The sequence below is a fragment of the Phyllobates terribilis genome, unplaced genomic scaffold (assembly GCF_046119375.1).
Source record: "Phyllobates terribilis strain yellow unplaced genomic scaffold, ASM4611937v1 Scaffold_3__8_contigs__length_932513732, whole genome shotgun sequence".
NCBI lineage: Eukaryota > Metazoa > Chordata > Amphibia > Anura > Dendrobatidae > Phyllobates > Phyllobates terribilis.
The window spans coordinates 359,143,866-359,288,044 of NW_027362763.1; the positions used below are offsets into that span (position 1 = coordinate 359,143,866).

General features: G+C 42.8%; 1 protein-coding gene across 3 annotated transcripts; it reads left to right on the forward strand.

The window, feature by feature from the left end:
• Positions 1–21,189: 21,189 nt before the first annotated feature.
• Positions 21,190–114,479, forward strand: CCDC150 (coiled-coil domain containing 150). 3 transcript variants are annotated; one of them, XM_073675321.1, is made up of 25 exons: positions 21,190–21,413; positions 23,305–23,453; positions 25,506–25,720; positions 26,300–26,478; positions 39,292–39,360; positions 43,062–43,178; positions 43,253–43,382; positions 44,448–44,491; positions 45,495–45,587; positions 63,454–63,561; positions 63,663–63,787; positions 65,935–66,112; positions 68,191–68,259; positions 75,950–76,042; positions 77,811–77,894; positions 78,756–78,863; positions 79,469–79,531; positions 80,224–80,352; positions 80,455–80,624; positions 85,491–85,584; positions 85,670–85,839; positions 85,920–86,046; positions 89,943–90,134; positions 113,773–113,871; positions 114,252–114,479. In XM_073675321.1, exons 2-25 carry the CDS (start codon positions 23,308–23,310, stop codon positions 114,369–114,371), a joined length of 2,922 nt encoding a protein of 973 aa, XP_073531422.1. In that variant the 5' UTR covers positions 21,190–21,413; positions 23,305–23,307; the 3' UTR covers positions 114,372–114,479. The 3 variants fall into 3 exon arrangements, with proteins under 3 accessions (XP_073531422.1, XP_073531423.1, XP_073531424.1); XM_073675322.1 differs by lacking the exon at positions 68,191–68,259; XM_073675323.1 differs by lacking the exons at positions 113,773–113,871; positions 114,252–114,479 and adding an exon at positions 90,937–91,061.
• Positions 114,480–144,179: the final 29,700 nt, after the last annotated feature.

Here is a 144,179-nt window from a genome sequence, read left to right on the forward strand (position 1 = left end):
CATACCGAATACAGATGTACTGTATATTACACTGCAGTTCTCGTCACAGGGGGAAATTCATCACTGCTCACATAGGAGACACCGAGACTACTGTATATATATCACATAGGAGACACCAAGACTGCAGTATACACATCACATAGGAGACACTGAGACTGCAGTATACACATCATATAAGCAGAAGATTGATAACATCAGACAAAGCTTTTGCCTAAAGTCCCCACAGCCCCTCCTCATATCTACTCAACCTTCCTCCTCCAAAACCAACTTCTCCACCATCACAGAAGATCAAGTTTCCTCTTTACTCTCCAAATCACACCTTACCATCTGTGAAATTGCCCCAATCCCGTCTCACCATAGTCTTCATCCCAACCTTAACCCACCATTTCAACCTGTCACTAACAACTGGTGTCTTCCCCTCATTTTCAAACATGCCTCAATCACACCCATCCTCAAAAAGCCCTCCCTTGACCCATCCTCCCTGACTAGCTATTGTCCCATATCACTTCTCCCTTATGCCTAAAAACTACTGGAACAACACGTTCACCTTGAACTCTCCTCCCACCTCTCCTCCTGCTCCCTCTTTGACCGCTTACAATCTGGCTTCCGACCGCATCACTCCACTGAAACAGCCCTAACTAAAGTCACCTGCTAGCCGCCAAATCCAAGTGACACTACTCTGTCCTCCTCCTCCTGGACCTGTCATCTGCCTTCGACACAGTGGACCATTCCCTCTTACTACAGACTTTCTCATCTCATGGCATCACAGACTTGGCCCTATCTTGGATCTCTTCATATCTAAAGGCCCCGTCACACTAAGCGAGATCGCTAGCAAGATCGCTGCTGAGTCACAAGTTTTGTGACGCAACAGCGACCTAAGTAGATCGCTGGTCGTGTCGGAATGGTCTGGACATTTCTTTGATCGTTGAGATCCCGCTGGGTAGCATGCATCGGTGTGTTTGACACCTTACCAACGACCTTGTTTACGACTCAGACACAGAAACACATAGGCGTGCATCGTTATACAGATCGTTACGGGTCGCCGCATCGTTGCTGCGTCGTTGGGAAGATCTGACTGTTTGACATCTCACCAGTGACCACATAGCGACGCAGCAACGATCCCTGACGCTGTAGCGTCGCTTAGTGTGACGGGGCCTTTACAGACCGAAAGTTCAGCGTCTCCCACTCACACAACACCTCCTCATCTCGCCCCCTATCTATCGGTGTCCCCCAAGGTTCAGTTCTAGGGCCACTGCTTTTCTACACCTTTGGCCTGGGTATATAAAGCAGTAGGGATAAATAGAAACCACTATCTTGAATCAAGTAAAGTAGCAGCAAGTGGTATGAAAGAATAAAATTTTACTTTTTATATAACCAATTAAAAAAATACCGACATAATAAAAAGGACCTAGACCAAATAACAAATGCACATGGTATTCAGTCCTAAAATTGAAAATGGCACACGCATGCAACAGAATGGGGAACCATATATCACAGATACACAGAAGGGTACTACACTGACCCAGAAGTATCTATGTTGGATAGAAGCCACCTTGGTACCCTAAGGGCATAAATATATCTTTGCACAGCTCAATTGCTGTAGTATCAGGTAAATATTCGCTGGGTAGATATATGCACCCAGCAATATATGTACAAACAGTCCTGACCTTTTGGGCATCACAAGCTCATATGATATGAATACATACGCAATATAGATGCTGAAATAGAAAATAAGTTTATGCTACAATACTATGACCCAGTAGTTCTAGCCCCAATATAAATAGAAGCTAATACTAGACAGAACAATAATGCACACACATAAAAATTGCTTCTACTCAATGTAACAGGCCATTACGAAAATAAATGAGACTATAACTGTTATAGACAAATCAGAACAGTCTCACCCAGTCTTGCAGTAACATCATAATACTAAATCATATAGGTGTGATCCCATCATCAAGGGTTTCACCACCTATCCACACTGGATTAGAGGTAAGTAGCTCCCGACGCGTTTCTTCCCATCTAGATTCTTCAGGGGAGACTTGTGAGGGCTGTGAGGGTTTTATCACACCATTCAGCCCATCACCTCCTGTCTCTTGACCAAAAGCGCTCTTTTGGTGTTACTGCAGGACTGGGTGAGACTGTTCTGATTTGTCTACATTATATTGCTGGGTGCAAACATCTACCCAGCGAATATTTACCTGATACTACAGCAATTGAGCTGTGCAAAGATATATTTATTTCCTTTAGGGTACCAAGGTGGGTTCTATCCAACATAGATACTTCTGGGTCAGTGTAGTACGCTTCTGCGTATCTTTGATATATGGTTCCCCATTCTGTTACATGTGTGTGTCATTTTCAATTTTAGGACTGAATACCATGTGCATTTGTTATTTGGTCTAGGTCCTTTTTATTTTGTTGGTATTTTTTTAACGGATTATATTAAAAGTTACATTTTATTCTTTCATACCTCTTGCTGCTACCTACCTTTGGCCTGGGACAGCTCATAGTCTCACGGCTTTCAGTATCACCTCTATGCTGATGACACACAGTTCTACCTCTCTGGAGCCGATATCTCCTCCATACTAACCAGAATTTCACAATATCTGTCAGCTATTTCATCCTATTCTCCCTACTAGATTTCTAAAACTTAACATGGAAAAAACTGAATTCATCATCTTTCTCCCATCTCACTCAACTCCCCATCTGATCTATCCATCAAAGTTAATAGCTGCCCACTCTCCCCAGTCCATCAAGCTGGCTGCCTCGGGGTAACCCTGGACTCTGATCTCTCCTTCAAACCACATATCCAAAACGTTTCCACTTCCTGCCGACTCCAACTCAAAAATATCTCCCAGATCCGAACATTCCTCAGCAGACTCTGCAAAAACACTAGTGCATGCCCTCATCATCTCCCGCCTCGACTACTGCAACCTCCTGCTCTGTGGCCTCCCTTCTAACACTCTTGCACCCCTCCAATCTATCCAAAACTCCGCTGCCCGACTAAACTACCTGCCCCCCCGCTACTCCTCGGCCTCTCCCCTCTATCAATTCCTTCACTGGCTCCCATTACTAGAGACTCCAGTTCAAAACCCTAACCATGGCATACAAAGCCATCCACAACCTGTCTCCTCCATACATCTGTGACCTAGTCTCCCGGTACATACCTGAACACAACCTCCGATTCTCACAAGATCTCCTTCTCTACTTCCCTCTTATCTCCTATTCCCATAATCGCATACAAGATTTCTCCCGTGCATCCCCCCTACTCTGGAACTCTCAACCCCAACATATCAGGCTCTCGCCTACCGTGGAAACCTTCAAAAGGAACCTGAAGACCTACCTCTTCCGACAAGTGTACAACCTACAGTAACCACCACTCCACCACACACCTGCACAACCAGCTCTACCCTCACCTACTGTATCGTCACCCATCCCTTGTAGACTGTGAGCCCTCGCGGGCAGGGTCCTCTCTCCTCCTGTACCAGTCACTGACTCATTTTGTTCAAGATTATTGTAAGTGTTTTTGCTATGTATACCCCCTTTTTTACATGTAAAGCGCCATGGAATAAATGGCGCTATAATAATAAATAATAATTTGGGTATATGTCACATTTTTTTATATAAAAATTACTGAAAACTGCACTTTATCATCAACAGACAAAACTGAATTGACATAATGTAGAATATATATTTCCCTCCAGGAAAATGTTACTTTCTTTCAACTGGAGGGACGGACATATTTGTAATATAGGGCTCCATGATCCCAAAAACACTATGTTTGATAGTACCAGAAAAGTGAATGAGATGTCTGAAATCTCATGGAAAAGCAGCTTCTTCTCTCCTTGCAGATTTGAAGCAGTTTCATGGCTGCAGAATCTATTCTTTCAGCATTTTTGCAGCGTTTTTCATTCTAAATAACGGGAAAAAATCTCTTAAAAACCGCAGCAATATCAAGGCGATTTTCCTGACAAGCGTTTCTCCTGCCAAGAGACACGTTTTGGTGCAGAAATGTCGGTAGAAAATATTTATTGTGTGCACATATCCGCACCATTTCATTACCAGTAACCATTGCAGACTATGGGCTGTTATCTTAATAGATACTGATTTCAACAATTATCTTGGACAGGAGAAAGGTACATTTAGGATATGTGCACACGATGCAGAAATGCTCAGGATTTTTTCCTGAGCGTTTCTGCATCTCTCTGGCAGGAAAAAACGCATGCGGATTGTACATGCGGTTTCCTGCCAGGGACATGCGGAAATGAAGCGGTCTTCACTTTCATTTCCGCATGCGGGTTGACAAGCGCTTCCCAAGTGATTTTAGCATCACTTGGAAAGTGCTTGTCAACTTTACACTATATAAATCCATGCAGCCGGCATGGATTTATATAGTGTGTGAATGTCAAAAAATAAAAAATCAATCTATACGTTACCCTCTGATGGCCCCCGGTGTCCTGCTTCATTGGTCCCGGCTGCCGGCAGTGAAGACTGTAGGACCTTCCGACGTCAGCGTCACGTGACCCGTCACATGACTCTGACGTCAGCGAAGGTCCTTCATTCAACCGCGAAGTGCGCGGGAAGCCAGCAGGACGCAGCGCGGGCCGTCAGAAGGTGAGAATATGTATTTTTTATTTTATTCTTTTTTTTTTAATGGTACCTGGGTCTGGATGAGAGTCCTCTCATCCACACCCGGGTACCATCCGCACATTAGACCGCATGAAAAGCGCATCAACATATACAGTGATGCGGATTCCATGCGGTCTAATGCAAGTCAATGGCGGCAAAAGAGCAGCGTTTCCGCAAAATTAATTGACATGCTGCGGATTTTTGACCACAGCGTTTACGCTGCGGAAAAATCCGCATCATGGGCACAGTACATGCGGATTTCAATTGGGGAACATTGCTGCCCTTCTACCATGCGTTTTTCATGCTTTTACGCGGCGTTTACGCAACTGCAAAAACGCCGCGGAAACGCACGAAAAACGCATCGTGTGAACTCAGCCTTACACTGGCCGACTGCAGCCGTTAAAATGGCTTTCCACCACTTTGTCATGTAACTGCAAGTATGGGATTTCCACAGTTGCAGTTACATGCTGAATAGATTCTCATCATCTTCTCTCAATGTTCTGCTGAGTAAAGCAGATGAAGATCTAGTCAGGACATGACCACAGTTTAGTGTAAATCCACATTCCTGCAGGAGGTGACAACCGCTCCAACCGGCAACCTTACATTGTATATACTGCACTCTATCAGTTATTCTGTAAGCTGTACTGCTCGCTGACAGTTCCCTTTAACGGCTATGACCTTTTTTTTTAAGCTCGTTTTATTGAAAGATTTGAACTGAATAACAGTAAAATACAACCAACACTGCAGTGACATCAATTCTCATAAGAATTACATTCCAACGATCACATAAATCACATGGTTACAAAGTGTAAATCCCGTTAAAATCAATAAATATCAAATATTTTTTAAACACTTGCATCTTATTGTACATATTGTTTTGACTCATCAGTAATATATAAGAGAGGAGAATGAGCTATCTTTGTTATCAAAGGCCTTAACGCCGATCTTCAACCAGGTCTCGTAAAGAGGCTTTAGGGGCTGGGGAGGACCACCCGTATGAGGGGAATAGCTGTGACCATTTTTAAAAGAATGGTTCCAATACGTCTAAGAATAGATGTTCCGGCCATTCTTCCCTTTCTTTTTTGCTTATATTTTATGCTATATAGAGTTCCTCAATATATTTATATGTCATCCCCCATTACTTTTTTCATCTCTCCTTACAAGTGGGTCTTGTATCTTAGCTAAAATGTGGTAGCAAGCAGCAGCTGCAAAAGCAAACAACATTTTAGGGTGTATAAAAATAGAGATAAAATCATGCGATCCGAGTGTATTATTACCCGTCTATAAATCCCTTGTAAGGCCACATCTAGAATATGGGATCCAATTTGGGCTCCACATTTTAAAAAAGATATTTGGAATTTAGAGTCAGTTCAAAGGCAGAAACTAGATTATTACATTATAACAAGATCTCATTTATTCGTATAAATACATATGTGGTCAATGCATAGTACTGGCACATGACTTATCACTTTCCAGGACCTCATAAAGGGTAATGGAACATTTGTTACACGTGGAGGAAAGTCATTTCTGGCAGCTAAATAGGACGTGGTTCTTTACAGTCAGAGAAGTCAGACTGCGGAATGTCTGACCACTAGCGGTAGTAATGGCAGATACGATAGCAGCATTTAAAAAGTTCTAGATACTTTTTTAACAAAACATGATATTGTGAATTATAAATAATCTAGTAATTGAAAATGTACACCTTTGGAGATAGTTTGAACTTTATGGTCTTAGGCCTTTTTTCAACCTATATAATTATGTAACTATGTGGAATGTACATTAAGAAAATGCTTGAAATGCAATTCCCTATAATATTATTTTACAAGTAATTTCCTGTTTTTAAACCCAATATCTGGATCAAAAAAGTGCAAAACGCTCCTGAAACACTTGCACGTTTAATCTGTAATCTGTATTTCTTATGGGGCCTAAGGGAAGCCATAAAGATAAGGTGCCTCCTTGGCAACACGTGCAGTTATTTGCATCTATAATGAAAGGGTTAATACTTGGGCCCTGCATCACTAATAGGCCCTGTAACCATGACAACTGTTATGAGGTCATAAACAAGTGTCATAAAGAAGATTCCATAAAAGAAGGGTGCACTGCCTCGATCAGTGCCATTACTGATGCGCCTGAGGACCTTGAGCTTGACCACCCCACGTAATGTGCCAACTTTGGTGTAATTTGGAGGTTCTAGCAGGGAAAGGGGTTGTCTGGTTTAGACACCCCCAGGGCATGGGAAGGTAATAGAGGGGGATCCTCAGAACAGGATCCCCTTCTGTTACCCTCTAAAAAGAGCAGCTCTCCTTTGGGAGTTCATGGACGGATCTGTGACTTTAATGGGTGATAAATTTGGAGGGGCGAGCAGGAAGGGGGTATCTATCCTATTAGGGATTATCCATAACAAACTGTAACCGGGTGTCCAAATTCTTGAGACCTGGATCTGTAAGGGAGAAATTATATATCCACCTGGGTAATCAGACCAACGAAATTTGTTCTAACAGTCAATTTGGTGACAGATATCGCAGCAAGATCTCTCCCACATCCAGTTTATCACATTTATAGTCTATATTTGTTATGTCATTCTCTGTAAATCTGGTAAAATGTACAAATTGTAAAACTCTGCAGTTACATCTGTTATATATTGGCACTAACTCTCTAAGTCCAAGGGAAGGGCAGCCCTCCAGCCATGGTTCCCTAGAGGTTTCCTCCACAGGGGGTTTTCCTCTCCTGAGTGCTGGAGAGTGATTCTTTGTGAGTCGGGGGTTGTGCTATTTTGGTGTCATGTAAATTTAAATAAAGTTGAGAATATTTGACACCTAATTGTAATGCTTCGTGTATTTATTTTGTATGCTTCTGTCTGATTCATTTTGTTTCGGAGTCGGGATCCATCACATATCACTGAGTGATACGTCTGGACATCTGCTGGCCGCAGGTTTACCCCAGGGGTTGCCCCTGCTCTGGGGAGTATGATGGAGCAGAGAAAACAATCATTACACCACAGCACCTGCAAGTGTGCACTCATCCTCAAAATAAGGACTCATACTACAGAATTACAAGCAGTTTCCTCACCTCATTCACACAGTGAGTATTTTGAGCAGTAATTTACATCAGTATTTGTAAGCTAAAAACCAGAGGGAAACAAACACAGAAAAATAATAACTTTAACCTCTTCTGTGTTTTCGATTGACTCCTTGCGTCTGTTAATAAATACTGATGCAAAATATTACCATGTAAAAGTGCCCTAAATCCTTACTGACTGATTTCACAGTTTGAGTTGCAGTGAAACAGCAGAGGTTGCAAGCGTTAAAGGAGTTTCCGGTTTTAAAAATCCCTGTCATTTGCCATTTTAAAAACAAACAAATTGTACTTTCCTCACTCTCCCCAGGAAAGACTGCAGAATATGATCACTTCTATGATAACTTTCTCCCTATCCTCACCTCACTTACAACCAGCTACTGCATCTGAGGTTGACCTCACTATAGTGGAAGCAAGGTCCCTTCAGTTATATATTTTTAAATGGTTTTAGCTGTTTTGTCTATATTTCTAAATAAAGATCGGTACGTTATTTTTATAATTAGGTGTGCTCATCTTTGATGTGGTTCTTTTCTCTTCCTCTTTTTGCATCTGTGGTTGAGATACACTCATTTAGGCTAAGTTCTGCTGCATATTTTCATGCAAAAAAAATCCCATAATACAACGTATTACAGTTCCAGCAAAGTGGATGACATGTATATAATCAAAAAGGCAAAAAAAGTCAGCACACCCATAAGAAGATCCATGCACGGAGACTTGTAATGCTGTGCGAGGAAAGCAGAAGCAAAAAACAGTGATCCAGCATCAGAATCTTCTATTACAAGCCATAATTTATTGTGCTAAATTAGAGAAAAGAAATCGCAACTTCATCTCTAAAAAACATTAAAAAATTATGCACACGCGTTTCAGCCGACTGTCTTAATCATCGCATTTTTTGCTTCTGACATGGTTGTAAATTTCACACCCCTGAGCCTTTTCTAACACTGAAGAATTTGAAATGCATTGAGTTTTTGAAATCTGCAGCTTGTCACTTTCTCTATCCTGAACCTGTGCTGCCTGCCCCGACCTCAGAACGTCTGACCTCGTCCTTGTATTGGCCCTCCTGTACCTGTGACTCTGACCCTCTGGTCTGCTGCTGCAGTCCCGGGGACAGCCCTGGAGTGATACCTGGTGTCTACCGGCAGCCCAGCCTATCCTCACCACCAGAGGCTCTAGTGAAGACCCAGTAGAAACCTAGTCATGTTCCTCCAGGGTAAGCCCGACTCGTGGTGCAGAGGGTCCACATCCACCAGAGTTACATTCACCCACAAGTGTTACAGCAACATAGCAAATGTGGTATCAATATTCAAGAAGGGGACAACATCTGAGCCTGGAATTTATAGGCCGGTAAGTTTAACCACTACTGTAGGCAACATCTTTGAGGTTTTTCTAAGGCTGCGTGCCCACTATGCGTTTTTCAAGCGTTTTTGCGGCGGAATTTCGGCAGCGAAAACGCTTAAAAAACGCTTGGTAATACGTGCCCCATGGTCCTCAATGATAATCCGCATGTGCTGTGCACATGCTGCGGAAATTTCCGCTGCGGGTTATCATTGCAGAAAAATACGTAGCATGTCCATTAATTTTGCGGATACGCAGCGTAATTGCCGCCACTGACTTGCATTGAAACGCTTGATATCCGCATCACTACATGTGCACACGCGGATATGAAGCGATTCAATGTGCGGATGGTACCCAGGTCTGGAGAAGAGGAGACTCCCATCCAGACCCGGATACCATAGTAACTGTAAAAAAAAAGAATTAAAAAAAATAAATAAAGATTATACTTACCTTCCGATGTCCCCCGGCCTCCTCAGCGATGCGTCTGGTGTGTTCGGCGGCTCGCAGTGGTGTGAGGACCTGACATGAAGTTATTTAGTCATGTGACAGGTCACGCGACCGCTGACGTCGGCGGTCGCGTGACCTGTCACATGAGTCAGTGACGTCATGGCAGGTCCTTCACACCACCGCGACCGATACAACACACCGGACGCATCGCTATGGAGACCGGGGGCCATCGGAAGGTAAGTATAATCTTTATTTTTCACCATTCTTATTCTTTTTTTTTAACTATTACTTGGTCACACTATATAAATCCATGCCGGTTGCATGGATTTATATAGTGTGAAGAAGTTGTCAAGCACTTTTCCAAGTGATGCTAAAATCGCTTGGAAAAGCGCTTGATAACCCACATGCAGAAATGCATGCAAAAACGCTTAACAAACGCTTCTACCTGGTGGGGAAAAACGCATGTAAAATCCGCATGCGTTTTTTCTGACAGGGAGAAGCGGAAAAAATATGCAGCATTTCTGCATCGTGGGCACATAACCTAAGAGATGCTATCCTGGAGTATCTCAATAACAATAACCTAACTTCCCAATATAAACATATCTTTATGAGGGATCTGTCCTGCAAACTAATCTGATCAGATTCTATGAGGTGGTAAATTCTAGATTGGACCAGGAAAACACAGTGACTGTTGTCTATCTGGACTTTTCAAAGTCATTTGATACGGGGCCACACAAAAGGTTAGTACATAACATGAGAGCAATGGGACAAGGGGAAAATATGTGTAACTGGGTTAACAACTGGCTCATTGATAGAAATCAGAGAGTGGTTATTAACCCCTTAAGGACCTTGGGATTTTCCATTTTTGCATTTTCGCTTTTTGCTCCCCTTGTTCCCAGAGCCATAGCGTTTTTATTTTTTAGTCAATATGGCCGTGTGAGGGCTTATTTTTTGCGGGATGAGTTGTACTTTTGAATGACATTACTGATTATACCATATAGTGTACGGGAAAACGGAAAAAAAATTTAAAGTGCGGTCAAATTGCAAAAAAAATGCAATACCACGTTCACTGAATGCTAAAAATGACCTACCATTCTTATTCTCCAGGTCATTATGAGTTCGTAGACACCAAACATGTATAGTTTTTTTTTTATTTAAGTGGTGAAAATAAAATCCAAAGTTTGCTTAAAAAAAAAAAAAAAATGGCGCCATTTTCCAAGACCCGTAGCGTCTCCATTTTTCGGGATTTGGGTCTGGGTGGTGACTTATTTTTTGCGCGCTGGGCTAACGTTTTTATTGATACCATTTTGGGGTAGATCCGATGTTTTGATCGTCCGTTATTGCATTTTATTGCAGTGTTGCAGCGACCGAAAAAAATGTAATTCTGGAGTTTAGATTTTTTTTCTCGTTACGCCGTTTACCGTTCGGATTAATTCTTTTTTTATATTGATAGATCGGGCGATTAGGAACGCGACAATACCAAATATGTGTATGTGTTTTTTTTTATTATTATTTTATTTTGAATGGGGCGAAAGGGGGGTGATTTAAACTTTTATATATATATATATATATATATATATATATATATATATATATATATATATATATATATATATATATATATTTTTTAACCTTTTTTTTTAAACATTTTTTTTTACACTTTTTGCTTGCTTCTATAGTCTCCATAGGAGACTAGAAGCAGCAACTGTCTAATCACCTCTGCTACATAGAGGTGATGAGCAGATCACCTCTATGTAGCAGAAATGCTCATGTGCTATGAGCGCCGACCACTGCTGCAGACCCAGGGTTGTCATGGCCACCCATCAGTGACCCGCGATCATGCGATGGAGTCACCGATGGGCGGGGCTAATGCCGCGCTTCCGGCCGGGCGCTGTTAAATGCCGCTGTCAGAGATTGACAGCGGCATTTAACTGGTTAACAGCCGCGGGTGGATCGCGATTCCACCCGCGGCTGTTGCGGGCACATGTCAGCTGTATAAATCAGCTGACATGTGCACGGTTCAGTGCGGGCTCAGCGCCGGAGCCCTCACTGAACCGGGGGTGATGGCCTGGGGTGTACTAATACTCCCCAGGCTTTAAAGGGGTTAATGGAACACATTCTGATTGGGTCACAGTGAACAGTGGTGTGCCACAGGGATCAGTAATGGCAGGGGCGGACATATTGCCAATGCAGCTGCACCTGGGCCCAGAGTTGGAGGGGTCCAGCGACAATGGTGCACATCTACTGTAGCTGAAATGTATTGCGATGCAGGGAACCTGCCGGCAGGGCCGGTTTTAGGCAAAGTGGGGCCCTAGGCAAAAGTTTAATCTGGGGCCCTAAATGCTGACATTCTGCACCATCACACTCAAACATTTTGGTTGTATTTACATGCACTGAGTTCAGGCTGTTTAACGAGCGTGATCGACAATATTGAAGTCATTCGACGCTTGTTTCCCGGCCTCTTTACACCGGCTGAGGAAGAATGATGGGCACACTGCCGGGATTTATAAATGTGGATCACGCACGCACGCATACTCACACACACACACACTGTGTGTCTGCACCTGACCATCTACATCGCACCATCCGTCGTTGTTTGATCCAAAGTAGACTTCATGGGAGACGACCAAGGAGAACACCATTGTTGAAAAAAAGTCATAAAAAAGCCAGACTGGAATTTCCCAAACTACATGTTGACAAGCCACAAAGCTCCTGGGAGAATGTCCTATGGATAGATGAGACAAGAATGGAAGTTTTTGGCAAGGTACATCAGCTCTATGTTCACAGATGGAAAAATGAAGCATATCAAGAAAAGAACACTGTCCCTACTGTGAAACATGACTGACTTTCATTTGTTCATTTTAAAAGATTTTTAATTTATTACTTTTGTCAGATTCAAGCTATTTCTGTGACCATTGTGGGTTTTTCTTTCATTAAACGAGGGGTACCAACAATTTTGACCACATTTGTATATACAAGTTAGAATAATGCAATAAAATCTATAAACATACCCACTTATACACACATGTACATGGTACACACATCACACACTTGTATAAGGCACACACACTCTGCACAACAAATGCTCAGCAGATACACACATTACACACAGCACATGTATGCAGGACAACAAACATTCATATAAACACATACAAATCAGGGGAGGCTGGCAGGAGCAGGAGGAGACAGGCAGGAGCAGGAGGAGGCTGGCAGGAGCAGGAGGAGGCTGGCAGGAGCAGGAGGAGACTGGCAGGAGCAGGAGGAGGCAGGCAGGAGCAAGGGGAGGCAGACAGGAGCAGCACAGCACACAAGTGGACACAGGAGAACTTATCTAGCAGCTCAGCTCGGTAGGTGTCGGTCTCTGGCTCCCCCTCCCCCTCAGGCTCTGTGCAGGAGGACAGGAGCACTGGTCAGTGAGCGCTTCTATCACTCTGATGGGGGAGGTTCAGTAACCAGGTCCTGAAGCTCTTCGGACTGCAAGGCCTGCAGTGACATTATGGATATGAATAGCAGTACCAGAGCGTCAATAACAGGGCAAAAATATTAAAAGGACTGATTTATTAATACACACACACAACGCGTTTCGGTGGACACAGCCACCTTCATCAGGTGTGACAAGCAGCAAACAATTGATCCTTATATACATTTGACTAGGTATACAATTACTTAAAAGGGGCGGGGCCAGATACAGAGTAATACCTCTATATTAACCCCTTGAGTTCATATATGCTCAATAGAGTAAAAAGGATTGCTATAAATTAATGCCTAATGAAGCATAAAGGGTTCTTATAAAAAGGATTCACTGTAAAAAAAAACAAAAACAAAAAAACAAAAACAAAAAAAAAAACTTGTGAATCCTATAATCTTAATACTTCATAGGATATATTGTCATCTACCACCCTATATTTTAGATTATATAAAATAATAATAATAATAATAATTTTTACATACAACATAAAACAATGCATAAATATAAAGTATAAAATTACAATCAGTTTCTATCATTGTAATTAGGAAAAGTAGACGAAGAAAGGAAAGAGAAAAAAAAAAAAAAAAAATCCAAAAAAATAAAAATAAAAATAAAAAATAATTTTTTTTTTTTAAATTTTTCTCCTTTCTCTCTCTCCTCCCTCCTCCCCTCCCTCTCTCCTTTCCCCTTCTTCCCTCCTTCTCTCTCTCCTCACCCCTCCTCCTCCATATAAAAGATATATATAATAAATTTGCTAAAATATGAAAACAATTATTTAAAAAGTTGTCTTCTCTATATTAAGGTTCAAACCTTCAGGAGACAAGGTTCCCATTTTGAAAATCCAATAATTTTCACGTGTAATGAGATGATTTAGTCTATCAGGGTGTGTATCAACTATATGATCAATGATAGTTAGTTTTAGGTTATTAGGATTTTTTTGATGTTCTTTTAAGAAATGATTAGAAACGCTATGTAGGGGAAAGCCGTTTCTAATGTTTTGGCGATGTTTATTTAATCTTGAGTGCATTTCCTGGATAGTGCGGCCAATGTATTGCAGGCCGCAGGTGCACTGGAGCAGATAGATCACATATGAGGACTGACATGTAAGTCTAAAGCGAATGGGATATATCTCTCCAGTGACCGCAGAGACGAATGTTTTGGCTCCGTTATCAATGGATTGACAGCATAAGCATTTAGGGACATTACATTTATAACATCCATTATTGCTAATAGGAGCTGGATGGTTCGGTCTTCTACCAATTGTTGTATTGCTAGGGGCTATATAGTTTCCTAGATTTTTACTCCTCCGATATATGACATGAGGAAATTCCGGTAAATGACCAGTTAATATTGGATCATTACTTAAAATGAACCAGTATTTTTTTAATAAACTGGATAACACTTGCGTAGGTTTACCATAGGTAGTAATCAGATTTAAACTGAAATCGTTGTTTGGCTCTTGGCTGGTATTCTTGGATTTGTTGATACACAGGTTCTGCGATAGGGATCTAGTTTTGGAGAAAGCATCCTCTAATAATTTCCGGGGGTATCCCTTAGCTCTAAAACGTTTTTGTAAAACCTTAGATTCCAGAAAAAAATCCGAATCATGTGTACAATTTTTTCTGACACGCCAATATTGACCATATGGAATATTTCTAATCCAGCTGGGTAGATGGCCACTGTCAAATTCAAGATAGCTATTTACATCCACTTCCTTAAAGTGGGTAGATGTGGATATTTTACCCGAATTGTCTATATTTATCTGAAGGTCAAGATATTGAATATTACTCTCAGATATGGTAGAGGTAAAGGAAAGACCCCAGTCGTTAGAGTTTAATTCATCAATAAATTTGGCAGCCTCCACAGTATTTCCCCTCCATATGATAAACAGATCATCTATAAAGCGGCGGTACATAACGATGGGTTTATCGGCGCCGAGGGATTGCGCGATGTGGATAGACTCGAATGCCCCCATATATAGATTTGCATAACTGGGGGCAAACCTCGTCCCCATCGCGCAGCCCCTCAGCTGCCGATACATCACCCCCTCAAAAGAAAATACATTGTTCTCAAGAATGAAAGTTATACCCCTCAATAAAAAAATTTTTTGAGGATCTTGTAAGTTAGGGTCCTCATCTAGGAATATTTTAATTGCCTGTAAACCCAATACATGTGTGATATTGGAATAAAGAGAGCTTATATCGAGTGTAATAAGAAGACAGCCTGGAAGAGGGGGTAATTCTCTCAATATTGTAATTAAATGTGTAGAATCCTTTAAATGAGAATCTAGGGATAAAACGTACTTCTGTAAAAAAAGATCAATATAGTGGGATAAGTTGGATGTGATAGAATTAATACCAGAAATAATAGGACGTCCAGGGGGATTAAATTTATCTTTATGAATTTTGGGTAAAAAATAAAAATAAGGGACTTTGAATTTTTTAATGTCTAAAAAGGATTTTTCTTTTTTATTGAGGAAGCCAGCTGTAGAGGCCCCTGCTACAAGTCCTTTGTACTCCAAAAAAATGGTTACAGATGGGTCTGCTTCTAATTTCACGTAGTAGTTTGAGTCGTCTAAGATTCTGAGGCCCTCCTTGATGTACCAGCCCCTGTTCATTATCACAGTCCCCCCTCCCTTATCTGCTCTCTTTATAATTATTTCTTTATTATCCTGAAGGGTTTTTAATGCACAAAAAATTAATGTTGGAAAGTTTCAAGGTGTGAACCTTTGTGATGTAATGGTTCACACCTTGAAACTTTCCAACAATTAATTTTGAGGGACCTTAGGACATTCCCCCCAATTTCAAAAAAAGTGAACAACTTGAGCTACCAGGAGAAATGTGCATTAAAAACCCTTCAGGATAATAAAGAAATAATTATAAAGAGAGCAGATAAGGGAGGGGGGACTGTGATAATGAAGAGGGGCTGGTACATCAAGGAGGGCCTCAGAATCTTAGACGACTCAAACTACTACGTGAAATTAGAAGCAGACCCATCTGTAACCATTTTTTTGGAGTACAAAGGACTTGTAGCAGGGGCCTCTACAGCTGGCTTCCTCAATAAAAAAGAAAAATCCTTTTTAGACATTAAAAAATTCAAAGTCCCTTATTTTTATTTTTTACCCAAAATTCATAAAGATAAATTTAATCCCCCTGGACGTCCTATTATTTCTGGTATTAATTCTATCACATCCAACTTATCCCACTATATTGATCTTTTTTTACAGAAGTACGTTTTATCCCTAGATTCTCATTTAAAGGATTCTACACATTTAATTACAATATTGAGAGAATTACCCCCTCTTCCAGGCTGTCTTCTTATTACACTCGATATAAGCTCTCTTTATTCCAATATCACACATGTATTGGGTTTACAGGCAATTAAAATATTCCTAGATGAGGACCCTAACTTACAAGATCCTCAAAAAATTTTTTTATTGAGGGGTATAACTTTCATTCTTGAGAACAATGTATTTTCTTTTGAGGGGGTGATGTATCGGCAGCTGAGGGGCTGCGCGATGGGGACGAGGTTTGCCCCCAGTTATGCAAATCTATATATGGGGGCATTCGAGTCTATCCACATCGCGCAATCCCTCGGCGCCGATAAACCCATCGTTATGTACCGCCGCTTTATAGATGATCTGTTTATCATATGGAGGGGAAATACTGTGGAGGCTGCCAAATTTATTGATGAATTAAACTCTAACGACTGGGGTCTTTCCTTTACCTCTACCATATCTGAGAGTAATATTCAATATCTTGACCTTCAGATAAATATAGACAATTCGGGTAAAATATCCACATCTACCCACTTTAAGGAAGTGGATGTAAATAGCTATCTTGAATTTGACAGTGGCCATCTACCCAGCTGGATTAGAAATATTCCATATGGTCAATATTGGCGTGTCAGAAAAAATTGTACACATGATTCGGATTTTTTTCTGGAATCTAAGGTTTTACAAAAACGTTTTAGAGCTAAGGGATACCCCCGGAAATTATTAGAGGATGCTTTCTCCAAAACTAGATCCCTATCACAGAACCTGTGTATCAACAAATCCAAGAATACCAGCCAAGATCCAAACAACGATTTCAGTTTAAATCTGATTACTACCTATGGTAAACCTACGCAAGTGTTATCCAGTTTATTAAAAAAATACTGGTTCATTTTAAGTAATGATCCAATATTAACTGGTCATTTACCGGAATTTCCTCATGTCATATATCGGAGGAGTAAAAATCTAGGAAACTATATAGCCCCTAGCAATACAACAATTGGTAGAAGACCGAACCATCCAGCTCCTATTAGCAATAATGGATGTTATAAATGTAATGTCCCTAAATGCTTATGCTGTCAATCCATTGATAACGGAGCCAAAACATTCGTCTCTGCGGTCACTGGAGAGATATATCCCATTCGCTTTAGACTTACATGTCAGTCCTCATATGTGATCTATCTGCTCCAGTGCACCTGCGGCCTGCAATACATTGGCCGCACTATCCAGGAAATGCACTCAAGATTAAATAAACATCGCCAAAATATTAGAAACGGCTTTCCCCTACATAGCGTTTCTAATCATTTCTTAAAAGAACATCAAAAAAATCCTAATAACCTAAAACTAACTATCATTGATCATATAGTTGATACACACCCTGATAGACTAAATCGTCTCATTACACGTGAAAATTATTGGATTTTCAAAATGGGAACCTTGTCTCCTGAAGGTTTGAACCTTAATATAGAGAAGACAACTTTTTAAATAATTGTTTTCATATTTTAGCAAATTTATTATATATATCTTTTATATGGAGGAGGAGGGGTGAGGAGAGAGAGAAGGAGGGAAGAAGGGGAAAGGAGAGAGGGAGGGGAGGAGGGAGGAGAGAGAGAAAGGAGAAAAATTTAAAAAAAAAATTTTATTTTTTTTTTTTATTTTTATTTTTTTGGATTTTTTTTTTTTTTTTTTTTCTCTTTCCTTTCTTCGTCTACTTTTCCTAATTACAATGATAGAAACTGATTGTAATTTTATACTTTATATTTATGCATTGTTTTATGTTGTATGTAAAAATTATTATTATTATTATTTTATATAATCTAAAATATAGGGTGGTAGATGACAATATATCCTATGAAGTATTAAGATTATAGGATTCACAAGTTTTTTTTTTTTTTTTTTACAGTGAATCCTTTTTATAAGAACCCTATATGCTTCATTAGGCATTATTTTATAACAATCCTTTTTACTCTATTGAGCATATATGAACTCAAGGGGTTAATATAGAGGAAATACTCTGTATTTAGCTCTGCCCCTCTGAAGTAATTGTATACCTAGTCAAATGTATATAAGGATCAATTGTTTGCTGCTTGTCACACCTGATGAAGGTGGCTGTGTCCACCGAAACGCATTGTGTGTGTATTAATAAATTAGTCCTTTTAATATTTTTGCCCTGTTATTGGCGCTCTGGTACCGCTATTCATATCCATTTATTGTCCTTTTTCCCCCTGTTGGGGTGCGGTAGAGCTGCCTTTAACCTATTGTTTTTTCACCTGTGGGAGCAATTTAATTAGAATCACTACCCTGGTTTTCCAAGCTGCGCTGCCTTAACCCCTCCGGAACGCTGCCGGGGGTGTTGGTGAAGCTGGGCGTCTATCTCGGCATTACATGCTACTAACCTGACCACGTGATATACCACCAAGAGATCAGGATCTGTGAACGCCGCTGGAAATAGATGACAGCCACCAACAGAGCGGAGCTTGTGGAGCTTTACACTGGGGTTGTGCAGAGGTGCACAACTTCATAAGGTTAGTAGCCATCCCCACACCCCTCTACAATTGCAATACTGAGTCACCCATTGCGCCTTGTTCTCTCCTCTCTTTGCAGTGACATTATAGTCACATGATCGTGATGTCACTACAGGTCCTCAACCAGTCTCTACATCGGAAGCTTCACTTATAATGCTATTATCTGTGAAGTTCCTGCTGTAGCCGCTGGGGGTCCCCAAGGGAGTGGGGGCCCTAGGCAGATGCCTAGTCTGCCCCCCCTAATGCTGGCCCTGCCTGCCGGCTCCCTACGCTGCCATATATGCCGCTGGCCAATCAGAGGCTGGCAGCTGACACTGTCGTGCCCCTGACTGAGGGAACATGGTAGTGATGTCATGCGCCATGGCTCGCACACCAAAGATCATGTGTAGCAAGATAGGAGCAGCAGATCAGAGGCCGGAGCTGCTGGACAGAACAGAGGACAAGCGTTTCACCTAACATGTCCTCCCGCACACCGGGAAAAAGTCCTTCTCACCAGCTGGACTGGGGGATGGTTCCTGCAATAGCGTGCTGCACCTCTTCAGTGTGGGAAGCTATGTACCTCAGCCTGCTCCTGCGAGGCTGGCTGGCCGTAGCTAATGATCTTGCTGACTGGTGGAGGCCTCATCTCCTCTCTCACCCTTCATGTGCATAATGTGAATGTGAATAAAAGGAGGTCTCGTGGGAGAAGGGGTGCGGCGTTGATCTCTGCGAAGCGGAAGATACCAGGAGACACCAAGTGACAGAGCGGCCCAGTGCAGGTACCAGTTGCCAGATGGCCAGTCCGGCCCTGGTCCAGAGACAAGGTCGTTTACAGCCAGCAGATCTGAGGTTCCCCATCCCTGGACTAGACAGTCATAAAACGCACCAGACTTATCAAACATCATGAACCCCTGTGATAAATCTGGCACATTTTAACCCCTTACTGGCCTGGGGCGTATTAGTACGCCCCAGGCCATCACCCCCGGTTCAGTGAGGGCTTCGGCGGTGAGCCCGCACTGAACCGAGCACATGTCAGCTGATCGCGGGTCATCGATGGGTGGGCATGACAACTCTGGGTCTGCAGAAGACTCCAGTGGTTGTCATGTAAAGATTACTATGAGCGCCACCTAGTGGTCATCGCTCATAGTACAGGACCATTTCTGCTACATAGAGGTGATCTGCTGATCACCTTTATGTAGCAGAGGCGATTAGACAAGTGCTGCTTCTAATCTCCTATGGAGACTATAGAAGCAAGCAAACAGTTAAAAAAAAATGTTTTTAAAAATATAAAAAAAATAAAAAAAATATAAAAGTTTAAATCACCCCCCTTTTGCCCCATTCAAAATAAAATAATAAAAAATAAACCCAACATACACATATTTGGTACTGCCGCGTTCAGAATCGCCCGATCTATCAATATAAAAAAAAATTAATCCGATCTGTAAACGGCATAACGAGAAAAAAATTCCAAACGCCAGAATTAAGTTTTTTTGGTCGCCGCAACATTGCAATAAAATGCAATAACGGGCAATCAAAACATCGGATCTACCCCAAAATGGTATCAATAAAAACGTCAGCCCGGCGCGCAAAAAATAAGCTCTCACTCGGCCCCAGATCCCGAAAAATGGAGACGCTATCGGTCTCGGAAAATGGCGTCTTTTTTTTTATTTTTTTTTTAGCAAACTTTGGAATTTTTTTTTCACCACTTAAATAAAAAAGAACCTATACATGTTTGGTATCTACAAACTCGTAATGACCTGGAGAATAATGCTGAAAGGTCAGTTTTAGCATTCAGTGAACGTGGAAAGAAAAAAAACAAACAAACTGTGGAATTGCATTTTTTTGCAATTTCACCACACTTGCAATTTTTTTCCCGTTTTCCAGTACAAGATATGGTAAAACTAGTAATGGCGTTTAAAAGTACAACTCGTCCCGCAAAAAATAAGCCCTCACATGGCCATATTGCCCAAAAAATAAAAACGCTATGGCTCTGGGAACAAGGGGAGCAAAAAACGAAAATGCAAAAACGTAAAATCCCAAGGTCGCGAAGGGGTTAAGACTGTCTAATCTACGACTGTCGTTCAGTAAGTTTCAGTCCCTCACAAGTTTCAGGCTGGGGCTATATGGGACTTTAGCTGTGCCCCAAGATCGCTCTGCACCACAGATACATCGCGTTGTCATACAGGTGAATGGCGGTCAGTCCCGGCTTCAATAAAACGGTAAAATAAAAAATAAAAAAAAACGTGTGATTTGCTCCTTTAGCTAGAAGTTACATTGTCTCCACAGCTGATTCCTGTAATGGGTGAGTTTATCATCTTATCTTTAGAAACAACAACAATATCCACTAAAGAAAATTAACAAACATGGTCAAGCTGCAGAGCACAGAAGACAGAGCTGTGTGCGTCCGCCATGTTTGTGAAGCCACTAAGCAGACACAGCGCAGCTTCATCTTTCCCTCTAGCGACAACTTCCTGACAGGGAAACTCGCAAGCTCGGCTCTTGCTTGAGCGTGCGCGGTGGGGATTACCTGTACAGCGGGACAGTTTGAAGGAAGAAGCGGCTGCATCTCCATGGTAACGGAGCAAGAAGGTCTGCGGGAGCATTAGGAGCGCAGACGTCAGAAGCCGCTTATGTATCAGGAGGAAGTGTCAGCAGTGCGCACATCGCGGAGCCTTGTGCTGCTGTAAGTCCGGCATTGCCTCTATGATGGCCGCTGCCCTGCTGTCATCCTTCTGATGATCGGTCGCATCTCTTTGTGTCATTGGGCAGTCTGGCGATTTCTGGTTGTGAGCTGGGGGCCTTTCTCTGGGGGAATAGTGATCGTTAGTGACTGTGGTGTTTCTCTATCTGTGCTTTATTCTCATGTCTTTTCTGCTTGTCTATGGAAGCGCCCAGGACATTGTCACGGTATATGTCTGCTGCACAGAGCCTGCATCCAGCTCTCCATTCACCCGGTGCATTTACACTGCACATATATCAGGCACGCTCGTTTTCTGATAATCGTGCAGTATAAGCTAGCACCAATAGTTCAATGAACGAGTAAACCACCAATGTTTTTTTTTTTCTTGAGCAGGCTAAAAATCATCATTCTTGGCAGCAAATCACCCCATGTATATAGAACGTGTGCTGCCGAGAACAATAGCAGTCTTTGTCTATTACTGATTGTTTTGTGCGCGCTGGAAAGTGAAGGCGGTCAGTCTAAACCGGCTATTGAAGCACCACCAAAGTATTTTCTTTGTTAGTTCTGCACTGAAGTGGTGTCACTAATCTAAGTTCCCTGACTCTAGTATTGTACTCACCAGCCGCTATCTTCAGCTGTTAACAGCGCCGCCACTGCTGTCTTCTGCAGGTTGTGACCTGCCGGATTGCTCCAGGGTTTGCTGGGCGACTCGGGGGTCAGTACTCAGTGTAAGTCTATGACAGCACGAACAAGGACAGAACAAGGATCTCATAGACTTACACTGAGAGCTTGTGACCGTGACCTCTGACTTCCGGACTGTCAAAAGTTACGGTCACAAAATGCCAGCACGAGACCACAGTGGTGCTGGGAAGAGCTGAAGACGGCAGCTGGTGAGTATAATACTAGGGTCACGGACCTTAGATTAATGGCTCCACTCCAGCACTGAAATAATTAAAAATGCTGGAGTTGTGCTTTAAACAGCCACCAACATGCAAACATTAGTGGGTGTTTCCATCTCCACATGATACAAGATGCTGACTTTCAAAGTTTAATGCCACTGACATGTGATAGATGCTTTCATTTGAAGCACATGTCCATGAAAGCTTAAAGAAAACCTGCCAAGTCCGTAAACGCTATAAACCTGCAGATATGGGGTTAATCTGTAGGTTAATAGCGTTCTCAACCCGCCCGGCTGCCGCAGTGAAAGTGAAATTACCTTTATTCCTCCCTGTAGTCTCCGGTCTTCCGTCATAGCGGTTTGCCAGCGCGCTGGTTGTAATTACGCCCTTGCACATTGACTGAAAGCTGACTTTATAGAGTAGACCTCTATTACTGAAAGCTGGGCCTCCTGGCAGGAATACAGTTAATTTACTCACAAGTAACCGGGCGGCTTTAGAATCCTATTGCCCTACAGATTAACCCCATATCTGCAGATTGATCGCGCTTGGGGACATGACAGTTTCCCTGTAAAAGGCTAGGAGCCTATTACAATGCCTGCCGTGCCCACCCTACATGACCCTGGTCCCCTGTCAGCTCCTGCTTACTTTCTTGGCTCAATTCTTACCCGTCCCGCCATCCCATGACCCTGCAGTCAGTCTCTGACCGATGACGTAGGACGAGGCGCTGCGAACAGGAGCGAGTTTAGAAATTCTAGTTCACTTTGCTACTAGTTCTTTACACACCAGGCTCGAGATCTAAATCATTATCATAAAAATTGTCTTATACGAGAAAGCAGGAAAACCATTTAGCAACTTTGTATATATTTTATATTTCCACAGCATTTGAGGCTCATAATATATACAGTGAAATACCGTGACACAGCCTGGTCTGTAGTTGATCTCGTCATATAAAAGGTAGAATGGTCATTTGATGTCCTTTCCGTTTCTGTACACAGGGAATGGCTCGACCAGTGATCCCCCCACTCACTATCCTTCCGACCGCCCCCGAAACCTTCTCTGTACTGGAGCAGCGGATGCGGGTAGCAGAGGAACAGACGGCCTCCCTGATCAGTGACCTGCAGGCACTGGGTGTAAGCAGCCATCGGTGAGGGCATTTGTGGATTTCCATACTATAAGGTCGATGTGGTCATAGATGTGTTGGCATTGTGCACTTTGCCATTGTTATTTGGGTTGACATTTTTAGTTGTGTGACACATATTGAACATAACAGCTTCAAAAAGGGCAGATCGGCAATTTTAGCAAAATGAAAACAGTCATGATTGCTCGATTTTAGGCAAAACTTTACAGGAGCGTGCTCAGTAGGAAGTTCGCATGTAACAGAAAGGACCCTTCCCCTGTACTGTGTGAACCTGGCCAAACAAAAGAAAAATCTCCCATATTCCCATCTCGTAGATTTATTGCACATAGACAAGATATGCCATCAATGTATACTAGATGCTGGTCAGACTAATTGGAGCCATGGGAATAGCCCTTTTGTGAAGTTGTGGGCTGTCCTTCCTGGAAGAGGGTGTTTACTACCCGCCGGAGGGCAGAAGACCCTCACACAACAGATGGGAAAGGTAAAATGCTCTGAATTGTTTGCATCTTTATAGGATATCTTATCAATCTCATTCTACCGCCCGTGCATTATTACTTCTGCTCACTTCTATGCTAATATAGTAGATTAAATATACTTTCGTAAGTAGTTCAGTGTTTAGGTTAAAGGTTAGGATATAATGAGATGTCAAAACATCTAGAGGACCAGACATAATGTTAATATGAACGATTCGTTGGTAAATTCCAGAACTACAGATAACACAGAAGTAATGAGGACAGCTGGATAATTCGAGCAATGTAGAAATCACACTTACAACATGTTAGAGAAACTTGCTTGGTAAAAGAGATTTACTTGCTTGTAAGAGATTTAGGCCACGGCCCCACTATCAGTATTCGGTCAGTATTTTTTCTCAGTAGTGGGAGACAAAATCAGGTGAGGAACAATCAGAGAAAAGGTATAATAGAAACAAGTCACCAATTCTGCATTTATCATCCACTCCTGGTTTTGGCTCCGACTCCTGAGAAAAAATACTGACCGAATACTGATAGTGGGGCCGTGGCCTTAGAAAGATAGAAGAGAAAGCAGTTACTTAATGTATACGGATCATAAAATGCCAAATTTTAAGCAGCATTTATACAATTTAAATTAGTTTCATCCAACATCGCTTAAGGCACAATTTATTCTATCACCTTTAACCCCTTCACGAGTTTGCGATTTTCCGTTTTATTTTTTTTTCCTCGCCTTCTTCCAAGAGCCATAACTTTTTTATTTTTCTGTCAATATAGCCATCTGATGGCTTGTTTTTTTGCGGGATCAGTTGTACTTTTGAATGACACCATTGATATTATCATGTGATGCACTCGAAAGCGGGAAAAAAAATCCAAGTGTGGTGAAATTTAAAAAAAAGTGCAATTCCACAATAGTTTTTTGAGTTTTTTTTATTTACCATGTTCACTTTATGGTAAAACTGACCTGCCATTATGATTCTCCACATCATTAGAAGTACGCAGATACCAAACATGTATAGTTTTTTTTTTTATTTTAAGTGCTGAAAAAAAATTCTGAAATTTGTAATAAAAAAAGACCCACGCCACCCGTGGCTGTTAAAGGCACATGATGGCTGATTAAATTTATCATGTGCGGGGAAAGATGCGGGCTCGACGTGCGAGCCTGCATCGAAGGCAGGGACACGACTTTTGACTTATAAGTATGTCAAAGGTCGTGAAGGGGTTAAAAGAGGTACCCCACTAGAAATTGAGTTGAAACACATTGGGCATCCCTGGTAGGCCCCCAACATACAGTAGGTCAGATCCATGGCAATTCTTAGCACCAGAAAGCTTTACAACCTCTAGAGAACCACCAGTGCCGGATTATCAGAATGTTTCCCAGTGTGGGAATATTCCCATATTCTCATTCCATGCTAAACTACCCTGATTGAACTGCTAGGTATGGAATTTAATGTAACTTTACCGTGTAATATGTGTCACCCTAACCCCTGGATTACCATGCCACTGCCTTGCTTTGTTTGGACAGGGTTTAGGCGGAACTTATTTTGCTCTCTTGGACATCCAGTAATTTTTCTGTGTTGCGTTCCATTAGATTTACGAAATTTGAAAAGTTAAAATCTGCTCCACACATCCGTCCAATCAGCCCAGTGAGGGCCCGGCTTGCGTTCACTGGAGATGGTGATACCTTATGGAAAAACTGTGAAAGTCTAGTCACCCGCATGTGTCATATGGAAAGCATGCTCCAGACTCTGAAACTCAATGTCTTCCGCCTGCACACAGATCGAGAACTGAGCACAAAGCACTCAGGTAAGTGGCTCCAGGAGCCGTTCATTTACGTGCCATGTTTTATTAGCCCTCTGGGCTCCTGCATGCTCTGCCATCAGAGGGATTGGGTTTCCACACTAACAACCCTATCATGTAGTGTGACAGTGAACCAATTATTTCAGTTCCCTGTCATTTGAAACTACCCCCACGGATCATGTATTCGTCGATCCAGGGGTCTGCACTGAAACAGGTAGTGATGACATCCCGTTCTTCAAGTATGCAACAGCTGAGGACTGTGATTTAATGTAGCAGACACATGACTAAAATGGAAGGTCATCAAAGGCCCATCTGATGAAGTACTTTCCTGTCATTTGACCGCTGCAGACAATCACAGGCCTCGGCATCACATGACCAAAGAAAGGGATGTCACTTCTTCCTATTTCGACGTAGACCAATGAAGCAGCCAGCACTGAATCCACAGGGGTTGTTTTCAAATCATCCATGCCATTTATAAGATCTTTGTAAGAATCTTACAACCCCTTTAAATAAACAACTAAAAAGGTAGATAACACAAAAACAAACATCTTGCATTTCAAGATTTTAATAATTTAATACTCCTAGGTGAACTTGAGCTCCGTTTACATCAAATGCAAGAAGAGCACGGCCAAGAACTGAAGGGGTCGCAGCTGGAGGTTATGAGATTGCGCCAAAGGTTGAACTGTGCAATTGAGGAGCGGGAAAGAGAACAAGAAGCCAAAGACAGGCTGAGCGCAGCTCTTGAGATTGCTACAACCACAAAGGTACCTTATTTTCTTGGTGCCTGCAAACAGATTACTTTTATTCCCTATATAACCTATACATACTTAGTTTTGATCTGATTAATTTACTGGAGATTATTAAGTTATAGAAAACCTCTGACATGGGATAGAGACCGATGAGAATTGTTTGATGCTAGAAGTCTGCGCACTTTGACCCAAACTAAAGCTCGTTAAGCTTCATTTGCATTGTGTCCAGTATATGGCATGTCTACACCAGCAGAGGAATCCAAATGGGGCTCCACAAAGTGTCCCGGTGGGAATAAACTGTGCTCCAGTATGGAATCCTCAGCGTAATAATGGCATTGAGCCCATTTTGGTTAGGGCCTAGTTCTAGGCAGAGGTGTTTTTATTAATTTGCTGTCATCTACAGTGTTTTGGAGCCCACTATATATACCTACATGTAGTTATTATTTATTTTTAGAGAACCATTGATTTCATGGTACTGTACATGAGAAGGGGTTACATATAGGATACAAATATAAATTATGGTAAACAAACTAACAATAATAGACTGGTACAGAAAGGAGACAGCCATGCCCTTGTGGGCTTACAGTCTACAGAATGATGGGGAAGGAGACAGTAGGTTAAGGGGTTGCAGCAGCTCCGGTGGTGGTGAGGTGGCAGGGGGTCATTGCAGGCTGCAGCTTTCTGGCAGAGATGGGTTTTCAAGTTCCGAATGTGGTGGATAATCGGATATGTTGGGGGTGCGGAATTCCAGAGGGTGGGAGATGCTCAACTGAAGTCTTGGAGGCGATTGGGTGAGGAACGTATAAGTGTGAAGGAGAGAAGGAGATCTTGGGCAGATCGGAGATTACTTTTGGGACCAGAGATTACATGTAGCTATCAGATTACTGTATATAATATAGTGCATCTTTTATCATATTAAACATTTGTTCTGCTGTGTGTTATTAAAGATTACAACATATTGCATTTTAGTCCTCATTCCCCCCAATATCTTCTTACCCTTTTCTTTGGAAGAAGAAAAAAGGAACAATCCGACCATACCTTTAAATAAATAAATAAATTAATGAATATATATAAATATAAATAAGGTCTCCTACCGGGTGAGTGCTATAGAGGAACATGTAAAGTGCTAGTGCATATGTACATCCCCGAATTAGCAAAGCAGAGTGTGCTTAAAAAACTATGTAGAGATCAACCGTAGAAGCAAAAATAATCAAGTCATCTTATTCATCAAGCAGGCTCAAAGAGTGCTCCTCCGATGCTCACATAACGCATCAATGGTAAATAACATGTCCTGATTCATGAGGTGATTGCTACTTTATAAATTGTGCAAATATAATGGAGACTTACAGTCACAAAAGGCTTCCTTGCCCGGGCTGCGTCCAACCCGATGCACATTTCGGCAAGCGCTTTCATATATATATATATATATATATATATATATATATATATATATATATATATATATATATATATATATATATATATATATATATATATATATATATATATATATATATATATATATATATATATATATATATATATATATATATATATATATATATAATATAATATAATATAATATAATATAATATAATATAATATAATATAATATAATATAATATAATATAATATAATATAATATAATATAATATAATATAATATAATATAATATAATATAATATAATATAATATAATATAATATAATATAATATAATATAATATAATATAATATAATATAATATAATATAATATAATATAATATAATATAATATAATATAATATAATATAATATAATATAATATAATATAATATAATATAATATAATATAATATAATATAATATAATATAATATAATATAATATAATATAATATATATATATATATATATATATATATATATATCTCAGTACAGACCAAAAGTTTGGACACACCTTCTCATTTACAGATTTTTCTGTATTTTCATGACTATGAAAATTGTACATTCACACTGAAGGCATCAAAACTATGAATTAACACATGTGGAATTATATACTTAACAAAAAAGTGTGAAACAACTGAAAATATGTCTTATATTCTAGGTTCTTCAAAGTATCCACCTTTTGCTTTGATGACTGCTTTGCACACTCTTGGCATTCTCTTGATGAGCTTCAAGAGGTAGTCACCGGAAATGGTTTTCACTTCACAGGTGTGCCCTGTCAGGTTTAATAAGTGGGATTTCTTGCCTTATAAATGGGGTTGGGACCATCAGTTGTGTTGTGCAGAAGTCTGGTGGATACACAGCTGATAGTCCTACGGAATAGACTGTTAGAATTTGTATTATGGCAAGAAAAAAGCAGTTAAGTAAAGAAAAACGAGTGGCCATTATTACTTTAAGAAATGAAGGTCAGTCAGTCCGAAAAATTGGGCAAACTTTGAAAGTGTCCCCAAGTGCAGTTGCAAAAACCATCAAGCGCTACAAAGAAACTGGCTCACATGAGGACTGCCCCAGGAAAGGAAGACCAAGAGTCACCTCTGCTTCTGAGGATAAGTTTATCCGAGTCACCAGCCTCAGAAGTCGCAGGTTAACAGCAGCTCAGATTAGAGACCAGGTCAATGCCACACAGAGTTCTAGCAGCAGACACATCTCTACAACAACTGTTAAGAGGAGACTTTGTGCAGCAGGCCTTCATGGTAAAATAGCTGCTAGGAAACCACTGCTAAGGACAGGCAACAAGCAGAAGAGACTTGTTTGGGCTAAAGAACACAAGGAATGGACATTAGACCAGTGGAAATCTGTGCTTTGGTCTGATGAGTCCAAATTTGAGATTTTTGGTTCCAACCACCGTGTCTTTGTGCGACGCAGAAAAGGTGAACGGATGGACTCTACATGCCTGGTTCCCACCGTGAAGCATAGAGGAGGTGTGATGGTGTGGGGGTGCTTTGCTGGTGACACTGTTGGGGATTTATTCAAAACTGAAGGCATACTGAACCAGCATGGCTACCACAGCATCTTGCAGCGGCATGCTATTCCATCCGGTTTGTGTTTAGTTGGACCATCATTTATTTTTCAACAGGACAATGACCCCAAACACACCTCCAGGCTGTGTAAGGGCTATAGGACCAAGAAGGAGAGTGATGGGGTGCTACGCCAGATGACCTGGCCTCCACAGTAACCAGACCTGAACCCAATCGAGATGGTTTGGGGTGAGCTGGACCGCAGAGTGAAGGCAAAAGGGCCAACAAGTGCTAAGCATCTCTGGGAACTCCTTCAAGATTGTTGGAAGACCATTTCCGGTGACTACCTCTTGAAGCTCATCAAGAAAATGCCAAGAGTGTGCAAAGCAGTCATCAAAGCAAAAGGTGGCTACTTTGAAGAACCTAGAATATAAGACATATTTTCAGTTGTTTCACACTTTTTTGTTAAGTATATAATTCCACATGTGTTAATTCATAGTTTTGATGCCTTCAGTGTGAATGTACAATTTTCATGGTCAAGAAAATACAGAATTTTTTTTTTTTTTTTTTTTTTTTTAAAATCAGATATTTTTTATTAAAATATTTTTCAACATTACAAATAAACAAAAGTGAGACATCACCGAACTGGTAGTGCCTCTCAAAACCCACCCATTCCCCTTCCCCCTACCCATTACAACCCCAAGAACCATATGACAAGAGCAAATTTTGTTATTACAGACCGTGTACTATCATATAGCTTATTTGACCGTTAAGGCATTGATAAATTGATCCAAGGATATATAGCATAGCGTCCGACAATCAGCAATTAGTTATATAGAATATGGGAGACCACAACATTTCAATCTCAAGTGATATTTAAATTAGACATGACATAATGACCATGAAACATGCTCCATTTACCCCAGATTTTGTCAAATTTACGTATAGCCTTCCGTTTTTTGTACACTCCCTCTTCTAATCTTAATAAAAGACGCATTCTATCCAGGAATTCTTGGAACCTGAGAGGGGAGGGATCCAACCAATGTTCGGCTATAAGCTTTCTGACCTGGTATAGAGTCCTCTTAATGGCTATTATTTCATCCTCTTCACATCCTATTATTTCCACATGGCCTAATACACATACTTTAGGATATAGGGGTAAATTACACTCAAACACAGTATTAATATATTGCACACACTCATTCCAAAATACAGCGACCCTCCTACTCGTCCACATCATATGCATAAGATCTGCTCCTTCCTCTCCACATTTCGGACACATACTGTCATTCCTTACCCCAATGCGCTGTAGAAATTTGGGGGTTCTATATACTCTATGTAATAAATACAACTGTGAGAGTCTATGTGCCTCACATGTAGATAATGTCAGAACGCTCCCCACCACCTCTTCCCACTCCTCTGAGGATATAGTACCAATATCACATTCCCATCTCTCCTTGACATTTAAGGGTCTGTCCCACTGAAATTGCTGCATAAGTATCCCGTAAATTCTGGATATCATTCCCTTCCCACCTCTATGTCATAATAGCGTATTAAACAGTAGATGATGTTGGATTTTACTTTGCATATGTCGCGGCTGTACAAACCATGCATGCCTCAATTGGAGATAAAAGTAGAAACTGGTTTGTGGGACACAATATTCGTCTTTTATCTGTTGGAACGATTTAAGTATTTCCCCCTCTAATATTTGCGCCACATTAGTTATTCCCAATTTTTCCCATATTCCAAATCTTTTCAATTTATGGATCTCTGGAAGGCCCGCATTATGCCACAACGGAGTAAACGGGGTAAAGCCTTTCATTCCCAACAACAGTTTAATTTTCTGCCACGTTTTCCCCATAAGTGTTAGGGTCGGGAGGTGTCGCCTAGCATCCCACCCCGAGATTCCTGTTTCTAAAAAGGAGATAATCGGCAGATTGTGTGAAAGTAGGCGTATCAGTTTGTCCAGGTTCCCCCGAACCAACCCAAGCTGTTGAATCTGAGAGGCCAGAAAATATATCCATGGATTAGGTGCGGCTAGTCCCCCCTGATCTTTGGGCCTTTGAAGTGTATTCAAACTAATTCTGGCCACCCCTTTTTTCCAGATCAGCTCCCAAAACAATGCCTGAAACTTATAAAATATTCTCATGGGGATCCAAACAGGTGAATTATGAAGGATATATAATAATTGGGGCTTTAACACCATTTTAATTAGATTAGTTCGACCTACCACTGATAAGGGAAGTTTACTCCAAGTATCGGCCTTTTGTTGAAACCTGGCAAGCAGTTCAAGTAAATTTAAAGAAATATAATCTCCGATAGATGTGGTCACTTTAACTCCGAGATATTTGAATTCCCGCACAACCTTCAAGCTGGTACTCCCTACCTTCGTATTCTGAGACAAACCATCAACCGGCATAAGGACTGATTTGTCCCAATTCATCCGCAAGCCAGAATAATCTCCAAACTCCGTTATTAGATTCATAGCCGCCATCAGAGATTGCTCCGTGTCACCCAGAAACAACAGAAGGTCGTCGGCATATAAGGCCACCCACTCCTCCAGTGTTTTGTAGCAGAACCCCTGTATTTCGCTGCTGGAACGAAGCTTAACAGCCTACGGCTCCACAGCCAGGGCAAATAGTAGGGTGGACAACGGGCAGCCTTGACGCGTGCCTCTGCCCATTTCAATGTTACCAGAAAGATTGCCATTAATTCTAATCCGAGCTACCGGATTGCTATATAGAAGTTGCACCCAGACTCGAAATTCAGCACCAAATCCCATCTTTCTCAAAACAGCCCATAAGTACTCCCACTCGACACTATCAAAAGCCTTAGCGGCATCAAGCGATAGCACTGCCCTACCACCCACATTGTGTGGCTGCATTTGTAGGTTAAGGAAAAGCCGACGCAGATTAATTGCCGTTGACTTGGCTGGTATAAATCCAGTCTGGTCTTCTGCAATCAGGTGCGTAATAACCGCCCCCAATCTGGTAGCCAGGATCTTAGCTAGAATTTTTACATCTACCAAGAGTAAGGATATTGGCCTATATGAGTCTGGGTTTAGGGCATCCTTTCCAGGTTTAAGCAAAAGAACTATGTTAGCCTCCCTCACTGAAGTCGGCAAGGTCCCCCTCTCCTTTGCTTCCCTAAAGACTTCCAGTAACCTGGGAAGCAAAACCCCCCCCCAGCCTCCTTATAAATTTATGCGGGGATCCCATCCGCACCAGGGGCCTTGTTATTTTGAAAATCTTTTAAAGCTTCCTGCATCTCCTCCAGTGTAATTGGTGCATCTAATTGTTCTCTTTGGCTATCTGTTAGGCATGGCATTTGCATATTATGAAGGTATAGATCTATGTCCCTTTGCTCGTTAGTCTGTTTGGAGGCATATAATTGTCTGTAAAACTGAAAAAATTCTTCCATTATAGCTTTTGAGTCAGTAATTACCACACCCCTAGTATCCCTGATGGCTGCAATCACAGGAGCCCCAGTCTGGGCCTTGGCTATAGTGGCCAGCAAGTGTCCTGCACTTTCTCCCTCCACATAAAACTGTTGTTTAAGAAAGAATCGTTTATATTCTGCTTGTTTCAATATATGATCATTCTGTGTATCCTGTGCCCGTATCCAGTGTTCCCTATTTTCTATAATTGGGGACCCAACATACCTCTGTTCCAGTATGTCTACTTCTCTCCGCAACTCTTGGGTACGAGCCCTGTTTCTGGATTTAACCACGGAAATCTCCTTAATCAGGATCCCCCTTAAGAACGCCTTCATGGTTTCCCATACCATATTTAAAGGAGCAGATCCTATGTTGTCTTTAAAGAAATAATCTAATTTACCTGCTAAATCCAACTGTTCCCCAAACACGTCCAGCCAGTAGGGATTAAATCTCCACAATACTCTTTTATTTGTAATGCCAGAATCTACCCCCAAAACTACCAATAATGGGGAATGATCAGATAACATTCTTGTGCAGTATTCTACTTTAGTAACTAAAGGGACTAGATGACTATTTCCCAGAGCCAGGTCAATTCTGGACAGAGAAGAATAGGATGCTGAATAACATGAATACTGCTTAACATTTGAGAATCGAGCCCGCCACACATCTACCAAGCTAATTTCCTGTAGGACCCTTGCCAATGATGTCTCTTGAGCAGCCCCTCCCTTCACATTACCCCTATACTTATCAAGCTCAGCATGTAGGTACATATTAAAATCCCCGATGACTAACAGGGGTATGGTAGCAAATTCCGTTATCCATGGGAATATTTGGCGCAAAGTCTGTATAGAGAAAGGTGGAGGAATATATAGAGCGATTAGGCAAATTCTAAGCCCAGCCACTCTGCACACTAGGCACACATACCTACCCTCCCTGTCACAGATACTTTTTTCACATTCAAAGGGTAAATTCGGATGAATCAATATACTAACCCCTCTAGAGTATGTACTATGTATAGAGTGATAGGCCGGCCCCCTCCAAAGCTTGCTCAGTGCCGCAGCGGCCTCCGTATTGCAATGCGTCTCCTGCAGACAGATTATCGACTCCCGATATTCCTTAAGATATTTAAGTGCCGCAAATCTTTTGCCGTGATCTCCCATAACCCTGACATTCCAGGATACTACATTAATCTGCTTGACCATGCTTCAACAATTGAAAATGGACCGTTGCATACATCCCTCCGCACCCACTCGTGCGTCTGACCATCAAGATTATAGTATTGTATTAATACACAGTCTGCACCAAACGAAGTAAATTCTGTTCTTTTACCCCCCCTCACTACCTCATTTAACCCCCCCCCCCCCCTTAATCAAATGAATACCAACAGCCGTACTATGTAGAGTCTGGTGTTTAGCCTCATGCAGCCTAGTAGGCCTTAGCACACGAGGAGCCGCAACATGAGTTGCATCAGAGACTCCCTCACTCCCCCCACACAACGTTCCCAGAACATACAAACGGCAGAGTGTCTTATCCCTGCTTATACATTGTAGGTGAAACCAGCACCTCAACAACCATATAAGTATATTGGCCTGCCCGAGGTATATATGAGAGCCAGGTTATGAACAGTATATAATAACTGTAAAATAACAATCATAACGTTTATGGACATAAATTCAGTAGGCAACAGAGGAGTATTATCCACTAGGATTCAAAATCCCTGGATTATTATATTATATTCTGTCAAGGATCCTCACAAAATTGGTGTCAGCCCGTCCGGATTTGTCTCTCTTTTAAGTCCAGCCACTTTACAGCCTCCTTTGATGAATCAAAAAAATGAGTTTCACCCAGTGCTATGACTCGCAGCCGTACTGGATATAGCATTGCATAGGGTACTTGCAGTGCTCTCAATCTGCGCTTGATATCTTGAAATTGGGCGCGTCTCTTTTGAACCTCCACAGAGAAGTCAGGATAGAAGGACACTCTCGCCCCCTCTATACATAAGTCATTAGCAGACCGCGCCAATTGTAGGATTTTATCTCTATCACGAAAATGCAACATTTTAATTAAGACTGTACATGGCATTGCGCCAGGAGGTGGAGGTCTGGTGGGGACCCTGTGCCCTCTCAATAGCAAACATTTTAGAGAATTTATCTTTTCCTAAGGATTGCAGCAGCCATGTCTCAAAAAAATCCACCACCTCTCTGCCCTCTGCCTTCTCAGGCACACCCACAATACGCACATTATTTCTTCTTAGGCAATTTTCAAAATCATCCGTTTTGTTGAGTAAATAGTTGATAGAGTCAGTAGCTGTTTTAAGTGTTTTAGTCATAGGAGTCACAGCATCTTCCAAATCCCCCACTCTGCCTTCTGTTGCAGTGAGGCGCTCCCTTATTTTCTGCAAGTCATGGCGCATATGAGATATGTCTATTTTCACAGACCCTATATGTTCAGTGAGATCTGCTTTGCTATGCGAGATGGCCAGCAGCACATCTTTTAAAGTAGGCTCATCATCCTCTGTCACTCTGTCAGCATCACTGGTAACCTGAGCCTTTCTGCTGGGGGTAGTAGTTAGATTAGGAGTCTGTATTTTCCTTTGGTATGACTTCTCCTGTGCCTCCCCCGCTGCCCTCTCCACATCCCCCTCCGTTACCGTGCTTTTTAATGACTGCACATTCTGATCGGGTGCAGGCTCCTCAGCTCCTCCGCCGTGTGCATATTTGGAAAGCCGGATCGCCGTCTCCATGCGCTTCTCCCGCTGCCTTGGAGTCTCGGTCCCCGCCTCAGAGGCCGCGGCGCCATTTTGGCCCTCGTGCTGCGATGCGCTGGCCGCCTGTCTCTGCTTACTGTCTCGCCGGGTCATCCCGTACTGCACCGCCGATTGCTCCCCCGCACTCCTGAGACTTCAGGCCACCTGGTAAGTCCTCTGAAATGTAGTATTTCCCTCGGGCAGGAAGGATTACAGGACAGGGTTACAGGAGCTCCTCTGCCACACGTCTGTTCACATACTCGGCCAGGCCAAACTTTTGGTCTGTACTGTATATGTATATATATATACAGTACAGACCTAAAGTTTGGACACACCTTCTCCTTTAAAGATATTTCTGTATTTTCATGACTTTGAAAATTATACATTCACACTGAAGGCATCAAAACTATGAATTAACACATGTGGAATTATATACTTAACAAAAAAGTGTGAAACGACTGAAAATATGTCTTATATTGTAGATTCTTCAAAGTAGCCACCTTTTGCTTTGATGACTGCTATGCACACTCTTGGCATTCTCTTGATAAGCTTCAAGAGGTAGTCACCGGAAATGGTCTTCCTATAATCTTGAAGGAGTTCCCAGAGATGCTTAGCACTTGTTGGCCCTTTTGCCTTCACTCTGTGGTCCAGCTCACCCCAAACCATCTCGATTGGGTTCAGGTCTGGTGACTGTGGAGGCCAGGTCATCTGGCGTAGGACCCCATCACTCTCCTTCTTGGAGGTGTAGAGGTGTGTTTGGAGTCATTGTCCTGTTGAAAAATAAATGATGGTCCAACTAAACGCAAACCGGATGGAATAGCATGCCGCTGCAAGATGCTGTGGTAGCCATGCTGGTTCAGTATGCCTTCAATTTTGAATAAATCCCCAACAGTGTCACCAGCAAAGCACCCCCACACCATCACACCTCCTCCTCCATGCTTCACGGTGGGAACCAGGCATGTAGAGTCCATCCGTTCACCTTTTCTGTGTCGCACAAAGACATGGTGGTTGGAACCAAAGATCTCAAATTTGGACTCATCAGACCAAAGCACACATTTCCACTGGTCTAATGTCCATTCCTTGAGTTCTTTAGCCCAAACAAGTCTCTTCTGCTTGTTTCCTGTCCTTAGCAGTGGTTTCCTAGCAGCTATTTTACCATGAAGGCCTGCTGCACGAAGTCTCCTCTTAACAGTTGTTGAAGAGATGTGTTTGCTGCTAGAACTCTGTGTGGCATTGACCTGGTCTCTAATCTGAGCTGCTGTTAACCTGAGATTTCTGAGGCTGGTGACTCGGATAAACTTATCCTCAGAAGCAGAGGTGACTCTTGGTCTTCCTTTCCTGGGGCAGTCCTCATGTGAGCCAGTTTCTTTGTAGCGCTGGATGGTTTTTGCAACTGCACTTGGGGACACATTCAAAGTTTGCCCAATTTTTCGGACTGACTGACCTTCATTTCTTAAAGTAATGATGGCCACTCGTTTTTCTTTACTTAGCTGCTTTTTTCTTGCTATAATACAAATTCTAACAGTCTATTCAGTAGGACTATCAGCTGTGTATCCACCTGACTTCTGCACAACACAACTGATGGTCCCAACCCCATTTATAAGGCAAGAAATCCCACTTATTAAACCTGACTGGGCACACCTGTGAAGTGAAAACCATTTCCGGTGACTACCTCTTGAAGCTCATCAAGAGAATGCCAAGAGTGTGCAAAGCAGTCATCAAAGCAAAAGGTGGATACTTTGAAGAACCTAGAATATAAGACATATTTTCAGTTGTTTCACACTTTTTTGTTAAGTATATAATTCCACATGTGTTAATTCATAGTTTTGATGCCTTCGGTGTGAATGTACAATTTTCAAAGTCATGAAAATACAAAAAAAATCTTTAAATGAGAAGGTGTGTCCAAACTTTTGGTCTGTACTGTGTATATATATATATATATATATATATATATATATATATATATATACATACATACATACATACATACATACATACATACATACATACATACATACATACATACATACATACATACATACATACACACACACACACACACACACACACACACACACACACACACACACACAGGTGCATCTCACTAAATTAGAATATCAGCAAAAAGTTAATTTATTTCAGCTTTTCAATACAAAAAGTGAGACTCATATTATATAGAGTCATTACAAACAGAGTGATCTATTTCAAGTGTTTATTTCTGTTAATGTTGATGATTATGGCTTACAGCCAATGAAAACACAAAAGTCATTATCTCAGTAAATTAAAATAATTAACTAAAAACACCTGCAAAGGCTCTCTAAGAGTTTAAAAAGGTCCCTTAGTCTGTTTCAGTAAGCTCCACAATCATGGGGAAGACTGCTGACTTGACAGATGCCCAGAAGGCAGTCATTGACACACTCCCCAAGGTCCCAGATTCTGGAGGAAGAGTGGAGAGGCCACAATCCAAGCTGCTTGAGGTCTAGTGTGAAGTTTCCACAATCAGTGATGGTTTGGGGAGCCATGTCATCTGCTGGTGTAGGTCCACTGTGTTTTATGAAGACCAAAGTCAGCTCCGCCTTCTACCAGGAGATTTTAGAGCACTTCATGCTTCCCTCTGCTGACAAGCTTTTTGGAGATGGAAATTTCATTCTCCAGCAGGACTTGTCACCTGTCCACACTGCCAAAAGTACCATTACCTGGTTTAAAAACAACAGTATCACTTTGCTTGATTGGCCAGCAAACTCACCTGACCTTAACCCCATAGAGGGATATTGTCAAGAGGAAGATGAGAGACACCAGACCCAACAATGCAGACGAGCTGAAAGCTGCTATCAAACCTGGGCTTCCATAACACCTCAGCAGTGCCACAGGCTGATCGCCTTCATGCCATGCCGCATTGATGCAGTAATTGATGCAGAAGGAGCCCCGACCAAGTATTGAGTGCATTTACTGAACATACATTTCAGTAGGCCAACATTTTGGATTTTAAAAACATTTTTCAAGCTGTTATAAATTATTCTAATTTACTGAGATAATGACTTTTGTGTTTTCATTGGTTGTAAGCCATAGTCATCAACATTAACAGAAATAAACATTTGAACTAGATCACTCTGTTTGTAATGACTCTAGATAATATATGAGTTTCACTTTTTGTATTGAAGAACTGAAATAAATTAACTTTTTGATGATATTCTAATTTTGTGAGAAGTACCTGTACATATTAGCATTCTACATAATGTGTAGTAGCATTTACCTTTATCATCTGTATATTCTATTTTGCTCAATTTATATGGTTTTTGCATACGCGTGTATATTCCACCTCAGCACACGTGGCGATATATTTGTCCGATTGGTTTCTCCCTTCATGACTTCTACATACTCTCTGGGTATGCACCCCTGTTTTTAGATGATTTTAGATTATTTTACTTTTCTTGTCATTGTTCTGTTTTCCATTTTTTGTCACCTGTATTAATAAAACTAACCTTGTTTTCACCTTACATGACGTGTTGGGACTTTATGGTCAGATTGTTCTTTCATCTTCTTCCTCCGTTTTACCGACAGTCCCAAGGTTTACACTAGTCCGAATTCCTGATTAGGGCAATATATATTTCACATGCCGCCTAGATACACGAGTTGTGATATATGCTTAACTGCGACCAGGAATACATTTTTGTTTCCCTTGTTTTATTATTTATTTTTTTCTTTGTAGACTGACGTGACTATTGCAGCGGAGGAGCTCAAAGCTACTAAAGCTTGTATGAGCCAAAGGCTGGCTAAGGTACTGGGGGCTCCTTGTTAATAGAGTAAAACTGTGGGGGTAGTAATACCTAATGGATAGCTAAATAGATTTTATTTACAAGCTGTCTATGATTTTATCTTTCTTAAATCAATGAAATCTTTAGGATAGACCACCACTGTTCGATCTATGGAAGCCCCCTGTAGTGACGTCTCTATTATATACACTATCACAGCAGTTCATTTCTATGAGTGAACGTCCCTGGTACGAAAGCTTAATCCTATTTATTTAGATGGATCTGAGCTTCAGTATCAAGCACAGCCATTTTTTCTACACCTTTCTGTATCTGTGTAAACAAGTATTCTAATAGTTGGGGGCTGAAGGGTTGGACCACCAAAGTTCAAACATTGGTTGCCTATTTTTAAGAATTTTAATGTTTATATCCAAATGGTATTTTGACTTTTCCAAAAAAAAAAAAAGGGACCGGGTGGAATACATGAATTAAATTTGCTGGTGTTCCCAGCCAGTGACGTGGATAGTCAGGCACTTTAATTCTGTAACATACTAAACAAACACAGTCCCTGATTACCAATGTGTCTGCACGATCGCCTCCGCGAGCTCAGCTTACGCTTGGACCAGGAGCAGTGCCTGCAGGGCCCCCGGGTTTTTAGCCCCGTAAATGCTGTGATCGATATTTGGGAGGTTAGGAGAGCGAGGGGGCTCCTTCTCCCATCCTATCAGCGCCCCCAGTGTAGAAATAAAAAAAGCTCTCAAAAATATAGCGATGCAAAAACAATTCTTTCAATAAAATAGTTTTTATTGTGTAAAAGCGCCAAAACTTAAAAAAATAAATAAAAAATTATATAAATGTGGTATCGCTGTAATCGTACTGACCCGAAGAATAAAGCTGCCTTATCAATTTTACTATATAGTGAACAGCATAAAATAAAACCCCCAAAAATAATTCCTGAATTGCTGGTTTTTGTTTATTCTGCCTCCCAAAAATCGGAATAGAAAGTGATCAAATAATGTTATGTGCCCAAAAATAGTACCAATAAAAACATCAACTCGTCCGGCAAAAAGCAACCCCTCACATGACTCTGTTGGCCGAAATATGGAAAAATTATAGCTCGCAAAACTTGTTTTTGCAAAAAAAAAGTGTTTTTAATGTGTGACAGCTGCCAAACAGAAAAAACTATATAAATTTGGTATCATTGTAATCACACCGACCCGAAGAATAAAGTCGCCTAATCACTTATACCGCACGAGAAATGGCTTAAAAAATAAAACCAATTTTGACTTGCTGTTTGTTCATTCTGCCTCCCAAAGATCGCGGTATGGCTCAGCTCATATTTATTCTGTGCTTACACCGGGGGTTTTCGTGTAAATCTCTGAAATACGTGATTCAGACCGAACCTCTGGTGGAAGATTCCCTATAATTATGCAGATAGAGGCACTGTGGATGCTGTCTGGTCTGTGAGCCGGCGGTGTCCGTCTTTTTAAGCATACATAAAAGCGCCGTCGGCCACATGTTTGTGCACCTCTGAAAAGAAGGACCCCACTGAACAGAGGCCAGACGGAGTTCAGAGTAACTCTCCTGCCTCATTAAAGTGAATGGACCCATCGGGGGTTTCATCTGAATCACGTCATTCGAAGATTTAGATACTCCACGTAGAGCTCAGGGTAAATGTGATTCAAAATGTTATGTAAAATGTTCCCAATCAAAGCTTCAACTCCATCCACAAAAAAGCCCCCACTCAGGTCCGTCATCTATTAAAGGAAATATAGGGGGCTTCTACATTATTGGTAGCACAAAGGCTCTGGAGAAGCTCTATGGCTCCTCGCCCCACGAAAGAAATCCAGCTAATTCTGAACTCCCAAATCTAAATGTCCCCCTCCCTTCTGAGTTCCACAGTGTACCTAAACCACATGTTTAGCATTTCTGTAGCAATGAGAGCCTTCTTAATTTACGAGGTGCATGTCTCCAAAAGCACAAGCTTGACATAATGTATTTGCACTACAACGTACTGGGCACTATAATGTACAGACAATACAATGGCAGACTTGCAATTTTCACTCAGCAACATCCACTGCTACTTGTTTCTGGAAAACATCCATGGAGTCAAAATCGTCACTACACCTGTAGATAAATTTCCAAATAGGTGTAATTTTGAAAATGGGGACACTTGAGTGGGGATTATGCTCTTCTGGCACTTAGAGCGGCTCTGTATATGGAGTCCGCAAACTATTCTACTATAATTTGTTCTTCGAGAGTCAAATAGCGCGCCTTTCCTCCTGAGCCTCACTGTATGGCTAAGCAGTACTGTTCAGCCACATATGGCGTATTGCCACGTTCATCAGAAATTGTGTGACAAATTTTGGTGCCATTTTTACCCAATTCCCCGAATTAAAATGTAAAATCTGGGGTTAAAACAACATTTTTGTGGTAAAATGTAATTATTTTTTCTTGACTGCCCAATGGTATAAAATTCTGTGAGGCACATGTGGTGTCAATATGATCACTGCACCCCTAGATGAATTCATGAGAGGTGTAGTTTGTAAAATGGGGTCACTTATCGGGGTTCTGCTGTTCGGGTATCTCAGGGGATCTGCCAATTTGACTTGGCACCCTCTAACCATTCCAGCAAAATCTGAACTGCAATATGGCGCTTCTTCCCTTCTGAGCTTTACACTGTGCCTAAAAAGTAGTTTTTGACCCCATATGGGGTATTGGCGTACTTAGGAGAAATTGCGTAACAAATTGTACCAGATTTTACCAGATTGTACCAGAAATAGATTTTGTAAGTTTTATTGGAAAAATTAGAAATCGCTGGTCAACTTTTAACCCTTCTAACTTCCTAACAAAAAAAATAAATGTTTCAAAAATGATACAGATGTAAAGTAGACATGTGGGAGATGTTATGTATTAACTATTTTGTGAGATATAACTATCTGGTTTAAGGGCAAAATTCAAAAAAAAATTGTAACATTTTTGATGTTTTCATAACCACAAATCATTATCACTAAAATTTCTAAAATTTATCACTAAAATGAAATACAATACAATATTGAAATACAAAATGTCACAAAAAAACAATCTCGGATTCACTGGGATATGTTGAAGCGCTTCAACGTTATTACCTCACAAAGTGACACTGGTCAGAATTGAAAAAAATGACCTGGTCATGAAGGTGAAAATAGGCTGTGGGACGAAGGGGTTAATCTTCAGTAGGAATAGGGTGTATAACAAGTACCGTATTTTTTGGACTACAAGACACACTTTTCCCCCCCAAATTTGGGGAGAAAATAGGGGTGTGTCTTATAGACCGAATGTCGGTAACCGGGGTTCCGGCGGCAGGAGTCAGGTGATACTGTGGGCCTTGAGCTGGGAGGAGGGGGTGTTCGGAGGTGCGACGCTGTGGGGCTATGCTGCGAGTCCCAGGCTGGTGCTCGACGCTGCAGGTTGATGTGAGTTCCATCACAGGCTGGCAGAAGGGGGTGCTCGGCAATGCGGGGACTCCGGAGATGTTTTGTGAAAGCCCGTAGCCCCCGCACTTACATGGTTTCAATGGACACTCATTTGACACATTACATTTTTTTCTCTATTTTCCTCCTGGAAATTCGGGGTGCGTCTTATGCACCAAAAAATACAGTATGTCAGTTTTAAGGAGCGTGCTGGAATTGATGAGCGTGTGTGACTGTGTATATTGATGATATTGCCGATATGTGTCTTACCTTCCCAGTTACAAGACAAGTTATCACAAGAAGCTGCTCTGCGGGCATTGCTTGAGGAGGAGCAGGCTGCGCTGCTTCTTACAGTGCAGGACATGAAGAATATTGTAGAGGAGGAGCGGACGCAGGTTGGCATCAGATCTAGATTGACTACTCTATTATGTGTGGTGGAGTACTGATCTGCTTTCTGTGTGACATGTAGGTTCAGGAGCTGCAGCAGTACTGCCACAAAATCAGCAGAGAAGACAAAGACATAAAAGACAAACTAGAGGATGCAGAATCCAAGTGCCAGGAAGCTGAAAAGGACAACCAGCAGCTGCGGAGTGAAATAGGTAATTAATTAGATTGTTTTATAAAACCTTCCATGTTTTATCTGAAGGAGAGTATGTCGCATCCCAGTTGGCCTAAATTGATTACATACAGTTTATCAAAGTAGCTTCATTTTTTATGATGTTTTTAAATTGAATCTGTTACTAGTAGTGATGAGCGAGTATGTTCGGTTAACCCTTTTGGCGAGTATGCTCGGGCGAGTACCAAGTATCTTCAGCGTGCTCGGTGATATGTTTGAATCACTCCCGCATGTTTCTTAAGCATTCCTCACATGTATTAAAGCTGTCAAACAGTCGCAAATCATGCACACGGGAGTGATTGAAACATATCACCGAGTACGCTGAAGATACTCGGTACTCGCCCGAGCATACTCGCCGAAAGGGTTAACCGAACATACTCGCTCATCACTAATTACTAGGTTTATGCTGCCCAATATGGCAGCATAAAGTAGGGGAACCAACCCTGATTCCAGCATTGGGATATTTACTGGGTTCCTGCAGCTCTGCTAGTCCTCTCAGTGATGAGATTCTGCTCTGTAGTCCTTGATATTCATTAGATCAGCTACTCCCGCCCCTGCCATTGATTGACAGAGTTTAACATATGCACAGTATTTTTCTGTACCCGTTATTTTTGTATGGCACCGCTTAATAGTTTCCGGTACATGATAGACCTTTGGGCTGATGTACAGCATGTAGTGATTTCCACTAGTCAATGTAGACAATAAATGGAGTGGAAGCATGTCCACCTCTGATCCATTCAAGTCAGGGCTCAAGATCCAGAACCCAATCCTGGAATCACTGGGATTTTTAGTGGTAGGACCCACTATTTCTTCTGAGGGGATAACTTGTAATTCTGGGAATACCCCTGTAACGCCAATCCTGGCTGTTACAAAGTGGTGTTGGCTGTGTGTTACAGCTGACCCTCAGTGTTAATGGTGTGGTCTCAGGAGTTTACAAATCTTATTTTGGTATTGTGTGGGATGGGGTTAAATGCTGTAAATTAGAGGTTCTTGTAATGTGCAACAAAAAACAGGTTTTATTAATGTCTGGTGATTTATTTATTAACAGAGGCGAAAGTCTCCCAAGTGAGCCAGCTGCAAGAGGACATCAAGGTAAGGATTTTAAGTGTCTAGTGAATATTACGCGGGGTGGTCAATAGTATGGGCATAGTAAACTAATGACTGTAAAATGATTGGGGAAAAGACCTCCCCTTCCCAAAAAGCCAAGCAGCGGTGTTTACTTAGGTGATATTCATTTGTCAGATGTCTTCTTTGGACAATGGCAATATTAACTCCTTAACACAATGTCACGTGTAGGTACATCTTTGCCGGTGTGAGTCCTGTAAGTCAGGAGCGGAGCTCATTTTCATGTACATTGTATGGTAAAATGAATGGTGCCGTTCAAAACTATAGCTCGTTTTGCAAAATACAACACCTCATAAGGCTTTATCAGTGGAAAAATAAAAAAGTAAGACTCTTGGAAGAGGGGGAGGGAAAAAAAATGCAAACATAAAAATTGAAAATCACCTTGTCATTAAAGGGTTAAACTGGACCTTAGCTAGGAAAGGATGGTGGCCCATCTGCCCCAGACGCTGGGTGTAAGGCCACGTTCACACATTCTGTATTTGATATCAGTATTTGTAAGCCAAAACCAGGAGTGGGTGATAAACACAGAAGTGGTGACTGTTTCTATTATACTTTTCCTCTGATTGTTCCACTCCTGATTTTGGCTTACACATACTGAGGTAAAATACTGACCAAATACTGAAGGTGTGAACGTGGCCTAAGAGAGTGAGTACAAGTCACTCTGCCCTGGCAAGGCTATCCATATCCTGTTTTAACCTTTACTTCCATAGCCGTTGCTTTAACTTCTGATTTGGGCAAACATCTGTTTTGGGTCTTTTGAGAAAAATTGTCTTTTTGTTCCTCAGCCGCAGCGCTGCTGTATTTGCTGCTTCTGGAATGAAGTTCATTCTTTTTTTTTAATGTTTTTAGAAATGTTTCTAAAGATCACTAGATCCGTGGGGATTGCACTGAATGTGTTACTTGGTGAATATATTTTTTTCGTCGTCTTCTCTGTAACATCAGCAGACTTATGATTCTTCCTTTCTGTTAGATTATTAAGCAGAAGTGTGAAGCAGATCAGGCCGAGGTAACACAAGTTCGAGCCGACTCTGTTGCTCTGCGGGAAGCGGCAGAAAAAGTTCAGGTAACGTCCAGTAAATTGAATTGCATTCATTTAGTAGCACCAGTGTAAATTAGGTCAAATGGTAGCGATATAGGTCCCGCTTTATCTTTTTTTTTTTTTAAGTCTCTTTTCTTTTTTTGTCTCGTATTCATTGAAAGTTTTTTGTTTTGTTTTTTTGTTTTTTTATTCCACATTCTTTTAAAATGGTGCATGTGAATTTTGCACAAAATCAAAAATTTATTTTTGCCACTTTTGTACATATTTAGAGCAAAATAAAATCACAGATTCTGCTAACATGTCACATGTTTTGTGCAAACAATGCAGGCATATATAAAATCATTTAAGGGGGAAAGTAAAGTACAATTCAACTTTTTTTTTCTTTAAAAGAAGGGAATTGATAATCTGTCTGCCTACATCTGGAAAGCAAAAAGCCATGTCTACAATGGCAAACATAAAAAAAACAGTCATGATCGAAAGTGTTGGCACCCTTGAAATTGTTCCAGAAAATGAAGTATTTCTCCCAGAAAATGATTGCAATTACACATGTCTATTTTCCCCTTCTCCCATGACAGCACCACCTGAGAGAGGGTATCCGCCCACCAAGGACAGGAACCTACTGAATAAAAAGGCGGTACCTCTCCTCCGCATCAGTTTTTGGTTCCTGTCCCTGATGGGAGCCTCACCAGGTGGTACCTCACGTACCTGGATTATGGACGGTGCGGCCTGTAGGCCGTGGAAGCAGCAGATGGTCCCTGTTCCCAGCCCGTCTGGCTGCTGCCCGGGTCTGCGTGTGGGGAGGAGGTGCTGCTTTTTTGGATTCCTCCCCGCGTGCGCCGGGGCCTGCGGCCGGGTCTGCGCCTCGCAAAGACGAACTGAGCGCGCCGGCCGGCAGGTCTTCCGGGCTGCGCACATGGGGGTCGCGTCGCACCCTGTGACGGAGCGCGCCGGAAGTCCGGGCTGCGCACGTGCGGGGTGCTGACGCGCCCTATCACGGAGTGCGCCGGAAGCCGGGTCTGAGCATGCGCGGGTGGGAAGCTGTCATCCCGCTGCAAGCGCGCCGGGTGCCGCTGGGCTGCGCACGCGCAGAAGCGAGTGGATCTGCGGGTAGCGCGCCAGCTGGCTAAAATTAAAAAAAAAAAAGAAGAGAGATTGAAATGAGCACGCTGCCGGAAGGGGAGGAGCCTAAAGGAGGTGGAGCCTACTGCTTTTTAAGGATGGGGAGCAATCAGGATGGCGGTGTCTGCATCCCCGCCATGATGGATGAGGAGCCGCAGTCACCTGGGCAGCAGCTGTCACCGCCACAGGAAGTACAGCAGCAGCCACAGCCATCAAAGCAGCGCAAGCAGCTTAAACAAATGGAACGAGAATCTTCCCATCGACAAAGTCACAGCAGTGGAGGGCGTACAAGTTCCGGCAAGACTGGTCAGAAAAGACTTCGTCAGTCCACCTCCGCCAGATAGGAGCCCTCATGTGAACGGCAACCACCGCCTCCGGTACCCTAGTCTGAACGGCAGTGTGGTGAGTGATCTTCGTGAAAGTCTCACCCTGAATAATGTGCTCTTCTCTCTCTCTTTTCCTCCTTCTTCTCCTTTCATTTCTTGGGGCAGGAGGCGAAGAAGTGTAGTGCTAAAAGTAAAAACAGGGAGTGTGCTTTATGCAAAATCTGTCTTCCCACCTCCTATGCCAAAAACCTTTGCTCGGACTGTATTCAGAAAACCATTGCAGAGGAGTCCCCCAGGTTTTCTTTAGAATTAAAGGATCTAATCCAGACAGAGGTCAGAGAGTCTTTAAGAGGCTTAACCTCACTCAAAAAGAAGAAGCGAAAACTAGTTTCTTCAGAATCAGAGGAATCAGTGGAGTCCCGTTTTACGAGAGAACTGCCTTCCTCCTCTAATCACTCCTCATCGTCATCGGAGTCTTCGGATGATGATGGGGGGGGGGGGGGGCAGACCTTGTTTTTCGGTTGATAATACTGAGAAACTAGTTAAAGCCGTCAGAGGAACTATGGGTATTACCGATACCAAGGTGCCCAGAACAGTCCAGGATGTTATGTTCGGGGGCTTAGACCAAAGGAGGAGACGCTCATTCCCGGTCAATGACAGGATTAAATCTCTGATAGAAAGGGAATGGAAGAAACCGGAGAGGAAGGGTCAGCTGCCGTCATCCTCCAAGCGGATGTACCCCTTTGAGGATGAGGACGCGGCTAAATGGGACAAAACCCCTAAGATTGACGTGGCCATTTCAAAATCTTCAAAAAAATCCACTCTGCCCTTTGAGGATTTAGGAGCCTTAAAAGACCCGCTGGATAAAAAAGCGGAGTCCTTCCTTAAACAAGCCTGGGAGTCGTCAGCAGGGGCCCTTAAACCGGCAGTAGCAGCGACCTGCACAGCTAGATCTATGATGACCTGGCTTCAACAATTGGAAGACCAGATCAGGGGGAATGTGTCCAGGGAGAAAATTCTATCAGACCTTCCTCTTGTGCAGGGAGTGGCTGCATTCCTGGCAGATGCATCGGCAGATTCAGTTAGGCTGGCTGCCCGGTCTGCAAACCTCTCTAATGCAGCCCGTAGGGCGCTATGGCTCAAGAGCTGGCCAGGGGATGTGCAGTCAAAGTCTAAACTGTGCTCAATCCCTTGTGAGGGGGACTTCTTGTTCGGCAAAGGTCTAGATGACATCCTAGATAAAGCCGCATACAAAAAACATGGATTTCCCACGGTGTCTGGTTCCCGATTTAACAGTTCCTTTCGGAAGAGAAAATAAAGCCGCAGTAAAGCTCCCAGAGACCAAGGTAACTGGAAAGATCGAAAGCCGTATAACAGAGGCTTCATGTTCGGGGGTCCCTCCTCCGAGAATAAGAAAGCCCCTAAGTGACAGTTCCCCCCAGGTGGGAGGAAGATTGTCCCACTTCCTGCCTGCCTGGAAGGAAATTTCATCCAATACTTGGATCTTAGGGATAATCAGGAGGGGGCTCACATTAGAGTTCAAAAGCAGGCCCAAGAACACTGTCAAAATATCAGCCCCCAGAGGTTTAGCGGAACAGATAGCCTTACAGCAGGAAGTTCTCTCTCTGCTCATGAAAGGAGTTCTGGTGGAAACACCTGCACCCGAGCAAGGAAGAGGATTCTATTCGACTCTCTTCCTAATAAAGAAGCCGGACGGCTCCTTCAGGACCATTGCGAACTTAAAGAGGCTGAACGACCATTTAATCTACAGGCCGTTCAAGATGGAAACAATAAAATCGGCCATAAAGATGTTATTTCCGGACTGTTTTATGTGCGTCCTCGATCTGAAGGACGCCTACTACCACGGCCCGATTTTGCCAGATCATCAACAGTTTCTAAGAGTAGCTGTACAATTCGGCAGGCACGTAAGGCATTTTCAGTTCGCAGCTCTTCCCTTTGGCATTTCCATGGCGCCGAGAGTCTTCACAAAAATTATTCTGGAGGTCACGGCGCACTTGAGGGAAAGAGATATTCTGGTCATCCCTTATCTGGACGACTTCTTAGTAGTGGGCAGATCAAGTCAACTCTGTGCTCTAGCCCTGGCGGACGTCATGGCCAGCCTAGGTTGGCTGTTAAATCTGGAGAAGTCAAGGCTGGAACCAAAGAGGGTTCAGTCTTTCCTGGGTCTCATTCTGGACTCCGAAAACCAAACCTGTCTTCTGCCAGAGGAAAAGAAGCTGAAGATCAGATCCCTAATATCTCAGGTTGTCAGCAATCCGACCATGACCCTGAGGAGTGCAATGTCTCTGTTGGGTACAATGACATCTTGCATCCCGGCGGTTCTGTGGGCCCAGCACCATTCCAGATGTCTTCAACAGGAGATTCTGACAGCGGACAGGCGGCTCAAAGGTCGCCTGAATGGGAAAATATCTCTTCCAGATGTCGTGATCAACTCCCTGGACTGGTGGACATCTCCGGTCAACCCATCTTTTGGGGTTCCTTGGACCTCCCCAGGTGTCGGATACAATTACAACAGACGCAAGTGCGGAAGGTTGGGGAGCTCACCTAAGGGATCGTTCTGTACAAGGCCTCTGGTCGGACAGCGAGACAAGTCTCTCTTCCAACATGAAAGAGCTGTTGGCAGCCAGAAACGCTCTAAAAGAATTCAGTTCTGTTCTTCAGGGCCCTCATGTCAGGATAATGTCAGACAACAGATCAACAGTCGCCTACATCAATCATCAGTTGGGTACCAGGTCTCTCCCTCTGATGTTAATAGTGGATCAGATCTTCAGGTTTGCCGAGAGTCGGCTGGTTACGCTCTCGGCACTGCATATAAAAGGGGAAGAGAACATAAAGGCCGATTTCTTGAGTCGTCACATCCTGAAACAAGGAGAGTGGGAGTTGAATCCAGCCGTTTTTCAGCAGATTGTGGATCGGTGGGGACAGCCCCAGATAGATCTATTTGCAAACAGACACAATCGGAAGACCGAAACCTTTTGCTCCCTGAATCCAAAAGAGGGGGCGTTTGCTTTGGACGCGCTGCAGATTCCGTGGGATTTCACTCTAGCTTATGCCTTTCCCCCTTTAGTACTGATCCCTACTATCCTGAGGAAGATCCGAGAGGAACGGGCGAGGGTTATATTGATCGCCCCTTCTGGCCCAAGAGACCATGGTTCACTTGGATGAAGAGAATGTCCCAAGCAGATCCATGGGTTCTTCCGGACATCCCGGATCTCCTCAGGCAGGGCCCAGTCTGTCATCCCGAAAGAGCGGGCCTGCATTTGACAGCTTGGATTTTGAGAGGTCGCTATTGACACAAAGGGGGTTTTCTCCGGATCTTGTTACTACCCTTCTAGCAAGGAGAAAAAACCGATAGCAACTAGAATCTATGGTAGAACCTGGGCTAAGTTCTTGTCTACCTCGGGTCAGTCCGCCAAAGGGAGGATTCCTATTGAGGCCATACTAGAATTCCTCCAGAAGGGGTTAAACATGGGACTAGCCACCAGTACTCTTAAGGTACAGGTATCATCTCTGGGGGCACTGTATAATTATGACTTGGCAGCAAATAGATGGATCATTAGATTTATTAAAGCCTGTCATAGATCCAGACCTATTCCTGTTCCAAGAATGCCTCCTTGGGACCTTAATTTAGTTCTGGAAGCATTAACCAAACCTCCCTTCGAGCCCTTAGAGAAGGTTTCAGAAAAAATCTTAACTTTAAAGACTGCTCTACTGGTGGCCCTGACATCAGCTCGTAGAGTCAGTGACTTACACGCACTATCCGTTAACCATCCATTCACTCAAGTATGTATGGATAGAGTAATCTTAAGACCAGACCCGGCCTATCTTCCAAAGGTAGCCTCCAAGTTCCATAGGACGCAAGTAATTACTCTCCCTTCCTTCTATCCTAATCCTAGGGATTCTGAGGAACATAAGCTTCACATCTTAGAAGTTAGGAGGGTGTTAGTCCAGTATTTGGAAGTGACAAAAGCCTGGAGAAAGAGTGACGCTTTATTTATATCCTTTCAGGGGGCTAGGAAAGGACTTAAGGTTACAAGGGGGACCATAGCTAGATGGGTCAGGGATACTATTACCTTAGCCTACTCTTCTAGCAATCTGCCGGTTCCTGAGAACCTGAAGGCCCACTCCACCAGAGCGGTAGCTGCTTCCTGGGCTGAGAAGGCGGATGTGCCCATCGACATCATATGTAAGGCGGCAACTTGGTCATCCCCCGCTACATTTTACAAACATTACCGTCTTGACCTTTCCTCTTCTACTGATCTGTCCTTTGGTAGAAGGGTGTTGCAAGCGGTGATCCCTCCCTCTGGTATTTGATCTCTATAAATCTCTCAGGTGGTGCTGTCATGGGAGAAGGGGAAAAGATCCTAGTTACTTACCGGTAACGGGATTTTACAGAGCCCATGACAGCACCCTATTAATTCCCTCCCCTTTATCACTGTGGTGTGCACTTTTTAAGGTGTTTAGTACAAATGTTGAGGTGGTGGTTATGTATTAACCTGTCTTCGGAGGCCCTCTCATGCTCTGAAACAAAAACTGATGCGGAGGAGAGGTACCGCCTTTTTATTCAGTAAGTTCCTGTCCTTGGTGGGCGGATACCCTCGCTCAGGTGGTGCTGTCATGGGCTCTGATAAATCCCGTTACCGGTAAGTAACAAGGATCTTTCCTTTGTATGTATTAAAACAACACAAAAAAACTGAATTTCACAATAAAACCCCAAAAATGTGCCAGACAAAATTGTTGGCACCGTCTATTTAATATTTGGTTGCACACCCTTTGGAATAAATAACTGAAATCAATCGCTTCCTATAACCATCAACAAGCTTCTTACACCTCTCAACTGGAATTTTGGACCACTCTTCTTTGGCAAACTGCTCCAGGTTTCTCATATTTGTAGGGTGCCTTCTAACAGCAATTTTAAGATCTCTCCACAGATGTTCAATGGGATTTAGATCCAGACTCATTGCTGCCACTTCAGAACTCTCCAGCGCTTTGTTTCCATCCATTTCTGGGTGCTTCTTGAAGTAAGTTTGGGGGTCATTGTCCTGCTGGAAGGCCCATGACCTAGGACGCAAATCCAAAATCCATTGGTAATCTTCTGCTCTCATGATGCGTTGCACACAGTCAAGGCACCCAGTGCCAGAGGCAGCAACACATCTTTGAACCGCTACCATATTTGACTGTAGATACTATGTTCTTTTCTTTGTAGGCCTCATTCCGTTTTTGGAAAGCAGTAGAATGATTGTGCTCTACCAAAAAGCTCTATCTTGGTCTCATCTGTCCACAAGACTCTTTCCCAGAAGGATTTTGGCTCAATCACATTCATTTAGGCAAATTGCAGTTAAGCTTTTTTATGTCTCTCTCAGCAGTGGGGTCTTCCTAGGTCTCCTGCCATAGCGATTCATTTCATTCAAATGTCGATGGATAGTTTGCGCTGATACTGATTCACCCTGAGCCTGCAGGACAGCTTGAATTTCTTTGGAACTTGATTGTGGCTGCCTATCCACCATGAGGACTATCCTGTGTTTCAATCTTTCATCAATTTTTCTCTGCCGTCCACGTCAATGGAGATTAGCTAAAGTGCCATGGGTTGTAAAATTTTTTATTTATGTTGCACCCCGTGGACAAAAGAACATTAAGATCTCTGGAGATTGACTTGTAAACTTGAGATTGTTGATATTTTTCAACAATTTTGATTCTCATGTTCTCAGACAGTTCTTTTCTCCTCTATGTGGCACACACAGACACACTATGCAAAGATTGAGTCCACTTCTCTTTTTATCTGGTTTCGGGTGTGGTTTTCATATTGCCCACACCTGTTACTTTCCACAGGTGAACGAGCATCACATGCATGAAACAAAGTTGTTTACCCACACTCCACTCCCTCTTAAGCCATTAGTGTGCTTATTTGGTGTGCTGGAAGAGGAATTATGGGGACACCACATTAAAATTTTCCTACGGGAGACTCTTTTCTTAGCCAGGAAATTACTAGCTTTACGTTGGATGGGCTATCTCCATCCATCTGTTAGATCCTGGGTTGAACCGGTCAACTCAATTATACTTTACGAACATACAGTATATAAAAATAGAGACTGTCTAGGGAAATTTAATAAGATCTGGGACTTATGGAACTCATCCCATCTCACTATCTCGCCACGCAGATAATGATCTAGAGCTATTATGATGACTGAAGGAAAATACACAATGACTCACACTCTAATGTCTGTGTGTTAAAAAACGAATTAAAAAAAAAAAGTCGTTTACCCACAAATTTGGAAAGGTGCCAACAATTTTGTCCGGCCTATTTTTGGGTTTTAGTGTGGAATTTATGTCCAATTAACTTTTTCTATTTTTTTTTGTTACAATACACACAAAGGAAACAAACGTGGATAGCAAAACGTATAATTGCAATAATTTTCTGGGAGAAATACTTCATTGTCTGAAACTATTTCCAGGGTACCAATACTTTCGGCAATGACTGTATTATAAGGCGCAACTTAAAGGAGTTGTCCACTACCAGGGCAACTCATCAACCCCTTCTTGAACTAAATGTTTGGCCCCGATAAAATAAAAAAAACTATACTTCCCTCCCGTGCTGGCGCCGTTCCAGCAGGGTTCGGCACTCGCGATCCCGGGGCTGTGGTTCGATCTTGTGACACGTGATGCCCAGAACCCAATCAGTGCTGGAGTCACTGTCCCGCCTTCGTACGAAATTGAACATGAAGAGGAAGTCAGAGATTGGCTGCAGCTTGGATTTCCTCTTCATGTTCAAAACCCGCAGAGCAACAGAGTCGGCTCGAACTTGTGTTACCTCGGCCTGATCTGCTTCACACTTCTGCTTAATAATCTAACAGAAACTGTGACGACAGTTCTGATTGGGCACCGGGCATCACATGTCATTCCACCGCACCACAGCCCCGGGACCGCGAGTGCCGACACTGCTGGAACGGTGCCATCACGGGAGGTGAGCATAGGTTTATTATTTTATCGGGGCTAAACATTTAGATCAAGAAGGAGTTCTCCTAGTAGTGGACATCCCCTTTTAAAGAAGCATTTGGTACTAATTAAAAAAGGGATAAATACACCAAACAGACAAAAAAGGGGCAAATGCAATAAATAATCTTGTTTAATAGTTGTTTCTTTTTGAAAATTGTGCTGGTTTTGGATGGATTTGCTTTTGGGGTGGTATTCTCCTTTTTCTTATTGCAATAGTGTATTTCAGGCCAGAATGATTTGTCTCATTCAGACAATCCCTCCTCATATTGGATCTACATTTCTTACTCTGTCGCCTTTCTTTCTTCTGCGAACACCATTAGAATCTGAGGGCAAACTATGTGAAAATGGGAGAATCGTATGGGAAATAAATTAAATTGTGTCCATTAGAATGATTGGCCAAAATGTAATATAGGGGTGGCGCCATATCCACCACAGTGGCATTCATTCTTACGAGTAGTATCCACTGTGGCTGTTAGACGGGGTCTGGCTGGAGGAGTGACCCCTATACAGTATACTATGTGGGCTTGCTTTTTTCCCCTTTGATTCACTTTTAATTGTATTGATTTATTAGCTGTTTTTTGTGTTTGCAGAATTATTGGGCAAGTATTTTGACCATATTATCATTATGCAGATTTTTTCACCTCCAAGCTGTATAAACCTGAATGCTTATTGGATGAAGTCGATCAGGCGATGTGTATTTGTGTAATGAGGGAGCGTGCGACCAAAGGAAACAACACACTCTATCATAGTGTGCAGATTTATTAGGCAGCCTGTTTTCACTTTGTAAAATGACCAAAAAGAGATTTAACCTACTCAGAAAAGTCAAAAATTGTTAAGTCGTACAGCACTATTGAAATTTCCGAGATATTGGGGCGTGATCACAGAGCCATCAAAAGTTTTGCATCAACAGTTGCAGGAAACTTGTTGAGAAAATAGATTTGCATTAACTGCTAAAGATTTGAGAAGAATCAAACGTGGAGCGACTAGGAGCCCATTATCCTCCAGTGGTGTCATATTCAAGAACTGCGACCACCTTGGAGTGCACAGAAGTACAAGGTGTTCAATGTTCAGAGACATGGCCACGGGAAGAAAAACTGAAACCCGACCACTGCTGAGCAAGACTCAGGATTTCAAATGTCAAGACTGGGTCAAGAAATATCTGAAGACAGATTGTTCAAAAGTTTTATCGACTGATGAAATAATGGTGACTCTTGATGGAGCAGACGGATGGGCCTATGGCTGGATCAGTAACAGGCACAGACTTCCATTTTGACTCAGACACCAGCAAGGTGGAGGTTAGGTACTGCTATGGGCTTGCGTTATTAAAGATGAGCTAGTTGGACTTTCTCGGGTTGAAGTTGGACTCAAAATTAACTCCCAAACCTACTGCGGCTTTTTAGAAGACACTTTCTTCAAGCTCTTATACAGAAAAAAGTGTGCATCTTTCACAAAATCCATGATTTTTATGCAGCACAATGCTCCATCTCATGCATTGAAGTCTCCACTGCTGGCTGCCAGTCAAGTCCTTAAAGATGAAAGAATAATGACTTGGCCCCTTTCCTCACCTGACCTAAAATCTATTCAGAACTTGTGGGTCCTTCTTAAATGGGAGATTTATGGTGAAAGTAAACAGTCACCTCTCTGAACAGTGTCTGGGAGGTTGTAGTTGGTGCTTCCCAAAAAGTTGATCGTCAACAGATTAGAAAACTGACAAACTCCATGGATTTGGAAGGCTTATGAATGTTATTGCAAAGAAATGGAGCTATATTGGTCATTCATATTTTTTTTATTTTTTCTTAAATGTCAGAAATGTATTTTTGCTCATTTTTGAGTTATTTGGTTATTCTTACTTTAACAGATGTAATTTTTTTCCCATCTCAATGTTTTAATTTATTTATTTGCTTAATAATTCTGCATACACAGATATTCTCCTAAGAAAGACAAAACTGTACTTTTACTTTCTTAGATATATTCAGGGTTATTTTTTAATTGACCAGCAGCACTATAATTTTTCAATAATACAATTTATCATCAGTAATCCAAATTGCGTAATAATTTTGCACACAGTATAATATCCAAGCTTACATAAAAAAAAACAAAAAACTAAAATGTAACTTTTAATAAATCTCAATACAATCAGGATCTATATACCAACACTTATAGTGCTGGACACACATGAAAATATAGCAAAAATGCTAAAGTGCAGTACTGCAAAAACTGCATGCTAATAAACCATAAAAGGTTACCAACGTGTATTATTGCACATTTAGTCACTCGTTCCACACCGCAAAAGATATGGTGACAGCCGTATACCCCTACAAATTGGGCTCAAATATATTAATGCTTCACTTTAGCAACAATAACAGGATAAAGCATAGATGCTACCAGAGTGTGAAAACTACTTGTACAGGAGTGTATATATAGTTAATATCATATACCCAAAATGGGGTTATATAGTCAAAGGACCTAAACCAAATTGTGCCAAACACAACAAAATACACTGTTATAGAATCAACTAATACTCGGGGCCATATTATAATAATAATCTTTATTTCTCTATCGCTTCATTGGGGGACACAGGACCATGGGTGTATGCTGCTGTCGCTAGGAGGTTGACACTAGGCAAAAAAGAAAAATAGCTCCTCCTCCGCAGTATGCACCCGCCTACAGGCACCATGCTCACCAGTTTAAGCTTAGTGTCTGTAGGAGGTAGACCTGGATCCTAGCAGATCCAACCCTGTTGTGTTTTATTAATCTTTGTTCTTTCTTTTTCAGATACAGCTCTTCAGGTCTAACAGGGAACATTGCGTCCCCTGTTAACCCATCTCACAAGCGACCGAGAGAGCAGTGTGGCAACCCCCACATCGCCCACTCTCGGACCCGCTGGGCAGGACTTATCCCCTGTCACCTCAGGTTGTCTCAGGGTGGTTTCTGGTGGCTAGTCCTTGCCTGTTCCCCACCCCAGCCCCCTCCTCGGAGCGACCTGGGAGGGAGAATGTGGTCCCTGCGGGTGACCTTCCCCCAGATTCTGGGGTTGACACCGTCTCCTGCACTGTCCAGGACCGGACAGTGCGGGAAGGAGGAAAAGCCAGGATCCCCCCTTTTTCACGGAGGACATCCTGAGACCATCCTCAGAGGGGAAGAGGAACAAGACGTATCGGGATCCTAAGAGCACAGAGAGGTATTTCGTACCGTCTCTCAGTCGCAGGTCCCAGTTCCTCAGCGTTGCCGCCCCCTCTCACCAAACATGGCGCTTACCCTACAGCGCTTCCGGGGTCACGCCCACATCTTCTGCGCTCCCTCCTTCTTCCCCATTTTGCGCGGCAATTCTGCCCGCGCTTTTCTCCGTCGGGGGGTGTCACCGGTGGGCGGCCCCTCTTACCGACGGGTATACGCCCCTCCGACATCGACCAACCAGGGCCGAGGAGCACGGTGACGCTTCCGCCATGCCCTTGGGCTTCCCGCGGACCTATCAGGTCAGGTCCTTCTAGCCCGCCCCCTTCCCATCCGCCTATCAGAGCCTCGGCACTCCTCGTCATCAGGGCAGCTTACTTTACTCCTCCCCTACGCCGACGCCATCACTCTGCCTCACCGCAGATCTTCTTCCGGCGGCACCTACTCTGTCTTCCAGCAGTGACCCGCTCCAGACTTACCTCCGGAGTTCCGTTGGGGGACACGGGACAGTGTTTATTTCTTCAGGATCGGGTAGGCTCTGTCTTAACACCGACCCACACCCTTTCCTGCCCACAGCCGCCCCCCCTCTGCAGTATCCCTGGTCAGGCACATATGCCTAAACCCAGGGAGCTTTCGGTCTTTCCCTCTCACATTGTCACCTACTACGCCTGTACTCTTTGCGGTACTAAGTGGCCCGCGGGTCTCACAACAGCTTTCTGCTCGACCTGCAAACCTCCCGCCATGCTGGCACCCCAGGATCCCCCCGCCGCCCAGGACAAAGGAAGTCCCTCCCCTCCGGAGTGGGCTGTTGCTATGTCCCAATCTGTCTCTGACCTCACCAAGGTATCTCAATCTCTGGTGCAGGTCTTAGAACGCTTACCAGAACGCTTGCCTATGTTATCCATGGCCACCAGTGCTCCGAACTTTCCCACAGACGGTTCGCAGGCACCCCTGCCCCCTCCTCCCAGGGGCAGACTGAGGGCAAGTTCTCAGAAACGGACTCACACAAGCTCATCCTCCAGCTCTCCTGACTCCAAGATGCTCCCTGCGTCTCACACCTCTTCCCCGGAGGTCGCCCTGGGATCTAACTCTGCATCAGATTCAGACTCTGGTTCCGACTCAGACCAATATTCCAAGATCCAGGACATGATTGACAGCCTTATAACGGCCGTCAATCAGACTCTGCATGTTAAAGAGGACTAGAGCCCTTCTCAGGACTACGCAGTTTCTTTCTAAAGAATTAAGCGCCCCGCACACGCTTTCTCCAACCATGCAGAATTTGACGGTGTTTTTCAAAAACAGTGGGAGCTTAAACATGCTATACCCGTTTAACCACGACAATATCAGTAAATGGACGGAGTCCCCAGCTGTGGATCCTCCTGTCTCTCGCCTCTCAGCCAAGACGGTGCTGTCTCCCTTAAAGATACTACGGATAGACAGGTTGAGGCCCTGGCTAGGTCAGCCTTTGAGGCTGCTGGCACCTCCCTTTGCCCTTCCTTCGCCTCAACTTGGGTATCTAAAGCGATGTCCGCATGGGCCAAACAGCTCAGGCAGGGCATCCTAACGGGGCCTCCCCGGACGATCTGGCCGACCTAGCGGATCAAATCGGCCACGCAGGGAAATATCTACTCACGGCGTCCCTCGACGCCGCTGCATGCTCAGCCCGGGTCTCTAGCAATCTTATTGCCTTACGTAAAATTCTGTGGCTTAAAGCTTGGAGCGCCGACCCGGCTTCCAAAAGATCTCTAACTAATCTCCCTTTTCAAGGCTGTTTGGGTCTAAGTTAGACCAGATCATCTCTGATGCCACTGGGGGCAAGAGCACCTCCCTTCCCCAGCCCAGACCAAAACGCCCTTTTCCTAGGAGACGTTCCCTTCAATTCCGGTCCTTTCGTGAGTTCGCTCAACCGAACCCCTCCTCTCAACAGGACCGTACTCCAACACAACGGGAGAGACGTAAGCCTTCCTTTAGGCCCACTCCTAACTGGCGCCCAAAGGGTCGCTCCTCCAATTCCTCTGGGTCCCGATCACGATCCAACAGGTTTTCCTCAGCATGACGGGTCACTCCCTCCTGGGACTTCTCCCAGGGTGGGCGGCCGTCTGCTTCTGTTCCAAGACTCTTGGCTATCGGCAATAGAGGATGCCTGGGTCAAGGAGATTACCTCCGGCTACAAAATCAAATTCAACTCCAGCCCAGGAACACGATTCCTCAGGTCCCGCCCTCCTCAACCATCTCTGCTTCCCGGTTTCCTTCAGGCCATTGCCTCCCTTCTGCGCTCAGGAGTCATAGTCCCCGTCCCCTTTCAGGAAAGGTTTTCCGGTTTTTACTCCAATCTTTTCGTTGTTCCAAAGAAGGACGGCTCACTACGTCCGATTCTGGATCTCAAACAGCTAAACCGACAAGTACGCATCCGGCAGTTCAGGATGGAGTCCTTCAGGTCGGTAATAGCCTCGATGGAAACCGAGGAATATCTATGTTCAGTGGACATTCAGGACGCGTATCTTCACATCCCAATCTGTGCATCACATCAGAAGTTCCTTCGCTTTAAGTCCACACTCCATTCGTCTATGCATGAGTGTCCTGGGAAAAATAGTGGCAGCCATGGAAGCAGTGCCGTTTGCCCAGTTCCATACCCGGCCTCTTCAACTAGCCCTTCTCTCAGCTTGGGACAAGAACCCGTCATCTCTAGATCGACGCATCAGGTTACCTCGTCAAGTGAGAGGGTCTCTAACCTGGTGGTCCCGCCCTTCTTCCATCAGACCCGGGAGGTCTTTCCTACCGCTGCGCTGGCAGGTGGTCACCACCGATGTCAGTCTTATCGGTTGGGGGGCAGTCTTCCTCCACCACACGGTGCAGGGCCGGTGGAGTGCCCACGAAGTTTCCCTACCGATCAACATTTTGGAGATAAGGGCAATTTACCTGGCGTTGCGTCACTGGCAGGAGATCCTAGCAGGGTTCCCAGTCCGTGTACAATCGGAAAATGCCACGGCCGTGGCATACATAAACCATCAAGGAGGAACACGCAGCAAGCCCGCCTTAAGAGAGGTGGCAAGGGTGTTAGTTTGGGCCGAGAAGACAGTTCCAGCAATCTCAGCAGTTCACATCCCAGGGGTCGACAATTGGGCAGGGCCTTGCCTCAGAAGAATGGTCTCTCCATCCCGAAGTGTTTCACCAAATCTGCTTACGGTGGGGCACGCCGGACGTCGATCTCATGGCGTCTCGGTTAAACCACAAGGTCCCATCCTTTGTAGCTTGGTCCCGCGATCCGCTAGCGATCGCTCAGGACACTCTAGTCATATCATGGTCACAGTTCCAGCTGCCCTACCTCTTTCCCCCTCTACCTTTGATCCCTCGAGTCATCAAAAAGATCAAGACAGAGGGAGTACCGGTCATCCTAGTAGCCCCGGATTGGCCCAGACGCGTCTGGTACGCAGATCTAGTAAACCTGCTCGTCGACTCCCCCTGGAGACTGCCAGACTGGCCGGATCTTCTCTCTCAAGGGCCTTTTCTTCATCAGAGTTCTCGTTCTCTGAATTTAACGGTATGGCCGTTGAGGCCGCTGTGTTGAAGAAGGCAGGTTTTACTGACAACGTCATTCAGACCCTAATTAACGCCAGAAAACCCGCTACCTCACACATATACCACAGAATCTGGAGAGCCTTTTTTCATCACTGCGAACAGAATCAGCTGGCTCCCATGTCTTTTTCCTTACTGGTCATTTTGGCTTTTCTTCAGTCTGGCATGGAGGCGGGACTCTCTTAGCACTCTCAAGGGCCAAGTTTCGGCCTTGTCCATTCTTTTCCAACGCAGCTTGGCTGGCCGTCCTCAGGTCAAGACGTTTCTACAAGGGGTGGCCCACTTGGCGCCTCCTTATCGCCCTCCAGTGGACCCATGGGACCTTAATATGGTCCTAAGCGTTCTACAACAGCCCCCTTTTGAACCCATTCAGGACATCTCAGCCTCTCTTCTCTCCTGGAAGGTGGCTTTTCAGGTAGCGGTTACCTCAATTAGGAGGGTTGCAGAGCTCGCAGCCCTCTCCTGTTGGTCGCTTTTTCTGGTCTTCCATCAGGCCAAGGTAGTGCTCAGGCCAGTGCCCTCCTTTTTGCCGAAAGTGGTCTCCTCTTTTCACATTAATGACGACATTGTTTTGCCTTCCTTTTGCCCAGCTCCAGTGCATCCACTGGAGAAGTCCCTGCACAAGCTAGACCTGGTCAGAGCTCTACGTGTGTACTTTTCTAGAACGGCCTCCCTTCGGCATTCGGATGCCCTCTTTGTCATCCCTGAAGGGCATCGCAAGGGTCTTCCTGCTTCCAAGTCAACCATCGCCCGTTGGATACGTTCGACCATTCTGGAAGCATATCGCATCTCGGACAAGCCTCACCCTCCGGGAGTAAGGGCTCACTCCACCAGGGCGGTGGGGGCTTCTTGGGCGGTCCACCATCAGGCTTCGGCCTCTCAAATCTGTAAGGCCGCAACTTGGTCTTCACTCCACACCTTTTCAAGGTTCTACAAGGTCCACACTTATTCTTCGGCTGATGCCAGTCTTGGACGGAAGGTCCTGCAGGCGGCGGTCGCCGCAGTCTGACCTAGTCTGTGACTATCTAGTGTTCTCCCACCCAAGGGACTGCTTTGGGACGTCCCATGGTCCTGTGTCCCCCAATGAAGCGATAGAGAAAGAGGGATTTTTGGTACTCACCGTAAAATCTTTCTTGGAGCCTTCATTGGGGGACACAGAACCCTCCCTGATTTTGGGCATATGTCCAGTTGGCCCTATTGGGCATCTCATTCAGTTCTGTTGTGTCCCGTTGGGCATTGCATTGTTGTTTTTTTTTATGCTTCTCCTACTGCTTTAGCCACTAGCTGGTGAGCATGGTGCCTGTAGGCGGGTGCATACTGTGGAGGAGGAGCTATTTTTCTTTTTTGCCTAGTGTCAACCTCCTAGCGACAGCAGCATACACCCATGGTCCTGTGTCCCCCAATGAAGCGATAGAGAAATAAAGATTATTATTATAATATGGCCCCGAGTATTAGTTGATTCTATAACAGTGTATTTTGTTGTGTTTGGCACAATTTGGTTTAGGTCCTTTGACTATTTAACCCCATTTTGGGTATACATGATATTAACTATATATACACTCCTGTACAAGTAGTTTTCACACTCTGGTAGCATCTATGCTTTATCCTGTTATTGTTGCTAAAGTGAAGCATTAATATATTTGAGCCCAATTTATAGGGGTATACGGCTGTCACCATATCCGTGTAGTATATATTATATCTTTTTTTGTGGTGTGGCCCGAGTGACTAAATGTGCAATAATACCCACTGGTAACCTTTTATGATTTATTAGCATACAGTTTTTGCAGTACTGCACTTTAGCATTTTTTCTATATTTTCATGTGTGTCCAGCACTATAAGTGTTGGTATATAGACCCTGATTTTGAGATTTATTAAAGGTTAAATTTTAGTTTTTTTTTATGTAAGCTTGTTTGTTAGCCCCGGAATAATATATAGTTGTCAATGTGATCTCACACAGTATAATATCTCCTAACCAGAGAAAGAACAGGAATTTATATGGATAACATGCAGGTTGCGCAGAACCTTCTCCCACAAATCTGTGTGCAGCTCCTCCGTCTCTATAACATGATGCTGGCAGATCATACAGTATGTCTAATATGACCGTCACCTCCTCTCTTCTTATGATCGCCGCTCCCCATCTTGCTTCATGTGGATGATGCGTCCTGCGTCGTCCACTCAATGTCCCCCATCATGCTCTTGCTCAGTTGTATTTCTCTCTGCCCTGCCAAGTGCAGAGCAAAGTATTGCAGTGCAGATGTGTCGGTGCTATTTGGCCTTTCCCCACGCATGAGCTTTACAGTACTTTGCTCTGCCCTCTGCAAGGCACAGAGAAGTACCCCTGAGCAGCAGCCCGATGACACACTGTGGATGATGCAGGATGCGTCATCCACATGAAGGAAGAAGGGGGTCAGCATCGCAAGGAGAGAGGAGGCACCGAATCAAGACCAACTACGCCCATCAGACTGGACCGTGGCGTAGGCAAGTATAATAAAAGGTCTTTTTTGTGTTCTGCACAGTGAAGTGGGGACTTATATACAACATTCTATAATGCGGTATGTAAGGGTGTACAGGTGCTGGCAGTACTTTATATGGGAAAAACCTGGTGACAGGTGCCCTTTAATATCTGACAGAGCTATCTCACACAGATATGCAGTTATTCTGTATTCTGCTGTATTCTGCAGTGTCTAAATCAGGAGTTGGAGAATCAGTCCTCTGAACTCACAGCGACTGTGCAAAAAGTAACCAACCAAAACCTACAACTCATGAGCCAACACCAGCTGGAACTCAAGGTACCCAAATACTGGATTCTTGACTCTTTAAAGCTCAATTCAGTTTCTTTTACCTATATATAGATTTTTTTTTTTATTGCTATTTTTAATCTGACTACCAGGTAGCACAAGACACTATGGCCAAAAAACTGCAGGAACAGGAAACCTTGCTGAGCGTTGTCCAGACAAGCCTGAGTGGGGAAGTGCAGAAAATACTTAGTGAGCGAAGTCAGCTGGAGAGAGAACTGTAAGCTACTCGCCTCTATATTATTAACACCGAGATTGAGAAGTCAAATTAATGCTGAGAAGTGATTTTGGTTTTGCCTATAGCAACCAGTAAGATTTATTGCGCCACTCACCTCTGCATGACTTCAGTGGTGCTCATGAATTGGCTTCTACAAGTGCTTGCCAGAATATATATACGGCCGGCAGGTATCATTCACCTGTCCTATCATTATAATAGGAGTCATGTCCTGGCAGCCACCTGTAGATCGAGTGAGTTTAGCATCTCTTACCTTTATAATGTAAACGAAAGTATAGCAGGAGAACCACTTTAAATTTAATTTGCAAAAAGTTACATTTCAGTATTATTTTATTTTTTATTTTTTTTGCTATGTGTAACTGCACTATTGGAGCTTATTGGGATTCTGAAATGGCGATACAGGGCTAACCTCTTCCCGACCCAGCCATTATCTGCTGGCAAAGATGTAAAGTCAGGAAGCCTGCGTATGACGTAACAGTAAGCGTTAATGGATTAAAAGGGTATTTTCATCTTAAAAATTATTGACATATTCCTGGGATATGATCATCACTTTATAAACAGTGAGGGTAAAATTTACGGTGACACTAGCCGTCTCTATTGAGATGAATATGGGGGTGTTTCTGGTACCCCCACACAGCTCTACAGAAAGTATAGTAGACATCAGACCGACACCAACATTACTTTTATAACCTGTCTGATTTCATTGGTTTTAAAAGTAAAAAAAGGGGTTTTCAGTCTTTGCTGCAACATTTCTTGTCAGTTATATTGCAAAATACTAGTTATGAACCATTGCTGTCTGGCCTGGGACAACTCATAAAGTCCCTCCTATACACTGATGACAAACAGATCTTCCTCTCTGGCCCAGATGTCACCTCTCTGCGGTCCAGAATCCCAGAGTGTCTCTCAGCCAGATCCTCCTTCTCCTCTCGCTTCCTAAAGCTAAATGTGGACAAAAATGAACTAATAATTTTTCCTCTATCTCACCTAACCCCCACCTGATCTATCTATCACAATTATTGAAACCACGCTCTCCTCAGTACCGGAAGTCCGCTGCCTCAGAGTAACCCTCGACTCTGCCTTGTCTTATAAACCGCACATCCAAGCTCTTGCCACCTTGTGCAGCTTATTTTTAGAATCCGTTCTTTCCACAACCCTAAATCTACTAAAATGCTAGTGCATGCCCTCATCATTTCCCACCTCAACTACTGCAGCTTCCTCCTGTGTGGCCTCCCTGCTAACACTCTCACACCTCTCCAGTTCGTCCTTAACTCTGCTGCCCGATGAATCCACCTCCCTACTCCTCTGCTTCTCCCCTCTGCAAATCCCTTCACTGGCTCCCAATTTCCGAACATAACCAGTTCACATTGCTAACACTGACCTAGAAAGTTATCCATTGTCTGTCTCCTCCATATATCTCCAAACTAATCTCCTGATATCTTCCAACACTCAACCTCCTTTCCTTCCAAGACCTCCTTCTCTCCTTCACACTGATATGTTCCTCACCCAATCGTCTACAAGACTTCTCTGGGTTATCCCCCGTTCTCTGGAATTCTGTGCCGCAAAATATACGATTATCCGCCACACTCTGAACCTTCAGACTGAACTTGAAGACTCATCTCTTCAAGAAAGCTACAGCCTGCAATGACCCCACTGCCACCTCACCACCACCAAAGCTGCTGCAACCCCCAAACCTACTGTCTCCTTCCCCATTATCCTGGAGACTGTAAGCCCACAAGACCTGGGCCATTTCCTTTCTGTACCAGTCTGTCAATGTTAGTTTATTCCCTGTGTTTTATATGTGTATTGTGTATGTAACCCCTTCTCATGTACAGCACCATAGAATCAATGGTGCTCTAAAAATAAATTATAGTAATAAAGTTGGTGCGAATCAATTCGCACGACCTCGTCCGTCAGCCACAATAGTGTGTGGCCAGTCCACTGGACGGGAGCCGTGAGAACCGCTTCTTACCTGATGGCAGCTGCGACTTTTCTTATGATTAGTCATGGATGGCATCAAGTAAGAGGCAGTTCTCATGACTCCTTCCCAGCAGGCCACAAATTACTGACGTGGCCCATGGACCGGGTTTGTGCAATTAGATTTTCAACAACTAACTCTACTGTCTAATTTTCAGAGAAACACTCCGTACTGATTACAGCAAATGTAAAGAAAATGCGATAGATACAGAGCAGAACAATGTGGTCCAAATGGAATTGCAAGAAAACACCATTGCTAGTCTGAGAGCTGATCTGGACTCTGCCCTTCAGAATAAGACGGTTCTAGAAAATGAAAAGATGATGCTACAGGAGGAGGTATCACACTGACAATCTGTCTCACTTATATTAATCACATTGTTTTTTGTCACATTATGTCCTGTTTTACATAATGCATCTAGTAGTGTTGAGTTAGGTAGAAAAAAAAAAAATCCATCAAAAAATGGCCACGGCGCGTGCGCAGTAGCAAGCGATAGCTGGTCCTGCGCAAGCACAGGCACCACTTTACTTGATTTAGATTTTTTTTACCTAACCCCACACTACTAGATGCATTATGTAAAATAGGAGGCAGGTCAGTGAGCGATCAGTGACCTGTCATAAGAGCATATAGCTGAATAAGTAAGTAGAGCACCAGATAGAGCGCCGTCCCGGAGCACGAGCATATCATTATCTCCAAACTGAAAGTAAAGATTACACAAGAACCACAGGACGGATTTCATCCACCAAGGTATCATTTTAATCAGTGTAATGGCACCCTCCTGACAGTGTATGTAGTTTACTGAGCTCAATCCTCTTGACAGGTGCATTTTAATGGGAAAGAGGGGAAAAAGCGCTTGCCAGACATCTTGCATTACTACAGTGCCATGAAAAAGTATTCATACCTTGTTTCACATTACAACCACAAACTTAAATGTATTTTGCTTGGATTTTATGTGATATACCAACGCAAAGTAGCAAGTATTTAAGTGTAAAGGAAATGTTAAATGATTTTCTAAAGATTTTAAAAAGAAAATTCTGAAAATTGTGACCCGCATTTGTATTCAGACCTCCCCCATCAATACTTTGTAGGACTACTTTGCGCTGCAATTACTGCTGCAAGGCTTTTGGGGTATGTCTCTACCAGCTTGGCACATCCAGAGTCTGATGTTTTTGACCATTTTTCTTTGCTAAAGTCTTACCACTGACATTTAGAAGATTTGGGATTTAGGTCTGGACTTTGACTGGTCCATTCAAATACTTGAATTTATGTATATGTGTATGTAGGGTGTGTGTGGTTTAAGATAGTCGCTATCCGCCACCTTCTCCAGTTTCCAACAGTGTTCTGCTCCTCTTCTCAGTGACGTCACTGCTCTTCAGACTCTCCGGGTCACTCCATATTCTATACGTGAGCCGGAAGCCTCTTTTACAATATACGTCTAAAGTGCCTCGTTCTGGCGCTCCATAGTCTTGCATTGTAAAAGCATCTTCTGGGTCATGCTGGAGAGTTTGCAGAGGGGTGACATCACTGAGAAGAGGAGCAGAACAGTGCTGGATACTGGAGAAGGTGGCGGTAGGTGAGTCTCTTCACACACATACACACTCTACATACACATATTTAGTAGAAAGAAAACAAACAAACTTTGAGTGCTTCCCATCTCCAAAATCCTATCCCAATAAGTAGTAGGTATAATAATAATAATAATAATAATAGCAAATGTAGTACAGTTTTTCTGATACTCTGTCTCTTTCCTCATGTGCAGGCATTGCACGGTCTGGCCTATCCATGGTTACAACCACTAGCAACTAGATAACTAATAGTCACTATATCAGTAGTTGATATAGGATAGGATCTTGGAGCTGGGAATACCCCTTCAACTTGGAATTATATTGTGATTCTTAAAGGGGTTGGCCACTTTTCTTTATTTTAGGAAGTGCATTGGGCCATGATTTTATGGCGCTTACTAATGTATGAGTATCACAGGTTCTCTACTTGCACTTGTAAATTTTGCCTGACTCACAGACTGCATGGCTCTCCGATCCACAACATGACAGTTCATGGAGGAGCATGTGATCCTCATCCTCCAATTGAAAAACACTTCAGATGGAAAGCTGCTTTTCATTTGGAGAAAGCTGAATGACTGGATTGGTCACAGGCTCCTCCATCAGCTGCCATTTGTGAGTAAGGCTGTACAAACAGTGCAGAAGGAGAACCTATAATACTTATCTATTAGTAAGTGGCCAACACATTTATTGTAATATTGATGAAGTGGCCTACCCCCTTAAGTGTTTCCTTAATTTTAGTGGAGCAGTGTATTATTATTTTATACCCTATAGAAGTAATGTAACTGTGTCAGTCTGTTCACATTTGCAATGCTCTGTACACAGCTGTTGGAAATAATATTTTGTGTGTTATGCAGTTTTATAAGACTCTTAATGATTTTATGGAGAGAAAACAAAACCTGGAAGTTCACTTGACTGAAAGCAAGGTAATTCTAGTCACTTAATCCTACGCCTATGACTTGTTAACAAAAAAAAGTATGACTACACTTTAATTGGGTTGTCCACCACATTTTTGTTTTTAAAAAAATTAAAAAAAATAAAGTGGTATACTCTTCTACCAATCTCCTACTTCTTCTTTTTGTAATACGTTTTGGGTCTTTTCTTCCTGGTCTCATCATTGACTCGATGGAAATGGCCAGAAATGCCTCCTTGCTGGATGAGACTGGTCACAGCTGTGGCCAGTGACTCTCTGAGCCGGCATTTTCTCCCATTTTAACCCCTTCACGCCACGGCCGATTTCCATTTTGTGTTTCCGTTTTTTCCTCCCCTTATTTTTCTGACCACATAGACATATGAGGGTTTGTTTTTTTGCAGGACGAGTTGTACTTTTGAATGACACCATTCATTTTACCGCATAGTGCACTGGAAAATGGGAAAAAAAATTCCAAATGCGGTGAAATTGTGTAAAACAAACGCATTTCTTGCATTGTTTTTTGGGAATTGTTTTTACAGTGTACATTTTGTGGTAAAAATGACCTTGCAATATGATTCTCCTCATCAATATAATTACAGTGATACCCAACATGTCCATTTCAGCAGCAGAATGGAAGGAAGGGAGACACAGACATTACTAGTGGGTAGGCGGAGCCCCACAGGATAGAACACCTCAGATTACAAAAAAGTGTTGACCGGCCCCTCCAGCTTGGGCTCCTCCTACTCCAGCTCCCCAGTCTAAAATTTGAGGTCGCAGAGGATAGTCGCTGCGGGAGCAGCTCCTCAGAAAATTTTTTATTTTTATCGGACGGAGACTTGGACCCCCCGTGGTCTAGACGTCTCAGGGGTCTCAGCGCTGCTGGACCCCCACCCCTCCCCTGGCAGATCTGCATACCCTTTATGGTGGTCCCTGCAGAACTCTGCCGGCCCCGGGGGATGAGGGACGCTTCCCGGTGGAGACGCAAACCGCGCCATTGGGGTCCCTGCGCGCTCCGCCCTGGGGGGAAGCTAAGGGCCACAGCGCCACAAATCCCTAGGGGTCCCTGTGGCGCTCAGCTGGGTGAGTACTCAGCATTGGTAAATGTGTTTGAGTGCTTCTGCGACGGCCGCTGTTACATGTGTACTGTTGGTGACTGTGTGTTTTTTTGTCCGCAGGTGGATCCCTGCAGGACATGTGAAGCGGGGCAGGAGCGGAGAGCGGAGGAGTCGCGCGCTTTTTTGAATGCCGGCGGTGGGGGGCGTGGCTTCGCGCCTTCCCGGTCTTTTCGCGGGCAGGTAGCGCTCTGAGCGCGCGCTTTCTCCTGTCCCTCCCCTTCCGGCTTCTCTCTTCACTGCGCGGCAGCCATTGCTGACGGCCTCCTCCGGCTCCTCACTCTCCTCTCCTCCCGTCAGAACCGAAGGAACACTGCACAGCGGCCAGCTGGGTGAGTCGCTTCTGCCTGTCAGGGCAGAAGCTTAACCTCCTCACCCCCACAGCACAGGGCACCTTTCTGCGGCACAATTAGGTGGCAGACTGTGCTGCCCTGCAGCTACTACCTCATATAGAGGTTTTTTTGTCTGGGACTCGCACACCTCTTTCATTTAGCAGAGGTTGTGGGGAGTCTGCTGCATTAACCCCCTGGTAGGCGGTTAACCCTTAATTGGGGGACAGCTGGGTTAGCTCTCTCTTTAAGAGCTTTAACCCTTCAGCGTTCGTTTCTTTCCTTTTAGAAGCCACACGGTCCTAGTTACTGACAGGTTTAAGCCTGCTATATACTGTGTGAGGGCATGTCAGATCAGGGTCCAGGAGGCGCGGACCGTCTCCCAGGTCCGCTACAGGATCAGTCTCACGTATCTGACTCGCAGGAGTCCTCGACGGCGTCAAGTGTAGCGCAGGTCGGGGGGCTCAGTGATGTTAAAATGGAGGCTCTCACTCGTTCTATTGATAGCCTGTCTGACCTTCTAGGTCATTGGGTGTCAGCTAGATCCCAACTGTCTTCTCATGGCAGGAAGCGCCACAGGCCGGTACTGTCCTCCCCGCGCAGCGACTCGGAGATCTCTGATATGGAGGGTTCCCCTTCAAGCTCTGCTGGGGAGATGTCTGATTCGGATAAAGAGGGTCGGCAGGGGCGCTCTGCCTCTCTTTTGGGCCGTGTGGATGCTTTTATTGGAGCTATGAGGGAGGCGTTACAGTTACCGGAGGAGGTAACTAGACGCCCTGGTAAGTCGGCCCGGCTGTTTCAGGAGTCGCATAGGTCGCGGTCAACGTTATCATCTCTGGATGAACTTGATGGGGCGGTGGAGAAGGAACGCTTGTGTCCGGATAAACGTTTTCAGGGGACACGGTTTTTTGAGGCACTGTATCCGTGTTCTACGGAGTCGATTGCTAATTGGATTCCTTCTCCTGAAGTGGATGTCCCTTTATCCCAGCTTAGCAAATCTTCATTGCTTCCTGTTAAAGGGAAGGCGAGCCTGCTGGATCCGCTAGATAGAAAAACGGAGTTGGCGGCTAAATCCATCTACGAGGCCGCAGGTCATGGATTCAGAGCGGCGTTAGGAGCCATGTGTGCTGGTGAAGCTTCCCTGAGGTGGTTGGACCGCCTACGGACGGCGTGGCAAGATGGATCCCCGCTATCCGAGGTAGAAGGGCTTTTCAGGTTGTTGGAAGAGGCAGCGCGATATGGCAGAGATGCAGTTCTGGATACTACGTCACTGCTGTCCAGGGCACAATCCTCGGCTGCCACAGTCAGAAGAGCACTGTGGCTTAAGCAGTGGACCGGAGACGCGGTTTCCAAGCAAGGTTTGCTGTGTTTAGCTTACAAGGGTGGTCAGCTGTTTGGGTCTGACCTCACGGAACTGATTGCTAAGGCCAAGGCAAAAGAAACGGCCTTACCGCAGCGAAGAGCTGTGGCTTCTGCGTCTGGCAAGTCTAGTGCCGGTAGTAGTCGGCGGCCGTTTCGGCCCCTGGGACGGTTCGGTCAGCCCTCTTGGGGATCGGGTCGTCCCTCGTTTTCAGGAAAAAAGACCTCTCAGAAATCCCGCACTCCCTGGAAACAGAACTTCCGTCAAGACAAACGGGAAGCTGACAAAAAGCCCGCTAAGGCGAACTGACGCCAGGGTCTCACTCGAGGGTCCTCGAGTGGGGGGTCGCCTGCTCCAATTCGAGTCGACTTGGGCGTCCCACGTTTCAGACGCCTGGGTGACGCTTGTTGTGTCGGCAGGCTATTTCATAGAGTTTCTTTCTCGACCCCCGGACAGATTTTGACAATCTCGCATTCCGTCAGAGCCCGAGCTAGCTGACGCTCTACGGCGGGAGGTCGATTCCCTTCTCTGAATGGTGTGGTGGTGCCGGTTCCGCCGGAGGACTGGGGAAGGGGGTTTTACTCCAACCTCTTTGTGGTCCCCAAAAAGGAGGACAAATTTCGCCCCATTCTGGATCTCAAAAAATTGAATCTGCATGTCCGGACCCGGAAATTCCGCATGGAGTCGCTTCGCTCGGTTGTGGCGGCTCTGTCGCAGAACAATTTTTTTAGTGTCAATCGACATTCGCGACGCTTATTTGCATATTCCCATCGGAAGGGCCCACCAGCGCTTCCTACGTTTTGCCATAGGTCAGGACCATTACCAGTTTGTGGCCCTGCCATTCGGGTTGGCCTCAGCGCCCAGAGTTTTTACAAAAATTCTGGCACCTCTCATGGCGATTCTTCGAAGGCAGGGGGTTACAATTCTTCCCTACCTGGACGACCTTTTGATTGTGGCGTCCACAGAGGAGGAGGCGGTGAGGGCTCGCAACCTATCCCTTCAGCTCCTGGAGGACTTCGGATGGCTAGTCAATTGGAAGAAGTCATCTCTGGAACCATCGCAGTCTATCCTGTTTTTGGGGATGCACTTCAACACGGTACGGGCAGTGGTGTCCTTGCCTCCGGACAAGCAAGCAAGTCTTCGTCAACATGTACGGGTTATGAAGTCTTCGACAGCAATGTCCCTTCGAAGGTGTATGCGCCTTCTGGGTTTGATGGTGGCGTCAATGGAGGCGGTCCCGTTTGCTCAATTTCATTCCAGGGGTCTCCAAATGCTCATTCTGACCCGTTGGGATCGATCGCAGGCTTCGCTGGATCGCAGTGTCATCATCTCACACAGGGTGCGAGAGTCTCTAGGATGGTGGTTACATCCAGAAGCGTTATCCCAGGGGAAGTCCTTCCTCCTTACGCGGTGGTCGGTCATAACCACCGATGCCAGTCTGACGGGCTGGGGGGGGGGGTCTGGAACGATCTCTGGGTTCAGGGAGTATGGTCGTCAGAAGAGTCTGTCCTGCCGATCAACATCCTGGAGTTGAGGGCGATTTTCCTTTGCCTCCAACACTGGATGGTCCCTTTAAGCGGTCTGCCAGTCCGAGTGCAGACCGACAACGCGACGGCGGCCGCGTATATCAACCATCAAGGTGGGACGAGGAGCTCCAGGCTCATGATGGAGGTCTCTCGGATCATGGTATGGGCCGAGGCCAGGGTTCCAGCCATCTCCGCGATTCACATCCCAGGAGTTCAGAATATCACGGCGGACTTCCTCAGTCGCGAGAAGGTGGATCCCGGAGAATGGAGTCTTCATCCGGAAGTTTTTGCATTGCTGTGCTCCCGTTGGGGAACTCCCCAAGTGGATTTGATGGCATCCAGGTTCAACGCCAGGTTACCGACGTTCATGTCCAGGTACAAGGACCCGGAGGCTGTGGCGGTGGATGCTCTAGTGGCTCCGTGGGACCAATTCGAGCTGATCTATGTGTTTCCGCCGATATCCTTACTTCCTCTGGCGTTACGTCGGATCAAACTGGAGAGAGTCTCGGCTATGTTGGTGGCCCCAGATTGGCCAAGGAGTACGTGGTTCTCAACGCTGGTGTCGCTTCTGGCAGCGCCTCCGCTTCCACTTCCACTTCGCCCGGACCTGTTAACCCAAGGGCCCATTCGTCATCCGGACCTGAAGTCTCTGCGTTTGACGGCATGGCTCTTGAGACCGAAATCTTGACCCGTCAAGGATTTTCAGCCGAAGTCATTGCCACTCTGCGAGCGGCCAGAGGTCCTGCTACCACTAGGATTTATCACAAGACTTGGGAAGCCTTCTTCTCGTGGTGTTCGAGTTCTTCAAGGAACCCCAGGATTTTTTCCATTCCCAATTTGTTGGCCTTTTTGCAGTATGGGCTGGACAAGGGTTTGGCAGTTAGCACCCTGAAGGGTCAGGTTTCCGCTCTATCCTTGCTGTTTCGGAAGGCTATCGCCTCGCGTAGGGACGTACGTTCCTTTTTTCGCGGGGTAACCCGTCAGTTTCCGCCGCGGAAGGCACTTGTGACTCCTTGGAGGCTCAATCTTGTCTTGGAGGCTCTTCAACATGGGCCTTTTGAGCCTATGGACTCTGTTAGCCTTTCATTGCTTTCCTGGAAGGTTGCCTTCCTGGTGGCGGTCACCTCTTTGAGAAGGGTTTCTGAGTTGGCGGCTCTTTCTTGCTCGGCTCCTTTTCTGGAGTTTCACCTGGATCGCGTAGTGCTTCGCACACGGGGCGACTTTCTACCTAAGGTGGTGTCACAATTTCATGTTAACCAGGATATTGTGTTGCCCTCGCTCTGTCCAGAACCGAGGAATGCGAAGGAACGGGCCTTGCACACATTGGATTTAGTGCGGGCGTTAAAGTTCTATTTGTCTATTACTCAAGGTTTTCGGAAGTCGGACTCACTTTTTGTGATTCCAGCAGGTCGTCGTCGTGGTCAACGAGCTTCCAAGGACACTATAGCTCGATGGATTCGGTCGGCCATTTTAAAGGCTTACCGACTTAAGGGCGAGCCTTGCCCAATTAAGAGAGCTGTGGGTTCATCATGGGCTTTTCATCAAGGGGCCTCGGCAGCTCAACTCTGCTGGGCGGCTACCTGGCGCTCCGTCCACACTTTTACAAAGTTTTATAAGGTGGACGTCAGTGCTTCCGCTGATGCGGCCTTAGGACGTAGGGTCCTGCAGGCGGCTGTAGTTTAGGTTATCTCTTTAACTTGTGTTTAGCGCTGGTTGCGCATTTATCTAAGTTGTTGGGAATCTGCCTCTGTTGTTTTTTTCCCACCCTTAATTTCTGGACTGCTTTGGGACGTCCCACTAGTAATGTCTGTGTCTCCCTTCCTTCCATTCTGCTGCTGAAAGACGGATTTTGGTAAGAACTTACCTGTAAAATCCTTTTCAGCGAAGGAAGGGAGACACAGCTCCCTCCCATGGCAGAAGTGTGTTGTGTTTTCAGATGCGGCGTGACCCTTCTCTGATGGCGGTCATCTGGGCTGGGGTCGGCGCGCTAAGGCTCTGTTCCAGCATTGCCAGCTCATCGCAGTGGTCAGGTCCAGTGAGTAGTACCTGGGACTGTGTGTTTTTTTTCTGTTATATGCATAACCTGTCTTCTTGCTTTTTTCTGAGTTTTTCAGAAGGGGTTATGTTGCTCCGCTGGTGTTAATTGCTCTTCCTTAGCTTGTGTACGGACTGGAGAGCTGGAGTAGGAGGAGCCCAAGCTGGAGGGGCCGGTCAACACTTTTTTGTAATCTGAGGTGAACTATCCTGTGTGGGCTCCGCCTACCCACTAGTAATGTCTGTGTCTCCCTTCCTTCCTTCGCTGAAAAGGATTTTACAGGTAAGTTCTTACCAAAATCCGTCTTTTTTTTATTATTTTAGTAGTGAATAAAAAAATCAGAAGTTTGCAAAAAGAAAATGTTTTGAGTTGTCACCATTTTCCGAGACCCATAACATTTTTATTTTTCTGCCGATGGAGCTGTGTGATGGCTTATTTTTTGTGGGTTGAGACAACGTTTTTATTGATACCATTTTGGGATAGATATGACTTTTTGATCGCTTGTTACAGTTTTTTTTGTGAAATTGCAGCAAACAAGAAAACCTAATTTTGGCGTTTTTGAATTTTTTCCGTGCACAGTGTTTAACGATCGGGTTAATTGTTTTTATATTTTGATAGAATGGACTTTTCTGAATGTGGCGATACCACATATGTGTATTTAAAAAAAAAATAAAGAAAAATTAACATCTTTGAACTTTTAGGCTTTTTTTTTTTTCAAAACTTTTTTTTTACTTTTTACTGTTTTTGTTAGCCCCTTAGGGGACTTGAAGATGCAATCGTCCTATCTCTTGTGCTATATACAGCGATGCCACAGCATTGCAGCATATAGCAGGAATCACAGTCTCCTTTGAGGTATGGCCACAAAGGAGCTCCGTAATGACAGGCATGGGGGTCATCAGCTGACCCTCGGCTGTCATGACAACCCATCGGTGACCCGATACACAGCCATCATCTGCCGGGTATGGAGCGGGCACACTGTGGGAGCCCGCTCCATACACCTGCTTCCGACATGCACCGTACATGTACGGCGGATGTAGTGATGGGGTTAAGGCATGCTGAGGACAGAACATGAGCGGTTGGCCCTTTTAACCCCTTTTAGATTATTATAACTAATTAAAGGGGTTATCTGGGACAGCTCCAAGCAGTCATGGACCACTCCTGCGGGCGATTCTCCAGGTTCCTGTACCGTCACTTTAACAGCAGTTATTTCTCCTCTGCTTTGTTTTGTAATTATTTTCTTGGTAAGTTTCAATAAAAATGGCTACTTTTGAAGAGTTAGCATATTTTCTTTTCCTGTCTGTCTCTTGCATTATTTTCCTAATGACAGACATTATCTTGCAGTTAGAACAAGAGTTGCTCCAGAGCTCTCTGTGGGTACAAGAGCAGGAGAACAAACGTCTTGCAGAACGCATGGCATTGCTAGAGCAAGAACAGGTACACTTTTATTTAAAAAATGATTTTAAAGGGGATGTCCAGTATGTAGATATTTATGACCCATCCAATGAATAAGTCACCAATATCCGATCAATGGCATCCGACACCGGACACCCCCACCTTTCAGCTGTTTGCAGCGCCCATTCATGTGAATGGGCACTGAACTGTAGTACCCGACGAAAATGGCCACTACACAGTGTATGAAGCTGTGCGGTTCCGGTTCTGTACACAGCTGATCGGCGGTTGGGCCTTAAAAGAGGTTGTCCACTTTATTGCAGTATTTTCTAACATGTCATCATTTCTTAGATGGGTCACAGTAAGTATTACAGTGCCAGTTCATTACTCGAGTGCTTCATTGGAGGGCCCCTGTCACTCATGGATGTTACATTTTAGCAATGGACAGAGTATCCATGGGAAGTAGAATGGTGATGGTGGTCACTGATTTACCCACATCACTACTTTCCCAGATTTCGCTGGTCTTGCCTCAATCTGTATGTGGGATGACTGGGTCCACCGCATGTGCAGATGCATGAGATTGATCAGGTACAATGTCGACATAGAATGGGACAAAGGAAAGGAGTGGTCACACTGGTAAATTACATCACTAGTGCCCATTTATTCCTATAGACTCTGGAACAGCTGCTGTTTAATGCTTACATATCCCATCCACAGGCAGCAATGGGCCTTCCAGTTCTGGGGTAAGAAATGGGTATAGTACTGTGACACATCATAACACGCTATCACTTGCTAGTAAGGTGGACAACCCCTTTTAATTCCTGCAATTACTGATCATATGTATTTTAAATAAACATGAATTGTTTTATATATTGGTCAGTCTCTCAGTTGGCAAAGCGTCTCTAAAAAATAAAATAATATAAAAGGGCTTTTATTATACTAACCTGGGGAGCGGTCCGGTCCGAGAGGTGTTGCTGGCCCTGGCCCGGCGCCTCCCTTCTTGCGATGCCTTGTCCCACCGTCATCGACAGTCTCCCCAGCATCGTACTCCTGTGCAGACGTCCTTCTCTGCCTTCACTAGGGCAGAGTAAAGTACTGTAGTGACCATGTGCCGGGGCTCTTTCACCTTTCCCTGCCCACTGCAGTACTTTGCTCTGCCCTCGTCAGGGCAGAGGCGTACGTCTGCACAGGAGCGCCATGCCATGGAGACTGCATGGATGACGTAGGGAGGCGTCATCTAAACGAAGCAAGAAGGAGGACTGCATCATAAGAAGGGAGGCGTTAGACCAAGACCAGCGGCGCCCCTCAGACCGGACCACCCTCTAGGTGAGTATAATAAAAGCTCTTTTTCTTGTCTTGCAGGTCGGATCTGGGGCTTATACAGCTTTATATAATGCTGTATATGAGGGCTGAAAGGTGTTGGCTGTATCTCATATCGGTCAAACCTGGTGACAGGTTCCTTTTAAGTTAAAAACATATTTTACTGACTAGAAAAATATCATGTTTAAAAAAAGGAGGCTGAAAAAGCTGATAAATCGCTACTATGTAAGACAGTGTTCATTATCCTCCATGTCTGATGGTCCTTATACCAGGTCCACATTATGGCACTGTGTAATTGCTTTCTGAACATTGTTTAGTCGATCCTTGGCTCTAATGTTCTTCTAATTAATCACTGTTGTGCACGACTGTTCCTGAGCACTCGGGGCTGCCCGTCACATACTTTCTTCACTTGTTATGTGAGACGGCTTCATTTGTATCGCGACCATCAGAACTGCGTTCTTTGCTAACATTATATCCATTCTTTTTATTTTAGCACAACAAGAGACAGGTGGAGTTATTGTTGAATGAACTGACCGATAGTAAGAACAAGCTGGCATATGAGAAAGGAAAGCTGCAGGTGAGATCCATCAGAGCTGTTGTGAGAAAGAAGTCAATGGTAACCATCACGTTTACTGGACACTTGTAGTTACAGGACATAAATCTAGTTTTACTTCAGGTCCACCATGGTCATCTGCCTGTTCGTAGAGGTCATATAGAACTCGAAGGACCGGATTCAATAAGACTGATGTTGTGAATAGCAGTCTCAGATCACAGGTCTTCTGGAGTACGATGTGCCTAATTCATTTAGAGGCGCACAGCATTTAATGTTAATGAATTAGGAGCCTCTCTTAACTGGTGTGCTGCTCCTCCAAGGTTCTCCAAAATTTGTAAGGCAATATGGCACACCTGGGATATAGGGTCCTACCCTATAAGATTCAAGTGCAGAAAGAATTTGACACTTTATTAAGGTGCTTAAGAAATTGTTTGTGTCATCTGAAACACAGTGCACAAGCGTGATGTTTCGTTCTTACCGCCATTCATCAGACATACAGATAGTGAAGCCAAGATGCTGAATGGCATAAGGCGTCGATGTGGAGTTGGATTCTTTCTACACTCCCAATGTTCTCCACTGGGGTACATTACTGGAAAAATTTATGTCACTAAAATGGTGTAAATGTTAATGAATTAGATGGGCGGGCTTGGCCACACCTTGTTCTGCTCCTGCTTCACTTATTTTGGTGCTGTTGGCTGGGACTGGCGTGAAAACGCCAAATGTCACAAAATGTTTGATCTATTTCCAAGTGGCTCAAAAATGTTACAACTAATGAAGGTCTAAAAATTGTAATGAATTGGGTCCTTTATCCTCCATTGTTTGGGTAGTATTCAGATGATCCTTGTCTTATTTGGATTCTTGCTGATTTCTTTTTTCTCATTGTAGAGCACTGTACAGCAGTTGCAGTCTGATTTGCAGTCTTTTGGGGAAGCTCATTCTGAGAATTCCAAACTCCGTAAACTGAATGCCGCCCTCCAGGCCAGGTACACACAGGTAAACATGCACACTGTGACAGATTTATACTGAGGCCTTATGCACATGCCAGAGCCGTGTGTAGGAGGACTGATCACAACTGTGGCCAGTGACTGGCTGAGCTTACATTTCCAGCCATTTTAAGGCATGTTTACAGCCACTCTGAGGAGACCGACCACCGCTGCTGTCTAGCTTGTATGTACTGTGATGAAGCTGGCCGGGCTTACAAGATAACAACGTGCTCCAGTGAGTTTGGCCAGCTTCAAACCTTTTAAGACCCTCTTACACATTAGATGAAAGTTGGCCGAACCCAATTACTTCTGTAGGACCTGCCAAAGGTCTGATGTATTTGGGGGGGCCTCCCAAGTCTCCCCCCTGTAGATGATGAGGGGTAGATAAAGATCGGGTAGTTCAAATTTAAAGCGGATCCATTTGTTTTGGGGGGGGGGGGCAGACTCCTCTGTCAATGGATTTCTCCCCTCTGTCCATTGTACAAATATTTCCACTCTGCCAAGGTGAGCTTTCCGATGTATGGTGGAGACGGGAGAGATTGCGGTCGGCTGGCCGCGATATCGTGTATATGCCCAGCTTTAGGTTGCTAACAGTTTTTCCTTTTGTTAATCTAGGTGAATTCAGAATTTGACTCAAGCAAAATCCAGCTGCAGAGATTGGAAGCAAAATTACAGAAGGTCAGTGAGGATTGCAGATTGGGAAATTGTAATCATTTCCTTTTTCATTGGAAGCAAGTGATTAGATGCAGTAGGTGGGTCCCTTCTTCAGTCGGCAGGAGCAACTAAGAGGTGAAACTGCAGTAATCGAGCCTCATAGGAGATTTACAATATACTTTAGATCATAGAAGATTGTTCACCTTCCCCAGGGGCTTAAAAATATGTAAAAAAGAGGTTAAAAGTAAGCTTATTTGGTATCACTTTGTCTGTAAAAGTTCTATATTCTCATATAGAAAATTATTTCTCCAACACGGTGAATGTTGTATATAAAAATGCCAAATCTGTAGCTTTTTGGTCCCTTTGTCTCTCTCAAAAATTGGAATAAATTGTGATAAAAATGTCATATTTACTCTAATATGACACCAATAAAAACAACAGCTTGCCCCCCGTCACTTTTCATTGTTTATACATGCTCTCTGATTGGTAAGAGGGTGATAACATGAGGTCCCCAAAGAAACAGACTAGAATCTTTTTTTTTTCCTGATGTCAATTTTAGCTTTCTCGCCCATAAGAGAAGTAAAATCTTTTGCTGTGCCCGGAAATTCCACCCAGAGATTTGAGCTTGGTATCAATAGCTACGATTTTGGGCGTTAATATATTACTATTCTAATTATTTACTATGACACGGTGTGTGTATTATATTATATCAACAGACAGAACATGTATTATTTTGTAAAGAGGAAGAGCTAGCATTAGCAGTTCAGGCCAGGGATGAAGCCATCAAAGAAGAGAAAAGGCTCAGGCAGGAGGTTGACACTTTCGAGGAGATGGAGGAGCGCACCGTGAGTGGCAATAATGAATTTACATTAGTAAATGTAGCAAATGATTTCTCTCCAGTACTCTCCTATAACATTCTTCTATTTCTTTCAATGTCTTCCTTATAGAAAGCCGTCATTCAGCAGCAACTGTCTGATGTGTGTGAGGAGAGGACTAGAATGTCTGAAACCTTAGACAATGTCTTGTCCTCTCACGCCAAGCTCCAGAAAGACCTAGAAACACTGCAGACAGAATTAGGACGGAAAGATAATGACCTGCTAAGTTTACACAAAGACAGGTAATGCATGGCGGAGTATTTTCTAAGTAGATTAATTGATAACCTGACAAATATAAGTAAAGAAGAGAACCTGTTAAAAAAGAGAAATAATAAATCACATAGGCTGAAGGTAACTGGGCAGTTAGTGTGGCTTTTAGACATTGTTGCTTAGATACAGGTATCCAAAAAGTGACACTAGACAGCGGGGTCTTGTCCTGATGACCGCTATTCTTTAACCTCTTCATATCCTTGCGATTTTCCGCTTTTTCGTTTTCATTTTTTGCTCCCCTTCTTCCTAGAGCCATAACTTTTTTATTTTTCCGTCCACACAGCCATATGAAGGCTTGTTTTTTGCGGGACAAATGGTACTTTTGAGTGACCTCATCCACTTTATCATGGGATGCACTGGAAAGCGGGGAAAACAATTCCAAGTGCGTTGAAACTGCAAAAAAAGTGCAATTTCACAATTGTTTTTTGGGTATTTACCATGTTGACTATACGATAAAACTGACCTGGCAATATGATTCTCCAGTTCAGTACGAGTATGCAGATGTATAGTTTATTTTTATGTAAGTGGTGAAAATAAATTCATAAATTTGTAATGAAAATTTTTTTTTGCTTGTGTTGCTATTTTCCGAGACCCGTAACGACGTTTTCACTGATACCATTTTGGGATAGATACAATGTTTTGATCGCCATTGCAACGTTGCGGCGGCCCAAAAAACTTAATTCTGACGTTTTTTGTTTTTTTTTTGTTACGCGATTTACCAATTGGATTAATGTATTATATATTTTGATAGATCATACGTTACAAATGCAAGGATGCCCTGTCCCTGCAGCTGAAAAACACCCCCATAGCATGATGCTGCCACCACCATGTTTCACTGTTGGGATTGTATTGGGTAGGTGATGAGCAGTGCCTAGTTTTCTCCACATATACCGCTTAGAATTATCACCAAAAAGTTCTATCTTCGTCTTATTAAACCAGAGAATCTTATTTCTCAGTCTGGGAGCCCTAAATGTGTTTTTGAGCAAACTCTATGCAGGTTTTCATATGTCTTTCACTGAGGAGAGGCTTCCATCGGGTCACTCTGCCATAAAGGCCCGACTGGTGGAGGGCTGCAGTGATAGTTGACTTTGTGGAACTTTCTCCCGTCTCCCTACTGCATCTCTGGAGCTCAGCCACAGTGATCTTAGGGTTCTTCTTTACCTCCCTCACTAAGGCTCTTATCCCACGATTGCTCAGTTTGGCTGGACGGCCAGGTCTAGGAAAACTTCTGGTGGTCCCAAACTTCTTCCATTTAAGGATTATGGAGACCACTGTGCTCTTAGGAACCTTGAGTAATGCAGAAATTCTTTTGTAACCTTGGTCAGATCTGTGCCTTGCCACAATTCTGCCTCTGAGCTCCTTGGGCAATTCCTTTTGAGCTCATGATTCTCATTTGGTCTGACATGCACTGTGAGCTGTGAGGTCTTATATAGACAGATGTGTGCCTTTCCAAATCAAGTCCTATCAGTTTAATTAAACACAGCTGGACTCCAATGAAGGAGTAGAACCATCTCAAGGAGGATCACAAGGAAATGGACAGCATGTGACTTAAATATGAGTTTCTGAGCAAAGGGTCTGAATACTTATGACCATGTGATATTTCAGTTTTTCTTTTTTAATACATTTGCAAAAATTTCTACATTTCTGCTTTTTTTTCAGTCAAGATGGGGTGCAGAGTGTACGTTAATGAGAAAAAAAATGAACTTTTTAGAATCTGCCAAATGGCTGAAATGAAACAAAGAGTGAAAAATTTAAAGGGGTCTGAATACTTTCCGTACCCACTGTATGTGTATATTTATATGTAATATTCCACGTGTTAGAATCTGGCATAGTAGGGAAAACAGCCGCGGTCTCGTCCTTCACTCGTCAGTCAATTGCGTAATTGTCCTGGTGATTGAAGGCAGCAGAGTTGCGTCTCCCTAACACTTGGTATCTGCAATCTGATGTCTTAATCCAGAGAAATCTAACATTTTTTAATATGTAAATTAGCTGTTAAGATCTATAGGTCGGACACAGATCTCCCCAAGAATCTGCCTTCAGAGCTTATTTTAAATGGAAGGTGGTGTTACCAGTGTAAGACATGTAGCTAACAAAGAACAGTAGAACTGACTTTGTCTCATTGCAAACATATTTGCAACTGTAGCTCTCACAGCTCTGCTGTATTGCAACACTGACTGCCTGTGAGATGGAACAACTGTAGTCACACACAGCTCTGCAGTGAGATCAAGAGAGCAAGAGCGGCCATCACACATCACACTGGTAACTCCCCCTACCACCTGGAGGTAGATTCTCATGCAGATTAGTGTCCAGCCCATAGTCCTGAACAGATCATTTACATATAAGAAAAAACATGCATTCCTATGGAATTAGAGATCGGATCAGATATCAAGGTATCATTTTATTATAAGTTCTGTGACCTAGATGCCCATATAGATGGCTTAGGGGGCTTGATGCTACTGACGAATTCCCTTTAAATGTAAAATGTGTCATGTAGTCCCAATAACCGCTTCAGATACACTGTCTGCAATCCCTAGTGGCTTGATGGAGAGATGACTCTGAATACAATGACTTGAGACAAATGTATGATCTCACCAGAAGAATGATCCATCTTATCTGGGTCAGCTTTCTACTTGAATCATGTTTGCCTCATAAAGCTTAGGACATTGCAAATACCAATATATGCATCAGTGTACCAAAGTTGTATATCAGAATTTTTTTTTTTCCTAATTTGCAAGCCTTGTAAAACAATACAAAATTGTGCTGTTTGCGGTTTTCAAGGATTGTGTCTAATGACACTTTTAATCTTGTGTAATAAGAGATTTTGGCTCTGTTGACATCTGTAACATCACGGTTTTATTGGTGTCTGCAATCAGATGTGTCACACAATGCACGCAGGTGGCACTGAACCCCATTGACTTCTAATTGGGTCTGACTGTTCCGCTGAAATGGCCTTTATTTTGCATGCAGCATTTGTCTTACCTTCATAAACAACAGAATTTTCAATGGAAGCCCCGAACAAAACCTTTGATACAGATGTGAGCATAGCCTTAAAAACATGTTATAAGTCTAATAAGTAGAAATGCAGGACTATCACCAATTGCAGACTGAAAAACTATACCTACTATGAAGGTCACAACATTGTATACTTATCAGAATCGCTTGTCCACATACACATTTAACCCCTTAACGACATGTGCCATGTCTCTCCCTTTGGCGCAGGCTCTAGCGATGAGCCCGCACCTTTCCGGGGACATGTCAGCTGATCTGATCAGTTGTCATGCGCCCCTAACAGCTGCGGGTGGAATCGCGATCCACCCTCGGCGGTTAACATGTTAAATGCCGCTGTCAAACTTTGACAGCGGCATTTAACATGGCCGCGGTGGGAAGGATGTCACTAGTCCCGCCCATCGGCGCTCGTGTCATATGACCGCAGGTCGCCGATGGGTTGGCATGACAACCCGGGGTCTGCAGGAGACACGTGCGGTTGTCATTGCCTGGATGCTATGAGCGCCGCCCAGCAGTCGGCGCTCATAGCAAGTGAGCATTTCTGCTACACACAGGCAATCAGATGATCGCAGCTTCTAGTCTCCCATGGAGACTATTGAAGCAAGTAAACAGTAAAACAAAAAAAAAATTCTTTAAAAAATATAAAAGTTTAAATCACTCCCCTTTCGCCCCATTCAAAATAAAACAATTAAAAAGAAATCAAATACACACATATTTGGTATCACCGCGTTCAGAATTGCCCGATGTATTAATATATAAAAAGAATGAATCCGATCAGTAAACAGCGTAATAAGAGAAAAAAATCAAAACGCCAGTATTAGTTTTTTTTGGTAGCCGCAAATTGCAATAAAATGCAATGACGGGTGATCAAAACATTGTACCTAACCCAACATAGTATCAATATAAACGTCAGCTTGTCGCGCACAAAATAAGCCCTCACCCAGCCCCAGGTCAAGAAAAATGGAGACTCTACGGGTCTCGGAAATGTCAACTTTTTTTTTTTTAAACAAACTTTGAATTGCTTTTTTTACCACTTACAAAACATGTATAGGTTCTTTTTTTTATCTACGAAATCGTAATGACCTGGAGAATAATAATGGAAGGTTAGTTTTAGCATATAGTGAACGTGGTAAAAAAAAAAAACAACAACTGTGGAATTGCACTGTTTTTGCAATTTCACCGCACTTGGAATTTTTGCCTCGTTTTCCAGTACATTATATGGTAAAACCAATGATGTCGTTCAAAAGTACAACTCGTCCTGCAAAAAATAAGCCCTCAAATGGCCATATTGACCAAAAAATAAAAAAGTTATGGCTCTGGGAAGAAGGGGAGAAAAAAATGAAAGCGCAACAATGGAAAATGGCCCCGGGGGTAAAGGGGTTAAAGTAGATTGTTTGACCCAAGTATCAATTTAGTAGCTAAATTATTTATGCAAATGAGCAGCCTTCTATTATGGCCCTCATATACATTTGATTGCTTTAGGCCAAATGATTGTTTAGCTGACCGCTATCTTCCCTGACTTCGCCAAGTATCTCTGTATTCTCTGAAAGTCGTTGTCAAATCCTCTGGCAGCATCTTTCTCAGAGAACAAAAGGATCAGCCATTGGAAATGCCAACAGGCTGGATTCTTCTCTCCCCAGACATCATCTGTTAGGGTAGAGGACCCCATACACATTGGACTGTCGAAAGATATCAGTGGGCCCGGCCGACACTAGTGTAATGTGCATGGAGGACTTTAGTCCTTTCTCACAATAACTTTATCCATAAGTACAGTACTTTATTTCTCTTTATGTTGTGCTTATGTGTCTCTTGTCCTCCATGTTTCTTCTTAGGTCTCAGAATCGGAAACGTGTTGAGAAACTGAAGGCTGAACTTTTAGAGTGCAATGCAAAGCTACAGACTGCAGAGTGCCAGCAATACAGAGAGGTACGCAAGTCTTGTTATTTTTTTCTCCTCTTTCTTAGGTATGCTTTATCAGCGGAGATTATCATTTGCTTTATTTTCCAAACAGATAGAACCGTTGCAGAAATTTGTTGAAGCTGCTCGTGAGGATAACCGAAAGCTCGTGCAAACATTGAACCTGACTTTACAGAGAAACTCAACTTTACAGAATCATGTCAATGAACTACAAAAAGAGCTACAAAACAAAGAATTACAAGAGAAGCAATTGATTCTGAATCTGTAATATCACTGTCATTCTAAAGAATATTTATTGTAATGTACACAGAGTTCACTAAGATAATATCTTGTTTTCTTTATAGGACAAAAGCTGAGGAAGATTACAGCATAAGGGAAAAGTTATTAGGGGAGCAACTCGTATCACTTAAGAATAAGCACCAGGTGGAGAGTAAAGAAGCAAAGAAAACAGCAAGGAAAGAGCTTACAGAGGTATCTTCTCTTTTTTAGTAGCACTATGCTTTTACTTTCATCCTTGGACACCATGTTTTTTAATAACGTTAGCTATACAACGTATGTCTTGTACAGCAAATAGTGTGCTCCTGTTATTATAAATATAACTTCTCCAAATTACCAATTTGGTCCTATACCCGTATCATAAATGTCACATTATGGGTGCATTCACTCTGAGTTTGCAGTGTAAATTGCAGTTGTATGATAGAGCCAATCCTGACTGTATAGGTATCAAGTGACAAACATCACCCACGTCTTTCTGTGGTTTCTCCTGATGAAGAAGAATTGATACTTTGAAACTCTTTGAGATTAAAACCTCAATTATTTCAGTATACACTGGACTCTCTGGATATCTTTTATTTCATACAGGCCAGCAGCGCAGCATACCCCACCTCCTACAATAAACATTTTTTCTTTGGCTCATATAGAGGAAAAAGGATTTTTTTTAAGGGATACCTCTGTATTATATAGCAAAGTCAATAATTAAAACAACATATGTTATGGATTTGGGGCCTATGTATAAATATCACATTTAAGTTGGGAGCTTTTGTGACATTACAGTATAGCAAAATGTTTAGGCAGGTGTGGGAAAAAATGCTGCATAGTAAGCATTCTTTCAAACATAGAAGTGTCAATAGTTTATTTTTATCAATTAACAAAATAGAAATGGATAGAACAAAAGAGAAATCTAAATCAAATCAATATTTGGTGTAACCTTCTTCTTCAAAACAGCTTCACTTCTTCTAGGTACACTTGTACATAGTTTTTGAAGAAACTCTGCAGGGAGGTTGTTCCCAACATCATGGAGAATAAACCACTGACCTTCTGTGGATGTAGGCTTGTGCAAATACTTCCGTCTCTTTATGTAATATTAAGCTGGGTTCACATAGCACTGATGGAGCCACTGAATGTAGTGGCAAACCCTTACGTCCGAACCCCCGCAAAACAGGATTTGAGTGTATGCGCTAACTGGGTTATTGACTATAATGATGCAGACGCAGTCACAGTATGTTCTCTTGTGCATCCATAGCTGCTGTATACACCTAGTGGAGGTGGGCTGCAAGACATCGTCGACTACAACTTGCTGCTCGCCTTCAAAAGGTGCATACGGCCAAAAATGATGCACAACAGAGCACACTCTGACTCTGTCTACATCATTATAGTCATTGGCCCTGTCGGCGCATACACCCTAATCCTGTGTTGTGGGGGTTCGGACGTAAGCCTCGATGGAGCCACTGAATGTAATGGCAAACACTATGTGAACCTTGCCTTAGAGGGACTTGATGTTAAGATCAGGGGTGTATGGGGCCCATAACATCACTTCCAGGACTCTTTATGTTCAAGATCTTGATGACATCAGCTATATATTTGGAGTTGTTGTCTTTCTGCAAAATAAATTTAGAGCCAGTCAGTCGCCTCCCTGATGGTATTCCATGATAGATAAGTATCTGCCTGTAGTTCTCACCATTGAGAACACCATTATGTGCCATTAATAGTTAGTTCTCCAAGATGTTGGGAACAACCTCCCTGCCAAGTTCCTTCAAAAACTGTGTGCAAGTGTACATAGACAAATTGATGCTGTATTGAAGGCAAAGGGTGTTCACACCAAATTTTGATTTGATTTTAATTTCTCTTTTGTTCGCTCACTCTGCAATTTGTTAATTGATAAAAAAATAATCTATTAAATGGGTTGTCCTATTTCAGAAAATGTTTGTCCTTGACTGCAGTTTGTTATAAAATAACAGACTACTTTTTACTCACCATCCCCGGGGCCAGAGCAGTGTCTTTAGCGCTGATATTGGCTGTGATTCTGATGTCATATTGATGGCGCAGGAGCCAGTCAGTGAGCTCAGCAGCTCTGCTCGTGTAGATGGAACGACCCCTTCAGAGTTGCTGAGCTCACTGACTAGCTACCATGCTGTCGATGTGATGTCAGGGTCACTGACAAAATCAGACACCAGAAGCAGCGTCAGAGACCCTGCACTGGACCCGGGGACGGTGAGTAAAGCGCAGTTCTTTTTTTTTATGACAAACTGCAGCTGGGAATAAATGTTTTCTGAAAGGGGACAATCCCTTTAACACTTCTACTGTAGCGCCAGAGTCTCTGCCTTCTGCCCAGCAGAGACGCCGACCCCCTTACCACCGTGGCGTCATCTTCTCCCCTGGCTGTGTGTTCTCGCAGATCCCCGGGCACTGTGCTTAGGGCGCGCACGTGCTCCCTGTTTCTTAAAGGGGTCGCGCTCGCCGTCCTAATATGTCCCTGGCCAATTGCCAGAGGATAGCTGATATTTTAGGCACCTCCTCCTGCCTGCCTATCTGCCGTGCCTGCCAATCAGCCTGCCAGCCGAGCCTGTCCGTCAGTCAGCTCCGTCCACCTGTCTACCAGCCGTGCACATCTGTCTGCCCATCTGTTAATCCAGTCTGCTTCGGCTATCAGCCCTGTGGGAGTCGCCTGCTTTCACACGAGGTCATTCCCAGAGTGGCACCTGGTTCACCTTCCCGGTCCCTCCTTGGTTCACGGAGTCGACTAAGCCGCCGTGTAGCTAGGGTCGGTCCAGGTAGGCACTTAGTTACGTCCCTCTGGTCCCTCCTTGCACCAAGGCACAGTGGTTCCACCATCTGGACCCATAACATCTATTTTTGAAAACATTCTTAATTTGTAGCATTTTTTCCACTCCTGCCTAAGGCTGTGTGCACACGATGCTTTTCCGCAGTGTTTTTGCAGCTGCGGAAACGCATGGCAGAAGGCCTACCATGTTCCCCAATGATAATCCGCATGTGCTGTGCACATGCTGCGGAAATTTCCGCTGCGGATTATCATTGCGGAAAAAAACGCAGCACTACCAATTATTTTGCGGAAGCGCTGCGTCTTCGCCGCCATTGACTTGCATTAGACTGCATGGATTACGCATCACTGTATATGTAGATGTGTAATCCACGCGTTCTAATGTGCGGATGGTACCCGGGTGTGGAGGAGAGGAGAGTCTCATCCACACCCAGGTACCGTTAAAAAATTTGTAAAAAAAAGAATAAAATAAAAAATAAATGTATACTTACCTTCTGTTGGCCCGCGCACCGCTCCTGCTTGGTTCCCGGCACTTTGCAGTGAATTTAAGGACCTGCGCTGACGTCAGAGTCATGTGACGGGTCACGTGACGCTGACGTCGGCAGGTCTTTCAATTCACTGTTGCCGGCAAGGGAGAACGGAGTGAGCAGGACAGCGCGGGCCATCAGAGGGTAAGTATACGTTATTTTTTATTTTTACCACTCTCTCGGGTCACACTATATAAATCCATGCCGTTTGCATGGATTTATATAGTGTGACCAAGTTGTCACAAGCACTTTCCAAGTGATGCTAATCGCTTGGAAAGCGCTTGTCAATCCGCATGCGGAAATGTCAGTGGGTAACCGCTCCATTTCCGCATGTCCCTGGCAGGAAAGCCCATGTACAATCCGCATGCGTTTTTTTTCTGCCAGGGAGATGCAGAAACGCTCAGGAAAAAATCCTGAGCATTTCTGCATCGTGTGCACATAGCCTAAAACTTTTGCACTGTATTGTACTCCAAATGTGCTCTGTATGAATGCACCTGAAGACTGAGTGGGATAGGCCTATTCTCTTAGTACACTGGATTCAAAGCCCCCTTTTTACCACCAATTTGCATTTATGTAAGAAAATAATGAAGATTTTTTTAATGTAGATTTATTTGTGAAAATGAAAGAATAGTTTATAGATTTTTTAATGTATTTGAAGCCAGTAATTCTATGGTGCTGCAAACCATTGGAGAAGCTGCCACTTGCATTCCTATCTGAAGCTAATCTCCTTGTCAGTGAGAGGTGATCTAATCTTTGCCTTTATTCTATTATGTACCACACAGCTGAAGAAAGCATTAGACTCAGTTACCGCAAAATCAACAGAGCTTTCAAGGACAAACAGAGAACTGAGAAACAGGGAGTCTATGCTTGAGAAAGAGACCTTACACCAAAAAGACCTTATTCACAACCTGAAAATACAGCTCAAATCTCACATAGAGAGCAAAGGGGTCAGAAAGCAAAATGAAAGAATACAAGTGAGTTACATGCTTATATTTTATGTACTGTCTATGGAATAATAAGAAAAAAACTGAACTATAAAAGCAGCCAGCAGAATAGCTGCAGGAATTAAAGATCCTCACTATTCTCTGTATGCTTTTTCCTGGCTCTCATACGCTGTTCATCATGGTTTTATTTACCACACTCCACTGTTCTACTATTCTTTGCCTAAAGCGCGTCCAGCACTGCAGATATCTTGGCCTAAACTGATCTGGGCTTCTCATCACCTCTTAAACGCTCTTACCTCTTTTTATTATTTTATTTTTTATTTCAAAGGGATGTCTATAAAACCCATTTACAGGCACCCTATTCGAGAAAGGGTACCCCTCATTCAGGACATTTATCAGATAGCCAGGATCGGGAGCGGCTGCAAAGAGCGTCTCATTTGACCACCCAATAAGGATAGCCCATAGAATTCATTGTGGGCAATGTACGGCTTCATTCCTTATGTGGTGGCGCTGGATTTGGTGCCAGGTTTCTGTAGAGATTACAGCTGGAAATTCAAGTGGTTTGAAATTCTGTGATGGGATATTTAGGTGACCCTTCTAAGGAAAACGATTGTACAATAACAATACTTATATAACCATTGAATTTAACATGCGCCGTCCCCAACACAAATCACTCCATTTGAGTATGAAGTTTCCGCAGGCTGCAACCTATTTAGCTTTCTGTATGGAAAAGTCGAAAGACTTTTTATTCTTCTTAAATAGATAATGTGTAGTGGAATAAGCTGCATTTATGAATACGGCCTGATGGATATTACTGTTTCCATTGCCATAGTCACACTGTCTCCAGTTTGGTGAGGCCAGAAGATTTCTTTGTCTGCTTTAAATGAGATGTCCAAAATAAGAAAAAGGAACCAAACCACCTTGCATCTGATACTGCAGTTTTTCCCAGTTGAGGGTAAGCTACAATAGAAGACAGGTCATGGGCCAACGTGGCACAATTTGTGAAGCGAAAATAAGCAGATCCTTTTGTCTAAGTCTGAATATTTATTTTGAACACTGTTACATCTTACTATAACATATTAAATTGATGGCATGTTTCTAGGAGGTATTTAACATGATATTGGTGGATCCAACAAGCATGAGAATGAAATGACCACAGCAGACATGAATGCCAGGCTATGGAAGAGAGCTTTCACTGAATGTGGTTGCACTAGTAAGGCTACCAAAAGGACTGTGCCACAACTATCCTCCTAGTGTAGGTCCTAGTTATTAGACCCCCCCTGATTACATATCCTAGGAATGTGCCATCAATGTTGTGTCAGGAAACTACTTGTCATTTCTTGGTTCCCATGTGGACCGATCTCAGTCAAGTCTAGTATCTGTCCCTAATAGTTGGTCTGGTCTGCACAAACTAGTTGAGGAGAAATTGATTAGAGTTTGGCCAAATTTACTCTTTCTGGTAGACACAGCAGTCCTCCTAGTTATCACAGCAAGGCCTCCCTTCCCTTCATATACTCCTACCTCATGTTCCAGTGTTACGGCCGAAGTCACAACCAAGAAACCCATCACCAGATAATGTATGGAGCTTCCTGCAACAGTCTCTGCTCAGCACACATAGCTCTGTCATTTACTTTACTGTATTGTTATTTATACAGTACAGACCAAAAGTTTGGACACACCTTCTCATTTAAAGATTTTTCTGTATTTTCATGACTATGAAAATTGTACATTCACACTGAAGGCATCAAAACTATGAATTAACACATGTGGAATTATATACTTAACAAAAAAGTGTGGAACAACTGAAAATATGTCTTATATTCTAGGTTCTTCAAAGTAGCCACCTTTTGCTTTGATGACTGCTTTGCACACTCTTGGCAGTCTCTTGATGAGCTTCAAGAGGTAGTCACCGGGAATGGTTTTCACTTCACAGGTGTGCCCTGTCAGGCTTAATAAGTGGGATTTCTTGCCTTATAAATGGGGTTGGGACCATCAGTTGTGTTATGCAGAAGTCTGGTGGATACACAGCTGATAGTCCTACTGAATAGACTGTTAGAATTTGTATTATGGCAAGAAACAAGCAGCTAAGTAAAGAAAAACGAGTGGCTATCATTACTTTAAGAAATGAAGGTCAGTCAGTCCGAAAAATTGGGCAAACTTTGAAAGTGTCCCCAAGTGCAGTTGCAAAAACCATCAAGCGCTACAAAGAAACTGGCTCACATGAGGACCGCCCCAGGAAAGGAAGACCAAGAGTCACCTTTGCTTCTGAGGATAAGTTTATCTGAGTCACCAGCCTCAGAAATAGCAGGTTAACAGCAGCTCAGATTAGAGACCAGGTCAATGCCACACAGAGTTCTAGCAGCAGACACATCTCTTCAACAGCTGTTAAGAAGAGACTTTGTGCAGCAGGCCTTCATGGTAAAATAGCTGCTAGGAAACCACTACTAAGGACAGGCAACAAGCAGAAGAGACATTAGACCAGGGGAAATCTGTGCTTTGGTCTGATGAGTCCAAATTTGAGATCTTTGGTTCCAACCACCGTGTCTTTGTGCGACGCAGAAAAGGTGAACGTATGGACTCTACATGCCTGGTTCCCACTGTGAAGCATGGAGGAGGAGGTGTGATGGTGTGGGGGTGCTTTTCTGGTGACACTGTTGGGGATTTATTCAAAATTGAAGGCATACTGAACCAGCATGGCTACCACAGCATCTTGCAGCGGCATGCTATTCCATCCGGTTTGCATTTAGTTGGACCATCATTTATTTTTCAACAGGACAATGACCCCAAACACACCTCCAGGCTGTGTAAGGGCTATTTGACCCAGAGGGAGAGTGATGGGGTGCTACGCCAGATGACCTGGCCTCCACAGTCACCAGACCTGAACCAAATCGAGATGGTTTGGTGTGAGCTGGACCGCAGAGTGAAGGCAAAAATGGACAACAAGTGCGAAGCATCTCTGGGAACTCCTTCAAGATTGTTGGAAGACCATTTCCGGTGACTACCTCTTGAAGCTCATCAAGAGTGTGCAAAGCAGTCATTAACGGAAAAGGTGGCTACTTTGACGAACCTAGAATATAAGACATATTTTCAGTTGTCTCACACTTTTTTGTTAAGTATGTAAGTCCACATGTGTTAATTCATAGTTTTGATGCCTTCAGTGTGAATGTACAATTTTCATAGTCATGAAAATACAGAAAAATCTTTAAATGAGAAGGTGTATCCAAACTTTTGGTCTGTACTGTAGGTCTTTGACTTCTGCCAAGGAAAGATGAACGTTGATGCCATTCCAGGCAGCATTCTGCTCTGTCCTAGTGTAATGTGTTTTAAAGAGAACCTCTCATGTGCAAAAACATTATTTGCATGCAGATTTGGGGTTTATCTGCAGGTAAATAGCATTAAAATTCTGCCTGGGCACCTTATTGAAAGCATGGGCTATCAGGAGAAAATTAACTTCTGTCCTCCTGGGAGCTGTTGGCATTCAGTCGCTACAATGTGAGCTGGGGCTGTAATCACTCCCTGCCACTTTGATTGACAGCTCTTTCTGTAGAGTGAGCTGACAATCAAAGTGTCAGGGAGTGATTACAGCCCCCGCTCACATTATAGTGATTGTAATCGTTCTGTCCACGCCTCCATGACTAAAAGAGAATCAGATCATCCAGTGGTTAGTTATTAGCACTCATCTGAATACAAAGGGAAGATCTCTCTTTGCAAGTATTTTTTTTGTTTCAGTGCATTTGAAAACAAGGCTATTTTGCATATTGTCTTAAAGGCTAACCATACTTTAAGTAACTTTTCATAGTAAACTGTCCTGTGTGTACGTAATCAATAACCTTATATCTGGCTACTATATGACTTGTATCCTGCATTTTCATCAGTTTTTCCCTCTGCATGCTCTATCTCTTAAATTGCAATCCACTCTGAGCTGGTGGGAGGAGACTACCTGCATTGATCTCTCCCATACTCAGTACAGCACATAGAGAAGGATTCTTGATCTTCATTCCCTTATTAGCACACAGACAAGCAGCAGAGATATGGAGGAAATTATACTGTAATACTGAACTGTCATGCTGTGAAACAAGCTATGATGTGAGGTTCAAGACTTGTCAGAAAGCTCAACACAATCTCTCAATGTCTCCCTCTGCATGTTACCTTACTCTGCCTCTCACTCTTCCAACACTCTTTCATCTCTATAGAGTATAATGGGCAGTGCCCTGTATCCCACAGTGAACTGGTAGTCCATCTTGTCTGAGTTAACACTGGTTTGAGCTATTTTTTTCAGAGTGAATGACAAGTACAGGAGGCGGGGAGGGGGGGATAAATGTCTGATAAGTAGGGAAGGAAGTTCATTTCTTTGGTAAGACATATTTGGGAGTTTTTTTAATATTTGTCTGCGCTATTGATTTATGCAAAGTGTGTTTTAAAGAACAGTTCCATTTTAACCCCTTTCTGAAATAGGATGTATCCATATGTCCCTGTGGCCTGGTACCATATGGATATGTCCCGGCGATTTTGTACACTCGCGATCGCCGCCAGGTGTCAACTAATTCTGACAGCTGACACCCGACACTCAGTGTAGGGAGTGGTGCCCGCACCGCTCCCGGCACTTTAACTAGCACTTTAACCCCCAGCATTTAGCGAGCGAGCAGAGGGACAGACTCCCCTCTGCTCTTGGATCGGAAAGCACGCGGCGTCATTGTGGGGTCCCGATCGTTGTCATGACAACATCCGGGTCACCAGGCACTAGCAAGGTAGTTAGATCATGCGCAGTGCATGATCTAACTATGTTTTGTCTGCAGGGCTGACAGCTATAAGGCATAGCAGTGATCCTGCTCTGCTATGCCTTATAACAACGATCAGATGCAAAAAGTGAAAGTCCCATAGTCGGAATAAGTTAAAAAGTTAAAAAAAAGTTAAAAGTTGTAAAAATATATTTTTTAAAATCACAAAATAATAAAATAATGAATAAAAATATACTGTATCCGTAAATAAATATTATGAAAAAAAAATAAACAATAAAAGTACACATATGTGGTATCGCTGCGCCCAGAACGACCTGACCTATAAAACTGTCTAACTAGCTAACCCCCTTAGTGAACACGGTTAAAAAAAAAAAAAACGAGGCAAAAAAACAATGCTTTATCATCATACCACCTAACAAAAAGTGGAATAAAATGCAATGAAAAAGACGAATGTAAATAAAAATGGTACCGCTGAAAACATCATCTTGTCCTGCAGAAAAAACAAGCCACCATACAGCTTCATCAGCCAAAAAATAAAGTTATAGCTCACAGAATAAAGCGATGCAAACAAAATTATTTTTTCTATAAAATAATTTTTATTGTGTAAAAGCACCAAACATTAAAAAACTATATAAATGTAGTACCGCTGTAAATGTACTGACCTGAAGAATAAAGCTGCCTTATCAATTTTACCTCAAGCGGAACGGCATAAAATTTTTTTTCCTGAATTGTTGGTTTTTGTTTATTCTGCCTCCCAAAAATCGGAATAGAAAGTGATCAAAAAATGTCATGTGCCTGAAAATGGCACCAATAAAAATGTCAACCCGTCCCTCAAAAAAAATAAGACCTCACATGACTCTGTCGGCCGAAATATGGAAAAATTATAGCGCTCAAAATATGGCGATGCAAAAACTAGTTTTAGTAAAAAGCGTCTTTTAGTGTGTGACAGCTGCCAAACATAAAAACCCCGATATAAATCTGGTATCGCTGTAATCGCACCGACCCGAAGAATAAAGTTGACTAATCACTTATACTTCAACGGCGTAAAAAATAAACAAAACCAATTCTTCACCTGCTGCTGATTTGTTCATTCTGCCTCCTAAAGATCGCAGTAAGGATCGGCTCACATTTAACCTGCGCTCTGCGCTGAGCACTTACACCAGGGTTTCCGTGTAAATCTCTGAAATACGTGATTCAGACGGAACCCCCGGCGGAAGATTCCCTCTAATGAAGCAGATGGAGGCACCGTGGAAGCCATCTGGCCTGTGATCCCACGGTATCTTTTTATTAGACGTGCATAAAAGTGCCATCGGCCACAGTTTTGGGAACCTCTGAAAAAAACTACACTGCTGAACAGAGGCCAGACGGAGTCCAGAGTAACTGATGCCTCATTTTAGTGAATGAATCCCTTGGGGTTTCCTCTGAATTCCGTCACTAGGAGATTTAAATGGAAACCCCAATATCCGTGCTCAGCGTAGAGCACCGGATATATGGGAACATTTTACATAACATTTTGGATCACAATAAAAGCTTAGACTCAATCCACAAAAAAGCAAGTACCCACTCAGGTCTGTCATCTGTTAACGGAAATATAGAGGCTTCCACGTTACTGGTAGCACAAAGGCTCTGGAAAAGCGAAATGGTGCTTGCCCCCCAAAAGAAATTCAGCAAATTCTGTGCTCCCAAATCCAAATGTCCCCCCTCCCTTCTGAGCCCCTCAGTGTGCCTAAACCTCAATTAGCACATCCACATGCTTTGCATTTCTGTAGCGATAAGAGTCCACCTAATTTACGAGTGCATGACTCCTGAAGCACGAGCTGGGCACAATGTACTGGTCACTACAACGTACTGGACACTACAACAGAAGTTTGCAACTTTCACTCAGCAACATCCACTGCTGCTTGTTTCTGGAAAACACCCATGTAGTTCAAATCCTCACCACACTATACCGTAAAGGGGTATAATTTCCAAAATGTAGTCACTTGAGGTAGGATTCTGTTCTTCTAGCACTTAGGGTCTCTGTATATGGAGTCTGCATACTATTCTAGGAAAATCTGCTCTCCAGGAGGCAAATAGCGCTTCGTCCCTCCCGAGTCTCACCGTTTGGCTAAGCAGTACTGCACAGCCACATATGAGGTATTTCTAAATTCAGCAGAATTTGTGTGACAAATTTTGGTGCCATTTTTACCCATTTCCAGGGTGAAAATGTGAAATCTGGGGCTAAAACAGAACTTTGGTGGTAAAAAATGTAATTGTTTTCTTTACCGCCCAATGATGTAAAATTCTGTGAGGCACATGTGGTGTCAACATGCTCACTGCACCCCTACATGAATTCATTGAGAGGTGTAGTTTGTAAAATGGGGTCACTTATGGAGAGTTCTGCTCTTCTGGCACCTTAGGGGCTCTGCCAATGTGACGTGGCACCGTCAAAACAGTCCAGCAAAATATGAACTCCAATATAGAGCTTCTTCCCTTTTGAGCTTTGCACTGTGCCTTAAATGTAGTTTTCGACCACATATGGGGTATCTGTGTACTCAGGAGAAATTGCACAACGAATTTGGGGGTCCATTTTCTCCTGCTATCCTTGTGGAAATGAAAAACTTGGGGGCTAAAACAACATTTTTCTTGGGAAAATATATTTTTTTCGTTTTCACAGATCAACTTTGTAAAATTATGTGAAACACTTGTGGGTTCAAGGTGCTCACCACACATCTAGATAAATTCCTTGAGGGGTCTTGTTTCCAAAATGGGGTCACTTGTGGGGGTTTTCCACTGTTTAGGCACATTGGGGGCTCTCCAAACGCGACATGACACCCGCAGACCATTCCATTAAAGTCTGTGTTCCAAACTGCCACTCCTTCTTATCTGAGCTCTGCCGTGCACCCAAACAGTGGTTTTCTTCCACATATGGGGCATCTGCATACTCAGGAGAAATTGCATAACAAATTTTGGGTTCCATTTTCTCCTGTTACCCTTGTGAAAATAAAAAAATTGGTGCTAAAAGAGCATTTGTGTGTGAAAAAATTTTAATTTAGATTTTTCACGGCTCAATGTTATAAACTTATGTGAAGCACCTGAGGATTCAAGGTGCTCATCACACATCTAGATAAGTTCCCTGAAGGGTCTAGTTTCCAAAATGGTGTCATTTGTGAGGGGTTTCCACTGTTTAGGTACATCTGGGGCTCTTCAAACGCGATATGACGTCTGCTAATTATTCCAGCAAATTTTGCATTCAAAAAGTCAAATGGCGCTCCTTCCCTTCCAAGCTCTGCTGTGCTCCCAAACAGTAATTTTCCCCCACATATTGGGTATCAGTGTACTCATGAGAAGTTGCACAAGAAATTGCACAGTGCAATTTCACCTGTTACCCTTATGAAAATGCAAAATTAGGGGTTAAAAATAATTTTTGTGGGAAATATGTGAAACATGTTATAAACTTCTGTGAAGCACCTGGGGGTTCAAGGTGCTCACCACATATCTAGGTAAGTTTCCTGAGGGGCCTAGTTTCCAAAATGGTGTCACTTGTTTCTACTGTTTAGGCACATCAGGGGCTCTCCAAATGTTACATGGCATCCGCTAATTATTCCAGCAAAATTCAGAAGTCAAGCGGTGCTCCATCCCTTCTGAACCCTGCCGTGCACCCAAACAGTGGTTTTCCCCACATATGGGATGTTGGCATGCTCAGGAGAAATTGCACAAGAAATTTTTGGGTCCTTTTTTCCTGTTACCCTTACGAAAATAAAAAATGGGTCTAAAGTAAAATTTTGGTGAAAAAAAGTTTAAATGTTCATTGCTTTCTTCCACATTCCAAAAATTCCTGTGAAGCACCTGAAGGGTTAATAAACTTCTTGAATGTCTTTTTGAGTACCTTGAGGGGTGCAGTTTTTAGAAAGGTGTCACTTTTGGGTATTTTCTGTCATATAGACCCTTCAAAATCAATTAAAATGTGATGTGGTCTCTAAAAAAAAATGGTTTTGTAAATTTTGTTGGAAAAATGTGAAATCGCTGGTCAACTTTTAGCCCTTATAACTTCGTAACAAAAAAAATTAGTTTTAAAAATTTTGCTGATGTAAAGTAGACATGTGGGAAATGTTATTTATTAACTATTTTGTGTGACATATCTCTTTGATTTAAGGGCATAAGAATTCAACGTTTGAAAATTGCAGAAATTCCAAAATTTTCACCAAATTTTCAGTATTTTTCGCAAATAAGCCCAAGTCATATCAAAGAAATTTTACCAATATCATGAAGTACAATATGTCACGAAAAAACAATCTCAGAATCAGTGGGATGCGTTGAAGCGTTCCAGAGTTATTATCTCATAGTGACGCTGGTCAGAATTGTAAAAATTGGCCTGGTCATGAAGGTGCAAATAGCCTTTGGGGGTAAAGGGGTTAATTATGTCCCATTGGTGTTCTGCATTTTTCATGGAGACCTATGTGTCCCCATAGTAACAGACTACAAAAAGCCCTGTGTATTCCGATCCTGCAATCACAATCCATACATCTTTCTCCTACTTATTACTTACATTTGGTAGGTTAGGAAAAACAGTGGACAGATGGATAGTGAACACTACAGAATCTGACTACAGAATCCTAATACAGTTTGTTTGTAGTCTGTTACCATGGAGACACATAGGTTTTACAGAAGCTGTACACATAAAATGGTAGGCTATTTCTATTTACCGTATTTTTCGGACTATAAGACGCACTTTTTTCCTCCAAAAATTTGGAGGAAAGTGGGGGTTGCGTCTTATAGTCCGAATGTGGTGTGTGTGTGTGTGTGTGTATATGTATATACAGTGGGTACGGAAAGTATTCAGATCCCTTTAAATTTTTCACTTTGTTTCATTGCAGCCATTTGGTAAATTCTAAAAAGTTCATTTTTTTTCTCATTAAAGTACTCTGCACCCCATACTGACTGAAGAAAAAACAGAAATGCGGAAATTTTTGGAAATTTATTAAAAAAGAAAAACTGAAATATCACATGGTCATAGGTATTCAGATCCTTTGCTCAGTATTGAGTAGAAGCACCCTTTTGAGCTAGTACAGCCATGAGTCTTCTTGGGAATGATGCAACCAGTTTTTCACCCCTGGATTTGGGGATCCTCTGCCATTCTTGCTTGCAGATCCTCTCCAGTTCCATCAGGTTGAATGGTGAATGTTGGTGGACAGCCATTTTCAGGTCTCTCCAGAGATGTTCAATTGGGTTTAGGTCAGGGCTCTGGCTGAGCCAGTCAAGAATGGTCACAGAGTCATTCTGAATTCACTCCTTTGTTATTTTAGCTGTGTGCTTAGGGTCATTGTCTTGTTGGAAGGTGAACCTTCGGCCAAGTCTGAGGTCTAGAGCACTCTAGAAGAGGTTTTTCATCCAGAATATCTCTGTACTTGGCCGCATTCATGTTTCATTCAATTGCAACCAGTCACCCTGTCACTGTAGCTGAAAAACACCCCCATAGCATGATGCTGCCATCACCATGTTTCACTGTTGGGATTGTATTGGGCAGGTGATGAGCAGTGCCTGGTTTTCTCCACACATACCGCTTAGAATTATCACCAAAAAGTTCTATCTTCGTCTCATCAGACCAGAGAATCTTATTTCTCATAGTCTGGGAGTCCTTCATGTGTTTTTGAGCAAATTCTGTGCCGGCTTTCATATGTCTTGCCCTGAGGAGAGGCTTCGTCAGGCCACTCTGCCATAAATGCCCGACTGATGGAGGGCTGCAGTGATAGTTGACTTTGTGGAACTTTCTCCCATCTCCTTACTGCATCTCTGTAGCTCAGCCACAGTGATCTTGGGGTTCTTCTTTACCTCTCTCACCAAGGCTCTTCTCCCACGATTTGCTCAGTTTGGCTGGGCAGCCAGGTCTAGGAAGACTTCTGGTGGTCCCAAACTTCTTCCATTTGAGGATTATGGAGGCCACTGTGCTCTTGGGAACCTTGAGTAATGCAGAAATTCTTTTGTAACCGTGGCCAGATCTGTGTCTTGCCACAATTCTGTCTCTGAGTTCCTTGGGCAGTTCCTTTTGAGCTCATGATTCTCATTTGGTCTGACATGAACTTTGAGCTGTGAGGTCTTATATAGACAGGTGTGTGCCTTTCCAAATCAAGTCCTATCAGTTTAATCAGTTTAATTAAACACAGCTGGACTGCAATGAAGGAGTAGAACGATCTTAAGGAGGATCACAAGGAAATGGACAGCATGTGACTTAAATATGAGTGTCTGAGCAAAGGGTCTGAATACTTATGACCTTGTGATATTTCAGTTTTTCTTTTTTAATAAATTTGCAAAAATTTCTACATTTCTGTTTTTTTTCAGTCAAGATGGGGTGCAGAGTGTACTTTAATGAGGAAAAAAAATGAACTTTTTAGAATTTACCAAATGGCTGCAAAAAACAGTGAAAAATTTAAAAGGGGTCTGAATACTTTCCGTACCCACTGTGTGTGTGTGTGTATGTGTGTGTGTGTGTATATATATATATATATATATATATATATATATATATATATATATATATATATATATATATATATATATATAGTATATGTATGTATATACAGTATATGTATGTATATACAGTATATGTATGTATATACAGTATATGTATGTATATACAGTATATGTATGTGTATATATATATATACGCACACACTGTGGCTGGTGGAGGGAGTGGCAGCATAGGAGGAGTGGGGCACAAGAGGTGGGAGTGCTGCTGTAGCTCCTGTGCGTTTGCGTGTGCCCGCTGCTAAAGAAAATGAATATTCACTGCTCCCCACACCCATAGGCGTGGGAAGCACTGAATATCCATTCTCCTTAATAGCGGGCACACAGTATAGCGGCAGCGCGGCTCCTGCTGTGGCTGGGCGATCGCGTGTGCCCGCTTTTAAAGAGCATGAATATTCACCCCTCTCCACGCCCATGGGGCTGAATATTCATGCACTTTAATAGCAGGCACACACGATCGCGCAGCCACAGCAGGAGCCGCTCTGTGGCTACACTGTGTGCCTGCTATTAAGGTGAGTGAAGTCACTGCTCCCATCGCACACAGTCCCGGCCTGGGGAGCAATGACTATTCCGGCACAGCATCTCACCTTGCGAGGGTGCATGACCGTGAAGTCATGCGCGACTCACAAGGTGAGATGAGTGCTGGCAGCAGAGCAGGACGTAGCGCTGGAGCACAGGGAAGAAAGTTGAGTAGACATGTTTATTTTTTTTTGTGTACAGCGTGATGGGGACTAGGGGGGGCATGCAATCCAGGATGGGGGTGTCATGCATACCAGGAAGAGGGATTAGGGGGACCATGCATACCGGGAAGAGGGATGAGGGGGGGCATGCATACCAGAAAAGAGGGATGAGGGAGGACATGCATACCAAGATAGGGATGAGGGGTGCCATGCATACCAGGATGGAACGGTGCCATGTATACCAGGATGGAGGGGTGCCATGCACTCCAGGATGGAGATCAGGGGTGCCATGCATAACCGGGTGGGTATCAAGAGTGCCATGCTTACCAGGATGGGGATGGGGGCCACGTATAATATGAAGAGGGGGACCATATATACAGTTGTGCTCAAAAGTTTACATACCCCGGCAGAATTTTTGCTTTCTTGGCCTTGTTTCAGAGAATATGAATGATAACAAAAAAACTTTTTCTCCACTCATGGTTATTGGTTGGGTGAAGCCATTTATCGTCAAACTACTGTGTTTTCTCTTCTTAAATCTTAATGACAACCAAAAACATCCAAATGACCCTGATCAAAAGTTCACATACCCTGGTGATTTTGGCCTGATAACATGCACAGAATTTGACACAAATGGGTTTGAATGGCTACTAAAGGTAACATCCTCACCTGTGACCTGTTTGCTTGTAATCAGTGTGTGTGCATAAAAACTGAGTGAGTTTCAGGGATCCAGACATACTCTTGCATCTTTCATCCAGCCACTGACATTTCTGGATTGTGAGTCATGGGGAAAGCAAAAGAATGGTCAACAGATCTACAGGAAAAGGTAGTTGAACTGTATAACACAGGAAAGGGATACAAAAAAATATCCAAGGAATTGATAATGCCAGTCAGCAGCGTTCAAACTGTGATGAACAAATGGAAAATCAGGGGCTCTGTAAAAGCCAAACCACGGTCAGGTAGACCAACAAAAACTTTGGCCACAACTGCCGGGAAAATTGTTCGGGATGCAAAGAAACACCAACTAATAACATCAGCTGAAATTCAGGACTCTCTGAAAACTAGCGGTGTGGCTGTTTCAAGATGCACAATAATGAGGCACTTGAAGAAAAATGGGCTGCATGGTTGAGTCGCCAGAAGAAAGCCATTACTGCGCTAATACCACAAAGTATCTCGCCTACAATATGCCAGACAGCACAGAGACAAGCCTCAAAACGTCTGGAACAAGGTAATCTGGAGTGATGACACTAAAATTTAACTTTTTGGCCACAACCATAAACGTTACATTTGGAGAGAGGTCAACAAGGCCTATGATGAAAGGAACACCATTCCTACAGTAAAGCACGGAGGTGGATCGCTGATGTGTGAGCTACAAAGGCGCAGGAAACTTGTAGTTGTTGAAGGAAAGATGAATGCAGCACATTATCAGCAAATACTGCAGGCAAATTTGCACTCATCAGCCTGGAAGCTGCGCATGGGACGTACTTGGACGTTCCAACATGACAACGATCCAAAACACAAGGCCAAGTCGACCTGTCATTGGTTACAGCAGAACAAAGTGAAGGTTCTGGAGTGGCCATCTCAGTTCCCTGACCTCAATATCATTGAGCCACTCTGGGGAGATCTCAAGCACGCAGTTCATGCTAGACAGCCCAGGAATTTACAGGAACTGGAGGCTTTTTGCTAAGAAGAATGGGCAGCTTTACCATCTGAGAAATTAAAGAACCTCATCCACAACTACCACAAAAGACTTCAAGCTGTCATTGATGTTAGAGGGGGCAATACACGGTATTAAGAACTGGGGTATGTGAACTTTTGATCAGGGTCATTTGGATGTTTTTGGTTAACATTAAGATTTAAAAAGAGAAAACACAGTAGTTTGACAATAAATGGCTTCACTCAACCAATAACCATGAGTGGAGAAAAAGTTTTTTTGTTATCATTCATATTCTCTGAAACAGGAGTAATGGATTTTTCCTGGCAGAGTGGCCTTTCAGCCCATGTTGATACAGTACTCGTTTCACTGTGGATATTGACACAATCTTACCAGCTTCCGCCATCATCTTCACAAGGTCTTTTGCTTTTGTCCTTGGGTTGCTACGCACATGTCGGACCAAAGCACTTTTATCTCTGGGACACAGAACCCATCTCCTTCCTCAGCGGTATGATGGCTGGACATTCCCAACTTGTTTGTACTTGGGTATAATTGTTTGTACAGATGAACGAGGCACCTTCAGGTATCTTGAAATTGTACCCAAGGATGAGCCAGACTTGTGCAAGTCCACAATTCTCTTTCTGATATCTTGGCTGATTTCTTTAGACTTTCCCACGATGTTACACAAAGAAGCAGTGTGTTTCAGGTGTGCATTAAAATACATCCATGGGTGTGTCTCTAGTTAACTCAGATGTTGCCAAAAAAACCTCTCATAATCTTCCAAACACATGACATCATCATATGGGCAGTCCAGAATTGTTTAAAGGCATAGTAATCTTAGTGTATGTAAACTTTTGACTTTGCAGTAAGTAATAAAAATGCCTTTAGTGATGAGCGAGTATGATCTGTTAACCGTTTCGGCGAGTATGCTCGGGCCGAGCACCGAGTAGTTACAGCTGCTCGGTGTTATGTTTGAATCGCTCCCGTGTGCATGATTTGCGACTGTTTGACAGCTTTAGTACATGTAAGGAATGTCTATTTTTTACACATTCCTCACATGTATTAAAGTTGTCAAACAGTCGCAAATCATGCACACGGTAGTGATTCAAACATAACACCGAGCAGCTGTAACTACTCGGTGCTCGGCCCTAGCATACTCGCCGAAAGGGTTAACAGAACATACTCGCTCATCACTAAATGCCTTAAAACATTCTCGCTCTCATTATTCTGGCATTTGGCAAATATTAAACATTATATTAATCCTAATTGACCTAAAACGGGAAAAGTTTATTTTGATTTCATGTCAAATATTGAGAAAAACATGCAGATGTGTCTTTCCATGAAGTGTATGTAAACTTCAGGGGCATGCCCAGGCGTTGTAGGGAGGTCATATAGGCACGTGGAGGCCACACACAATACTGAGCCTCATTTTGACTTGTTTTAAGGACATTACATCAAAGTTGGATCAGCCTGTAGTATGTTTTTCCACTTTAATTTTGGGGGTGACTCCAAATCCAGGCCTCCATTGGTTAATAAATTTGATTTCCATTGATGATTTTTGTGTGATTTTGTTGTCAGCACATTCAACTGTGTACAGAACAAAGTATTCAATGAGAATATTTCATTCATTCAGATCTAGGATGTGTTATTTGAGTGTTCCCTTTATTTTTTTGCCATTTATATGGATACACCTAAATTAAATGGGAATGGTTGGTGATATTAAATTCCTGTTTGTGGCACATTATTATATGGGAGGGGGAAAACTTTTCCAGATGGGTGGTGACCATCGCAGCCATTTTGAAGTTTGCCATTTTGGATCCAGCTTTATTTTTTTAAATGGGAAGAGGGTCATGTGACACATCAAACTTATTGAGAAGTTCATAAGAAAAACAATGGTGTGCTTGGTTTTAACGTAACTTTATTCTTTCATGAGTTATTTACAAGTTTATGACCACTTTAAATGTGTTCAAAGTGCTGCCCATTGTGTTGGATTGTCAATGCAACCCTCTTCTCCCACTCTTGACACACTGATAGCAACACCGCAGAAGAAATGCTAGCACAGGCTTCCAGTATCCGTTGTTTCAGATGCTGCACATCTCGTATCTTCACAGCATAGACAATTGCCTTCAGATGACCACCAAAGATAAAAGTCTAAGGGGGTCAGATCGGGAGACCTTGGTGGCCATTCAACTGGCCCACGACGACCAATCCACTTTACAGGAAACTGTTCATGTAGGAATGCTCGGAGCTGACATCCATAATGTGGTAGTGCACCATCTTGTTGGAAAAACTCAGGGAAGGTGCCATCTTCAGTGCATAAAGAGGGCAACACATCATCATGTAGCAATTTCAGATATCCAGTGGCATTGAGGTTTCCATTGATGAAGAATTGGCCCACTATCTTTGTACCCCATATACCACACCATACCATCAGTTTTTGTGTTCCAACAGTCTTGGAGGGATCTATCCACTGTGGGTTAGTGTCAGACCAATAGCGGTGGTTTTGTTTGTTAACTTCACCATTCACAAAAAAGTTTGCCTCATCACTGAACATAATGTTCTGTGTAAACTGAGGGTCCTGTTCCAATTTTTGTTTTGCCCATTCTGCAAATTCAGTGGGCCGATCTGGGTCATCCTCATTGAGATGCTGCAGCAGCTGGATTTTGTAAGGGTGCCATTTGTGAGTAGCTAATATCCGCCGAAGGGATGTTCGACTGATGCCACTCTCCAGTGACATGCGGCGAGTGCTACGCTGTGGGCTCTTGCTGAATGAAGCTAGGACAGCCACTGATGTTTCTTCATTAGTGACAGTTTTCTTGGGTCAACATTTTGGCAAATCCAACACTGAACCTGTTTCAAGAAATTTGGCAAGCAGTTTGCTAACTGTAGCATGGGACATGGGTGGTTCACCAGACATCAACACAATTTCTATCTACTCCTCACGTGTTAACCTCTGCGGCATGTCAATGGCTGTAAACAAAGAGAACCTTGTAAATAACTCATGAAAGAATAAAGTTACATTAAAACCAAGCACACTATTATTTTACTTATGAAATTCTCAATAAGTTTGATGTCCCTCTTCCCATTGAAAAAAATAAAGTTGGATCCAAAATGGCCGACTCCAAAATGGCCACCATGGTCACCACCCATCTGGAAAAGTTTTCCCCCTCCCATATACTAATGTGCCACAAACAGGAAGTTGATATCACCAACCATTCCCATTTTATTTAGGTGCATCCATATATATGGGATAGATATATATATATATAATAAAATACAGTTGAAACCAGAAGTTTACATACACACAAAATTGTTGGCACCCATCTGTTAAAATAAGAAATACTCAAGAGTCACTGAAATGACGTGAAGCGGACAGAGGTAAATTTACATTTTAAATTTCCTGAATATCAACAGTCAGAAATTGTTTTATAATTTTGGTTCAGCAGTAAGACAAAACAAACCTGAGAATGGCTTAAACAAAAAATGATGATACCCTTAACTTAATATTTTGTTTCCCAACTTTTTAAGCTATCACTGCAAAAAACTATTTCTGTAAATATCAATGAGACTTCTGCACCTATCCACAGGTATGTTAGCCCACTCCTCTCCTCATGAGCAAACTGCTCCAGCTGTCTCAGATGTGAAGGTGCCTTCTCCAGACGGCATGTGTCATCTGCTTCCACAGATATTCTATAGGGCTTAGATCAGGGATCATAGATAGCCACTTCAGAATAGTTCAGTGCTTTGCTCTTAGCCATTCTTGGATGTTTTTAGCTGTTTGTTTTCAGTCATTACCCTGCTAAAGGACCTATGACCTGTAATTCTGACCAAGCTTTCTGACACTGAGCAGCACATTTCACTTCAGAATTGCCTTGATAGTCTTGAGATTTCATTGTACATTGCACAGATTCAAGACACCCTGTGCCAAATGCACCTAGGTAACCACAAAACATAACTGTGCCTCCTCCATGTTTTACAGTAGGTACAATGTTCTCTCCTTTGTATGCTTCACTTTTGCGTCTGTGAACTTGGAGCTGATATGACTTGCCAAAAAAGCTCCAGTTTTGTCTCATCTGTCCAAAAGACTTTCTCACAGAAGCTTTGTGGCTTGTCAGTATTCATTTTGGCAAATTCTTCCATTTCCATCCACATTTTAGGTTCCTCCTTGGTTGTGTTCCATGAAGTCCACTTTGGCCAAGACAGTCACGGATGGTGTGATCTGTCATAATTGCATCTTGACCTTGGAATTCACCTCTAATCTCTTTGGAAGTTGTTAGGCTCTTTGGTTACTATTGGTATTTTCCATCTCTTCAATTTGTAATTCATTTTCCTCTTGTGGCCACATTCAATGAGATTCGCTAGAGTCCCATGTACCTTAAACTTTTGAATAATATGTGCAACTATAGTAACATGAAAATCAAGCTGTTTGGAGATGGTCTTATAGCCTTTACCATTAACATGTTTGCCTATCATTTTCTTTCTAATCTCCTGAGACAATGCTCTCCTTAGCTTTCTTTCTTCCATGTTCACTGTGATACATACTATGATACCAAACAACACAGTTACTACTTTTCACACTATAAATAGGCAGATTAACTGACTGATTACAACTTTGTTAGACCTCTATGATCTTTGAGGCAGTGACTGGGATCATATACGAGGGACGTTATATATCCCCAGAATGTGTACAGAGACCTATTAAATCCATTGGAGTGCATTGCAGTCACAGGCACACCTGCTACTGCCATGCAGGAATGAAGGTGAGCATTGACCTGGTCAGGCTATCTGGCTAAGGCAGATTAACTAAAACCGGGCAGGGCCTTCATTTCTTGGAGGAGGCTACAGGAGGCAGTGGGGTGGTCTCCTCCCTCCAATCTAGGTTTTCCAGTGGCTCTTGCCACTGGTCCTTTAAAAAACCCCTGCATTAAGGATTAGTGTTGTTCGGTGTTGGGACATGCTAGGAATGTAGCAGGAAAGCTTGGTGGGCCTGTGTGTAGCTGAACCTACGCCTGGGAAGGCTCTGCACCTGTCAGGCTCTGAGCAGCCCGGCGCAGCTGTTGCCCACGGCAACCATTGTTTATGGACTTTAACCGGTTCCCGACCGCCCACTGTAGATAAACGTCGGCGCTTGCCGGGTTCTGTGCAGCGCCGACGTTTAAAAACGGTGGGTGGTCTCGCAGCGCTCAGGACCCCCAGGGTCCTGCAAGCGCTGCGATTCCGGTGCAGAGCGTTAGCTCTGACAGGGAACATCATCGGGACCTGATTAGATCAGGTCCCAGTGATGTTAACCCCTTGCTGTCTTCTATATGCTGTGATCTATAGTGATCGCGGCATATAGGAGACAGCAGGAGGAGAGGGGGTCGTCTTACCTCTCCGAAGACCTCCGTTTCCTTCCAGGACCTGGGGTTGCTATGGCAGCTGGAGGTCACATGACCGCCTCCAGCTCTGCCATATATGGTGTCCTGTCTGGCTCAGCCTGCAAGCTGAGCCAGAAAGGAGACTGACTGAAACAGTCAGGGAAGATCTCATGTAATGTAATATATGTCTATTACATTACATGAGATCAGTGATCAGAAAAATAAAAATTAATGTCCCATACAGCGACTAAGTAAAAATGTAAAAAAAAGTAAAAAAAAAGTTTTTAAACTATTAAAAAAAAAAAATCACAAAATAAATAAAAATAAATAAATAAAATATTAAACCAATAAATCCGTATATTTTTACAAAACCAAAAAAAGTACACATATTTGGTATCGCCGCGTCCGAAACAACCCGAGCTATAAAACTGTCTCACTAATTAACTCCTTCTGTGCACACCATAATAAAAATAAATAAAAAACGGAGCAAAAAACTATGCTTTTTCATCATATCGCCAAACAAAAAGTGGAAAAAAATGCGATCAAAAAACAAAATAGAAATAAAAATGGTACCGCTGAAAACGTCATCTTGTTCCACAAAAAAAAAGCTGCCATACAGCTCCATCAGCCAAAAAATAAAAAAGTTATAGCGCTCAGAATAAAGCAATGCAAAAAAAATATTTTTTTCTATAAAATTGTTTTATTGTGTAAAAGCGCCAAAACATAAAAAAATACAGTAAGTGTAGTATCGCTATAAACGTACTTACCCCAAGAATAATGCTGCCTGATCACTTTTACCACACGCAGAACGGCATAAAAAAAACCCTCAAAAAACTATTCCTGAATTGTTTGTTTTTGTTAATTTTACCTCCCAAAAAACGGAATAGAAAGCGATCAAAAAATGTCACGTTCCCAAAAATGGTACCAATAAAAATGTCAACTCGTCCCGCAAAAAACAAGCCGTCACATGACTCTGTCGGCCGAAATATGGAAAAATTATAGCTCTCAAAATATGGTGATGCAAAAACTAGATTTTGCAAAAAAAGCGTATTTTAGTGTGTGACAGCTGTCAGTCATAAAAACCCGATATAAATCTGGTATCTCTGTAATCGCACCGACCCAAAGAATAAAGTAATCTCATCACTTATACCGCACGAGGAACGGCGTAAAAAATAAATAAAACCAATTCTTCACCTGCTACTGATTTGTTTATTATGTCTCCCAAAGATCGCAGTAAGGCTCTGCTCACATTTATCCTGTGCTCTGCGCTGAGCACTTACACCAGAGTTTCCGTGTAAATCTCTGAAATACGTGATTCAGCCGGAACCCATGATGGAAGATTCCCTGTAATGAGGCAGATATAGGCCACTGTGGACGCCGTCTAGCCTGGGATCCCACGGTGTCATTTGTTTTAGGCGTGCATAAAAGTGCGGTTCGCCACAGTTTTGTGCACTTCTGAAAAAAAGGACACCGCTAAACAGAGGCCAGACGGAGTCCAGAGTAACTCTGCTGCCTCATTATAGTGAATGGATCCTGCAGGGGTTTCATCTGAATTACATCACTTGGAAATTTAGATGGAAACCCCGATGTAAGTGCTCAGCCTAGAGCGCCGGATAAATGTTACGTAAAATGTTCCCAATAAAAGCTTCAACTCAGTCCTCAAAAAAAGCTAGTCCCCACTCAGGTCCGTCATCTGTTAAAAATATAAGGGACTTCCAAGTTACTGGTAGCAGAAAGGCTCTGGAAAAGCAAAATGACCCTTGCCCCCCTAAAGAAATTCAGAAAATTTCGTGCTCCCAAATCCAAATGCCTATTCTACAATAATTTGTTCTCCAATTGTCAAATAGCGCTCCGTCCCCCCCAGATCTCGCCGTACGGCTGAGCGGTACGATACAGCCACATATGGGGTATTGCCACTTTTAGAAGAAATTGTGTGACACATTTCGGCACCATTTTTACCCATTGCCCTGTGTGAAAATGTAAAATCTGAGGGTAAAACATTTTTTTGTGGTAAAAATATAATTATGCTTTTTTCACTGCCCAATGGTATAAATTTAAAAATTAAAAAATACTCACTACTTCCCTAGATGAATTCCTTGAGAGGTGTAGTTTACAAAATGGGGTCACTTGTGGGGGTTTCTGCTGTTTTGGCATGTCAGCGACTCTTCAAATGTGACATGGTGTCTGCTGCCTATCCCAGCCAACATAGCGCTCCTTTCTCTTCCGAACCCTGCCGTACACCAAAGCAGTGGTTTTCCCCCACATATGGGGTATCGGCGTACTCAGGAGAAATTGCACAACAAATTTCATGGTGCAATTTATCCTGTTACCCTTATGATAATGCAAAATTAGGGAATGAAAAACATTTTTTATGGGAAAAATGTGAAAATTTTATTTTTACGGCTCAATATTATAAACTTCTGTGAAGCAGCTGGGGGTGCAAGGTGCTCACCACACATCTAGATAAGTTCCCTAAGGGGTCTAGTTTCCAAAATGGTGGCACTTGTGGGGGGTTTCCACTGTTTAGGCACATCAGGAGCTCTCCAAACGCAACATGGCGTCTGCTAATTATTCCGACAAATTTTACATTCAAAAAGTCAAATGGCGCTCCTTCCCTTTCAAACCCTGCCATGTGCCCAAACAGTAAATTGCCTCCACATATGGGGTATCGGCGTGTTCAGGAGAAATTGCACAACAAATTTCATGGTGCAATTTATCCTATTACCCTTATGATAATGCAAAATTAAGGGATGAAAAACGGTTTTGTGGGAAAAATGTGAAAATTTTATTTTTACAGCTCAATATTATAAACTTCTGTGAAGCACCTTGGGGTTCAAGGTGCTCACCACACATCTAGATAAGTTCCCTAAGGGGTCTAGTTTCCAAAATGGTGTCACTTGTGGGGGGTTTCCACTGTTTAGGCACATCAGGAGCTCTCCAAACGCAACATGGCGTCTGCTAATTATTCCGACAAATTTTACATTCAAAAAGTCAAATGGCGCTCCTTCCCTTTCAAACCCTGCCATGTGCCCAAACAGTAAATTGCCTCCACATATGGGGTATCGGCGTGTTCAGGAGAAATTGCACAACAAATTTCATGGTGCAATTTATCCTATTACCCTTATGATAATGCAAAATTAAGGGATGAAAAACGGTTTTGTGGGAAAAATGTGAAAATTTTATTTTTACAGCTCAATATTATAAACTTCTGTGAAGCACCTTGGGGTTCAAGGTGCTCACCACACATCTAGATAAGTTCCCTAAGGGGTCTAGTTTCCAAAATGGTGTCACTTGTGGGGGGTTTCCACTGTTTAGGCACATCAGGAGCTCTCCAAACGCAACATGGCGTCTGCTAATTATTCAGACAAATTTTACATTCAAAAAGTCTAATGGCGCTCCTTCCCTTCCGAACCCTGCAGTGAGCCCAAACAGTGGTTTACCCTCACATATGGGGTATCAGCACGCTCAAGAGAAATTGCACAAAAAAATTTGGGGTCCATTTTTTCCTGTTACCCCTGTGAAAATAAAAAAAATTGGGTCTAAAGTAACATTTTTGTGAAAAAAGTTAAATGTTAATTTTTTTCTTCCACATTCCAAAAATTCCTGTGAAGCACCTGAAGGGTTAATAAAGTTCTTGAATGTGGTTTTGAGCACCTTGAGGGGTGCAGTTTTTAGAATGGTGTCACTTTTGGGTATTTTCTGTCATAAAGACCCCTCAAAGTGACTTCAAATATGATGTGGTCCCTAAAAAAATGTTTTTGTAAATTTTGTTGGAAAAATGAGAAATCGCTGGTCAACTTTTAACCCTTATAGCTCCCTAACAAAAAAAAATTTTGGTTCCAAAATTGTGCTGATGTAAAGTAGACATGTGGGAAATGTTATTTATTAACTATTTTGTGTGACATATCTCTCTGATTTAAGGGCATGAAAATTCAAAGTTTGAAAATTGCAAAATTTTCAAAATTTTCACCAAATTTCTGATTTTTTCACAAATAAACGCAAGTGATATCAAAGAAATTTTACCACTATCATGAAGTACAATATGTAATGAAAAAACAATCTCAGAATCGGGAATACGTTGAAGCGTTCCAGAGTAATTACTTCATAAACTGACAGTGGTCAGAATTGAAAAAATTGGCCCGGTCACGAAGGCAAAAACAGGCTCTGGCGCGAAGTGGTTAACCCGACTGCAAACCGGAGGACTTTCTGTTTACCCATGAGTTGCTGAATAAAAGCTGCTTATGTTGGACTTGCTTGGGTCACTGCCTCAGTTGCTGCACGGTGTGAACACCGCCGCCTTACAGATCTTATAGGACACACATTTGTTTAACATGTCTCTATGGTCAAATTATTTTTAATTTTTTAGGGGCACCATCTTTGTGGTCCAGGCCATTTTCATTGGTTAGTTGTTTTTTCCATTCTTTCTGTGTGTATGTATATATATTATATATATGTAATGTATATTCATACATTGAAATATAAAATGAGAGCAGTATATTTATATTTAGAATATGCAGACATATATTACCAGTGTTGCTAATATTTGGCAAAATTGCCAGTAACTTGTGTTTGGCATTCTTAAATAGTTTTGAAAAGTCTCCCTAATGAATAGTTATAGTGGGAAATGACTTTGCTTTCGTCAGATAAAATGTCCAAATGTTACTGTGATTTTGAAAATCGCAGTATAAACTGCGTCGCATAATGGACTCATGTGAGCACGGCTTTATTCACTCACAGGTCACAGTAGGACTTCAGGAAGCCCACAGTTGGTTACAGTCCAATTTCGATGAGCAGCAATTAGAAATTTTGAAGACCAGACAAAAAAGCGTAAAGGAGGTGAGCTTAGTATAAAATCATAAAATACACCAAACTTCTATGTAATGTACAGTCATCTATGACTAAATATGTATGGGATGGTGTTTTCTCCACTCAGATGTATTGTTTGTACTGGCTTGCTTGTGTATGATGTAACAAACCCACTTGTAGCTTAAGTGTGTATTATAGGCCAACTATGTCTCACTATGTTAAGCCTCAGACAGCTGAAGAATACATGAAGATCTTTGCCAAAATCCCATAAAGGGATCTATATTGCTATTAGCCATTACGTCTAAGATTGGACAAGGACTTCATAAATTATCAAAATTCTCTAGATTGTCCAGTAGATGTCAAGTGCCTACAAGCATCTTTATTAGAATAGTGCTTTCTATCTCTTATAGGATTTCAACAATTTGAAAACGTCTCCATACTTTCCTGTCTCAGCTGTGGAACACTGGCAGACCAAACAGAAGCTTCAGTTGATTTCCAGAAATGTGCTGCTTGAAGATAAAACCACCTAAAATTATGACGTTGCTCCTATGATTAGTGCTGCTCGAACATTTCACTTATTATGTACAAAGTAATATTTTATCATAATAAAGTAACTATTATTTTTCTATTCAAATACACATTTGTTTCTCCTCTTACTGTTTTTTTTTTTTATTTTCAATAGCGTAGAAAACGAGAGTTGAGTAAGCAGGGCTGCCACCAAGAATTTCAGGGCCCCATACTGACAAAATTATCGGGCCCCCTTGATACTCCGCCCAGTCTCCACCACAGCTCCGCCCCCACAACAAGGTAGACTCTTTGGGCCGGGCCCTACTCTACTCTAACCTATTAAAATTTCTTAAAATATTCAATACTCTTTTAGGTATATTTTTATTTATTTTTCTTTAAAGGAATGTGTCGCATACATTTTTTAAAATGACCAATAATATCTCATACAAGGGTGAAATACTATCACACCATGGCCAGACCACATATTACCACCACATTGTGACTAAATAATGGCACATACAAGGAACAAATACCGCCACACCATGGCCGGACCACATATACACCTGAGCTCTGTATATAGTGTATAGGTAATACAGTGATCATCAGTGACCTTATATACAGGAGCTCTGTACATAGTATATAATGTGTAGTGTCAGTGTACAGGTTAAGCCATGCCCTTACTATCAGTATTTGGTCAGTATTCGGTCAGTATTTTTTCTCAGGAGTGGGAGCAGGCTTGGACTGGTCCACAGGATAATCCTCTGGTGGGCCCCTGTGGAGGAGTGGGTCACCACCATCTTCTATGAGCAGTACTTGGCAGAATACACTTGAATCACTATGTACAGACAAAGGCAGCATCTTATTCATTTAACAATCTACCCAGTTCATTGTTATATAAATTTGTGATTGAGGATAATGTCACATTTGCATGAAGCTGAAAAGTGGGGTCCTGGAGTTGGTTACTGGTGGGACCTTTGCACCCGAGTCAGACACTACTTGTGTCTCTTGTATTCAGCTTCTCTGTGTCCCGCTCTTCAGTCTTCTATCAGGTAGTTTGTTGTGTAGGACATATATTGTTTTAGTGCCCTGCCCCCATCACAGAGATTGGCCCCGGTAACACTTGTAATGTAACTTGAGACTGGAGCTGACATTATGATACCACAATGGGTGAAGATATATGTGGTCTGCTGTCTGGAAATGGCGCCCCCCTTAATTCCTGGTTCTACTTGTGGAATATTGAGGGTAGTAATGATCACTCCCATCATTGTAACTGTGTGTAAAAAAAAAAAAAAAAAAAAGTCTAGACAAAAAAACTCACATGACACTTTTATTTTCTTTCTTTTTATTTTTTATTGGAATAACAATAAGCAACATTGTAATAGAAATATTACTGGCCCTTTAAGAAATTAAACTATGATCGCAATGACTCCCAGGTCAGGCCCCATAGAGACCACAGAACTGGCTGTGGTCATTGAGGACTGGCCGAGAGACACTGGACCCAAAGATCCAGAGGAAGGCGAAGAAACCCCTCGGAGAGTTCTACCTCAGGGGGGGAAAAAATTCCTTCCTGACCCCAGTTGTGGCGATCGGATATTTCCCTGGATCACGTCTGTCCTGCTGCATATTGCTGTATATCTGCATGTATTATAAGCTCAGGAGAGCCGATCCTGGAAAGGAAAAGACAAATATATCCTGCTCAAGAGGAGCTTACAATCTAATATACAATATTCATTCTGCTCCTGAGAGCATACAGAATAATCTTCGCTTTGTCCTAGATGCTTACAATCTAATATACAATGTACATGCTCCTGAAAGCATACAAAATAATGCACACCCTGTCCTAGGAGCTTACAATCTAATACACAATATACATGCTGCTCTTGAGGACATGCAGAATAATGGACACCCTCTCCTAGGAGTATACAATCTAATATACAATATACAGGCTTCTCCTGAGGGCATGCAGAATAATGTACACCCTGTCCTAGGAGCTTACAATCTAATATACAATATACATGCTGCTCTTGAGGGCATGCAAAATAATGGACACCCTGTCCTAGGAACTTACAATCTAATATACAATATACAGACTGCTCCTGAGGGCATGCAGAATAATGTACACCCTGTCCTAGGAACTTACAATCTAATATACAATATACATGCTGCTCTTGAGGGCATGCAAAATAATGGACACCCTCTCCTAGGAACTTACAATCTAATATACAATATACAGGCTGCTCCTAAGGGCATGCAGAATAATGCACACCCTGTCATAGGAACTTACAATCTAATATACAATATACAGGCGGCTCCTGAGGGCATGCAGAATAATCTACCCCATGTCCTAAGAGCTTACAATCTAATATACAATATACAGGTTGCTCCTGAGGGCATGCAGAATAATGTACACCCTGTCCTAGGAGCTTACAATCTAATATACATTATACAGGCTGCTCCTGGGGTCATACATAATAATGTACACCCTGTCCTAGGAGCTTACAATCTAATATACAATATACAGACGGCTCCTGAGGTCATACATAATAATGTACACCCTGTCCTAGGAGCTTACAATCTAATATACAATATACAAACGGCTCCTGAGGTCCTACATAATAATGTACACCCTGTCCTCGGAGCTTACAATCTAATATACAATATACAGGCTGTTCTTGAGGACATGCAGAATAATGGACACCCTCTCCTAGGAGTATACAATCTAATATACAATATACAGGCTTCTCCTGAGGGCATGCAGAATAATGTACACCGTGTCCTAGGAGCTTACAGTCTAATATACAATATACAGACTGCTCCTGAGGGCATGCAGAATAATATACACCCTGTCCTAGGAACTTACAATCTAATATACAATATACAGGCTGCTCCTGAGGGCATGCAGAATAATGTACACCCTCTCCTAGGAACTTACAATCTAATATACAATATACATGCTGCTCTTGAGGGCATGCAAAATAATGGACACCCTGTCCTAGGAACTTACAATCTAACATACAATATACAGGCTGCTCCTGAGGGCATGCAGAATAATGCACACCCTGTCCTAGGAACTTAAAATCTAATATACAATATACAGGCGGCTCCTGAGGGCATGCAGAATAATCTACCCCATGTCCTAAGAGCTTACAATCTAATATACAATATACAGGCTGCTCCTGAGGGCATGCAGAATAATGTATACCCTGTCCTAGGAGCTTACAATCTAATATACAATATACAGGCTGCTCCTGAGGGCATGCAGGATAATGTACACCCTGTCCTAGGAGTATACAATCTAATATACAATATACAGGCGGCTCCTGAGGGCATGCAGAATAATGTACACCCTGTCCTAGGAGCTTACAATCTAATATACAATATACAGACTGCTCCTGAGGGCATGCAGAATAATGTACACCCTCTCCTAGGAACTTACAATCTAATATACAATATACATGCTGCTCTTGAGGGCATGCAAAATAATGGACACCCTGTCCTAGGAACTTACAATCTAATATACAATATACAGACTGCTCCTGAGGGCATGCAGAATAATGTACACCCTTTCCTAGGAACTTACAATCTAATATACAATATACAGGCTGCTCCTAAGGGCATGCAGAATAATACACACCCTGTCATAGGAACTTACAATCTAATATACAATATACAGGCGGCTCCTGAGGGCATGCAGAATAATCTACCCCATGTCCTAAGAGCTTACAATCTAATATACAATATACAGGTTGCTCCTGAGGGCATGCAGAATAATGTACACCCTGTCCTAGGAGCTTACAATCTAATATACATTATACAGGCTGCTCCGGGGGTCATACATAATAATGTACACCCTGTCCTAGGAGCTTACAATCTAATATACAATATACAGACGGCTCCTGAGGTCATACATAATAATGTACACCCTGTCCTAGGAGCTTACAATCTAATATACAATATACAAACGGCTCCTGAGGTCCTACATAATAATGTACACCCTGTCCTCGGAGCTTACAATCTAATATACAATATACAGACTGCTCCTGAGGTCATACATAATAATGTACACCCTGTCCTCGGAGCTTACAATCTAATATACAATATACAGGCTGCTCCTGAGGGCTTGCAGAATAATGTACACCCTGTCCTAGGAGCTTACAATCTAATATACAATATACAGGCTGCTCCTGAGGGCATGCAGAATAATGTACACCCTGCCCTAGCAGCTTACAATCTAATATACAATATACAGACTGCTCCTGAGGGCATGCAGAATAATATACACCCTGTCCTCGAAGCTTACAATCTAATATACAATATACAGACTGCTCCTGAGGTCATACATAATAATGTACACCCTGTCCTAGGAGCTTACAATCAAATATACTGTATACAGGCTGCTCCTGAGGGCATGCAGAATAATCTACCCCATGTCCTAAGAGCTTACAATTTAATGTACAATATATAGGCTGCTCCTGAGGGCATGCAGAATAATGTACACACTATCCTAGGAGCTTACAATCTAATATACAATACACAGGCTGCTCCTGAGGGCATGCAGAACAATGTACACCCTGTCCTAGGAGCTTACAATCTAATATACTGTACAATATACAGGCTGCTCCTGAGGGTATGCAGAATAATATACACCCTGTCATAGGAGCTTACAATCTAATATACAATATGCAGGCGGCTCCTGAGGGCATGCAGAATAATGTACACCCTGTCCTAGGAGCTTACAATCTAATATATAATATACTGACTGCTCCTGAGGGCATGCAGAATCATGTACACCCTGCCCTAGGAGCTTACAATCTAATATACACTATACAGGCTGCTCCTGAGGGCATACAGAATAATGTACACCCTGTCCTAGGAGCTTACAATCTAATATACTGTACAATATACAGGCTGCTCCTGAGGGTATGCAGAATAATATACACCCTGTCATAGGAGCTTACAATCTAATATACAATATGCAGGCGGCTCCTGAGGGCATGCAGAATAATGTACACCCTGTCCTAGGAGCTTACAATCTAATATATAATATACTGACTGCTCCTGAGGGCATGCAGAATCATGTACACCCTGCCCTAGGAGCTTACAATCTAATATACACTATACAGGCTGCTCCTGAGGGCATGCATAATAATGTACACCCTGTCCTAGGAGCTTACAATCTAATATACAATATACAGGCTGCTCCTGAGGTCATACATAATAATGTACACCCTGTCCTAGGAGCTTACAATCTAATATATAATATACAGGCTGCTCCTGAGGGCATGCAGAATAATGTACACCCTGTCCTAGGAGCTTACAATCTAATATACAATATACAGGCGGCTCCTGAGGGCATGCAGAATAATGTACACCCTGTCCTAGGAGCTTACAATCTAATATACAATATACAGGCTGCTCCTGAGGGCATGCAGAATAATGTACACCCTGTCCTAGGAGCTTACAATCTAATATACAATATACAGGCGGCTCCTGAGGGCATGCAGAATAATGTACACCCTGTCCTAGGAGCTTACAATCTAATATACAATATACAGGCTGCTCCTGAGGGCATGCAGAATAATGTACACCCTGTCCTAGGAGCTTACAATCTAATATACTGTACAATATACAGGCTGCTCCTGAGGGTATGCAGAATAATATACACCCTGTCATAGGAGCTTACAATCTAATATACAATATGCAGGCGGCTCCTGAGGGCATGCAGAATAATGTACACCCTGTCCTAGGAGCTTACAATCTAATATATAATATACTGACTGCTCCTGAGGGCATGCAGAATCATGTACACCCTGCCCTAGGAGCTTACAATCTAATATACACTATACAGGCTGCTCCTGAGGGCATACAGAATAATGTACACCCTGTCCTAGGAGCTTACAATCTAATATACTGTACAATATACAGGCTGCTCCTGAGGGTATGCAGAATAATATACACCCTGTCATAGGAGCTTACAATCTAATATACAATATGCAGGCGGCTCCTGAGGGCATGCAGAATAATGTACACCCTGTCCTAGGAGCTTACAATCTAATATATAATATACTGACTGCTCCTGAGGGCATGCAGAATCATGTACACCCTGCCCTAGGAGCTTACAATCTAATATACACTATACAGGCTGCTCCTGAGGGCATGCATAATAATGTACACCCTGTCCTAGGAGCTTACAATCTAATATACAATATACAGGCTGCTCCTGAGGTCATACATAATAATGTACACCCTGTCCTAGGAGCTTACAATCTAATATATAATATACAGGCTGCTCCTGAGGGCATGCAGAATAATGTACACCCTGTCCTAGGAGCTTACAATCTAATATACAATATACAGGCGGCTCCTGAGGGCATGCAGAATAATGTACACCCTGTCCTAGGAGCTTACAATCTAATATACAATATACAGGCTGCTCCTGAGGGCATGCAGAATAATGTACACCCTGTCCTAGGAGCTTACAATCTAATATACAATATACAGGCGGCTCCTGAGGGCATGCAGAATAATGTACACCCTGTCCTAGGAGCTTACAATCTAATATACAATATACAGGCTGCTCCTGAGGGCATGCAGAATAATGTACACCCTGTCCTAGCAGCTTACCATCTAATATACAATATACAGGCTGCTCCTGAGGGCATGCAGAATAATGTACACCCTGTCCTAGGAGCTTACAATCTAATATGCAATATACAGGCGGCTTCTGAGAGATACAGAATAATCTACGCTTTGTCCTAGATGCTTACAATCTAATATACAATGTACAGGCTCCTGTAAGCATACAAAATAATGCACACCCTGTCCTAGGAGCTTACAATCTAATATACAATATACAAGCTGCTCTTGAGGACATGCAGAATGATGGACACCCTCTCCTAGGAGTATACAATCTAATATACAATATACAGGTGGCTCCTGAGGGCATGCAGAATAATGTACACCCTGTCCTAGGAGCTTACAATCTAATATACAATATACAGGTGGCTCCTGAGGGCATGCAGAATAATGTACACCCTGTCCTAGGAACTTACAATCTAATATACAATATACAGGCTGCTCCTGAGGGCATGCAAAATAATGGACACCCTGTCCTAGGAACTTGCAATCTAATATACAATATACAGGCTGCTCCTGAGGGCATGCAGAATAATGCACACCCTGTCCTAGGAGCTTACAATCTAATATACAATATACAGGCGGCTCCTGAGGGCATGCAGAATAATGCACACCCTGTCCTAGGAGCTTACAATCTAATATATAATATACAGGCTGCTCCTGAAGTCATACATAATAATGTACACCCTGTCCTCTGAGCTTACAATCTAATATACAATATACAGGCTGCTCCTGAGGGCATGCAGAATAATCTACACCCTGTCTTAGGAGCTTACAATCTAATATACAAGCGGCTCCTGAGGGCATGCAAAATAATGTACACCCTGCCCTAGGAGCTTACAATCTAATATACAATATACAGGATGCTCCTGAGGGCATGCAGAATAATGCACACCCTGTCCTAGGAGCTTACAATCTAATATACAATATACAGACGGCTCCTGAGGTCATACATAATAATGTACACCCTGTCCTCGGAGCTTACAATCTAATATACAATATAAAGACTGGTCCTGAGAGCATACAGAATAATGTACACCCTGTCCTAGGAGCTTACAATCTAATATTCAATATACAGGTTGCTCCTGAGGGCATGCAGAATAATGTACACCCTGCCCTAGCAGCTTACCATCTAATATACAATATACAGACTACTCCTGAGGGCATGCAAAATAATGCACACCCTGTCCTAGGAGCTTACAATCTAATATACAATATACAAACGGCTACTGAGGTCCTACATAATAATGTACACCCTGTCATCGGAGCTTACAATCTAATATACAATATACAGACTGCTCCTGAGGTCATACATAATAATGTACACCCCGTCCTCGGAGCTTACAATCTAATATACAATATACAGGCGGCTCCTGAGGTCATACATAATAATGTACACCCTGTCCTGGGAGGTTACAATCTAATACACAATATACAGTCTGCTCCTGAGAGCATACAGAATAATGTACACCCTGTCCTAGGAACTTACAATCTAATATACAATATACATGCTGCTCTTGAGGGCATGCAAAATAATGGACACCCTGTCCTAGGAACTTACAATCTAATATACAATATACAGGCTGCTCCTGAGGGCATGCAGAATAATGCACACCCTGTCCTAGGAACTTAAAATCTAATATACAATATACAGGCGGCTCCTGAGGGCATGCAGAATAATCTACCCCGTGTCCTAAGAGCTTACAATCTAATATACAATATACAGGCTGCTCCTGAGGGCATGCAGAATAATGTACACCCTGTCCTAGGAGCTTACAATCTAATATACAATATACAGGCTGCTCCTGAGGGCATGCAGGATAATGTACACCCTGTCCTAGGAGTATACAATCTAATATACAATATACAGGCGGCTCCTGAGGGCATGCAGAATAATCTACCCCGTGTCCTAAGAGCTTACAATCTAATATACAATATATAGGCTGCTCCTGAGGGCATGCAGAATAATGTACACCCTGTCCTAGGAGCTTACAATCTAATATACAATATACAGACTGCTCCTGAGGGCATGCAGAATAATGCACACCCTGTCCTAGGAACTTACAATCTAATATACAATATACATGCTGCTCTTGAGGGCATGCAAAATAATGGACACCCTGTCCTAGGAACTTACAATCTAATATACAATATACAGACTGCTCCTGAGGGCATGCAGAATAATGTACACCCTCTCCTAGGAACTTACAATCTAATATACAATATACAGGCTGCTCCTAAGGGCATGCAGAATAATACACACCCTGTCATAGGAACTTACAATCTAATATACAATATACAGGCGGCTCCTGAGGGCATGCAGAATAATCTACCCCATGTCCTAAGAGCTTACAATCTAATATACAATATACAGGCTGCTCCTGAGAGCATGCAGAATAATGTACACCCTGTCCTAGGAGCTTACAATCTAATATACATTATACAGGCTGCTCCTGGGGTCATACATAATAATGTACACCCTGTCCTAGCAGCTTACAATCTAATATACAATATACAAACGGCTACTGAGGTCCTACATAATAATGTACACCCTGTCCTCGGAGCTTACAATCTAATATACAATATACAGACTGCTCCTGAGGTCATACATAATAATGTACACCCTGTCCTCGGAGCTTACAATCTAATATACAATATACAGACTGCTCCTGAGGTCATACATAATAATGTACACCCTGTCCTCGGAGCTTACAATCAAATATACTGTATACAGGCTGCTCCTGAGGGCATGCAGAATAATCTACCCCATGTCCTAAGAGCTTACAATTTAATATACAATATATAGGCTGCTCCTGAGGGCATGCAGAATAATGTACACCCTATCCTAGGAGCTTACAATCTAATATACAATATACAGGCTGCTCCTGAGGGCATGCAGAATAATGTACACCCTGTCCTAGGAGCTTACAATCTAATATACAATATACAGACTGCTCCTGAGGGTATGCAGAACAATGTACACCCTGTCCTAGGAGCTTACAATCTAATATACTGTACAATATACAGGCTGCTCCTGAGGGCATGCAGAATAATGTACACCCTGTCCTAGGAGCTTACAATCTAATATACAATATACAGGCTGCTCCTGAGGGCATGCAGAATAATGTACACCCTGCCCTAGCAGCTTACCATGTAATATACAATATACAGGCTGCTCCTGAGGGCATGCAGAATAATGTACACCCTGTCCTAGGAGCTTACAATCTAATATACAATATACAGACTGCTCCTGAGGGCATGGAGAATAATATACACCCTGTCCTAGGAGCTTACAATCTAATATACAATATACAGGCGGCTCCTGAGAGCATACAGAATAATCTACGCTTTGTCCTAGATGCTTACAATCTAATATACAATGTACATGCTCCTGAAAGCATACAAAATAATGCACACCCTGTCCTAGGAGCTTACAATCTAATATACAATATACATGCTGCTCTTGAGGACATGCAGAATAATGTACACCCTCTCCTAGGAGTATACAATCTAATATACAATATACAGGCGGCTCCTGAGGGCATGCAGAATAATGTACACCCTGTCCTAGGAGCTTACAATCTAATATACAATATACAGACTGCTCCTGAGGGCATGCAGAATAATGTACACCCTGTCCTAGGAGCTTACAATCTAATATACAATATACAGGCTGCTCCTGAGGGCATGCAGAATAATATACACCCTGTCCTAGGAGCTTACAATCTAATATACAATATACAGGCGGCTCCTGAGAGCATGCAGAATAATCTACACCCTGTCCTAGGAGCTTACAATCTAATATACAATATACAGACTGCTCCTGAGGGCATGCAGAATAATGTACACCCTCTCCTAGGAACTTACAATCTAATATACAATATACATGCTGATCTTGAGGGCATGCAAAATAATGGACACCCTGTCCTAGGATCTTACAATCTAATATACAATATACAGGCTGCTCCTGAGGGCATGCAGAATAATGCACACCCTGTCCTAGTAACTTACAATCTAATATACAATATACAGGCGGCTCCTGAGGGCATGCAGAATAATCTACCCCATGTCCTAAGAGCTTACAATCTAATATACAATATACAGGCTGCTCCTGAGGGCATGCAGAATAATGTACACCCTGTCCTAGGAGCTTACAATCTAATATACAATATACATGCTGCTCTTGAGGACATGCAGAATAATGTACACCCTCTCCTAGGAGTATACAATCTAATATACAATATACAGGCGGCTCCTGAGGGCATGCAGAATAATGTACACCCTGTCCTAGGAGCTTACAATCTAATATACAATATACAGACTGCTCCTGAGGGCATGCAGAATAATGTACACCCTGTCCTAGGAGCTTACAATCTAATATACAATATACAGGCTGCTCCTGAGGGCATGCAGAATAATATACACCCTGTCCTAGGAGCTTACAATCTAATATACAATATACAGGCGGCTCCTGAGAGCATGCAGAATAATCTACACCCTGTCCTAGGAGCTTACAATCTAATATACAATATACAGACTGCTCCTGAGGGCATGCAGAATAATGTACACCCTCTCCTAGGAACTTACAATCTAATATACAATATACATGCTGATCTTGAGGGCATGCAGAATAATGCACACCCTGTCCTAGTAACTTACAATCTAATATACAATATACAGGCGGCTCCTGAGGGCATGCAGAATAATCTACCCCATGTCCTAAGAGCTTACAATCTAATATACAATATACAGGCTGCTCCTGAGGGCATGCAGAATAATGTACACCCTGTCCTAGGAGCTTGCAATCTAATATACAATATACAGGCGGCTGCTGAGGGCATGCAGAATAATGCACACCCTGTCCTAGGAGCTTACAATCTAATATACAATATACAGGCTGCTCCTGAGGGCATGCAGAATAATGTATACTCTGCCCTAGGAGCTTACAATCTAATATACAATATACAGACTGCTCCTGAGGGCATGCAGAATAATGCACACCCTGTCCTAGGAGCTTACAATCTAATATACAATATACAGACGGCTCCTGAGGTCATACATAATAATGTACACCCTGTCCTCGGAGCTTACAATCTAATATACAATATACAGGCGGCTCCTGAGGTCATACATAATAATGTACACCCTGTCCTCGGAGCTTACAATCTAATATACAATATACAGACGGCTCCTGAGGGCATACATAATAATGTACACCCTGTCCTTGGAGCTTACAATCTAATATACAATATACAAACGGCTCCTGAGGTCATACATAATAATGTACACCCTGTCCTCGGAGCTTACAATCTAATATACAATATACAGACTGCTCCTGAGATCATACATAATAATGTACACCCTGTCCTCGGAGCTTACAATCAAATATACTGTATACAGGCTGCTCCTGAGGGCATGCAGAATAATGTACACCCTATCCTAGGAGCTTATAATCTAATATACAATATACAGGCTTCTCCTGAGGGCATGCAGAATAATGTACACCCTATCCTAGGAGCTTACAATCTAATATACAATATATAGGCGGCTCCTGAGGGCATGCAGAATAATCTACCCCATGTCCTAAGAGCTTACAATCTAATATACAATATACAGGCTGCTCCTGAGAGCATGCTGAATAATATACACCCTGTCCTAGGAGCTTACAATCTAATATACAATATACAGGCTGCTCCTGAGGGCATGTAGAACAATGTACACCCTGTCCTAGGAGCTTGCAATCTAATATACTGTACAATATACAGGCTGCTCCTGAGGGCATGCAGAATAACGCACACCCTGTCCTAGGAGCTTACAATCTAATATACAATATACAGGCTGCTCCTGAGGGCATGCAGAATAATGTACACCCTGCCCTAGGAGCTTACAATCTAATATACAATATACAGGCGGCTCCTGAGGGCATGCAGAATAATGCACACCCTGTCCTATGAGCTTACAATCTAATATACAATATACAGGCTGCTCCTGAGGGCATACCAAATAATGTACACCCTGTCCTAGGAGCTTACAATCTAATATACAAGATGCAGGCTGCTGCTGAGGGCATGCAGAATAATCTACGCCCTGTCCTAGGAGCTTACAATCTAATATACAATATACAGGCGGCTCCTGAGGGCATGCAGAATAATCTACACCATGTCCTAGGAGCTTACAATCTAATATACAATATACAGGCTGCTCCTGAGGACATGCAGAATAATGTACACCCTGTCCTAGGAGCTTACAGTCTAATATACAATATACAGGCAGCTCCTGAGGGCATGCAGAATAATCTAGCCCATGTCCTAAGAGCTTACAATCTAATATACAATATACAGGCGGCTCCTGAGGGCATGCAGAATAATCTACCCCATGTCATAAGAGCTTACAATCTAATATACAATATACAGGCTGCTCCTGAGGTCATACATAATAATGTACACCCTGTCCTCGGAGCTTACAATCTAATATACAATATACTGGCTGCTCCTGAGGGCATGCAGAATAATCTACAACCTGTCATAGGAGCTTACAATCTAATATACAAGCGGCTCCTGAGGGCATGCAGAATAATGCACACCCTGTCCTAGGAGCTTACAATCTAATATACAATATACAGGCTGCTCCTGAGGGCATGCAGAATAATGTACACCCTGTCCTTGGAGCTTACAATCTAATATATAATATACAGGCTGCTCCTGAGGGCATGCAGAATAATGTACACCCTGTCCTAGGAGCTTACAATCTAATATACAATATACAGGCGGCTCCTGAGGGCATGCAAAATAATGTACACCCTGTCCTAGGAGCTTACAATCTAGTATACAATATACAGGCTGCTCCTGAGGGCATGCAGAACAGAATAATGTACACCCTCTCCTAGGAGCTTACAATCTATTATACAATATACAGGCGGCTCCTGAGGGCATGCAGAATAATGCACACCCTGTCCTAGGAGCTTACAATCTAATATACAATATACAGGCTGCTTCTGAGGGCATACAGAATAATGTACAACCTGTCCTAGGAGCTTACAATCTAATATACAAGATGCAGGCTGCTCCTGGGGGCATGCAGAATAATGTACACCCTGTCCTAGGAGCTTACAATCTAATATACAATATACAGGCGGCTCCTGAGGGCATGCAGAATAATCTACACCATGTCCTAGGAGCTTACAATCTAATATACAATATACAGGCTGCTCCTGAGGGCATGCAGAATAATGTACACCCTGTCCTAGGAGCTTACAGTCTAATATACAATATACAGGCAGCTCCTGAGGGCATGCAGAATAATGCACACCCTGTCCTAGGAGCTTACTATCTAATATACAATATACAGACGGCTCCTGAGGTAATACATAATAATGTACGCCCTGTCCTCGGAGCTTACAATCTAATATATAATATACAGGCTGCTCCTGAGGTCATACATAATAATGTACACCCTGTCCTAGGAGCTTACACTCTAATATACAATATACAGGCTGCTCCTGAGAGCATACAGAATAATCTACACCCTGTCCTCGTAGCTTACAATCTAATATACAATATACAGGCTGCTCCTGAGGGCATGCAGAATAATGTACACCCTGTCCTAGCAGCTTACCATCTAATATACAATATACAGGCTGCTCCTGAGGGCATGCAGAATAATGTACACCCTGTCCTAGGAGCTTACAATCTAATATGCAATATACAGACTGCTCCTGAGGGCATGCAGAATAATATACACCCTGTCCTAGGAGCTTACAATCTAATATACAATATACAGGCGGCTTCTGAGAGATACAGAATAATCTACGCTTTGTCCTAGATGCTTACAATCTAATATACAATGTACAGGCTCCTGTAAGCATACAAAATAATGCACACCCTGTCCTAGGAGCTTACAATCTAATATACAATATACAAGCTGCTCTTGAGGACATGCAGAATGATGGACACCCTCTCCTAGGAGTATAGAATCTAATATACAATATACAGGTGGCTCCTGAGGGCATGCAGAATAATGTACACCCTGTCCTAGGAGCTTACAATCTAATATACAATATACAGGTGGCTCCTGAGGGCATGCAGAATAATGTACACCCTGTCCTAGGAACTTACAATCTAATATACAATATACAGGCTGCTCCTGAGGGCATGCAAAATAATGGACACCCTGTCCTAGGAACTTGCAATCTAATATACAATATACAGGCTGCTCCTGAGGGCATGCAGAATAATGCACACCCTGTCCTAGGAGCTTACAATCTAATATACAATATACAGGCGGCTCCTGAGGGCATGCAGAATAATGCACACCCTGTCCTAGGAGCTTACAATCTAATATATAATATACAGGCTGCTCCTGAAGTCATACATAATAATGTACACCCTGTCCTCGGAGCTTACAATCTAATATACAATATACAGGCTGCTCCTGAGGGCATGCAGAATAATCTACACCCTGTCTTAGGAGCTTACAATCTAATATACAAGCGGCTCCTGAGGGCATGCAAAATAATGTACACCCTGCCCTAGGAGCTTACAATCTAATATACAATATACAGGATGCTCCTGAGGGCATGCAGAATAATGCACACCCTGTCCTAGGAGCTTACAATCTAATATACAATATACAGACGGCTCCTGAGGTCATACATAATAATGTACACCCTGTCCTCGGAGCTTACAATCTAATATACAATATAAAGACTGGTCCTGAGAGCATACAGAATAATGTACACCCTGTCCTAGGAGCTTACAATCTAATATTCAATATACAGGTTGCTCCTGAGGGCATGCAGAATAATGTACACCCTGCCCTAGCAGCTTACCATCTAATATACAATATACAGACTACTCCTGAGGGCATGCAAAATAATGCACACCCTGTCCTAGGAGCTTACAATCTAATATACAATATACAAACGGCTACTGAGGTCCTACATAATAATGTACACCCTGTCATCGGAGCTTACAATCTAATATACAATATACAGACTGCTCCTGAGGTCATACATAATAATGTACACCCCGTCCTCGGAGCTTACAATCTAATATACAATATACAGGCGGCTCCTGAGGTCATACATAATAATGTACACCCTGTCCTGGGAGGTTACAATCTAATACACAATATACAGTCTGCTCCTGAGAGCATACAGAATAATGTACACCCTGTCCTAGGAACTTACAATCTAATATACAATATACATGCTGCTCTTGAGGGCATGCAAAATAATGGACACCCTGTCCTAGGAACTTACAATCTAATATACAATATACAGGCTGCTCCTGAGGGCATGCAGAATAATGCACACCCTGTCCTAGGAACTTAAAATCTAATATACAATATACAGGCGGCTCCTGAGGGCATGCAGAATAATCTACCCCGTGTCCTAAGAGCTTACAATCTAATATACAATATACAGGCTGCTCCTGAGGGCATGCAGAATAATGTACACCCTGTCCTAGGAGCTTACAATCTAATATACAATATACAGGCTGCTCCTGAGGGCATGCAGGATAATGTACACCCTGTCCTAGGAGTATACAATCTAATATACAATATACAGGCGGCTCCTGAGGGCATGCAGAATAATCTACCCCGTGTCCTAAGAGCTTACAATCTAATATACAATATACAGGCTGCTCCTGAGGGCATGCAGAATAATGTACACCCTGTCCTAGGAGCTTACAATCTAATATACAATATACAGACTGCTCCTGAGGGCATGCAGAATAATGCACACCCTGTCCTAGGAACTTACAATCTAATATACAATATACATGCTGCTCTTGAGGGCATGCAAAATAATGGACACCCTGTCCTAGGAACTTACAATCTAATATACAATATACAGACTGCTCCTGAGGGCATGCAGAATAATGTACACCCTCTCCTAGGAACTTACAATCTAATATACAATATACAGGCTGCTCCTAAGGGCATGCAGAATAATACACACCCTGTCATAGGAACTTACAATCTAATATACAATATACAGGCGGCTCCTGAGGGCATGCAGAATAATCTACCCCATGTCCTAAGAGCTTACAATCTAATATACAATATACAGGCTGCTCCTGAGAGCATGCAGAATAATGTACACCCTGTCCTAGGAGCTTACAATCTAATATACATTATACAGGCTGCTCCTGGGGTCATACATAATAATGTACACCCTGTCCTAGCAGCTTACAATCTAATATACAATATACAAACGGCTACTGAGGTCCTACATAATAATGTACACCCTGTCCTCGGAGCTTACAATCTAATATACAATATACAGACTGCTCCTGAGGTCATACATAATAATGTACACCCTGTCCTCGGAGCTTACAATCTAATATACAATATACAGACTGCTCCTGAGGTCATACATAATAATGTACACCCTGTCCTCGGAGCTTACAATCAAATATACTGTATACAGGCTGCTCCTGAGGGCATGCAGAATAATCTACCCCATGTCCTAAGAGCTTACAATTTAATATACAATATATAGGCTGCTCCTGAGGGCATGCAGAATAATGTACACCCTATCCTAGGAGCTTACAATCTAATATACAATATACAGGCTGCTCCTGAGGGCATGCAGAATAATGTACACCCTGTCCTAGGAGCTTACAATCTAATATACAATATACAGACTGCTCCTGAGGGTATGCAGAACAATGTACACCCTGTCCTAGGAGCTTACAATCTAATATACTGTACAATATACAGGCTGCTCCTGAGGGCATGCAGAATAATGTACACCCTGTCCTAGGAGCTTACAATCTAATATACAATATACAGGCTGCTCCTGAGGGCATGCAGAATAATGTACACCCTGCCCTAGCAGCTTACCATGTAATATACAATATACAGGCTGCTCCTGAGGGCATGCAGAATAATGTACACCCTGTCCTAGGAGCTTACAATCTAATATACAATATACAGACTGCTCCTGAGGGCATGGAGAATAATATACACCCTGTCCTAGGAGCTTACAATCTAATATACAATATACAGGCGGCTCCTGAGAGCATACAGAATAATCTACGCTTTGTCCTAGATGCTTACAATCTAATATACAATGTACATGCTCCTGAAAGCATACAAAATAATGCACACCCTGTCCTAGGAGCTTACAATCTAATATACAATATACATGCTGCTCTTGAGGACATGCAGAATAATGTACACCCTCTCCTAGGAGTATACAATCTAATATACAATATACAGGCGGCTCCTGAGGGCATGCAGAATAATGTACACCCTGTCCTAGGAGCTTACAATCTAATATACAATATACAGACTGCTCCTGAGGGCATGCAGAATAATGTACACCCTGTCCTAGGAGCTTACAATCTAATATACAATATACAGGCTGCTCCTGAGGGCATGCAGAATAATATACACCCTGTCCTAGGAGCTTACAATCTAATATACAATATACAGGCGGCTCCTGAGAGCATGCAGAATAATCTACACCCTGTCCTAGGAGCTTACAATCTAATATACAATATACAGACTGCTCCTGAGGGCATGCAGAATAATGTACACCCTCTCCTAGGAACTTACAATCTAATATACAATATACATGCTGATCTTGAGGGCATGCAAAATAATGGACACCCTGTCCTAGGATCTTACAATCTAATATACAATATACAGGCTGCTCCTGAGGGCATGCAGAATAATGCACACCCTGTCCTAGTAACTTACAATCTAATATACAATATACAGGCGGCTCCTGAGGGCATGCAGAATAATCTACCCCATGTCCTAAGAGCTTACAATCTAATATACAATATACAGGCTGCTCCTGAGGGCATGCAGAATAATGTACACCCTGTCCTAGGAGCTTACAATCTAATATACAATATACATGCTGCTCTTGAGGACATGCAGAATAATGTACACCCTCTCCTAGGAGTATACAATCTAATATACAATATACAGGCGGCTCCTGAGGGCATGCAGAATAATGTACACCCTGTCCTAGGAGCTTACAATCTAATATACAATATACAGACTGCTCCTGAGGGCATGCAGAATAATGTACACCCTGTCCTAGGAGCTTACAATCTAATATACAATATACAGGCTGCTCCTGAGGGCATGCAGAATAATATACACCCTGTCCTAGGAGCTTACAATCTAATATACAATATACAGGCGGCTCCTGAGAGCATGCAGAATAATCTACACCCTGTCCTAGGAGCTTACAATCTAATATACAATATACAGACTGCTCCTGAGGGCATGCAGAATAATGTACACCCTCTCCTAGGAACTTACAATCTAATATACAATATACATGCTGATCTTGAGGGCATGCAAAATAATGGACACCCTGTCCTAGGATCTTACAATCTAATATACAATATACAGGCTGCTCCTGAGGGCATGCAGAATAATGCACACCCTGTCCTAGTAACTTACAATCTAATATACAATATACAGGCGGCTCCTGAGGGCATGCAGAATAATCTACCCCATGTCCTAAGAGCTTACAATCTAATATACAATATACAGGCTGCTCCTGAGGGCATGCAGAATAATGTACACCCTGTCCTAGGAGCTTACAATCTAATATACAATATACATGCTGCTCTTGAGGACATGCAGAATAATGTACACCCTCTCCTAGGAGTATACAATCTAATATACAATATACAGGCGGCTCCTGAGGGCATGCAGAATAATGTACACCCTGTCCTAGGAGCTTACAATCTAATATACAATATACAGACTGCTCCTGAGGGCATGCAGAATAATGTACACCCTGTCCTAGGAGCTTACAATCTAATATACAATATACAGGCTGCTCCTGAGGGCATGCAGAATAATATACACCCTGTCCTAGGAGCTTACAATCTAATATACAATATACAGGCGGCTCCTGAGAGCATGCAGAATAATCTACACCCTGTCCTAGGAGCTTACAATCTAATATACAATATACAGACTGCTCCTGAGGGCATGCAGAATAATGTACACCCTCTCCTAGGAACTTACAATCTAATATACAATATACATGCTGATCTTGAGGGCATGCAGAATAATGCACACCCTGTCCTAGTAACTTACAATCTAATATACAATATACAGGCGGCTCCTGAGGGCATGCAGAATAATCTACCCCATGTCCTAAGAGCTTACAATCTAATATACAATATACAGGCTGCTCCTGAGGGCATGCAGAATAATGTACACCCTGTCCTAGGAGCTTGCAATCTAATATACAATATACAGGCGGCTGCTGAGGGCATGCAGAATAATGCACACCCTGTCCTAGGAGCTTACAATCTAATATACAATATACAGGCTGCTCCTGAGGGCATGCAGAATAATGTATACTCTGCCCTAGGAGCTTACAATCTAATATACAATATACAGACTGCTCCTGAGGGCATGCAGAATAATGCACACCCTGTCCTAGGAGCTTACAATCTAATATACAATATACAGACGGCTCCTGAGGTCATACATAATAATGTACACCCTGTCCTCGGAGCTTACAATCTAATATACAATATACAGGCGGCTCCTGAGGTCATACATAATAATGTACACCCTGTCCTCGGAGCTTACAATCTAATATACAATATACAGACGGCTCCTGAGGGCATACATAATAATGTACACCCTGTCCTTGGAGCTTACAATCTAATATACAATATACAAACGGCTCCTGAGGTCATACATAATAATGTACACCCTGTCCTCGGAGCTTACAATCTAATATACAATATACAGACTGCTCCTGAGATCATACATAATAATGTACACCCTGTCCTCGGAGCTTACAATCAAATATACTGTATACAGGCTGCTCCTGAGGGCATGCAGAATAATGTACACCCTATCCTAGGAGCTTATAATCTAATATACAATATACAGGCTTCTCCTGAGGGCATGCAGAATAATGTACACCCTATCCTAGGAGCTTACAATCTAATATACAATATATAGGCGGCTCCTGAGGGCATGCAGAATAATCTACCCCATGTCCTAAGAGCTTACAATCTAATATACAATATACAGGCTGCTCCTGAGAGCATGCTGAATAATATACACCCTGTCCTAGGAGCTTACAATCTAATATACAATATACAGGCTGCTCCTGAGGGCATGTAGAACAATGTACACCCTGTCCTAGGAGCTTGCAATCTAATATACTGTACAATATACAGGCTGCTCCTGAGGGCATGCAGAATAACGCACACCCTGTCCTAGGAGCTTACAATCTAATATACAATATACAGGCTGCTCCTGAGGGCATGCAGAATAATGTACACCCTGCCCTAGGAGCTTACAATCTAATATACAATATACAGGCGGCTCCTGAGGGCATGCAGAATAATGCACACCCTGTCCTATGAGCTTACAATCTAATATACAATATACAGGCTGCTCCTGAGGGCATACCAAATAATGTACACCCTGTCCTAGGAGCTTACAATCTAATATACAAGATGCAGGCTGCTGCTGAGGGCATGCAGAATAATCTACGCCCTGTCCTAGGAGCTTACAATCTAATATACAATATACAGGCGGCTCCTGAGGGCATGCAGAATAATCTACACCATGTCCTAGGAGCTTACAATCTAATATACAATATACAGGCTGCTCCTGAGGACATGCAGAATAATGTACACCCTGTCCTAGGAGCTTACAGTCTAATATACAATATACAGGCAGCTCCTGAGGGCATGCAGAATAATCTAGCCCATGTCCTAAGAGCTTACAATCTAATATACAATATACAGGCGGCTCCTGAGGGCATGCAGAATAATCTACCCCATGTCATAAGAGCTTACAATCTAATATACAATATACAGGCTGCTCCTGAGGTCATACATAATAATGTACACCCTGTCCTCGGAGCTTACAATCTAATATACAATATACTGGCTGCTCCTGAGGGCATGCAGAATAATCTACAACCTGTCATAGGAGCTTACAATCTAATATACAAGCGGCTCCTGAGGGCATGCAGAATAATGCACACCCTGTCCTAGGAGCTTACAATCTAATATACAATATACAGGCTGCTCCTGAGGGCATGCAGAATAATGTACACCCTGTCCTTGGAGCTTACAATCTAATATATAATATACAGGCTGCTCCTGAGGGCATGCAGAATAATGTACACCCTGTCCTAGGAGCTTACAATCTAATATACAATATACAGGCGGCTCCTGAGGGCATGCAAAATAATGTACACCCTGTCCTAGGAGCTTACAATCTAGTATACAATATACAGGCTGCTCCTGAGGGCATGCAGAACAGAATAATGTACACCCTCTCCTAGGAGCTTACAATCTATTATACAATATACAGGCGGCTCCTGAGGGCATGCAGAATAATGCACACCCTGTCCTAGGAGCTTACAATCTAATATACAATATACAGGCTGCTTCTGAGGGCATACAGAATAATGTACAACCTGTCCTAGGAGCTTACAATCTAATATACAAGATGCAGGCTGCTCCTGGGGGCATGCAGAATAATGTACACCCTGTCCTAGGAGCTTACAATCTAATATACAATATACAGGCGGCTCCTGAGGGCATGCAGAATAATCTACACCATGTCCTAGGAGCTTACAATCTAATATACAATATACAGGCTGCTCCTGAGGGCATGCAGAATAATGTACACCCTGTCCTAGGAGCTTACAGTCTAATATACAATATACAGGCAGCTCCTGAGGGCATGCAGAATAATGCACACCCTGTCCTAGGAGCTTACTATCTAATATACAATATACAGACGGCTCCTGAGGTAATACATAATAATGTACGCCCTGTCCTCGGAGCTTACAATCTAATATATAATATACAGGCTGCTCCTGAGGTCATACATAATAATGTACACCCTGTCCTAGGAGCTTACACTCTAATATACAATATACAGGCTGCTCCTGAGAGCATACAGAATAATCTACACCCTGTCCTCGTAGCTTACAATCTAATATACAATATACAGGCGGCTCCTGAGGGCATGCAGAATAATCTACACCCTGTCCTAGGAGCTTACAATCTAATATACAATATACAGGCTGCTCCTGAGGGCATGCAGAATAATGCACACCCTGTCCTAGGAGCTTACAATCTAATATACAATATACAGGCGGCTCCTGAGGGCATGCAGAATAATCTACACCTTGTCCTAGGAGCTTACAATCTAATATACAATATACAGGCGGCTCCTGAGGGCATGCAGAATAATCTACCCCATGTCCTAAGAGCATACAATCTAATATACAATATACAGACGGCTCCTGAGGTCATACAGAATAATGTACACCCTGTCCTCGGAGCTTACAATCTAATATACAATATACAGGCGGCTCCTGAGGGCATGCAGAATAATGTACACCCTGTCATAGGAGCTTACAATCTAATATACAATATACAGGCGGCTCCTGAGGGCATGCAGAATAATGTACACCCTGTCCTAGGAGCTTACAATCTAATATACAATATACATGCTGCTCTTGAGAGCATGCAGAATAATATACACCCTATCCTAGGAGCTTACAATCTAATATACAATATACAGGCTGCTCCTGAGAGCATACAGAATATTATACGCCCTGTCATAGGAGCTTACAATACAATATACAGGCTGCTCCTGAGGGCATGCAGAATAATATACACCCTGTCATAGGAGATTACACTCTAATATACAATATACAGGCTGCTCCTGAGGGCATGCAGAATAATATACACCCTGTCATAGGAGATTACACTCTAATATACAATATACAGGCTGCTCCTGAGAGCATACAGAATAATCTACACCCTGTCCTCGTAGCTTACAATCTAATATACAATATACAGGCGGCTCCTGAGGTAATACATAATAATGTACGCCCTGTCCTCGGAGCTTACAATCTAATATATAATATACAGGCTGCTCCTGAGGTCATACATAATAATGTACACCCTGTCCTAGGAGCTTACACTCTAATATACAATATACAGGCTGCTCCTGAGAGCATACAGAATAATCTACACCCTGTCCTCGTAGCTTACAATCTAATATACAATATACAGGCGGCTCCTGAGGGCATGCAGAATAATCTACACCCTGTCCTAGGAGCTTACAATCTAATATACAATATACAGGCGGCTCCTGAGGGCATGCAGAATAATCTACCCCATGTCCTAAGAGCTTACAATCTAATATACAATATACAGACGGCTCCTGAGGTCATACAGAATAATGTACACCCTGTCCTCGGAGCTTACAATCTAATATATAATATACAGGCGGCTCCTGAGGGCATGCAGAATAATGTACACCCTGTCATAGGAGCTTACAATCTAATATACAATATACAGGCTGCTCTTGAGAGCATGCAGAATAATATACACCCTATCCTAGGAGCTTACAATCTAATATACAATATACAGACTGATTCTCAGGGTCTGCAGAATAATGCACACCCTGTCATAGGAGATTACAATCTAATATACAATATACAGGCTGCTCCTGAGAGCATACAGAATATTATACGCCCTGTCATAGGACCTTACAATACAATATACAGACTGCTCCTGAGGGTATACAGAATAATGCACACCCTGTCCTTGGAGCTTACAATCTAATATACAATATACAGTCTGCTCCTGAGGGCATGCAGAATGATGTACACCCTGTCCTAGGAGCTTACAATCTAATATACAATATACAGGCTGCTCTTGAGGGCATACAGAATAATGTACACCCTGTCCTAGGAGCTTACAATCTAATATACAATATACAGGCTGCTCCTGAGGGCATACAGAATAATGTACACCCTGTCCTTGGAGCTTACAATCTAATATACAATATACAGGCGGCTCCTGAGGGCATGCAGAATAATGTACACCCTGTCATAGGAGCTTACAATCTAATATACAATATACAGGCTGCTCTTGAGAGCATGCAGAATAATATACACCCTATCCTAGGAGCTTACAATCTAATATACAATATACAGGCTGCTCCTGAGAGCATACAGAATATTATACGCCCTGTCATAGGAGCTTACAATACAATATACAGGCTGCTCCTGAGGGCATGCAGAATAATATACACCCTGTCATAGGAGATTACAATCTAATATACAATATACAGGCGGCTCCTGAGGGCATGCAGAATAATGTTCACCCTGTCCTAGGAGCTTACAATCTAGTATACAATATACAGGCTGCTCCTGAGGGCATGCAGAATAATGTACACCCTGTCCTAGGAGCTTACAATCTATTATACAATATACAGGCGGCTCCTGAGGGCATGCAGAATAATGCACACCCTGTCCTAGGAGCTTACAATCTAATATACAATATACAGGCGGCTCCGGAGGGCATGCAGAATAATGCATACCCTGTCCTAGGAGCTTACAGTCTAATATACAATATACAGGCTGCTCCTGAAGGCATGCAGAATAATGCACACCCTGTCCTAGGAGCTTACAATCTAATATACAATATACAGGCTGCTCCTGAGGGCATGCAGAATAATGCACACCCTGTCCTAGGAGCTTACAATCTAATATACAATATACGGACGGCTCCTGAGATCATACATAATAATGTACACCCTGTCCTCGGAGCTTACAATCTAATATACAATATACAGGCGGCTCCTGAGGTCATACATAATAATGTACACCCTGTCCTCGGAGCTTACAATCTAATATACAATATACAGGCGGCTCCAGAGGGCATGCAGAATAATCTACCCCCTGTCCTAAGAGCTTACAATCTAATATACAATATACAGGCTGCTCCTGAGGGCATGCAGAATAATGTACACCCTGTCCTAGGAGCTTACAATCTAATATACAATATACAGACCGCTCCTGAGGTCATACATAATAATGTACACCCTGTCCTCGGAGCTTACAATCTAATATACAATATACAGGCGGCTCCTGAGGGTATGCAGAATAATCTACCCCATGTCCTAAGAGCTTACAATCTAATATACAATATACAGGTTGCTCCTGAGGGCATGCAGAATAATGTACACCCTGTCCTAGGAGCTTACAATCTAATATACAATATACTGACTGCTCCTGAGAGCATGCAGAATAATGTACACCCTGCCCTAGGAGCTTACAATCTAATATACAATGTACAGGCTGCTCCTGAGGGCATGCAGAATAATGTACACCCTGTCCTAGGAGCTTACAATCTAATATATAATATACAGACTGCCCCTGAGGGCATGCAGAATAATGTACACCCTGTCCTAGGAGCTTACAATCTAATATATAATATACTGACTGCTCGTGAGGGCATGCAGAATAATGTACACCCTGTCCTAGGAGCTTACAATCTAATATACACTATACAGGCTGCTCCTGAGGGCATGCAGAATAATGTACACCCTGTCCTAGGAGCTTACAATCTAATATATAATATACAGACTGCCCCTGAGGGCATGCAGAATAATGTACACCCTGCCCTAGGAGCTTACAATCTAATATACACTATACAGGCTGCTCCTGAGAGCATGCAGAATAATATACGCCCTGTCATAGGAGCTTACAATCTAATATACAATATACAGGCTGCTCCTGAGGACATGCAGAATAATGTACACCCTCTCCTAGGAGCTTACAATCTAATATACAATATACAGGCTGCTCCTGAGGGCATGCAGAATAATGTACACCCTGTCCTAGGAGCTTACAATGTAATATACAATATACAGGCTGCTCCTGCGGGCATGCAGAATAATGTACATCCTGTCCTAGGAGCTTAAAATCTAATATACAATATACAGGCTGCTCCGGAGGATATGCAGAATAATCTATACCCTGTCCTAGGAGTATACAATGTAATATATAAACATACAGACTGCTCCTGAGAGCATACAGAATAATATACGCCCTGTCATAGGCGCTTACTATCTAATATACAATATACAGGCTGCTCCTGGGGGCATAGAGAATAATGTATACCCTGTCCTAGGAGCTTACAATCTAATATATAATATACAGACTGCTCCTGAGGGCATGCAGAATAATATACGCCCTGTCATAGGAGCTTACAATTTAATATACAATATAAAGGCTGCTGCTGGGGGCATGCAGAATAATGTACAGCCTGTCATAGGAGCTTACAATCTAATATACAATATACAGGCTGCTCCTGAGGGCATGCAGAATAATGCACACCCTGTCCTAGGAGCTTACAATCTAATATACAATATACAGGCTGCTCCTGAGGGCATGCAGAATAATGCACACCCTGTCCTAGGAGCTTACTATCTAATATACAATATACAGACGGCTCCTGAGGTAATACATAATAATGTACGCCCTGTCCTCGGAGCTTACAATCTAATATATAATATACAGGCTGCTCCTGAGGTCATACATAATAATGTACACCCTGTCCTAGGAGCTTACACTCTAATATACAATATACAGGCTGCTCCTGAGAGCATACAGAATAATCTACACCCTGTCCTCGTAGCTTACAATCTAATATACAATATACAGGCGGCTCCTGAGGGCATGCAGAATAATCTACACCCTGTCCTAGGAGCTTACAATCTAATATACAATATACAGGCGGCTCCTGAGGGCATGCAGAATAATCTACCCCATGTCCTAAGAGCTTACAATCTAATATACAATATACAGGCTGCTCTTGAGGGCATACAGAATAATGTACACCCTGTCCTCGGAGCTTACAATCTAATATATAATATACAGGCGGCTCCTGAGGGCATGCAGAATAATGTACACCCTGTCCTAGCAGCTTACCATCTAATATACAATATACAGGCTGCTCCTGAGGGCATGCAGAATAATGTACACCCTGTCATAGGAGCTTACAATCTAATATACAATATACAGGCTGCTCTTGAGAGCATGCAGAATAATATACACCCTATCCTAGGAGCTTACAATCTAATATACAATATACAGACTGCTTCTCAGGGTCTGCAGAATAATGCACACCCTGTCATAGGAGATTACAATCTAATATACAATATACAGGCTGCTCCTGAGAGCATACAGAATATTATACGCCCTGTCATAGGACCTTACAATACAATATACAGGCTGCTCCTGAGGGCATGCAGAATAATATACACCCTGTCATAGGAGATTACAATCTAATATACAATATACAGGCGGCTCCTGAGGGCATGCAGAATAATGTACATCCTGTTCTAGGAGCTTACAATCTAATATATACAATATACAGGCTGCTCTTGAGAGCATGCATAATAATATACACCCTATCCTAGGAGCTTACAATCTAATATACAATATACAGACTGCTTCTCAGGGTCTGCAGAATAATGCACACCCTGTCATAGGAGATTACAATCTAATATACAATATACAGGCTGCTCCTGAGAGCATACAGAATATTATACGCCCTGTCATAGGACCTTACAATACAATATACAGACTGCTCCTGAGGGTATACAGAATAATGCACACCCTGTCCTTGGAGCTTACAATCTAATATACAATATACAGTCTGCTCCTGAGGGCATGCAGAATAATGCACACCCTGTCCTAGGAGCTTACAATCTAATATACAATATATAGGCTGCTCCTGAGGGCATGCAGAATGATGTACACCCTGTCCTAGGAGCTTACAATCTAATATACAATATACAGGCTGCTCTTGAGGGCATACAGAATAATGTACACCCTGTCCTAGGAGCTTACAATCTAATATACAATATACAGGCTGCTCCTGAGGGCATACAGAATAATGTACACCCTGTCCTTGGAGCTTACAATCTAATATACAATATACAGGCTGCTCCTGAGGGCATGCAGAATAATGCACACCCTGTCCTAGGAGCTTACAATCTAATATACAATATATAGGCTGCTCCTGAGGGCATGCAGAATAATGTTCACTCTGTCCTAGGAGCTTACAATCTAATATACAATATACAGGCTGCTCCTGAGGGCATGCAGAATAATTTACTCTCTGTCCTAGGAATTTACAATCCAATTTATAATATACAGACTGCTCCTGAGGGCATGCAGAATAATCGACCCCATGTCCTTGCAGTATACCATCTAATATATAATATACAGACTGCTCCTGAGGTCATACATAATAATGTACACCCTGTCCTAGGAGCTTACAATCTAATATACAATATACAGGCGGCTCCTGTTGGTATGCAGAATAATCTACCCCATGTCCTAGGAGCTTGCAATCTAATATGCAATATACAGGCTGCGCCTGAGGGCATGCAGAATAATGTACACCCTGTCCTAGGAGCTTACAATCTAACATACAATATTCAGGCTGCTCCTGAGGAAATGCAGAATAATCTATACCCTGTCCTAAGAGCTTACAATCTAATATATAATATACAGACTGCTCCTGAGGTCATACATAATAATGTACACCCTGTCCTAGGAGCTTACAATCTAATATACAATATACAGACTGCTCCTGAGGGCATGCAGAATAATGTACACCCTGTCCTAGCAGCTTACAATCTAATATACAATATACAGGCTGCTCCTGAGGGCATGCCGAATAATGTACACCCTGTCCTAGGAGCTTACAATCTAATATACAATATATAGGCTGCTCCTGAGGGTATGCAGAATAATGTACACCCTGTCCTAGCAGCTTACAATCTAATATACAATATACAGGCTGCTCCTCAGGGCATATAGAATAAAGCACACACTGTCCTAGGAGTATACAATGTAATATATAAACATGCAGACTGGTCCTGAGGGCATGCAGAAGAATGCACACCCTGTCCTAGGAGCTTACAATCTAATATACAATATACAGGCTGCTCCTGAGGGCATACTGAATAATGTACACCCTGTCCTAGGAGCTTACAATCTAATATACAAGATGCAGGCTGCTGCTGAGGGCATGCAGAATAATGTACACCCTGTCCTAGGAGCTTACAATCTAATATACAATATACAGGCGGCTCCTGAGGGCATGCAGAATAATGCACACCCTGTCCTAGGAGCTTACAATCTAATATACAATATACAGGCGGCTCCTGAGGGCATGCAGAATAATGCACACCCTGTCCTAGGAGCTTACAGTCTAATATACAATATACAGGCTGCTCCTGAGGGCATGCATAATAATGCACACCCTGTCCTAGGAGCTTACAATCTAATATACAATATACAGACTGCTTCTGAGGTCATACATAATAATGTACACCCTGTCCTCGGA

Bases quoted from the DNA above. Each gene is read 5' to 3' on its own strand.
- CCDC150 (XM_073675321.1), top strand. From the start codon at position 23,308: ATGGCTCGACCAGTGATCCCCCCACTCACTATCCTTCCGACCGCCCCC. The intron at 80,625-85,490 runs GTAATGCATGGC...GTTTCTTCTTAG, and splicing joins CTAAGTTTACACAAAGACAG to GTCTCAGAATCGGAAACGTG. The intron at 90,135-113,772 runs GTGAGTTACATG...ATTCACTCACAG, and splicing joins AGCAAAATGAAAGAATACAA to GTCACAGTAGGACTTCAGGA.